Raw genomic sequence first — 144179 nt, forward strand, 5'->3', positions numbered from 1 at the left:
TAGGTCTTGCAAACTCTCATGCCCCAGTGAAAATTACATTGTGAAACGGCAGAAATTTCAGGGTTGCCTGTGCTCTCCGCTGTCCCTCTGAGCTTTCAAACAGTCAACAGACTGTGAAGAATAAATAATAAAAAACTATTGATTATTTTGATGACTGCAAGATTCAATTAGGTATTAATTTTGCCCTCCAGTGGACCTATCAAGCAACTCAAAGGAGAGGAGGCAGGCGGTGGGGGTGGACCCAAATGCATGCAGAGTGTGGCCAGGCTCAGACAGAGGGGAAAATGTGTTTACCTCGGCGGGCAGAGAGGTGCATTGATGCGCAGTGTCCCACATTTAAGTGCTCCACAAATGAAGCCCTGATGACTAGTGACATTGTTACCGGGGATATGAGTATTGACCAGCCAGCTCCCGTTTTTAACGACAGCTTAAACTATTTCTATTGATTAACATTTTCATAGATTATCATGTGTCATATCAAAGAAGGCTGATTCCTGTGATGAGCACATTAAAAAGGCCCCTCTGGGCAGGAACTCATCGACCACCCTGATAGAATCGCGTGTGTGGGTTTGTGTATATGTGGGGTATTGATGGTTGCAGGGGTAAGACACCCTCCTTTTTCCTCTCTGTGCCCATATGTGCTGGTCACCCGTCCTTTGCCGAGACATATTTAGGTTGGACTTGATTCATAAATAAGGAAGCGGGCCATGGTCCCTGCTGCTGCTGTGTCTGTGTCTCGGAGCCCGAGGTGGGGTGAACACTGTCTGAGGAGCTCTCCAGTCACAAGACACAAGGGGGAAGAGACAGAGGGAGGGAAAGAGAGATTGAACGTGTGTGAGACGGAGAGAGAGCGGGAGGGAGGAGGTGACATTTCCTGTACTTGTCCTAGGAAGCAACCTCAGGCTTGAACCTGTGGTGGCCATTCAGATACATGCAGGGTGAGGAGGCTGCTTCTGGTTCAGTATAAAGCATGATGTACTAGCAGGTCTCTGCACTGTGGTGGTATGTTTTAGCTGCTGTTTGACTGACTTCGACATTTGGACTTTCTGAAAACTATTTTTTCTTCTCTTTTCTTCAGGAGCTTTCTTTAGGTAAGAGCAGATTTTCATGCGGCTTTTGAGAAACTTTCCATTGAGTGTTGGACAAAAAAAAAAGAGCCTGTATACTGTATTTTATTCATTGTGTTCAAGTCGTGGCTCTTCTTAGAGATAAAACAATTCAACAAAAGCATTTAAACCTATAGTGTCATTTATAAAAACATGTTTTCTTTGTATTTTAAATGTACACATTTTCTGAACTTTTCTGAATTTATTTTCTTCCAAGAAGCTCAGACAGACGATTCTCTAATCACGTTATGTAGTTGCTGTTTTATTCTTGTTTCTAAGTGCGGAAAAAATGAAAATAATTGGGAGAATTTGGGAACATCAATGACTTCATCTCTTGTTTAAATCAGGCCTTAAGTTCACGTTGCATCACGCGCTGATGCAAGATGTCACCGTTAATCACATTTTGTGTCCCCAGCTATGTGAAAATTGATATAATCGCTGGTGTATATTCTTTGCTCATATCTCCCTTTTTAGATGTAGAATTAGATTGATTTGGTTTATTTAATCGACACGCAGCCCAGGACCTCTTTGTGGACCGCTGTCAGCTTAGTGTTTGCTGGAGATGAGGCACATGTCAGGTAGTAATGAGCCCTTGGAGATGGATGTATCACCGTTTTAGGACTACAGGGTATAATGGTGAAGCCACGCGATCTGTAACAGTTCTTCACCAGGCAGCAGCCGGCAGTATCAGCGGGGTAGCACCAGCCTCAGATAAAAGAGAGAGCAGGAGAGGGAGGGAGCAGGAGAGAGAGAGGGAGAGTGATGAGTGAGCGATAGAGAGGAGAAGCTGGGTGTAGAGAGGGAGAGAGAGAGAGAGTGAGTGGAGCCACAGAGAAGGAGCCGGTGAGGGTGAGACGCCGAAGCAGATCTAACCAGCGGTGTTTTCTCTTTTTTTTTCTCCTCCCTTGTTTCCCACCTGGGCTCCCAGCTCCCTCCAGGATCCGATGATTACAGGGCAGCTGAGCAAGCCGCTGCTCTCCCTGCGCAGCAACATGAGCGCGGCAGAACTCCGGGCGGATGACAAAGCGGCCACCCCAGACAGCGAGCTGAACGACGAGCCCCTGCTCCTGCCCTCCGAGGCCACGGACAGAGAGGGCACTCCCAACAAGCTTTACGGTAAGTCGGCTTCCACCTTCCATCCGTCTCCTGCTTCTTTGCAAAAGCTGCTTGGTGAGGTCTGGCTCAGGCAGAAGCGAGGTGAAACCTGAAGGCTTCCAGTGCTGGGACAGGTGTTAGCAGCATCAGACAACAAACTAAGTTTAAGTTCAGTGAGCAAGTTAGTGTCGGGCTCTTGTAGTTAGTGAAGAAATTGTATTATATGTCATTTTTGTATCTTACGATGTTTTGTGCATCATCTTTTGTTGGTAGAGGACTGTCTCTGTCAGATAAAAGTGTATTGACTTTACAAGAGATAACCGAACTGCAGAAATGTTCTTTATGGAAATGTTGTACATATTTAATACCCTGATTTAAATAACACTATTAATAAGTATCAGTGCATCAAGTTGGTGTTGTCCTACTATGACTTTCCTTAAGATAAAATCTTTTTTAAAAGTTTAACAGAACTGTAAAGATAACATTTTACGTGTCAGGATATTTTATCTCAAACCCACCATCATTGCCCTGCTGATTTTTCAGAAATATGCACTTTTTAAAATAGAAATGGATAAATTGTTATATCTGCTATTTAAACATTGATAAAAATTTAAAGTAAACTATTGAGATAAATAACAACTTAATTCTCTGTGAAATTAAAACCTCAACTTGACAGCAAATAAATGTATCATCGGTACATCACATGTCATGTTATTGTTTCTAGATTAATGTTGAGTTTTCTGTTTTTATATTTTCTCTTCATTCAATTATTTTTTATCTTTTGGTTTCTTCACTCGCAAATGATCTTCAAAATTAGCCAATTTCTACATCAGCATGCCTCATTATTTTTGCACTTTATCTCATTAACTGAGTGTTCACACTCTATTTTGGTTGTGTCTATAGAGGAGTGTGTTTACTTTTTCTTATCATGAGCTGCTTCAGTCATGGACTAATTGAATCACTGTGCCTGCTTATGAATCGATGAGCATAATGATATAAATTACCATTTAGCACATTTTCAAATTATTCACCGTAATGAGAAAGCTAATGTAGCCCTAAATCTCCTGTAGTCCCAGCTTGATTTCATTAGAGAGACTTTAAAATAATTTAATTAAGAAATAATTACAAACTGAATATATGTGTAGTTATATTATTACATTGTAATGTCCAGTAACACCAGATTTTAGGGATCAGTTATTTTAGAAAGATGGAAGATTTTAAATGTATATATATATATATATATATATATATATATATATCTTATTTCAAGGAAATTACATGCTTCCATCTTTCATTCCCTTAGAAAATTATTTATGTTTGGTTAATTTCAGTCGAAGGTTTGTTAGAGGAGTGTCCAGGACTGTATAAAGAAATGATGCACTTTACATATTTTCATAATTTTAACTTTTTGTCAATTTTATTTATTATTATATAATTTTTATATGGATGCAAAATGCGAAGTGAAAGAAATCCTTCTTCCATTGCTTGAGATGTTGGTTTTTGAATAATTTTACAAACTATTTTTCCTCTTGTGTCTGTTTTTCCATTTCTGAAATTTAAACAGTGTGCGTGTGTGTATGTGTGTGTACGTGTGTACGTGTGTACATGCATGCTTCAGTGCATTTGTGTGTGAGAGATTTTGTCATGTAATTGATTTATTGCTGGCTATGGATTTCTTCTGCTAACAGTGCATATTTATCTTTTTTTAAATTATTTTAATAAGAGATGCTGATTGAATATCAGTATGTATGAATTTCTATCTGACCCTTTCAGTGCGTTTGTGTGTGTGTGCGTGTATATATGTGTGTATTTCCTGGGAAGTGGCAGGGAGTATAGTATAATAGTGCCAATGAAAGAAAAAAGTGCCAATGGACTCAGCTTGCCAGGCATTTGTGAACAAAATAAAAAAAAAATTTGGAGGAGGGACAGCCAAACATTACTCTCAAACCTAATCAGTGAGAGTTCAGCTGTCTTTTAAATCCTTATTTAAAGAATAACCTGAAGCTAGAGGCTTCTAAACAAGGACTGGCTGCTGCAGGATTTGTCTCAAAAGCATTGCAATTTGGTTTAATAAGCATCAAGACTCTCCCTCTTTCTTCCTCTCTGATCAGTCTCTGACGACTCCCCTGCTTCTCTATTGATTGCATCTTGCTTCTTTTTCCCTTGTGCACGTTCACTTATATATACGCTTTGACTATTTATTTATATTTGAAGAAATTTTACACCTTTTGATGATGATAAATAGGCAAGTAATTTATAATTTCTAAAACATATTTGTGTAACCATAAGGTAAAGTGTTTTTTTCTGCCCATTTTTCACCTGCATATGGCTCTTGTCAGACTCCATGTGACTGGACAGAGCTGCTCCAGTGAAAGTTGTGAATTTTTTAGGGGATGGTTTCTCTTTGCCCGGTGGCACAGCCCACAGCGGTAGGTTTGGTTTGGGGAACCGTTGCCAAATGACCTGTCAGAAGAGAGAGAGGCAGGGACCCGTGAGGAGACATGGCACGGTCGTGTCTTCTGCTGGGAGAGATAGGGAGGAAGAGTGAGTGGGAGAAGGTTGTTTGAAGAAGAGGCTCTTAGCATCTTTTGGTACTTTTACCTGAAATTCTGAGTTAATAGCAAAAAAGTTATGGTGATGGTGACACCTAGTTTAGGGCGATCGTGACGGGTCTGTTTTGTTTTATATTTAGTTGAAGTTTGAGTCAAAGTTTAGGAGATTTTTACGCTTCTTAGTGGTGTTGATGGATTATATCACCCTCTGAGTCAGGTGTATGAAGCCTCTCCAAAACCAATTGAGTATGAAAGATGTGGCCTTAAGGTAAAAGCTAGTTTCCTGAAAAGCTGACATTTTGAAAACAATAAGAACTAATGCATACTAGGGTATTTAACCCTTTTAATAACAAGTAAACAATGATTTGATATTTTGATTATTTCAGTAAATTTTGCATTAAACTCTCGTTGTTGCAAGACAGATTGTTAGTTTTGCGATTGGTTTTATGAAGGTTAACGACCCTGAAAACTAAACTAGGCCTTTGATTATTCAGTGGCTTTCTTTATGTGGTTCTGTACAAAGCAGAAGCCACAATATTAAGATTTTCCTCTTTACATGCACTGCAGTGAAGAGCAAGACCTGAAGGTTTGCATTTGATTCCTCAGATTCAGAAGAGTCTGCGTCGCCTTTTGCAAAATCTCTCAGACAGAATGCTCCAATGTCATGATTGACACAGCTTATCACAGAGTCACAGTTACAAGGAATGCAAATCATGTTCAGACTTAATTCGCTCCTGTAGAATTCGAGTATTACTGTGTCGTTATAAAAAAAACGTGTGTTCATGGTTGTGAATTGACACACAAGACGCATGCATACAGTGTGTTCATAACACAGCTGCTGGAAAGTCTTCTACTGACGACAACCTCCAGCTGAGGAGTTATAGACGTTATACAGCTGTATGGTGTCGTTATTCGGGGGGGTGGGGGGTTCTTTGACAACAGGTGTGTTAAATCTACCATAGTGTATTATCTGGCAGTTGAAATCTGTGTCTGACAATAAATGGTACCATTAGATGTGTCATATATACCGTCCGTGTTTTCATATTCAATGAACCCACAACAACTTTTTTGCAGGACTGAAGTATAATTTTAGCTTTAGTGCCTGAATGCCGTCTACGAGTTGGTGCAAGTACGAGAAGAAGTCGGGAGACAATGACAGTAGCGGTCATGTTTGTCTACAGTAAACTGTCCACCTTCTACACCCATCACATGCTTACTGCAGTGGTGAAAGGGTCGTTCTCCTCCTAAAAGCTTGCCTGTGCAAATAGTCTTCCACTTCACCTAACAGGGGCTACAAGGCACCACAAACATCCTGCCGCCTTGTATTTATTCCAAGTAGAAGTGGACATTAGGTGGGAAAGCTGTGGTTAGTAGGGCAAGCAATTTTTTTTCTCCAACGGACGAGATGGTGTTGGAAGCGTACAGTTTCTGTCTTCTCTTCTCAAGCAAATCTCCCCCTTTCAGACATCAACAGACAAGATAATAAGACACTCAGAGCACAATTCCGTATTATATTCAGCAACCAAAGGCTCATCTCTTGTCAGTTTGCATTTACTCTTCCAAGGATGTGACGCTTCTATCATCATGCTGTCAAAGAGAGCCCGGCTGGAACGACAGGAGCACTCATTTCTTACACTTACTGTCTACATGAAATGGTCTGCACTTATACGGATCCTGCCAAAATGGTGGAACATTTTCAGAAAGGTCACCTAGAGACCCCCCCTCCCCAAAAGAGCAAAATGAATCTTTAATTGATTCCTGGTATTGGTGGTCATTCACAACTAGAAGTCCAACCTGAATGAATTGCACGGCAGTACTTTCAGTTTTTTACAAGCTTATTAGGCTTCACTTAGAATGAGATCATCCATTGGATTAGTAAAATTTATTTAAGTCAATATTTCACCGACATAGGACAGTGTTTACCATGACGAGTACTTAGACTTGTATCATTAGAAAAGTTGCACTACATGTACTTAAATGTATAAGTTAGAAACATTTTACAAGACAGTTGTTTCATCAACATTCTTATGTTTAGTATTTGTCTCATAAGTGGTAACTCAATGATTTTTCACAATGCAGAGCACTTAAGTAAAAGGTATAGCTCAAAAATGAAAACTACTAGTCAACAGTGGTGAGACAGTTTTTAGGAATAACTGGAAAACACACAACAACTTCTTTCTCTCTCTTTGTTAAGCTTCAAAGTTAAAGGGGAATTCAGGTATTTTTCTAGCTGGTCCCGATGTTTAAAATGTGGGTGTGTGCATGAATGGTACTTAAAAAACTTTCTCCGCCGGGAGCCGCGAAACGGGTGTCCACTATGTTCACCAATAAAAGGCTTAAACTGTTATCCAGCAGCTTGGTTTACATTTAACATTTACATAATCCAATTTGACTTTGATTGACCTGGTTGGATGCTATTCATGAAAATTATATACTGATAATTATGATAATTGCCTAGCCTTAATTTATCATATATTAACTACGTAATGCATAGTCAATATTATTAATATATAATGTAGGGAGGGAACAAAACTGATGCGTTTCGTGCAGAATTTTCTTTTGCACTTATTTCCACGACACACATATGCACACGACACACAATGAGAAACGCACACACATGGCTGGAGGCATGAGTTCTTATTATTTTTGTGTAATCAGCTTAGTGAGCTGGATACATGGTGGGACCGGCTGCTTGCTGATGCAAAGAGCCTCGTAATGTTGTGCGCTGAGGTTAAGTAATAAAGTGGCGCAAACCCAGTGCTGAATTGGCCTTGCTGAGTAAATAAGTAGGGGATAAAGGAGAATGAGGGGAAACAGGTCTGTCCGCAGGAGGTGGATCTCATTATGGGGATTTCTGCTGGCTGAAAAAGCTTGAAAACCAGCTTAATGCATGCCTGTAAAGCAGGTGTAATACGCTGGCTAATGTGCCCACTGTGGCCCTGGCGACAGCAACACAGACAGAATCACCACTTGGCATGAAGGACAGGGAGGGAACATGAGGCAGACTTCTTATTTTCAACAGCAGCTTAAGGTCGTCAGGTTTCACACAAGCTTTGTTATGCAGAAATGACTTTGAGCAACAAGTTCAACTTCTATGTAGCTGACAATGTCATTCTCCCGGTTGTTTTTATATGTAGAGTTAAAAAGATTATATTTGCCTTGACTAGGACATATTCCAAAGAAAAGCACATAACAAGTTTTGTAGGTAGACAGCTGTGGAGAAAATAAATTGAATTTCGATAGGCATTTACTTAAGTTATACACTTTCTTTAAGTTGGGAAATCATTTTCAGAAAAAAATGCGCATGTTGTGTAGTATGCGCTCCATAACCAATATCAATAAGCCTTTCATGTAGAGCTAACAAAGAGGCATCACATCTCCTGGCACAGACACGGTTGGTGTTGTTGAGATGTAATTGAAGCTGCTGGGGTCACATTTTCGGAATAGAAATTACATTCTTGTCTTTGACTTGTGTGGCGTGAACCAGAGATGCATCCCACAGCCCTTGTGTCCTTCACAAGCCTTTATTATTTATAACACTCGCTCTTTGAGCAATGACCAGTACTAATGCATAACCTTCTGTCCTTCTGGCTGATTCGCTTCCTTTGAAACCAAAGATTGAGGCAGGAGAAGTGGGTGTATGGTGGATGAGGCAGGGGTGTGGGTGGGCGAAAGGGGGGGTGCTAGTATAGGGCAGTGGAGATCCAGGCTATCGAGAAGTTATTATGTTTTTTTCCCTTTATATCTGAGGATGTGGAATAACACTGTGATGCTTCTTTTCTCCAGAACAGAGTTATGGGCTTCAAAGCAATACTATTTCCTGACGTCCCTCCTTCCACTATTTGTCTGCTCCACCAGAATAATGTGCTGGGAGGGGAGGAGAGGGGGAGGACAGGGTGGTGTGTCTTTTAGCTACATGATGATTTGCTTGTTTCCACCTGTACCCACTCAGTTCTGTAAATATCAGCGCTACAGTGGCATACAGTAACTACTACAGGACTTTCTCCAGATAAGCTCATTTCTAGGTAAAGTCCGTTTAGCTCGGGTTCAGAGGAGGTGAGATATACTCTTGCACAGCCCGTATCACCTGATGTTATCCTATAGTGATTGAGCCTGTGCTGCGGCGCTGCTGTGATCCATTGTTATTATACCTCCATGACAGAAGGAGCGGGTGAGGAGGAGGGGGGGACGAGGAGGTTTCGAGGGGCAAGGGGTAGAAAGTGGGACATAGACAGCATTAGTGCCGGATAGCCTGGGGGGCCCAGGCTGATGTGTCAGGCATGACATGTGGGTGTCTAGCCCCCCACGCATGCACACTCACACATATACTGGAACATACACACTGTGTTCTGTGCTGCCCTCACACCCCACTGGCTACTTCTAAATGTCCTGCAGTTGACCAGATGCAAAGTAAGATGGACAGATATTTAAAAAGGATGCTGTTTTAGTTTGAAGATGCAGATATTGTAAATTTAATAAAAATGACAATAGTGAAACACGCCCGTCACAACTTCCTGGAGCCTAAAGTGAAATTTTTTCAATTTACCAAATTTGTTGAATAGTTTTCAACTAGAAATAAAAATATTAAATTCACTTTTTTTTTGAAAACATGAAAAGCAGCAGATACTAACATTATAGAGGCTTTAGCTTTATTGCTGAATAAATGACAGTAGGTTTTCAAAATGTTGTCATGTAATTTTCTATTAGAGGATATTGTGGAATATGAATTTGTCCTTCTGTCTTTGCAATAGGTCTGCAAGTCATTACAAAATTAAAATGTTCTACTGATCTGCAGATGATTTCCTCAATTAATACTTTCATTGTTGAAATATATATATATAATTATTTCCCAAAGTCCCGGGTTCAAATTTCTTCTTTTGTGCTGAGTAAGTCCAAAATCACAATATTTTTACTTAATCTGATTTAAAGCTGAAAAAAAGTAGTTATTCATATTTATATTTTCTTCTATTTCAATTGTTTTCAGCTCGAATCGTAACAGCTTTATGTTTATGTCGAGGCAAAGTAGAGAGGTGTGCTAGAGAGAGGGAAAGGCCCTTCTTCAGCACAGGGTTGCAGGGTGCACACAGCAGAATCCTATTTACAGCAAATATCATTTAAGAGCAGGAACAATAGTGAACCAAGCTCCTCCTAAAAGGCTTACAGCGCTCTAAAAGTAGTCTTAGTCCCAGCGTCCCCCTTCTCTGATGGCCATAAAAGGATGAAGAATAATTTGGATTATTATTTACCTCTTTCCACCCTGAGCTAATCAGGTTGACATTGCTTTGGGAATGAGGAGGATGCTCCGTAACAGATGTGCTCGTGTGCAAAGTGTCCCAAGTCCCCCGTGAGGACGCAACACAAAGCCCTTTTCTCTCCTCCTTTCCCTCCCTCCTCCTCCTCTTCACTTCTCCACCGTCCTCTCTCCATCACACCATCTCTCCTTCTTGACCTTTGAAATGAGCATTGCCTCTTCTCACCAATTTACCTCCCTCTGGTCCCTCTTGTGCTTCTGCCGCTTCCATCTCCACTCCAGCATCAAGGGAGCGACAGGTAAGAGCTGGAGCGGAGCACTCTCATGTCAGAGAGCCTTTTGGTGAAGACCTGTGGCCACGAGTGAGAGCATAAGTGTTGGAGCACAGGGCCCTTTACTGCTTTAAGCATTTTTTTGCATGCAGATTATCCATCCACCCATTCACCAGAACCTGTTGGGACTTACTTGTGCGGTGTACTATTTTATGTTGTTTACATTTGAAGCCTTTCTGTGGAGACATCTATTACTCCGTGGCATCCATTTCCTCTCGGCTTGTCCTTCTTCTGTCCTTCTCTTCCCCTGCCCCTCTTAGCAATCACCTCAGAAACAGTCGGAGAAAGAACTGCTGAGGTGTAAAATCCTTTCTCTTCGGCACACTCCACGGCCCCACCTTCTCTGTAATTCCTTAACTCTACAATTCCACTTTGTGCCAGAATAATGAATGACAGAGATCTTTTTCCCTCCCTTCCCTCTAAGGTCTACACCCCCGAGCAATGAGGATTCAGGCTTAATGTCGGAGGCCCAGAGAGATGATGGTGCCCTCTTCTCCCTCTTGCCCCCGCGCTGAGCTCTTAATTAAGGAAATGACAGCTCTCCGAGCAGCAGCCGTGGCCATAATGTAGCTAATAGTGTTACAGGCGGCCACTCAAAAGTCGGTCTCTGGCGATTTTCTATCCCCACAAACACTATTGACCTATTCCTAGCAGCTTCTCCACCCCAGCCTCTAAACAGAGTATTACTTCCCTGTGGGTCCAGAGGGAGCCATCTAACTAAGAGCACCTGGAGTTATTGGCAGCAGATTATGCCCTGTGTTATTGTTGAGGGCTTTGGTGGGAGTAATGAAACACTGAGCTAAATCACTGGTGATTTTGACTCTCTTGCATTCTACAAGGAGTTAAGTAAATCACTATAAACCCCACACTGTATATGATAGGCTGCACACTGTGTGGACTTTATTCCCGGCTTCTTTAGATGGAGAAATAAAAGTTAGATCATCTGTCGCACTACGGGTTTGCCTCTCGCAGCTCTTTCTGCAATGCCACATAAACTTTACAAGTGGTATCAACAAAATCAATGGTCAAACAATCTGGGACAGTTGGGTGTGTATTGATGGAATTAAAGCGTCTGTATGATGTGGATTTTTGTTTATCTGGGTCTGTTCTGTTTTGCTCCAGCAGCGTACACAACCCCGTCCAGCATCAACACTCTTTATCAGCCGCACAACACAACGCAGAAACTGTGATGAAAATAATATTGTTTAGCATGGTTTTGCACTGCAATTACCACAACTGTGATAAATCCACTCAGAATGAAGAATAAGAATATAATGAACTCATGATCTTCACGTTAGTTAAACATGAAATTATTTTACAATGGATTACATTTCAGCGGCAAAATGATTGACAACATCTCAATAGCAAACACATGCACTCAGCCAGACATTTTCAAAAGGACCATTATGAAAATGGGGGTTGGCTGTTCATTCTGAAACGGCTGAATCGTTGCCAGGCCTCTCTCGCACATCTGACAACTTACATAATGCATTTCCACTAAAATAGCTTAAGTGTTAAAGCTTCTTTTATGGGCAAAAATTGATTCATAAATGCATTGAGGCGAAAGCTAACATGAACACAAAGCTTTCAATAACACCCATTTTATTCAGACTGTCAATGTAAGAAGCGGTTGTATTAGACAAGGTGGCATGCTGATTGCTTTATGAAATCCAGGCTAATTGTTTTGTGGTGCAGTCCTTGGGGCACCCTGCATTAAGACAGGCCGAATGAAGTCAAATAAATATAGCTCTTTGCCCCCCCTCCCTGCCTCGATAAACACACACACACACAAAGCGCAGAGAGGCCCTCTCAGCCTTGTGTGGCATTGAAAGTCGCTCTCCAGTGGCCACTTTGTTGATCAATGAAAGAGAATTTATATAGTGGTGGATATTGGCAATATTTCCGTGACATAAGTCACTTTGAATTGCACCCTGTGCCCTGTGATACATATGATTACTTCACTTACGTTGACAATTATTTCCACTGTCAGTATTCATGTCGCCGTCAGCAGGAGTTGGACTCAAGACGTGTTTGATTTAATTAAACTGATCATCTTTCTTTAAGTCAGGGCCGTGAAAAGCGTACTAAATGTGTGTACGTTTTAGGGCTAAAGAGTGGTTTTGTTATTCCGAGTGGATATGTGATTTCAGGACACTGGTGTTGTTAGAAAAGCAATTCAATTGCTCAGAAATTCAAAAAAAATTTGATAAAGCCCGAACGTCCTTGATAAATGTAAAGCTATGTTGAATGTGCGTCGCCGGTTCTTTCATCCATTTGGCCCGTGCTTTCATCTCTCCTCACATCAATACGTCCATTCATTCCATTTTATTCATCGTGTGACCTGCGTATAATCACGGCATCAAAGGGGTTTCTTCTTACTAAAGGTCCGATCGAGATATTTTATCCCCCCCCCCCTGTGTACAGTGCTAATATTCATCTTTAAGTCCATTTAAGAGTCATTCACATTAGATAGGTAGATATCCAAAGAAAGGGAAAGCAAAACATGTACAAAGACTCAAGTAATAAAAAAAGAATTGAAGATTTACTCCCTGGGCATTTCCCCTGTCAGCCATTTAATTTAGTTAAAGAAATTACACAAATCCTTTGGGTGAAGATGTGCATGTGTATTTATTTATTATTGATTTTCCCCCCTGCGATAAACGTGTTAACGTTACAGATATTTGCAAGGGGGATGAAGCTTTCTAAGTTATTGTGAAATGCTGCAATAAAAAGCATCAAGGAATCGTTATTCAGTAAGTCTCCCCACAGTGTTGATCAGATAAAATACATTATTCACGACCAATATCTTAACTACAGTCATGAGCCATACTGTTTGAAGCTGTGGATCACTGTAGTTCAGAATCTTAAATTAGCTAATTGGCTTTGTCATGATGATAATTGGATAATCCACTGTCATAAAAGTTGCTCAGTAGCAGTTCTGCCTTTATTATCATTATCACAGTGTTGCAGCTGCATTCATTTGAGATGGTTGAAAAGTTTTTGGATGCTACAACTGAAAATCTGGAGGAGAGATATTAATTTGATAAAGATTAAAGTGAGAATTATCTGATTAGAGATAATACCTCTAATGAAATCCGGTAAAATAATGTGTGGCCTCATAAATAAATATGAAATTATACAGTAGATTATAATGCTATTGTACTTTATTTGTAGCTTTATATATCGACTCAGCCGCTGTGTCTTCCCTGTATGTTCAGCTTGATCTTAGTTCCACAAACTGAGTGCACAGGGTGGGGCTGTGCACTGCGTGATCCATAATGGGTGAAATAATTGGTGAAAAGAGACTGGCTTGTCAAAATATTCATTGCGTTGCGCGGCTGATAAGCGAGAGGATGTGGACCTTCATCGAGAAGCAGGGCCAGCCAGCCAGAGGTAGAAACCAGCTAGAAAAGCAGGCTCCCCCTTGGGCTTTCACATCAACCATCAAATGCTTGAGGTTCATTTGTTAGGTCATGCCATTCACCAATTATTTGGATTTTATGTAAAGATGAAATGATTTTACTTGGCGGAGGCGAGTTTAAAATGTAATGCATAAATATACTTGACAGGCAATGAGATCTTGCTGGCGAGGGCTACTCAATAGTGCGTTTTGTATGAAGCTTTTATAAAAGAGCTAGAAAACCACTGCCTGCCTTGTATGTTTAACAAAGAGGAAGGGAAAAAAAACCTATTCAACTGTGAATAAATTGACATCACATTTCTATTCCTAATTTAAAAGCTGTGATATTCCATTTAAGAAAATTGATCTCCTAGTTGAAAAGTGATTACATCTTTTAAATTTATTGCCAACATTGTGTAGTTATTGAGGTTGTGTGGCCTTTAAACACTTTTCCACGTGGTTGGCTTTACCTCCTCTTCAAAATCCTCTTTATTCAAGGTAAAAGCTGTTTCCTGAAGGAGACAGTACATTTAAAAAGATGTTTATTTAGCTTTTTGTGAGAGGGTTGTATCACACATAAAAAGCAGCCTTGTGCAAATTCCATTACAGATCTGGCACCTCACCTTTTTGTAAAATGATCATAGTGATGTTTTTGAAATACGTAGATTTTACAGTGTATTGCCTGTAAATTGGCTGAGTGACTAAAATGACTTTGAGTCATCTCCAGTTGAACCAGGCGTTTAAAGCCTAAAGAAGAAATAGAAGCATTGAAGAAGTGTTTTTGGAGGTAACAGGAAAAACATTTTCTGCAGTTCCTCAGTTCTATGATATATCTGTATATTTACTCAAGATGACACTGTGATTCAGCAAAATTTTAATATTAATGAAAATAATTGAAGCCTCTGAAAACTTGGTTTCAAATCTGTTGATATATTTGTGACTAAATCAAATTTTAAAAACAAACGCACTGATCCAGTTCACTTCAATACGACTGTGTGGATGTTGTTTGTCCAGATTTAATTCCAATGGCTTTGCAACACAAGTGATCCACCCACTGATCTGATTGGTTCATGGAGGTGCATTGCATGTCTTTGCTCTTGTAGCCAGTCCGGGCGCGGGTGCATGTTAGTGCACGTGAGTCATCTTTTCATCACAGTGCAGTTAAACCAGAAACACGTGCTAGCCATGCTAACTAGCAGATAGGCGCCAAGGTTGCAAGAGTGAGCGCAGCCACGAAATATGATTAACAGTAACACAAACTGCGAATGAGTTTACGTCAGATCCATTATACATATTCTGAAACATGCAACCATTACAACATTGTTTCAACTCTTCATTTTTGATTTACTAAGATTCATGTGTTCTACCTACAAATAAGTAGAAAATAATAGTCCATCTTTTAAGAAATCCTTAGTCTATTTTAGTCAAAGATTTATTTTTTTCTTTTGCAAAGTGATTTTGGTAAAGGACACCTAAGTCTCATTTCCTTTTTTTACTATTTTTGCTGCAAGATTGACTAATCTTTGCACTGCACAGGTCTTTGTGTCAACATTGAGACACCATGCGACCTCGATATCATCAGGGTCACAGGGTGAGGGTCAAAACAGGCTCTCGGACCTTTTAGAGCAGCCCAGACTCAGTGCACTGCCGAGAGATTTGGTGAGATGATATCCACGCGTTGGTGTCCTTTATTTTCCCTGCAGCCATCAGCAAGCTTATTATCATGTCCCTGTCTGCTTTGCTCCACTCTGCCCTCATAGCAAACAGGTCTAATTGTGTCTCGTAGCTGCGGGCTCAGAACAGAGGGGGGTAGGAGTGGGTTTAGATGAGTGATACTCAGTGATGTAAATGGCTGAATAATATGGCCCCAGCGTTTGTGGTGGAGCTCTGTCTCTCAGCAGTAATCTAAGCCATCGGGGACACGCCAGTATGCATCATCTCCCATCAATGAGCCTCTCCACTGGTTGGTAATTTGTTCAGTTCTGCAGCGGTTATTGATAAAACACTTAAATACAAATTCCCCTCCTTTCCCAACTGCCCCTCTCAACCGCGTACAGCACTTTATTGTAATATCACAGCACGGACAGTGTTGTGTGTTTATTTACTTATACTGGCTGTGTTGATATAAGGTCTAATCTTTTTCTTCTCCTTCTCTTTCTGCTTTTCTACGTGGATCTCTGTCGCTCTCTCAGGAGCTCGTGACGGCTCGGTCCAGTCTGATGCTAGCAGCAGTCCGTCAGAGCAGAGTCAGCTCGGCCAGTCTCATCCAGGATACCATATGGGTCCACAGGTGAGGGAGAAGATAAACTGAACCCGAGCTTTACACACTATGCTGTATGACCAATGCTAATGTTTTATTAAGAGATATACATGGTTGACAATTGCTCAGCTCATCCGGTAATCAACGTTTGCACGAATAGTGATGCTTTTACTCAAGTATTTACTCAAGTGCTCATGTAAAAGTTGAGTTACCCACCATTACAGATGTAGGGAGAATATTTGATGAAAAGATAATTGGCATAATAAGATGATAAATAATTCTAAAGGTGTTTTTAAGAAGTAGCATCAGGAATGTACTGTCAAGATATATAGTCAAATAAAAAAGCCCTGCACACAAATACAAAAGCCTCTTCAATTATATAAAATGCTATTTATTATCACCACAGTTTGAAATCCTATTTAAAGCTCTTCCAAAATTGTAGATTCTCTATTATCAAATATTCTTTGATTAAACAAATACCTAATTCAGGTATTTGCTCTAAAAAGGTAAGACTGCACCAATTGATTTTTTATTTTCTTTACAAAATTACCATTAATGAAGAAGAGATGGAATATGTGTTAGGCAACTGGGTTTTGTTCTCTAAGGTTAAAATTATACTCTCTCTCTCTCTCTCTCTCTCTCTCTCTCTCTCTCTCTCTCTCTCTCTCTCTCTCTGGAACCTAACGGACGTAAATCTGTTGTAGCAACAGAGAACTTAAGCCCGTGCCCTCGTGTCTCAACCTTTTTTAATTGATTTCTCACCCCTGACAATGTCTCCACGAGCCATACAACTGTTTTTCTCACATGATGGTCATTGCTGCACTTGATACATGAAAAAAAGCTCATGTGCAGTAGTGTGCAGTCAGAGTAATTCAGAAGATTGATGGCCAACTCAGATCTCTTAATCGTGGTGCGTTTAGTCTGAAAGAGAGATTTTGGTGTTTGCATGAATTTAAATAATAAACTCCCTGTGTCACTCTGCTTCAAATCAAATTACTTCTGTATATTGAACCACAGTGAGTGAAACATAACATGTAACACCTTCACTAAAGGCTACAGCCACAATCCTTTACAGCTAAAAAGTGTAATTATAACATCATTCAACATCACACATCATCTTCAGATGTAATTGAGTTGTGGCACTAATGAGACGACAATGCAGGCCTTGTCATAACAAGCAGAGGAGCAAAGAGCCCGAGCCTGCAGCTCCGTTAATAGCTCAATCAGGCATTGTCCTATCTGATTGGATTTATTGGCCTGGTGGCTCGCCGATGTTTAATGAACATCTATCTCATTAGTGCTGCTCAATGTCAGCTCTCAACACACTCACACACACGCACATACATGCACGCACGCACACACACACGGTGTCAGGTTCCCTCCATCCTCTTTAATAAGGCCATTCTCCCTGCACATAGTGTTACTCAATGACAGTCAATCCTCATCTGGATAAACGAAAGAGGAAACATGAGAGGGAAGCTCTTCACTTCTATTGGGTCGGTTTGCAGCGTGAGAAATCCCCGGTGAAAGAGTCAATCTGCTGCAAGTGGAGATAAAGAATGAGCTTAATTAAAAGCACTTCTCTGATTACATATACCCCGGCTTGTCAAAGCCACTGTTTTGGTAACAGATAAGAAATAAAAACAGAGGGGAAAGCATCTCGCGCAGGCAACAGTCAGAGTCTGAGCCTCAGCAGGCGGCTCTCAACAGTCACCATCTAATATATTAATGCTGTCAGTACAGTCTCTGTGAAGCTAACACTTTTCAGAAACAAAGGCGCTCCGCATGCCATACCCAATTCTCTTGTTCCAGGATCAATATGTTTTGATAGATTCTCGCTCCAGAGCCGGATATTGTTCGAACAACCATTATCCAATGGTAGTTTACCCAACATGAATCCACCTTCCTTCTGTTTCCCACTTGCAGTTAGGATGACAAAAGTCTGCTATCTGGGTGATTATGGGCAATTTCTCAGTGCCAGAGCTGCCAAGCAGATAGAATATCCTATACTCCCCTGATGGGCAGAGAGGCTGGGTACCACATCCAGTCCTGAATGGGGCCGTTTCCCATCCAGAGCCCAACACACACCCAGTTTTTTGTGTCTGTGTGGCCCCTAGGAGACCACTTCTCAACACTCAGCTGTCAGGCCTGCCAAGCACTGTACAGCAGCTTTCCAACAGCACCTATGGAGAGGAGGAGTGAGAGCATCAGGCGAAAAGGCAGAAGGGGAACAGCTTGTAAATCTAGATGAGTGATGCTGGCGATTCTTGGAGTGAACGCTGGTTGTGTGGCTGCAGAGTTGAGTTAATTATGTTCACGCTAAATTTATTCTAATCTCTGATTTTGATATCTGCATGTACAGTGTTTTCCCCTCAGATAGAGATTATAATCACTCTAAAACTGGCACAACAAAAAGCCTAAAGACCAAGAGCTTGGGCGTGCTTTTAAAAAAAAAATCTCCAAAGGGCTTTCTCTTGGCAGCAGCTGCCTGCTTCTCCAAAGCTGCCTGTAATGATAAATAAATCAGGGCTACATCTGATAATTGTGGAATTGTCTTTTTAATGTTATTCCCTTCCATGTGAGACAGTCTTTGCTGTCAAGCTTGGCAATCTCATTTTGTTTGGCTCAGAGATGAAATGTTCAAAGAGTGTCTTTGATTATACGCTGTTTCGTTTCAAGATAAAATTTTGTTTAAAACACAAGATTAAACATATGACACTTGTAGCCAACAAACGCGTCGCTTTTGTTATTGTCCTTTGAGGATTCTTTGAGCCCCCAAATTATTAATTCATTTTTTAAAAAATTAATGCCAAATGTCCTTTTGAATGCTCTCAGAAGCATCAGATAGTGTCATTGGTTATGCACTGTTGTCGTGTATCAAAGCAAATGTTGAGAGTGACGAATTCTATACAATGTGTGTGATTGCTCCTGCCACCAACAGTCAACTATCTATGCTCTATTATTCCTTTAACAGCTGAGAAACACAAACAGGTATTCAGTCGTCTTTCAGTGCAGATATTTCTCCCTGAGATCTCTCCGTGCTTCGTGGCTTTAAACCCATGTGACCTCGTACCTCTTAAACTGTGATCGCATGTGTGTCGGAGTGGGTGCAGGCGTTCTGCACCATGCAGGGTTATCACAGTGACACGCCTGTCACCTAGGAGCACCAGGCTCGGGAATATGGTGGGCTCTTCGCACCAGTCAGCCTGCTCTGCACCCTGTGCAGAACTGCAGACACACCATGCAAAACAGAAGCAGATAGCTGACAATTGGAGTTAAAGGCTTGTGAACTTAAGTCACTGTGGAGGAGTCAAAACAGCACTTGCCTTGCCACGTCTAAAGGCTGCTTTACTGTGGACACAACACACACTGACAATGTACTTTTATTGGTTTTATTCCAAACAATTCAATTCAACATTTAAAGAGTAATTTTGTCAGATTTTGCAGCATCTTCTCTCGTGTAGCACCTGTGTAAATTCCCTTTGACATGCTCCAATGCAGACATAATTTGAGAAAGGTTTCATGTGAATAAATGAAATTTAAGATGTCGCTCCTTGTGTATTCATGGAGATTTCAGCCATGGTACAAAACACACTCCTGGCTCAAAGCTCTCAATGAAATATGTGTTTGTGTATTTCCAAACTCACTTCCTTAGAAAATGCATTTGAAGAGATCTACTGTGAAAAATATCTCAGAGCGATACTTCTGATAACATATCTTTTCCTCCATGGGTATGACTGCACCGATTCCACTTTAACTAATATGAATGAATGGGTACATGAAGAGATGATAGTGATGTGTTATATCCCTCATCAAACGAGTAAAGTACTGGCACTTTTTTTAATGCTACTGTGTATTTCAGGCACATTTCTGCGGGAAATGTTCAGCAAGATGAAACATGAATCGCTCTGCATGTCTGTGAAAGAAAAGTTCTCCCCTCTTTCACAAAGATTGGATTTGATCTCCGTCAGTGTGTTTTCACTCTCAGACTGTGACACAGCACGGAATTCAGCTGCAAACCACATTCAAACACTTATCAGACATATATTCAAGCTGGTGTCATGTGCCTCACTTGTCTCAACATCCTAGATTATAAAATAGTGGATATTCGCCGAAGAAAATAAGTGTTGGGCAGCACACACAAGTACGACCAGGCAGTAATTCAACAATAATGTTTATCGTTAAATGATTGTATGCAAACAGAGGAAAATATGTTAATTTAACCTGCTACATGACCTGAAATAAAAAAATGAGTATTATGAATTATGGATACCTTTAATTTGCTTATAGTTAGTAAAGCAAATGTAAGTACAGCAAATAACACATACAGCCACAAAAATGTCCAGAATGATACAATTAAATCCGATAGATAAAGACTTGTTTGCTCGACCGGTGTAACATAACATAACTGATGATATTTTGATCATAGTGTATTTAAAAAGAAAAAATCCTGTGATACTATGGATGTGTCTCTGCATGTGTGTGTGTCCCATAGTCTCTCCTGGTGGCACAGCAGCTGGCAAACGCAGTAGGCGGCGTGATGTCTGGGGCAGCGCAGGGCATGAACCAGCCCATCCTCATCCCCTTCAACGCAGGGGGACACCTGGGCGGGCAGCAGGGCCTGGTCCTCTCCCTGCCCACCGCCAACATCCAGAGCCTGGTGGCTGCTGCTGCTGCAGGGGGCATCATGACGCTCCCGCTCCAGAACCTGCAAGGTAAGCATGAGGGCACAGAAGACATCCAGCAACAGAAACAAAACACTAAAAGAAGTATTGTGGGTCACTTTGCATACACACAGGCACTATATGGTGAACTCAAAACAGTGGAGGGAGCAAGGGGAGCAACCCCTTCATGTTGACGACACGTTGATGCTAATAGTTGCATGACACACACATGAAAGTAAAACATTCATTTTTAAATCAAGTGAGCACAGCAGCAGAAATGTTTGAAAATCACAGTCACATGTTGCAACCATTTCTGGTTATTGCATGACTGTCATGTTTGATTTGGGCCCAAACGTTAGAATTGGGTGTTTACTTTGTACATTACATCTGAGTGTAGAGACTCAAGTATCCAATTTGATATGTAGCGTTGACATATCACAGGGAGAAAATGGAAAATAGCAGATTCATGTATAACAGATGTTTCCTTGTATTTAACATGATAATCCATTGAACCAGCACTATTATCAATAAATATAACAAATATTGAGAGTTTGTTCCACTTCCACTGTGTGACATGGAACAGATTTTATGTTTTCTCTGTAGTAAAAATGATTTACAAAGCTTCTCTGCAGGTCAGAATCCTTCAGGGGTTTGTATCCCAAAAAGCTGCTATCCTCAACTTGCCCAGAGGAACAACCGTATTAATTACAGGTCAATGTTTTGCAGTGCAGTGCAAAAGCACTTTATGCCTCTTTTCTGTGCTTAAGAGTGCACTGTACTTTACTTTTTTATCTCTTTTCCACCTCATCTGTCCATTCACATGGCTGTGCTTATCCTTGCCTTTTAAACTTTAATGCCCAAGTGTTCTCTTTTGATCATAGTTGTAAATGGTTTTCATTTTAATGTTTAAAACATTGTCTCTTTTATACCATTAGATTGAGGGATGGATGGGGAAACAGTCAGTCATAAATCTTGGATGAGAGCGCCACACTAATGTAAAAAGATGCCAGGCTACATGTAAAGCAGTGTGTTTTTAGGATAGAGATTACAATAATGACAGTGCAGCACAAAGTGCAGGGAAGGCTCCCTTCATGTGCGGAAATGGATAGACAGATGCCCTAAGTGAGGAAATGTGGAGGTAGAAGCCTAATGGACACAAACATGCATAAATAACAGCAGCCATCGCTGTGGGCAGAGCTTTTAATAAACCTGCATCTATCTAGCGAGCCCTTCAATGTATCCGTCAGTCGTGGACGATAATGGGCCCAGCAGGCCCGTCTCACTCACACTTCAACAGATCTTCCTCCTGGTGCATGAGGGACAACCCAGAGGCTTCAGTGATCTGATGAACTGATCGACAAACACATTGTCAGGGTGTCAGAATGCCAAAACAAACACCTCTCAGTCATTCTTATTGTCCAGTGCCAAACAAACCAACAGACAGTATGGAATCCAATGTCCTGATAAAAATCCCCATCCATGAGAGATGGTGAAAAAAAACTGTTGTGGAGAAATGCCTCTGTGGCAGATCTTTTTTTAAGAGTGTGGACTGACAGACTGCCCGTTCGCACGTCCTCTTATCTGAAGGGGATGCATTGAAGGGACCTCCATGGAGAGAAAGTGACACAAGTCACGAGTGAAGCTAAATGTCTTGACTGTGTCCGGGCCCCTCTGGCCACACAGCGCTCCTCCACTCTCCCCTGTCTGAGTTCATCACAGCTCCTCTGAATGAGGCCTGCTGGCACAGCACCTCTGTCAGACAACTGCAACTCTGGCCTCTGCCCCCGCGTCCCCCCTTCACCACCCCTCCCAGCTCCTCCGGGTCCCCGGGCCTGATTAATCACACATATAATCCAGTGCCGCGCTGTCGCCGGGGAGCAGTCGGCTCATTTCACGACCTCAGGAACAAGTGTGCTTTACAGCACTCACGCTGCTAGCTTATTAGCGTCAGATCAGACACAAGACAACTGTGAGGCTCAGTAATGAGACTCCAGGAGGAGCTCAGGCGATGGCTGTATTTAAATGTAATGAGGCGACTAATGACCAACTAATAAGGCTGTTTGTCTTGGGGAATGGATGGTTAAGGGAGGAACTGTGTACTTAACATGCTGGTCGTCACATATTCCTTAGACTTTGCTAGATTTTGTATATTAGTTAGTTACGTAAGGAAAATGAAATGACAACAGCATCTTTGATCACATGTTCTGATTGTGCAAATCAAAGCTGAGCTCTGTAAAAGTGCATTTTGAGAGAAGGGAACCGGCTGCAGTGTTGTGAGTTTGAAGAAGGCAGCTCTCTCAGACTGTGATGAATAACTATCACTGTAATGGGGCTGTGCTATACAGTTGGAGCGGTTGCTTAAATAAAACGGAGCAGCATCTTGTGGCAGACTCAGTAAACACAGGCAGCAGTGTAACTGTTTATTTGTCAGAATGATTTATGCCCGCAAACATGCAGTAAAAACAAATTCCCAATGAAACTAAACAAGGGAGAAAGTTATCTTTTGTGACAGAGTGCACACAATTCTAGCTGACTTCACAGAGGCAAAACTAGGTTGGGTCATGCTAGAGGTCTATTTGTGTGACAGCTCATATGAATAAAAAAAATCACACATGATTTTCACAGTAACACTAGTATGTGTGACTGATGAAGACAAAACAACTACAGATATTCTGTTGTTAGAAATGCTGCTAACTTGCGGCTGCATTTTTAATAGGTTTTCATTTCACATGATTGTATAAGAAGCGTAGCATGATTACCATACTTGTAAAAGTAGTTGTAACAAAGCACTGTACATGTAATGCTCAATGGGAGGAAGCAGAACAAAGTCTTGTCTGTCTACTCCTCTTCTCTGCGACTCACTCATAGGTAATGCAAGAAGCTAGTTTACTGGAGCTCTTTCATATTAATAAGCATATCCCATCTTATTTGCTCTCAGCAGAAACCCTGGCAGCGCACCACATCAGAGAGTTGAGTTCTAATGGTGAGGTGAGAGCATTGTTCCTCTGTACTCGTCCGCGGGAAACACAAAACAGCACTCAGGCTTCCCGATAAAGGTCGGCATCCCACTCACCTGCAGTAATGAGACCCGGTGTCAGTGCCAATCAAAGGCATGTCTGTCGTTCTGATGAAGATGCTCAGCGGTGTCGTTCGCAGGTTTGCGCTTGTTGGTGTGATACAAATTAGGGAAATCACTCTGCTCATTACACCACCAAAGGGCGGGCTCCTGGGGGAAGAGCCAAATGTTTCCACACTAGTTAAACACATCAGACTGCATCTCTTCTGCCTCGGCTGACTGCTGCTCCTTTAAGAGGTTAGATCACCGGGGCCGAGCCACTGACTTAACCTCTGTCTGCTGTGGGAGAGCTCCTCCGTCCCTTTACCCTTTATATTATTGAGGCTTGTTGTAGCCGCACTATTTGCTCATTGAGGGATTTGTTTATAGTGCGGCTTGTTGTAGCCGCACTATTTGCTCATTGTGCGATTCGTTTCTTCCTTGTGTGTATTTGTTGAATCGTTTTGGGATAAGACAAGCGATGGACTATTGTTTGTGAGTACATTAAAAGGACCCAGTGTAAGAAAATGTCCTCACATCAACATCTGCCGTCTTAACACAATAGAGGCCGGCCCCATCCCTTCTCCCTCATCGCTGTTTAATTTGAAGTGTTGGCGGGCCGTACGTATTCCACGTCGCCCTTTAATGATTTAACTTTGCTGCGGTTGTACGATGACTCGCAGGGGAGAGAGCCGCATTAAATAAATAACAGTGATAAAATGTAGACCTCATACATTTCAAAGCTAATGCAACTAGCGGTGCAATAGGAGCAGCTGCACACAGTCCTGGAGCGGTAATTTGATTGATTTGTTGTGACAGCAGCCAAATAATTGAGAGTGAGAGGTGCTGCTGGAGATGAAGCGAAGGCTGAGGCAGGTTCGCCAAGCAGTCCCAGCAGATATGGCACCCGGGTTCTCATCTCCGCCATTGATATCTGCCAGTGGTTTATTGTTTGTCTTCAATAAGCAGCTTGGAAACGTGGAGTGGTTTGGGGGGGGTGGGGGCGTTAGTGCCTTTGTGACAGTTTGGCGACAGAAATAAGAGAAAAATCACCAATCAAAATGTACAGAGGAGCGATGAGAGGGTTACAATCAAACACACATATTTAAAGTCAGGCTGACGCGCAGGTTTACTGTACATGCACGTATGAACGCACAGACACACTCCCATGAGACCCATGATTTAGACTCTGATGTCTTTTTTGAAGCTGAGATGTGAGTAAATTTTACCCCCTGGTGCTTCTCACTTGTTGCAGACATGCTAATGATTTGTTCTGAATTCAAGTTACATATATTTCATAATTGCACAAAAAAATAACTACAAATGATGCACAGTGCACTGGATTATATGTTTTTTTAAATACATGTATCCCAGGATATTTTATGTTGTCTGCCTGCTAGCGCTGTTTGTCGTAACCTGCTGGCTTTTGACTCATGTTTTGTTTCTGTGGATGGTGGCAGTGTCTCTCTGGCTCAGCCATACCACAGGACAGCACGCAGCCAGAGCCTGAAATAGAACGACAGAAAAGAAAAGGAAAAAGGAAAGGAGGGGAGGGGGGGGTCTTTATGCTGGTGTGGAGGAGGACAATAATATTGTTAATCAGATGTGGCTGTGGCTGCTCCTCCACAGCAAACCCTGACATCTGCCCTCTCTGGTAAACACTAAGGGAGGCTTTTGGCAAACCTGCCATAAATAAACAGTCTACAACAAGATAGTCCATCCACATTACACACTGTCTGTCTGCAATGTGTATGAAGAGTGAAATGCATTTATTTAAATAGATATTGTTGGAGTGTATTAGGAGAGGCATCATTTTCTGAATTAGTTGGAATTCCAATATGGCAGTTTCCATAATTAGCTTCCAGTTATGTGAATAATTAGAAACAGGCTAAATTATTTATTTTTAATCCACCTGTTTCTTTATTCCCTCAGCGCCTGAGCTACAACAGATTTACCTCCGCTTGATGTAATTAAGATGTTAAATGTAAAACATGCGTGTTATTGTGTCCATTCAACCAAATTACAGGTTATCGTTGAAAATATAACAAACTATATGGCACTCAGGGGGCACAAACCTCCACCAAGGCCCAATAACCCCCTTATGAAAACATATTTAAATTCACTACATCTGGATTTTTATTTAAATCTTCACCAAATTGCAAATATTAGGGCCCTGATTAAATTATATCCTAAATCCTTCCACCTAGTTTAGTGGGAATCTGTCAAGTAATTTTTGCATAATCTTACTAACTAACTGACAAACAAACTAAAACATAACCTCCTTGGTGCAGGTAATTATGTGGGTGTATTTTTAAGCAAACCTCAAATTATACCTGGATATCCTGGAAAAAAATATTTGGTATTTAAGATAATTGCATATATTGATTAAGTATCCTCATAAATTATTTACAATCAATAGAATTCATCTTGTCATTATCACATATCAACCTTTTGTTCCTTTTAAATAGAGCAGTCCACCACGAGTCTGAGGTTTTCAGTAAATGAGGCAGTATTGAGTGTGATATGAATTACAGTACATAACAGTGTATTGTTTTCATGTTATTTCAACACTTGTAAAATGCTTCCAGTAAATGCCTTGACCACTTGGCCCCCGGAGTTGTTTTGTAGAAATTACATCTCACTTTTTTTTTTTTTCCTTCCCCTGTTCGGCCAGACCGCTTCCGAAAGATTTGCTAAAGGTCTGCCATATTGCTGAGGTGCAATTCAGGAGCTTTCAGCAACAATCTGTAGTCAAGCATTTTAAATGAAAATTGATTTGTGATTTACATGGTCAGTGAGGGGAAAATGAACTTATGAAATGTTGTAAATGAAATATTAGACAAGGTGCAGTGGGAGAGAGCAGACAGAGATGGTAATCTTGTGGAACTGGAATTCCCGCCTGGCAGAACTGGGTGACATTTTACATTTATCTGTGTTCTGCATGAGTTGTAATGTTAATGGTAATTTTATGGGACTGAACTGGAATGAAAATGGTGTTATCACCGATTGCTTCAAATGCGGAATTGTGTAAAGTAGCACAGCTGCATCCTTTATTTCCTATTTCCCAGTAATGTGAGTTATTGCGTGATCTGTCGTCTGAGGTTGAATGTGTGTACGCAGCCTGTTTTTTATCGGTGCGTTCTAGACAGAAGGTCTTATATCACGTACATTTACCACACGATGAAATACACACACTGTTGTGTTTGGATATTAGTGAAAATGCCACAGTTGTTCGTGAATGTGTCTCAGGTAGATATTTGCTTTTCATGATCTTGTATAAATAAGCATATCACAGGTACTTAAGTTGGATGTTAATGTAAAAACATGGCAATATTTATGCCCCAATATAACTTGAAGCACAGTACATAAAGTGTATTTGCACTTTAAACTTAAAACTACTATAGGCATTTTGATTTATCCTCAATTGCAGTAGAGCATTCTAAAACATTATAATGTAAACCAACACTTTATCGATGTGAATCTATCATAGACTTAATAATACAAGCAAATCAATGTAGCATTACACTTCGATCAATTCTACTTACACTCAGCCAGATGTTCTAATTTTGATCAATACCTTGTGCAGTGAACGTTTCCTATTCCCACTCTGGCCATGCACGACGTGTATGGATTTTCATAGAGCAAGAGAAAAGAACCAAAGAAGTGAGGAGAACAAACAAAGTGGTCGTGCAGCAGCAGCAGCAGCAGCAGAGAGGCTGTGGGAGTCTGGGAGCCAACTTGGATCACACAGAGGTCATTTTTAAACACAGCTCTCCGGTTCCCTGTGTGTGAAACCAAAGAGTCTGTGGTGACACTTGTCAGCAGATGGTGTGGAACAAAACCCCTCACCGGTGAGGATGTCTTAGCCGCTGCTAAAAGCTATCTGTGGTTACTAATTGCTGACCAGGGCCTAATTACCCTAATTAATGGCCGTGGTATCTGGGGGCCAGATTTGTCGGGGCTTTTATCAGTATCAGTGCAGCTTAAAAGGTCCCGCAGGAGGCCTGTGGAGTGTGTAGGCCCCATGGGTGTTATTTCTGGACTAACTGCAGACACATCACAGATGGATCCTGTGGCATCAGTACAGGATGGCATGTTTGAAGAGAGCTATCTGTTACTCACACATCATAGGAAAACCTCACTGAGTACATGCCACGAGAAAAGGGTCTTTTCTTGCTTTTCTTTTTGCACATATTCTCCACTTTTCTCTCCCATACACACGAGTCCGTCGCCTGAATTCCACCGCCGTGATTCACGATGACAAAGTCGACTTTGTCACCTTTATTCCACAGACTGCGGGGGGTTTTGTTCAGTGAGCTCTCACTGTGAAATTAGCCCTGGTACTTTAATTTTCCAGCTGCAGTGAAATGGTTAAAAGACACAGATCAGCCAGTATGAAAATAGAACCGATTCAACAAAATTTGCTGCTTCCCTTTGCTTGCTCCTCAACCATCCAGCTAAAAAAAAAAAAAACATCCCCCAATACCCAGTCCTCCCCCACTTTTTCCTCATCTCTCCACTATCCCGTCCTCACCCCCTCCCCCAGCCCCGTCAGGCACCATGTCCGCATCTGAGGAAGGCTTGTAAGTTTCGAGTGCATACATTTCTTTTGATGATATATTGTCCCGGTGCGGAATTTCATTTACTTCCGCTGCCCTTTGCTGAACCTGTTGCTAGTCAGTGAGCACGATAAGCGTATAAGTAGCATGCCACTTCATTCATCATACATCGTTCTGGGCTCTCAAATATCTCATATGCGATTCAGGAAGAAACTACTAAACCGGCACAAAGGATCCCACCAGGATCAGCCGAGGTACCATTAAACACTGTGTACAAAACACAACGCAATTGGTACGTGTTATCAAAAAAAACCACATTTTCAGTGTTGCATCTACAAAACATTAGGCTTCATTTCGTGGCGTACACGTTGTTTATGTAGAGTAGGGGGGGGTGTTATATCTCAAGTGCAGTGCTCGTGTTGTACATAATTCCATTCACATTGCATTTTGAATGCATGCATTTTGAAATCTGTTTTTTCCCTCAATCACAGTGGCTGCTCTGTGTTGTATTAAACAGCATTAATAATCACAAGAGGCTCAGTGTCACTCAGAAGTCTCCACATCACTAAGGCAGACAGTGTTGTGCTGCTGGGCATGTTGTGCTGTGTGAAAGTGCTTACACGCTCCCTCAGACAACCAAAGGGAATAATTAAAGACAGAAGATGGAGGCAGAAGAATGGAAAGCAAATCCCATTGTTTGGGGTTATTTCATCCCACTGAATTTCTTTTTCTCACTTTCTTTCGCTCTCTTCTCACATTCCCCCCAAATGCACTGTGGGTATGTGGCACGCTATCAAAAGCATATGTAAGCGAAGCAGCGTAGAACAAAAGCCCTATGATGTCCTCCTCATACCCACATTGTCTTTTGATTATTCTACAATCATTTTATATCTGTGTAAGTTGGAGAGGAAGGGAAGGCTTAATAACCTAATAATATACGTTACTGTAGCTGCTCAGAAACCACAAGATGTGTTTTGCATGGTTTGAAAACACGGGGTTGCTTATTCTTCATTTGTTCTCATTTTCCCTCACAGCATAATTTCACCAAGCCCTCAATATCCAGCTTGTTACCAAAATAATCCACGATGAAATTCAGATTTAAGGTGAACTAGACTGTTAGGGCAACTCCACTCCACTCCATTTGTAGAGCAGTAAATGTAGCCCCTCAATCTCTCCCAGCTTTTACTGTCATTCAGAGAGCACTCAGTCATCTCCGTGCATCAGGCCCGCAATATTGATTTTTCCACCCACTGAAACAGCCGCATGAACATAAATTTTGCATGAGGCTTTTACTCGCGGCCTCTGCTTTGGTCTGACGACACATGATGGGGCCATGAACACGCTGTAATAACCCAGTCGGTGCTGCCGAGCAGACAGACGCTTTTTTCTTTTTTCGAGAGGAGGGAGAGGATGGGGGGTTGTGGGTCCAACACCTTCTGGATTCTGAAGGACAAAAAGTGAGGGACCCCTGACTGAGCATCACAGTGTCACATAGCTTTTGATATAGCAGTGAAATTCCTCTGTGATGGAAGGGGGGGCGGGGGGGTTCTGGATGCATAGAAGGGATCTTGTTGCCTGAGGTTTTAGACGTGTTTTAAGAAAAGATACACTTGAATATAGGTCACACAAATATATGGATTTTCAATGTAATGTGTAAAGATGTATTTTATTTCATTGGACAGTTAATTCTTCAAGCAGAGAATGAAATTAACTTGTGTAGTCTTTAGTTAAAGGGGAACTTGTGCACAGGTCACTATTAAAAAGCAGAAAAACTCGTATTCAGTGAAAGTGAACCGGATCTTACTTTGCTCGGGGCCCCCCTGCAACTTTCTCAAGGGCCCTCAGAGGTCCCGGGACCACACTTTGGAAATCAATAACCCAGCATAAGCCTCACCAAGAGGGCAACGTTATCGAGTACACGGGGATTTTCTTGTATGTGTAACATCTCCATGGAGAGGATTTGATTCTTTGAAACACCTCCCTCCCTCCCTAGAGTGTGAATTCTACAACACTGCTTGATATTGCCTTGCATCACAAAATGAAAGCATTATCTCTGGAATCCTACAAGTGATGTGGTTTAGTCTCTAAAATCCTGCGGCTTCGCGACTCAAGTCAAATCTTAACTGCCGATATATAAATAAATATATATAAATTCGTTCTTTTTTCCCTCCTGCAGCAGGACAGAAACACTGATATTACTTCCTATTGCTCTGAGTCATGTTTTTATTCAGTAGGCGACTAATTTCTTTAACATTTCATTTCCCCCATGTTTATTCCAGCCAGTGCAAAGGGAGGAACCTATTCTCTGTTACTTAAAAGAAATGATCAATTGTATGGACTCGCTGGTTAAAGGAAAGTACAAATACAGTACGAGTTCAAGGTTTTATTATAAAACAAATTAGTTTCTTTGCTTCTTCATAAACTTTACTTTAGATGTCTTTAACTATTAAAATAACTAGAGTATGTTAACAACAGATCAAATATTTAATGCTGAATTGATCAGCAGTGGTGGGAAGTTAAGTACATTTACTCAAATATATGCAAGAGTATTTGAATTTCATGTTACAATATATTATTATTAAATTACTTTACTAATTAAGAATTTACACCCAAAAATGTGATGAGCTTAATGATATACAGATGAACTGTAATAGATTAAACTAACCACCTATATTCAAAATATACGTAACTTATGCTATTTACATATGAATGCATTAGTACATAGAATCAAACAATATACACAAATTTATACAGTTAATGTATAATATAATAATGAGAATAAACTTTATTTGTATAGGACTTTTCCTTACAAAGGTACAAAGTGCTTCTCAAGTGGCTAAAACAATCTTTAGCATCTTTAGATACAGGACATTTTCAATGCATGACTATTACATGTAAAGGAGGATTTTGTCCTACTTTTACTTGAGTAAAGAATCTGAGTACTTATTACTTACTTATATCCCACTTCTGTTGATAAGCTAGTTAATTTAAATTAACATTTTTCTTATTGATCAATTGTTTTTGTCATTCATGAAGCAATATTAAAACAGATCCCCAATATATCTTTTCTTTTTTTTTCAATATCTATTTTAAGAAATCAATTTTAATTCTAATAACTCTTTGATAGATTGATGGTTACTGAAGTTGATCAGTGCTCTGTTACACTGACAAGCGTAATCATGTGACACAAAATGATGGACAGTGATAAGAGTCAAGAGTGAGCTTAAGAAGTGAGTGCAGAAGCAGGGATATTATCCAGCTCATCAGTGTGCTCGTGCACCGGTCTAATCCGCAGAGTAACAAATGACCTTCCTTTGACCACCTTCATAATTACCAGATCTCACAGAGTCTAAATCTCCCTACCTCCAGTGGGGTAATTATCAGTGTGACTCACTGAAAAGGCAATTGAGACAGTGGTTTATGGACTCCCACCGTGGAACGTGAGGCAGAGCAGTAATGGGGAGCTTGTTTGTCCCCTCCACCTCTCTTGTTAAAGAATGGCAGCTGTGTTTAGACCAGAGCAGTTCCTAAAAATACAAGGTGGGTCACATTGGACAATTCAATCAACTCCAGGCCGACAGCCTCCTGTGCACTTTCTGATGAGCTCTTAATTTTCAATAGAAGAGGCAATGCACCTATTTCAATGCCAACTATGAGAACTACTTCAAAAGCTTGATCCATATCTTTAAGAAAAGCAAATAGTGCATCAACGTGTAGATTTAATTCATACCTGTGAGCTCGATAGATTCTTTACAAGGTTGGTGATCTTGAAACAGACATGTTATGTAGAGGCTATCTTAGTTTATCTGCAACTTATCCAATGCACTAATTCATGATTTGTGGCATTTTTTTTTTTATTCAAGTTCAGCATCTTCTTAAGAATTCACCTATAGGTGAGTGTAGGACGTCTGCCCTGAATACACATGTACACAAACACAAAGGATGTGTAAGATAACTCGTAGGGAAAAGCTGTAAACGTAGGTGTTGTGCGCTGAGAGGAAAACAAGGAGTCAAGCTTCGAATCAGCCCCGGAGAGAAAAGTGCTGTAATAGGAGGGTTGGCAGGGACTATACTGAGATAGCGCTGGTAATGAGAGAGCAGACTGCGCCCCCACCCACCCCCAACCCTCTCACTTCTCAACCGCACAGGAAACAAAAATAGCATTTTGTCTGACGAATGTGCTAGCTTTGACCTAGCCTTTCGACCTCTGACAATCAGTCTCGCTTCGTCCTCCAGCACTTCAGAACCCGGGACTGGGACAGTCGAGATAACGGTTGATTTCTACTGTGGCTTGAAAAGCAAAGATGCTTTGAAAGAGAGATGGCAGACCGTTTCTCAAAGCGTTGAGGTTGGAGGCCTCAGACTTCTCCGTGCTGGTGTTTCGTCCTCCCGAATGATTGTTGTTAAATGTTTAAATGCAGCACAAAATGCCACAGTTCAACATGCATCTTCTAATTTAGCTGCACAACTTCTCGCTGTGGCTCATTCCTCATTATAAACATTAACATAGGCGAGTTGTGACAACAGTGAAAGTGGGACCGTTGCTCTTACACCCCTCAGGCGTGATGACTAAGTGGGAGCTCTGCTTGCATCGCAGGCGGAGGACGAGTGAATATGAGACACAACAAAGAGACAGTGGGAGATATAATGAGCACTATAGGATCCCGGCACCCTTTTGCCCTCTCTCCATCATAAGTGAAGCTCCCACTCTCATCCTCGGCCCTGTGTCTGCTGGAGGAAGGAGCACAAACAATTAGCTGAGACAAGCCGTTCGGATTATGTGCTCAACCACAGCAATCAGACAGCTGTGGTTAAAAGAATGAGCTTCAAAATGCCAGTTGCCCAGTGAGAGAGTAAGGGAGGGTCAGCGGTCCTGACAGTCTTAACAAGATGACAGAATTTATAAAGCACTGCTGTTAAAGAATATAGTTACCTGCGGTGTAGCCCTTATAATAAGGCCACATGGGGCTTCTTCCATATTCCCTCTGTATTTGTTTTCTTTTGCCTCATATTCTTTTGTTGTGCCTCTTGTTCCTCGGCGTAATGGTTGGCGCTGGAGGAAATTCTCCAATCGTCTTTGATCTTCGCCTGGTTTCGATAATTTTTTGACAGAAATCTCATTTTGCTCCCCCTTTTGTTTTCTCTGTCTTTGTTCCCTTTTTTCTTTTATTCTATCTTTAAAAGGGGCTCAACATTTAGTCGTTGTGAAGTTGCAAAGGAAAAGAGCCGGTCCTGTCAGCGGCTCGGCACTTGCTAGACAAGTTGCCCCAACATTTCAAGCGGGGATTGGACTCTCGCCGTTTGCACAGATGATATATAATTCATGGTGGGGGTGTGAGAGAGGTGTCAATGTGTCAGGAGGTATAGAAGAAATGTAAAAGTGTACTGTTTACTGGCCAACAGACGCTGGCTTTATTTTGCTGAGCTTCTTCAGCAGAGTGAGGAAAGAGGACGATGATCTGATCTTCATCAAATGTTCATTTGTGCCTGTCCCGGAGTCGCAGTGGCCACACCAATCAAAGACTTGTCTGCCCCGATGTTTTATTCATATTTTATGAGACAACCACATTTAAATTATTTAAGTGCATTGATCCTGTGTATATACAAGCTTGTCTATGCAAGTGTTTAGCTGCGTTATCAATGGATGTTTGCAAATGTTCTTTTGAACCTGTTTTGCGAATCAGTGTTCTAACTTATTTTGACAGTAAACTGTGTATATGATGCACTGTTTAAAATCTTTCTGTTACATTATACATATCAATAACAATTCATTAAAAAACGTTAGGTACTTTTATTGACATATTGCACTTAAGTGTAGGTTGAACACTGAAAAGAATCTTAAGATCTGTAATAATGAATAAAGAGACATTTTCAATGAACAACCAATGACCAAAGGAAAAATTAGTCTCCTCTGTATAATTTAATGAGTTAATGAATTTTATATTTTAAACTTGTAGTTATTTGAATATCTAGTTGGATTTCTTTTCACAATAATAAGTAAACTTATTTCCCAACTGGATTGTTACATTTTCTGCACATTCTCTGCAGATAGGTCCTACTCATTCCTAACAAAAGCCACTTGTAGTATATTCAATATATTCTGAATTAAGTTTTTGGAAGTTATTGGTACATAATGTTTGTATTGTCTATCCTGGGGTACTGTAGAAACATGATGGTGCAACATGATGGTCTCCGTGAAAGACGTTCCGATGTTTGGCTCATTTTAAGTTAACGTAACGAAACACAATTATCAATATTATATTCCATTTCTTCCAGTAGATGCCAGTAAACCCTACACACTGGTGCTTTAGAGAGTTTTTTTTTTTGCTTTCGAGAAAACACTTCTTTCCATCATATCTGTATGGAAACTCAGTTTGGACTTTCTTCTTTTTAATCTGTGAAGGTCAGCTTAGATGTTGTTCACATCATATTACTGTTGATACCCTTTGTTTGGCATTATTTGTTATATATGTTGTGTCGTTTTTCTTTTCTGACATTGAAACGCAAAACACTGTTTTCAGATATTTTTACAATCATCTTTGATCATATTTTAAATCGACATTCTGGGTCCAGAGAAGTATCTGCATGCTGGTGTGGCTGCAGACTGTTCTGCTTCAGAGTGTTAACAGTTTTTAAATTTAAGTGTTAAATTTATCAGCCTTTAAATGTAGAAATTAGGTTCTAATGGTGTTCCATTATTGGAGCCAATTAGTTAATGGGTTTATTTCTGAACTCTTGCAGTGAAGATGGATGTCTATTTCCTATGAGATTTTAAGCCATTAAACCAAAGATTCTGACATTCTCCAAGTGACAATGAAGACTTTTGGCTCCAGAGAGAGCAATTATATCAGTCAGGCTTGATAGCTTTGTCCTCCAACTAGTGAAATTAAATTCAAAGAGTCTTTCATGCAGCCCTAAAAACCCTGGAGGACCTTGTTGTGGCTCCATGCAATTTACATCTATCTCTCACTATTCGCCCTATGCATCCCACACCTCCATGTGTGCATGTGTTTCTTTCTGAGGTGTGAGCATGTGCTTCAAATAATGAGAGCACTTGTCATGCTGTCAGTCCAAACTAATTTGTGTTTGTTGAACTCTATACGAATAGTTCAGGTCTCGTGCAAAAGGAAGACACAAAACAACTTGCTGTCGTTTCATCAACAGCTACCTCATCACTCAACTCCCAACTCCAGCACCTGCAGCAGCTCCAACAGTTGCAGCAGCACCACCACCAGCAGCAGCAACAGCAGCATCAGCAGCAACAGCAGCAACAGCAGCAGCAGCAGCAACACCATCACCAACAGACCCACTCCCACACCCAGAATCAACTGCCATCCCAGCTTCACATGACCCAGACCAACCAGCAGCAGCAGACCTCGGTCCCGTCTCCAGGCTCTACCTGCTCCTCCACCTCTGGACACCCGCAGCATTCTCCACCACACCGACCCAACCACTCACCGGCGCGCAGCCTCCCTTCTCCCGTCACCCCACCCATGCCTTTGCCGGTAAGTCAACATTGATAATGTCACGCACCAATAGTCTCTCTTTTTCATACATGTCCTGAGACTTTTCATGGAATTGTCCTCACATTGATCACACATAGGGATTTTCTTTTGTTTTTGAATATCAGCAAGAAGGCTTCTGGTCTTTCTGCGTGTATTTTCAGCTTCTCCCCATTTCTCCATGGATTTTCTTTTGGTACTATAGCTTCATGCAGATTGGGGTTAGGTTAATTGGAAACGCTAAATTGCGCATAGGTGTGATACACATAGCCCTGTGATACACTGACGAACTGTGGCGCGTCTCCCTACATTTTGCATGCCTGCTGGGATTGGCTACAGCCGCCCCGTGACCCTCAAAGGATGAGTGGTATAGATAATAGATTGATCAATATATTGTCTCTCTTTTATCAAACAAGTGTAAATCTTATTTTTATTTTATTGTATTATACATTGATAAATTTGTTGTTTTGTTTTTTTACAATTGTATGACCACAAACACTAAAAAACTGTCTAAATGTGGTCTGGTTACTTTTGACTGATGCCTGACAGATTTAATCCGACCAGTCCCCCAGTATTCGTGGTGTAAATGTTCCAGTACAGTGTATCACATGCATCACTTTCTGCATTTTCACATGCAAATGGTATCCTTGTCAACTATTATACGCATGTGGCTCTCAAAAATAATCACGTACTTGTGTCCTATTCATATTCATTTTTCATGGACACTGAATGAGCTGTATTATGAGCAGCATAGAAAGGCCAAAGTATTACTTCCTGATGTTAAATTAATAATCCACAAATAAATTAGATACTTAAAAAGATAATGCGATGCTCCACTTAAAGAGTGGAGTGTGCGTCCGAATGGTGCCATTGAAGATTGTGTGATTTTTGGCGGGTCAGCGGAATACACAGTGCTTGATTTTGCGTTAGTTCTTGATCTTTATCAAGCCGTGTTTGAATGGAGGCTGACAGCTCTTCTGTCTATGTGCTGCTATTAGAATATGCATCTTGTTGCTGAAGCCTTGATGCACTTGAGTACATTAAACCTCACCACCACGAAAAGAAGCAAGGATTCACATCCTCTGCCTGCAGATTCAGTCGACATTCTGAGGTTATCTTCTCCAGCCGTAATCAGTCTCTTAATCTTTGCTGCTGTTCCTCCTCAACCCCCTTTTTAGTCACTTTGTCTGTCCATCCATCTCCGCCCTTCTGTCCGTCTTGCTGTCACTGTGTGCCGATAATAACCTATTTTATATCCCTGTGGTTTCATTTCTGGTCGAGTCTGGCCAGGGTCGCCTTTCTGTCCCTGGCCACATTCATCAGCGTCAGACCCTTATTGGGTTGTGGTGCAACCTTCTTTATGGCCAGGATGAGTTGGGCTATTTGTTTTCCCCCCATGCTGCTCTCTCCGGCCCTGTCACGGCCTAGTGAGACTCAGCAGGAAAAACAGTCTCTGGATTTAATGGGCTCCAAAGGCTAGCCGCTACATCGCACCAAACACACTGTCCACTCCAAGTGTGGACACTGACCAACATACAAATTCACACATTGAGCTTGCATTAGGCAGCATCCATAGACTGCCACACTACAATCCGACTCTCCCACTTATAAGTGTTTGATTTTCCAGGAAACCACAACTTTGTTAAATGTGCAAGAATTTGTGAATATCATTCTCTGACACAGGGTCATTGTAAGATTGAGACCCTGAGCTTTATATAGATGGTTGACTTCTAAAAGAGGCAGCGCAGCTGATTATGATGACAGGACAGACCTCCCTTGAGGGGGGCCTGAGGGGCCACATCGGGTATCATTAAGATATTGGCTCATCAAATGGGATTATGGAAAGTGTGTGTGTGTGCATGCGTGTGTGTATGGGTGTGGGAGAATCAGAATGGCCATAAAAGGTTTAGTTTCTCTGGGTCAATGCTGGGGTCGTCAAAAAGTGTGTCACCCAGCGAGGATCCTGCCCAAGGACAGGCCGTGGCCTCAGCAACCACTCAAGGCTGCAATAGGATTTAAACAGCGGCTCCACCTCCTGGGTCAGTGATTGGATTTTCAGTTCCATAGTCACTGAGCCCCTCATTGGTTAATTCACAGCACAAGTTTTTAATTTTGGGAAGAGGCCCAGACTAAAGAGTTTGTCCCAAACACACGTGAAGTGTCACCATTATCTTCCTTTTGTATGTTTTAATTGAAGACAGAGAAGGGCATTTCTGCTGTTTCCATGCTTTACCCAAAGGAACTGGTCTCTGCAGTAAAGTCAAGTCATAATTACCATTATACAATCAGCATTACACAGATAACACCCCTATTTCCTTCTGTCATTATTCAGACGTGCAGAATCAGCCAGCCATTGAACTATTTGCTGAAAATACAGAGCAGAGCTGCTTAGAGACAAACACTCATTATGTTCCAATTAATGTCCCATTGTAATTCTCTTCTCATGGGAGGTGTGTGATATTCTTTTCAAACTAATAGTGAGGAAATCCTGAGCATTCATTACATCCCTCGTGTTTTTAGTGTTTGGTGTTTTTAATTTGTGAAGCAGAATTCATTAATTAAATATCCCTATTAGAATACAAATCACACCACAACAGGCTGTGTCCCCTTGAGTCAGCGGTCTAAACTCAGATTAGCGCGGCTAATTTGTTTTAATGGACTAACACTGCAATACTTTTCTACCCTGCAGTCCGCACCCACTCCACTCCCCGGTATGAAGAGTACAGTGAGACGCAGCCTGTAGCTGCCTGGAATAGCCACCACAGTGATGACAAATAGACGGGGGGAGATTATGAAATTTGCTTAAGTGTGTTAATGGGCTGATTGTGGGCGCCCGCTGGATTTTGCTGGAAGTTGATTGATTAGAGCTGCAGGTTTTCTCCACGCCCGGAGAGCTCAGGGATTTGATGTGGGTAAAGGCGCTCGCCAAGTCTGTTACACCGGAATTGATCTTAATTAGATCTGAAAGACCTGCCACAGCAGAATGGTCGCGGCGATTAAAATGAAAAACAGGAGAAATTACTGATCAAATTAATCATAATGTCGGGCTACAGCTGTAGGTCTGGTGTAATTTGCCACTCCAGTGAGTTACATCAGCCCAGGCAGGGAGAGGAGCGGCAGTACATACTGATCTGTGGCAGCGGGAAGCTTAGGCCAGCCTATCAACTCTCTTATTCCAGTTCGTACGCCCAGACCCTCCTGACCCTGCTGCGCCATCCAGTGGAGCCCCGACATCCCTCTCTCTCTCTCTCTCTCTCTCTCTCTCTCTCTGGTCTAATTAGTTGCTTTTTATTGCTTTTTTATTTTTTTCTTCTGTTATGTCTCACTCCATCCAGGAACTGCATCTTCTACGACACAACACTGTCTCTCTGCCGTTGTTGTCATGGCTGTCTTGTCACTAGCGTGTCGTGTGTTCACTAATAGCCTCTGACCTTGGGCCACTGTCTGGCTGGCTGGTTTTCGGACGGCCTGGCGGAGATGCGTCCTGTCTTCCTCCTCTGTCAGACTCCTGCCATCTGTCTGTATGTCTGTCTCTTGCTCCCCTTTGCAGTCGTCTTCTTGATCGCTGTCAGAGCCTCACACTGGGCCTGTCCACTCTCCAGCCGCACACTCATAGGGGTAATTACAGCCTAGGGGCCTGCCTCCAATCCCTGTGCTCCACAATTTACCACCAAAGCGTCCACAGACATCTCTCTTCTTCCCCACTGCACCCCGACATCACAGGACCGCAGGGCCTCAGACCCACAAGTGCTGCAATTACCTGAACCTCTCCTCTATCCTTTTCTCTCTCTCTCCCCTCTCTCTCTCTCCCTCTCTCTCTCCCTTCTCTCTTTTCAATCTCTCCCTGCTGCACCCCTCTCTACCCCTTGGCTCCCTCACTATTCCCTGGCAATCAGCCTTCATTAGAAGCCTCTGGTGAAAGCCCATCGTCACCAAGGTCAGCAGCTGCCAACCACAGCGGCCTTTCAGAGGCCTGGCTGTCTGCACTCTCCATCTCTTCTCACCTCCTTGCCATCCTCCCCTCTCCTCCCTCACCTCCCTCCTCTCCCCCCTCTCGTTCCCTGCACCCTCCTCCTCAAGTCTTGGGCCCCATCTCTGCTGCTTTTGTCTCCAGCTGAGGCCACTTCAGACGCTCGTGTTACTGTTTTCCGCTGCAGTGCACTTTTACTTATGTCAACCGCCGTTAAAATCACTACTGTCTAATTTACTCCTAATGTCTCTCTCTTTATGGACGTTGGATGTCTCCCCCATTATATTAACATGTGTATTAAATGAGCCTTGCACATCGATTAATTGATTTTCCAGATCAGCTCCACGTCTATTCGATTTAGCGAAACGGGCCGCTGTCATTCTGCAGGGTATTAAATCAAAATTAAAATGACATGCTCAAATGTGGACCCGATGGCTTATACTGTGCTCGTCAATGAAACTGTCAACGCTTACGTGGGAGAGAAGAGTCCATTATCCATCGTATGTTTCATTACCCGTCTGTGTTACCTCTTTCAACTGAGAGTAACATTTTAAAATTAAGCATATTTTGAGCAACAAAGTCTAAGATTATGTTTAATTATTATTTGAAAATGTCACAGTCTGTTGTTTGACGGTTGTTCTGTATGAATTAATTGATTTTAGTGCAGTGTCGTAGCATTTCTTTAACTGAAAATCATTGTATTATGATGGGAGATAAGATTTACAGGAAAAATAAATCATTGTATCATGATGGGAGATAAGATTTACAGGAAAAAATATGAACTAATCTGAGGGGAGTAAACCTCTGCCAAGGCCCAACAGTCCCCTTCGATTCAATCAAGCCGCACAAAATTGGACACACTCATAAATACCAGTCCCCTAAATATGCAATATTATGCAATCTAGATCTATTTTTGATTCCCTGGGAACTAAGGCCATATCTTGCAATATCTAAGAAAGTAACAAAAACTACCCTGATCCACCGCCTGACCCGGATCTGCACCAAAATGTATTCCCTGATCCATACGGCATCCACCAAGTTTCACGGAAAATGTGGAGATAATTAAGTCAAGATCATTCTTTATTAGTCCCATAAATGGGAAATTAAGTAATTGAACAGGGGCGTGGGGTGGTAGGGCTGAAATTGGGCCTCATCACCTCATCATCTCTAAAAAATCTCAACTGTGGCTTTGGTACAGTGCTGTTCCTCTATCTCCAGATGAAGCAGGAAATAATGTGAACAAGGCTGAGCCTAAAGCATTGTCACATCTGACCATTATCCAAGCTTACACCTGTTTCTAAATCACATTTTTTAATAAAACCTTTAAATATGTATAAATGGTGTGAGGTGGCAGGCTGTTTAAACGGCTGCTGCTGGTGATGATGATGATGATGATGATGATGAGGGTGGTTGTGTGGTTCAGAGCATGAACAGGCCCCTCTGCTCCCCAGCAGCTCAGCCCTGCCTCTTATTAATGCACAGGAGATCCGGCTCTTAAGAAGGCAGAAAATTGCCTTACATAACAAGCGCTCCACAATTTAGAAATACAAATGTGCACTGTTGACTGAAGCAGAAAATAAGACTGTTGCCCATCAACAGCACCACATTTCATATGAATAATTATAAAGCATGGGAGCTAGATGAGGAAAACAACCTGACCATGACAGCTCTACTACTTTTATTTACTTCAAATGAGGGATTAGGCAAAAAGAAAATCTACAGACTTAAAGACCAACGATGAGCCCTGAATTTCTAAATAAGGAGGAAGTTAAATTTATCATATTTCTGGAGGAATCGTTTGGAAAACGGTGCCGGTACTTTCACTTTTAAAATTACACCTACATGCTGCTCTGCACTTACGTTTTGGCTGTTCTGGTTTTCAGACCTCACCAAGTTAGTATTTCCTTTGCTTTTTGAGGTCTGTGATTCTTAAAAAGTTGGCCCCGTGCGCCCTTGTGGTCGGCGGAGGGCTTCCAGCTCAGGCACCCAGCAGCAAGGCACAGCTTCCTGATCAGCCCACATGCACACTTGGGGCAACACGCATTAGACGCCCACAGGGGAGCCCTCAGATGGAGAACCAAGCTAGGGCTCACCTAACAGTGGATAAGGAATAGGGTTTCTTTAATTATGAGGCAGGGCTGTGACATTGAGTTCCCCCCTTCCTCCTCCAGCAGCCTCCCAGACACTGTCTAAGTGCTCCGCTCCGCTGAGGAGGCCAGTCCCCCCGCGGGGCGCGATTCCACTGCCTGTAATTTCTGATGCCCATTAGTGACCGCAAACAGAGCACCGGGCTCACACAAGGAATACAGCTGCACAGCGCTGCCACGCTGTAAAAAGACCCTTTTAATGCAATGTTATTGCATTATGCCCTCCTCATAGACCAAGTCAAAAGTCCCATTTGTGGTCCCTGCAGAATATTATCAGAAATTCTTCTCCACAGTGTGTTCAGTTGTGGTTAGCTGAGGGTAGATTTGGTATATATATTTTTCAATGAATTTAAATACTTCTTAACTCTGTTGCCCTCTGCTCTTAGGAAGAGGATTTTGCATCTTTTGTATTTTTCCCGTTGGGTGATTTTCTGAACCTCTTTTCATTAGGAGTGGGAATGTGCAATTGATGGTTTTGTAAGTCGACTCAACTAGAATGTAAGAACAGTGCATTTTCTTAAGTGAACTGCTCGAGACGAGAGCCTCGGAAGTCAAAACTCGAGTAATCGATACAAATACTGACTGCAAATGTCATCAATTCATCTCTTCACTTATGCTGATTTAGCTTGTGCCCACGACTGTGTATATTTTGGAGAAAAAGAGAGAGACTGTGAAGGGGAGAGACGTTGAGGGAGGGAGGGAGACAGATTTATTGATCATGGGTGACCACATGTTAGCCACAGAGCCCCTCTCTTGTGATTAATCTTGGGGTTTAGAGTTGGCCAATGACACATGACAGGCCTCCCCCTCAAACTCCTCCATTTCTCTTCATTACCGGCCGTATTTTTGGACACCACAGTGCAGAGTAATCATTTACCTTTATTGTGTTTATAAAGCTGCGGCATGGATGACCCTTCCTATATTGAATTGAGGACATCAAAAGATCACCGCACATTGATTAGAAGGATATTAAAGTCATTCAGATGCTGTATTTATATGTCAAACAACAGCAGAGTGAAAAGAGATGCCATTTCCACCCAAACACAAACAAATGGTTTGCAGTTGGTGCAGCTGAAATAAAACTATTAAAATCAAGATATATGTTGTATTGCGTATTGAATATTTCAAGTAATTGTCCTCAAAAGGCAGAGGAGAGTCTTGGCTAATACACTAAAATAATAATTTGTCCATCGTCTGATCTCCTGACCAGACTCTAATGATATTATTTTTCTCACGACATAGCCAGGTACACGCTTTAAAAGTCATGGCCACAGCAGCAGTAGATTTACTGTAACACCAGTTTAACGCTGCTATGATTTTCAACCCAACACCAGCATGGTACAGAAATAACTGCACCAAATGTGTCACATCATGAGCTGAAATGGTCAGCACTTTCCTCCCGATACTTAATCACCGAGTAGTTTCAAATTTAATACATCTGGAAACTGCTAAATATTATAGATCATTCCTCGGGAAAAGAAAGATTGTAAGAGGAATGTAGTAAAACTTATATTTTTACTCGCAGTGTCCCCTAAGCAGAGGAAATATCCTGCTGCTGTGATTGATGACAAAGTACCCGCTCTGAACCTCTGTGCTTCACAATTATCAACAAATGGGCTGGAGCAGATTTTATGTAATGATTAAAGCCGCTGTTAATTTCACATGAAGGTAATGAGTGGGGAGATTGACGGCCACTGTCTGACACTCCATCATCCCTTTATAGTTAGTTTAAACGTTTTCACGACTCTTTTCCTCCTTCATTTGCATTTTGCCTCATTAGATATGACCATTTCTGGGGCCGCCTGCAATATCCATTTCCTGGAGTTAATGCATTTTATTTGATCAGCCAAACCTCCCCAGTTAACTAGCTGTCATTTCTGGCGTTTCGTGTGACATCACTCCATTAGCACCGGCGCAATGCCACCTCAGCCACCTCCACGTCCACACTCGCCGCCGCCGCCGCCATCCCTCCACTGGCCTTGAGCAATTGCAATGTCCAACTGTCAGCGGATGCAGCGTTATTGCGTTATTTGGCCGGGTGTTATCCGTCCCAGTTGTTCTATCCGTCTTTCACTTCCCAATATTTTTTCCTCAAGAATGGCTTTTTTGGGGGGTTTATTTTTCACAAGAGCTGGAGCAGAGGCCCAGTAGTGAGCAATAGTCGGCGCTCGGAGGTCTCAGAGTGCATGGCCGCAGTGCAAGGCCCCGCTAACCGAGGGAACAGAGGTGTTTTTGAGGGCCTAATGGCATTTTGATGTTCATAAACACAGCAGATGTGAGGGAGGGGAGTCGGGGGAGAGAGCCCGTTTTGGGGTTGGAGGAGGAAGAGAGTCAACAGAGGACTGTCAGCGGAAGGCCAGCGGAGGCCTGACAGACAGTAAACGTGTTTTTTCATGTCACAGCTGATTACATTCACTCTGGAGTGGGAAAAGAGCAGGGAGGAGATGTGGAGACGGAACGAACGAATGAAACTTCCGTGTTGCTCCAGAAACAAGGACATTCTTCCCTGTCCAGAAACAACAGTGCTATCTTCTGTTAATTTACACTGGTTGTTCCAGTTTGACGTACTTTATCAAACTGAAATCAGCTCCTACATCATTTCAGTCACTTTCTCTCATACGTTCAGATACGACAGCTTTCTTTGTGGATCCACATCACTAAACCAATAATTTGCTAAATAATTTTCAGTGGTCGTAAATTCTCTTTCATTTATTTATTTGTTACTTGATATAAGATAAATGTTTGATTCTGTTGTTGCACAACGGATGAGTAAAATAAGGTTTACTCCCCGCTGAAGACAAATCTTCCCACCTCATGGTGTCTGTACCACTTTATCCATTTATCTTTTCTCTTTTATGTCATGTGCACGCCCACAACAAAAAAAAGCAATTAAGTGTAAAACGGCCGCATGAAAAGAGCAAAACCAAGAATTAACTCCAGTTAGTTTGTGTCAGACAATTTTAGTTTCCAGGGCTCTCTCCACGGTTTGCAGGGACGCTATTTTTCCCTCTATTTCTGAGATTACACGGGTTGCTGCACTAGCTGACCCTCATGGTCAAACAGGCGACGGAGAGCCCGCTGGAGTTTAGATTCACACCGACCGTACTGAGAAAACCTGCACTTTTAACAATTTGCAGGGGTTTTTTTATTTTCCAGCTATTCTGTGTTTGTTGATCCCTGTATATTTTGATATATTAAACCGTGATGGTGCAGAGCGTGATAGCAGTAGTGGTGACTTAAAGGTGACAAGATGATTTCAAACGATACGACGGAGGCTTCGGGATACTTCAGTTTAGTTTAGAATTTGTGTAATCTCTTCAATGCTTGTGTGGACGACCAAAGTGCTCTATGCCACTGAAAATACTCGTAATGCCCTTTTCATAGCGGATGAAAAGGCTGAAACACAATGGTTAACATGCAGGGTCCACAAACTGGAAGATCACTGTTTATCTCCCCCAACACATGCAATCAGTACAAATGCTAGGCCAGGTCTGTCATTTTGCCTCCCGCCGAGGTGGTGAGAGGAGTCACCGTGGCGGAAAATCACCTGTTTAGGTGTTGAACACAGCCTCACCTCTCCTTATTCCCGGCTCTCGATCCAACTGCTATCCATATTACCCAGTGCCAGCAGATGCAGCAATAAAGCCTGCTCTCTTTTTCACCTAGATTTACCAGAATCACATAGCATGTGAAAGGGCTGTCATTAAATGAAACACAATGATAATATTTCAAATCAATCTGAGAGCTTTTCCAGCAACCTATCACTCGAACAATGACACCGAGCACAGCAGATTTTCAGGGAGACTCTGGGTGAGATCCCATTATCTATGTGTTGATCTGTAGCCTCTGTTTAACTGGCCTTGTTGGCTTTTCGTTTAGTCCCCTTTCACTATCACCGCAAAAAAATAATACTGTGTTTTCACCAAAAGGGTTCAGACCTCTTTGAGCAGCTGGTCCATTACTCCAGTCACAAATGAAGGGGGGGGAATTAACTGCTCACCATAACAATCTCTTCAGGAATGCTCTGCTATGTGTTTCATATATTTAATAATAACACCAATAACAGTTTAAAGCATATTTTAAGAAAAATGTTATTGTATTGTCGGAAATGTTGCAGTTTTTATGTTCCGTTGCCTTTCAGAAATCAGAAATGATTGTTTCTCTGTGTTTATTTTTGGGCTGTTGAAGAAAATAAGTGTAATAAAAACTGAAATGGCACTCAGAAAACAAAACCACGTTTATATTCATTAGATCCAGAGATGGAAAAACATCCGTCCGCCAAGTTTCGTTGTAATCTGCCCAGTAGTTTTTGTGTAATGCTGCTAAAAAACAGACATACAAAACAAAAACATAACTCACTTGGCAAAGATACTAAGGCTTGGTAATAGGGTTGAAAATATGTCCCTGTATTGTAAATTATATTTGATGGAATCACGACATATCACAATATGGCAACGGTTTGCAGAATCACATTTAGAATATTGGTGTCACATTATTTTCAGAGAATTAACCAGTGTCCAATGGTTAACAACAGAAATGTTGTTCAATCATGAACTATGACACGATGTGTAAAAAGGACATTTTTGTATTGTAAACAATCAGGTAACAAATATTACTATAAGATAAATGTTTCAGGTTATATTTTTGGCCATCACATTTTCCACTTTGGAGCATGAAAACCCAAATCAACATTGCATCATCCCAAAGCACAAACAGGCTGATGAATATCAAAGTCGTGATTCGAGCCTGGATGAGATTCTCCCGTCCTGTTAACCTTTGCATGTAAAGTCAGAATCAGGCTCCGGCTCTTTTTAACATTTGCGATGTGAAGATTTTCAAAGGGACGAGCGCCGGACACGTAAAAGACGATCCCGCGATTATCGAGGAAAACCTGGATGACTTTCAGACGAGGGGGAGGCAATATCAATCACGGCCAATTTGAGGCCACCAACATGAAATATGATTTCATAAGACAAATGCAGTGTCATTCTTAATGTGCTTAACCTTTACTGTCAATGAAAAAGTATTGATTGCTCGGTGGCATTTTTTCATCATTTGATTTCAGAAAGTGTAATAATATATGGTGGTGGGCCGGGATAAAAGATGAACGGCAACAATGCTGAATTCCCCGCAGAGCACAGGAAGCGTACAAAAGTTTATGTTTTCCGGAAAAGAATTTCTCTCGCAGCTCATCGTATAGAACATAAAGTGTCTATGAAATGACACTTATTCTAAGTCTTATATACAAACTCTTACTTTTAATTTCAGTAGCCTTGTTTGAAGCCGACCAGTATTAACAGCAGGGAGCAGGCCGCCTGCTTCTTAGCAGTGTTTCTATTATTTCTCTATTCTGTTGAGTAATTGGGAGGTCTCCTATCTCTTCTTGGTCTTTGATCTACTTACTCAACCTAATAAGACTTTGCTCTGCTGCACTACAACCAAATCAGCAGTGCATTTTCAGGCCCCTAATAAGTGGTTAGCTTGATTTATATGGGTAATCTTGGCGATGTGGCAGGGCTCTACAGCCTCTCCCCGATGCAAGGAGCCTCTCTTCACAACCACAGGCCAGACCAGATGAGTCCATTACAGCGGGGGTAAAGATGGTCATTTAACCCTCCTCTCCTTCAAAAGTAACAGTGTGCTAGTGCATTATGACGCAGGAGGATTTCTTAGTCGAAGCGTATTGAAGCAGTTGACGATAGAGTGATGCATGGCCACGCTGCCGAGCTCTATTGTGAGAGCGGGATGTTGTTGGGCCATTGCTGCGGGTGGAGAGGCTCAGCTCGGCCCGTGGGGAGCCCCGTGGGCCAGAGGAAGCACTTAGAGTGGTAAAATGGCCACTTATTCACAGCCACCCACCCGTTCTCACTGCTCCTCCCTACCCTAGATCCTCCCACTGGGTTCAGCAGCACAGACCTCCGGGAACTCTATGATGGACTGCGTAGCCCTCACGACTGGTATATACAGACCTCACAGCGTTTAGCCTATTGTGACCTTGGTAACAAAGAATACACGTGTGAATCCCCCCCTTCAATGTAACCAGGGTTTTTTTAGGAATAAGCATTACACAGTTAAGCAGATGCAGTTTTGATGAATGATTTTATTTCCCCCTCTCCAGCTGAATCCTCTGGCCAGCCAGGCGGCGGTAGCAGCAGCAGCAGCAGCAGCCATGGGTTCAATCGCTGGTTCTCAGGTGTTTGGCAACGCCCTGTCAAACCTGCAAGGAGCAACCGGGCAGCTGGTCACCAACGCACAAGGACAGGTGAGCCGTGAACGCTTGATACTAGATGTAAATAAAACATCCAGCTAATGGAACAATACAGGAAACAAAGCAGTTACTCTGGTAAATGCTCTGTAAAATATGCTTCTGGACCATCGATCTTGTTTGAATGTGCAGCTCTACATTAAAAGTGTGTATAGTATTTCTGATCTTTCCTCATAGATTTCCAGTGTTGGCTCTCTGTGTTGTCTTGAAGCTGTTTGTCTATAGTCTTAGTGGCCACCCTACCATATATTAAGCTTTTTGGGAATAAACAAAGCTCCTCGTTCTCTTATCCGCATGCGCCTGACGCAGTAAAACGCTGACCTTGTCATATTTACAGGGTGGCTGCAGAATTGTTCCATCAGTAGCCAGAGGCTTGAACGATGATGCTTGTCATTGTGAGGCCCTATCTAATGAATCATCTTATCGCAGGTGCACACCGCACATATTAAAGGAAAATTGTATGGACAGTGTGCCCTTTTATGCCACTAGTGTTATTTACTTTAACCCTCGTTCATCTTCACTTGCTCAGTCCTCACAGCGTGAGGTTAACAAAGATACAGAGAAACTGAAGCAGGGGGTGTTATTTTTAAATACACATGCAAAAACAGTTGATTTGGAATTTCCCACGTGACACGTAACCCACCGGAGTTAGATTACAATACCACCAGTGTGACCATGCTTCGGTGTTTACAGCAAAGTGTTGTCCGCGTGTGAGCACTTGATGCTAAACGTCGCTAATGAGACAGTATGGACTTCCCTGGCTCACAAGGTGCCTGGAGCACTGGGGACAGATCACTGTGGATATGGACTTGATGGGCTGCTCTGTGCTTTTGTAGTGTCTTGGCGGCTGACACTCCCTGACATAATCAGGTCACAGACACGGTCAAAGCCCTGGGCTACAGCCTTTGCTCCCCACCTCATTATTCCACAGCATTATTCAGACGGAGGACTCTGAAACATGCACTACCCTATCAGAGGGTCCTGCCCCCCCCTCCCCCAAACACACAGGAGATTATACAGGCTAATACGTACCTCAAACAAGGCTGGAGGTCCAGCAAATGTGCTCTGGGAACTTTTGTCAGCACAGAGAAGCTGAGAAACGCGAGGCAGAGCAGCAGCTTTTTTCAATGTTAGGTTCATATTTGTCAAAAAAAACGTTTTTATTCATTTAGGCTAGTCTTCAGTTGGAATTTACGGAACAATCTTTAGCCTTCCTGAGCTTCTCTGAGGAAAAAGTTACCTTTCCTTGAATTTAAAACATGTTATAATGTCTTTTGACCTCCTCTACATTTCTGTCTGAAGACCTTTTCATAAGCAAGAGCTCCGGGGACCTTGAAAAGTGCCAGATTTGATGGACGTTTGGAGTTCAATGTGTTTTTAAACCTTAATTATGTTGGCCCTTTTATTCTCCAAGGAGAATCAATGAGGCTCTTTTATCCTCGCTGCCTCTACAACAGTGATTAAGGCTGTGGATAAAAGCCAGAATATTTTTAAGTCAGTCTCACTCTTTATATTTTTTTTCCTTGATGAATCTGAGGCATTTTTGTGAACATCTTCTATTCAGTACAAATTCTGCGTCCCTTTATGTGTGAAAACCCCCCCTCCTCCTCCTCCTCCTCCTCCCAGTGTGCCATCCATCCTCTTTTTACTCCCAGCATTCCCAGCCTTTAGTATAGGCCTTGAGCCCCCCTGGGTAAACAGTGCTGGAACTAATACAGAGAACAACAAGGTAAGGGACATATGCACCGTTAACCCGCACAGCAAGTTAGCCTGTAAAGGAGGTGAAGCTGAGCCACAACACAAGCGTGGCCTGTGTATTGATGGGAGCTTCCAGCCCTTAGATCAAGTGCAACCACAGTGTAAACGGCTATTGACCTTGTAGTTGTAAATCTACTGTAAGGCTGCAGCAATTGATTATTTTATTATCAATTAAACTGTCAATGCCTTACAAGTTCCCCGGTTGCTTGTTTAGTCTGACTAACACTAAAAAAAACAGATGTTATATTTATATTTATAACAAAAAAACAGGAAAGCAGCAAATTCTCCTATTTGTGGCAACCAGCTATTGTTTGATATTTTTGGTTTATTAAGATATTTAGGTGATTAATCCATAATTAGGGCAGCTGTAGATGAACTTGTCATTGTTGCGCCAATCTACTGTATTTCTTTCTTCTATATTTCAGAAATTAAAAGTTCGATAGAAAATACTAGTCATGATCTGTATAAGCACCATTATTATGAGTCTGCTCTCAGCTGAATCCTTTGGACTTGTGTGTTGTTGAAACAACTCCAAACCATTCCAAACGTTTTCCCCTCTCGGGTCTCAATTCACCGCATGAACAGTGTAGGGAGAGAAACCGGGCAGAGATATTGCCTGGCGACCATGGCTAAAGACACAGATTGCCCTGGCTGGAGAGATGAGATGACATTTCTGCGGAAACAAGAGCAGCGTAATCTTAATGAGTTCTGCTGGGTGGAGAGAAGCACGTTACTCACTTGCCATACGAACTGGATCGGGAAGCAGACACAGGAAGTCAAATAAAAGAGAGGAAGCTGAAAAGTTGACTGAGAAGAGGAACTTAGCCGTGAATGAGACAAGGTCCCGTAGGCCCACTATTTATGAGAGGGCTGCATGATAAAAGTGCACAATAAGAAACACACATTTCTATTTATTAAACATTGACATACTGTATAAAACACACAGCCTATTAGTATATCTAATATAGTTTGTTTTATTTAGTTTTTGGGAATGTGAACATGTTTTAACCATTTATTTTATATAACGAAAATGAATGCGAGCTTCAAAATACATACGTCCTTATGTTGTGTCAATCACGTTTACACAGGGAATGTGAAACTTTTGTCCGTCATTAAACTTTTCAGAACCGGTTTGGAACAATTAGAATTAAAAAAATGCTTCTGTGTGTAACTTTAATTTGATGTGATTTTAATTCGGTGATGGATTAAAAAAGCACTTTGTGTGCAAAGACCTAAAGTTTAAACCATATTTCCCGAATAAGACGTGGAAATATCTGATCACAGACTAAATAAGCCGAGCTAAGAGTGTGTACTTTGTCCTGTTCGACACTCAACGCTGCAGACACATTCGGGGCATTACTGAAAAGTGATGCTCCATCGCACCCAACATCCAATTATGTTGAAATAAAAACTCAAGAACATTTTTTTAATGAATGAGGCCTCTGCTCCCCACACCTCAGCATCGGTGAATTCAAAACTTCCCATTCGGTGATTGTACAACAAAGTCTTCCCATCTGTCTATAAGTTAACACTCAGACAGTTGACTACACTGGGAACTCTTCCCTCCCAGAAGAAGAGCTCTGTGACACTGCCATGAAACATCTGCCTGAGATGGAGAAGCATTGCTTAGCGGGCCCGGGACGAGAGCTAAGCTGTCAGTTGCCTGCTCTTTTATTATGCTTATAGAACAACCACTTAGTCCAATGATGATGAATAATTGAGCGGAACAAGTTCCCTGCCACTGCGGCATGCAAAGCGGGATCAGTGGGACTCCGGAGACACGAGCGTCAGGCAGGGCAATAAAATATGTTAAGTGGCAGGAGAGCATTACAGGGAATTTGTAAAGCGAGCGCAGAGAGAGAGATAAATTATCTCTTCCCTAATGCGAAGCAACGTAAGCAAATGAGCCGTGGCAGGGATGAATTACAGATTGTCGGCCCACCTTTCTCTCACTGATCCCTCCCTATTATGTCAAAGAGACGGGGGGAGAGGGGGAGGTGGACCACGCACTGAGACACATAAGTGGTGGAGATAGAGACTGCAGAGCCAGAAGAGGCTCAGCTAACGCTGCGTGAAAGCTGCTTGTGGCGTGGTGTTGCTTTGGCTTCGGAATGAAATGTAAACTTTAATAAAAAAAAAATCACTTTTAACAGACGCATCTTTCTGCCCGTGTTGCCAAATAACAGAATTTAGAATGATGGGCGTCTCATCTGTGTTGAGCCGCTCTCTGGAGTAATGAGGCTCGGTGGAGGAGCTCTGCCAGCGGGGGGGCAGAAGTAACGGCTGCTCAGGAGCTGCCCAGAACCAGTCCCCAGATGACATTAACCTTCATCATGGTGAAGAGGCGCAAAGTCCCCCCCAAAGCGCCACTCTTGGCCACACTCTGGCAGCCCTGAGAGCTAAAACGCTGCAGTGACACTCTGCCGCCCCCTTTGATCTGCTCTTCCTGATTACAGCGACAGAGGGGAGAGAACTGGGGGTGGAGGAGGGGTGAAGTACCCCTGGGACCCTGAGAGTTGAATTCGAAACACAGGGTCCTGTCTTACTCTCTGATGCACCTCTTTTCTCCCTCTTATTGTCTTTTTTTTTACTCGCTCTTTCTTTTTGTTCTCTCCAGGCCTGTGTGTGTGAGAGAGGGTGAAATGGGGGACTCTGTGTCTCAGCAGCCACAGTCCTTCTTACCAGAGACAGACAAAGACACTCAAGCACAAACACAGCCACACACACACACACACACACATACACACACACTCATCCCTGGCTTGGCCTGGTGATGGATCATACAGTCAGTGGTGTGCACCATCACACACACAGGTATTCAGCGCTGACCTTTGCAGTGTGCTCCCAGCAGTCTGCTTTGGCTTCTCTTGCTCTCTTGCCTGTAAAACCACCTCGGTGACAGATGATCAGTGAACACTTGTGCATGTTTTCTCTCCAAACCACACTCCAGACCGATTCAAAAGCAGAGTGCTCTGATTAGCCTCATTACTCGGCAAGTGACCAGCTCACGCTTTGTTTCCGGTCACATCCAGAAGCCAGAAGGAAAAAGAAAAACCTCTCTGCGGCAGAGATCATTAAGACTGATACCTCCAGTAGCGTTTACCCTCTCTGCTTCTTCCTCTTTTTTAAAACCGCCCAGCTGATTTCATCTCTTCTCTACCCCCTTTGTAGATAATTGGAACAATCCCACTGATGCCCAACTCTGCAGGGCCCTCCAGCCAATCAGGGGGTGGCAACCCGGCACTGCAGGTACAGCCAATTACACCTCAGCTTCTGACCAACGCTCAAGGCCAGATCATCGCCACGGTGATCGGCAATCAGATTCTGCCTGTCATCAACACCCAGGGAATCACACTGTCACCAATCAAGCCTGGACAGCAGGTAACGTCTACGCCGATGCTCACACACACACACACACACACACACAGGTGTGAAGGAAGACGTAAAACACATTATTATGCACTCAAACTGCTGCTGCAACAACGATGAAGAGCCGGTTTATAAACTGTTGAATGAGAAACACACAGTGAAGTCAGACTAGTTCAGTTTATTCATAAAATATTCCAGCTCTGTCAGTCAGGTGTGTTTACGCTAAACACCCCATATTTCTCTCGCTTCGACACCCATAATGCTCATTTGCATCATTCCACTTGGAAAGTTTTGGCTTGTGTGTGTGTGTGTGTGTGTGTGTGTGATAGAAGGCACTTGTCAGCCAACATCTCACACTCAGTCTCAGGGTGACTGCTATGCCCCCCCGCCCCCCCCAAAAAGGAAAAACAAAACCACACTTTTCATCACACCCCTCCACCCCTTTAAGCCCAAACACTCCTGCCTCTGTTCTTCACCTCCTTCCTCAATCAAACTCTCCAGCCTCATGATTCGTCCTCCCTGACCTGAACCACAAGTATTTTGTTGTGATTTTAAAGGTTGTTTCAGTCTTAACACTCACAGTACCAGCTCGTACTGTAAGTGTAGAAACTCAAAAACATCTTCTCCTCCCACTTTGAAGATCTATACGACGCTCGAGTGTGGATTCACACCATGAAAATGTTATTGACTTGATAATGACGATGTCAGCGCAGAATTACAGGGTAAAAGTTCACATTGAAGGCGCGTACAGTGGCGAATGGATGAACTCTCGGCAGATGGACACTTAATTGTGGCTCCCCAGAATCTCCGGATCATACTCTTGAATGAATTAATGCATTTGTAATAATGTTTATGCTTTTGTCTCCACTTCAAAGCCCGCGTGTACACATCGTTCCACAGGCATAATTTGCGGTTGTCAGAGCCGGCAGTCTAGAATATTTCCAGTGAAGCTAGATGATTCTCCGAGGCCTGTCAACAGTCCTGACAGTGTGTGCATCGTTGTTGACACCCCCCACCATCCAAACAAACACATGCCACGGAGAAAATAATTAATAGCAGAAAAAGGAGAGGAGGAATCCGGGCCCAGCTTATGGCAGAGACAGCTTTAAATGTGAAGACGCACCATCTTGATCTTGTAAAAGCAATTCAAATGTGCATAAAACATGAAAATACATTGTTTCCTCGCCATCAGAGCACGTAGCTGGCGGATCATGAATTATGTTTGATGCGGGGACTTGCTGTGTCCACATGTTTTCTATTTCACACCCAGGCTGCCATTATCAGCATCCTCCCGGGTCTGATGACGAGACAGATGACTCTAATTGTCCCGAGCTGCTCCTCTTTTGTTGGAGCCACAGAAAGCGATTAGGAGGCTCATAGAGGCAGTAGAGTACTTGAGCTGAGCCAGCGTCTACTTTCTCCAATCGTAACCCACTGTGTTAGTCTATTGAGCACACTATTGACACTATATTCTGCTCTGTCAGTCTAAATACCGCCCGGCAGTAATTGACATTTATTCTTCATCAGGTACAAGATAAATCTGATTATATTCAGCTCGTAAGTGGCTAATTTAATAGCTGGTGATTGGTTTATTAGATTTAATATTGTGGCCTAATCACCATAATGACATGATGACCACAAATGATGGTTGTTATGATGATGTGCAGAGGGAATAATGGATATTGTTCTATACAACACGATGTCGATATGTTTCTTCAGCTCTTTGTGTGTGTGTTTGTGTTTGCGTGTGTCCAGCTGCCTCAGGCTCAGCAGAGTCAGACCGGCCCTGTATCGTCTCAGCCCAACCTGCTCCACATGCCCCACAGACAGAGTCCTCTCCACCAGGCCTCTTCCTCCTCCTCCACCTCCTCCTCTTCCTCGGCTCTCAGCGTGGGGCAGCTAGTCAGCAGTAAGTGTCCGACAGAGCTCACAAAAACACAACATGCCTTCAAATACATGAAATAAAGAACCATGTCCCTACTGTTGATGCTATATGACATATTATATGTATTAAAGGCTCAGGACACCTAATTTAGAAAACATTTATTTCCCCTCATGATATTAGGATGGCAGCAAAAATCTCAGAGCAAATAAAACCAAAGCTTGGGTTCCTAGAAACCACCAGTGTTTCTCGAGAGTAAAAAATCTGTCCGGGTGAATCATTCCTTCACTGACACTGACCAGAGATCCAACAGGGTGCAGCTGCATTACTCTCGGTGCGGACAGCTTGTGACTGATCCCCGCCTCCTGTGATTGTTTTATTTTTCCTGACTGTCATTTCTTTGGTTTATTAGACGATCCAAAGTGGCGTGTGTTATGTATAATGAACATAAGTTTCATTCTCCCAAAGCTTGGGCCTTTGGCAGAGACATATAAATCACTGGGCCACAGCCTGTCAGCATGCAGCTACTGCCTTTAAAAACTCTGCTTTATTCAGATAAATTTCATTTGTCAGAGTCGATTCCGCTAAACTCCATGTAAACTCATTTCAAAGGCAGCTACAGTCCCACCGAATTTAATAAAAAAAACAAGTCGCCATTGATCAACTTGTTGTAGACATTGTGTTTAGTTTGTGTTTACTTGCAGCTCGGAAAATATCCCATAACCCGTTTTTGAGTCTGCAAAAAATCACAGCGGCTCAGTTCAGTGGTAAATAGGATTAATGCTTTATGCTGAGTATGAGCCACATCACTTTCTCTCAATGTCACTTAGGGCAAATAAATGCAAAGAAAAATCCCATGACAGAATCAGTCGCCTGCAGAGTGGAGATGCTAAAATGTTATTAGATTCACTGGCCACAAACAAAGTGCCAGAAACGGATTTTAAATCTGTACAACTACTCTTACTGCTTATTGATCCTGTACTGTAGCCGCTTCTTTCTATTTGTAATAGATAAAAAAGACAAACAAATTGAGAACAGAATTAAGTTTGCTGTATTTTCTCATATGTACTTTATATAAATTACCATTCTGCAAGTATAAAACTGCAAATTCATTTATAGTCTTAATCTGCTGCTCTGATTGATTTGAAACTGTGAATATCTGAACATCTCAGGTGATGCTCTGACCCGTTCAGATTGAATTTATAAAAACCCGTAACAATCAGCTGACTAATGGTTATTTTTAATCACTAACCCATGTTCATATAATTTAGTCCACCCTGTGCATGGCCTCCAGGCTGCTGGTGTAGTAACACACTGTGTGAAATGAGAGATGAAGTACTAACTGGAGTTTTTATTGACATATTGTTTGTGTTTCGGCCTCACAAGCAAAAAATGTTGTTGTACTAGTTGCACCGTTCACTGTCAGTTCAGTGTGTTTGTTCAGCGTGTGTGTGTGTGTATGTGTGTGTGAGAGAGAGATCAGCTTCCCCTCCGCTCCCACACAGGCTCGGAGAGACAAAAACACATCATACTGTAGATGAACGTCTTAATCAGAGACAGAGTTGGTGAAATAAACAAGATAACTTTCATGCATCAACAATAAATCAGAAATGTATTTTTATTTCTCCAGGACCGAGCTTATCGATACTTCAGACTTTAAGAATTGAGCCCAGGGGCCAGTTTAATACTTGGTTTCAGTACACATCCCTAATAAAGAAAAATATCATCAATATTTTGTACCAAGGTTGATTATGTTTACTTTCATCTTGTTCTCCAGAATCTGTTCTGAGAATCAGCTGGACGGGAATTAAACAGAGCTTAAAGTACTTTGCTCAACAGCATCTTTAGACATTTTCACCTGGTGGAATTTGATCTGGATATGTGATCTGGATAAGGAAAATACATCGATGTAAATGCATGTGGAACACATCGTGAATGCAATCACATCACATCCGTGGTCTGACTTGTATTTTTTTATCAGATCTTAACCTTTTCTCTTTCGTCCATTTTTGTGCTGCAGAAACGAGTTCTAAACACAACACTGATATATCATCACCTTTTACATTGAATTTAGAATCATGTATCTGGCCAACTGATGAACATAAACCCATTATTCAGTCTCTTTTAGCTCCGTGTTTGGTCTCCACCAGCTCCTCTGGGAAATAACTGATTCCGTAGCTGCTAAATGTTCCTCTATGTTCACCAGCTAGTCTCTGACTCTGCTGTTTGGTGCATGAGGCCATAGTGGACACTGGGTTTTCTGTCTGAAACACTATGTGATCAGAACCAGAACACTCAACCTATGGGCCGGAGCCGAAACTGATTATAAAGCAGCTGCGAATTCAGGTGATAATTTTCATACTAGTGACCCCAATTTCACAAAGTGTTGTTACATCAAATATAAAAGTTTAAGAGTTGAAAGAGAAATATAGTATAGCTACTAGGTTTACCATACAAAAGGTGGTTTTAAAATGAATTTATGCTTTTCCCCTGATAAACACCATCTTTGTAAAAAAGTCAGCACCCTCCTATTTCAAATTTCTCACTTTTAGAATTATTTCATCATGTATTCAAGCTCCGGTGCATTATGGTTATTTAAACAAAAAGGAGAGTAAATACTTTTTTTAGTTTAAAAAGAGACAAAAACTTTTACTTTCACTGCAGTGTGTCACTAAGTGCTGACACATAAAAGCATGAGTTTATCCTGCTTATTGATAAGGGGAACATTCTTTTCCTCATTTCCTTTAATTTAAAAGAAAGTGTGTTTATCTCGGTATAATTCTTTTGTGATTATTATCTTATTGTGTCTGTTAAGAAAAGCAGCCTTTTTTGAAGCCAGTTAAATGATTCTGTCCAGTTTCAGTGTTTTTAAATTCGGCCTTTAAAACCAGTTACACACTGTTCTGTTTGTTCTGCGGGAGCTTCACTCCACCATTCATTACTGCAAAATAAATTAGAGGAGGTTTAAACCTTAAATCATATTTGGGTTGTGACTTAATGTCTGAAGGAAAATATGGATCCAGAGGCTACGCCAGTTGAGATCTGCTGCACCAGACGGCCATTAGTCTTTCCAACCACTAAGTAAATAGCCTCCGCTGGGAATGATGAAGAGATGCTCATCAATGTGGAGATGATGGGACCCGAAGCTGTGAGTGCTCATCCCTCCCATTTCAGGCGGCTCGGAGCCTCTCGTCCCTCGTCTTCCGAGTGTTCACACGTCTGGAGCACGCCGCATACGCTACACGTCACTTATGAGGCACAACGAGATGGCAGCTCCATAGATTTTTGCTTAAATACGCTTGGAGGATTCCTTTAATAATTCATTGATAATGACCAAGATGAATAATTCAGAGGCACAAACTTTGCTTTAGTAAGCAGGATGCCAGGGCACCTGACATTGATGTACAATGTGAAATCACTTTTTATTAGCAGGGAAATTCTTCAAAATGCCTCCGTGAAGTTTTTCAGATCTGCTCAAATGCGGAGATTCACAAACAGCATGTCTTTGTATAGAAAAGTGTTTGAGGGAGACTGGAGCCGGGTTTTTTGTATGAGGCTCGCGGCTCGTTTGAAAACCTGAACCGTCTTCACCGAGGGTCAGACGGATGAAATAATGTCTTTATACTTTCTTTAATGTTTGTATCTGAGAGCTGGCTGCAGAATATATGGGCATTCATACAGAAAACTATGACACTACAGTATCTATGTGCTCCAGATCTACTTCTCTATTGAATCAACAAGCCGGGTGTCATGTGGTTTTGTCCATATGCTTTTGTGTGCCAGTAAAGATCCACATTGGCAAGTCAGAGCCAAGAAATACTTGCATTCATACCGCAGATATATTCAGTCTTCAAAAACATCTCTCAGATACATATAGTTTACAGCACAAAGACAAATAATAAGTTCTGACCCAGGACCAGGACTATATTTTTTTAAGCTTGTTTACAGGCGGTCGTGATATGTAGGAATGTTTTCTCCATTCACTCTGGAGAATGAGGAGAGCGACGAAGGGGCAGAGGTCTAATAAAATGAGTTGTGTCTGTTGTGTCGTAGACCCACAGACCGCCCCCAGCGAGGTGGACGGGGTCAACCTGGAGGAGATTCGTGAATTCGCCAAAGCATTCAAGATCCGCCGGCTGTCGCTGGGCCTGACACAGACCCAGGTGGGCCAGGCGCTCAGCGCCGCCGAGGGGCCGGCGTACAGTCAGTCCGCCATCTGCAGGTAATGTCCAAACAAAGAGTGGAAAAAAATAAAGAGCTCATTATCTCTAAATATCCCGGTTGTGTCAAGTGGAGGCGGATGCAGTTGTGTAACCTCAGTGAGTCGTTTGGTGCTCACAGCTGCCATCTATTTTTCATCCCATGTTTTAACAGACATTATTAAGATATTAAAATACATAATTGACTATCACCACCCTGACAAACGAAAGCTCTTATGTCTTTACTTACCGTGCGTCCTCTCACCCGCTGACATGACAGCCTTGTGTTACTTATGCAAAATACATACACAAGTATTACACGAAGCACTTAAAGCATTTAATAATTACTAAGGCCCCTCGCCTCTCACTGCGCCTGAACATGAGGGAGCTTGACGGTGATGATCTGTTAATAAGATTGCCATGTTTTACTGCTGCCACGAGGACAGTTTAGTCATAAATGGTGCGTTATATATTCATGAGACAATCAGACAATCAGTGTTTCATCCCCCCCGTCGTTCCACTCCACTAACATACTGCACAGAGACACCAAATGAGCTACATTTCCCTTTCAAGGCAGAATAATTGGGTCACATCATGTCCGAATATTAATTTTTTAAGAGAACTAAAAAGCAAATCACTCATACGAAATGGTTTTAGGTGTAAAATTCACTGTAGAATTAATAAATGCTAGTTAATGTTATATATTTTTTCAAAATTTCAAATTAAATTACACATTTTAACAACAGTTCTTTGTCATAAACAACACAATCGTAGCCTGTTGTGCATCAAGCATTCACCTCCATTTTCCAAAATGAAATTTAATTTTAATGTTTAATGCTCTTCACTGATGACCTGTGCTGTTTATCCGACATGGTGCTGCCACGCACTTTTAAAAATGTCATCACATCAACATCAAACGGCCGATAAAATGTGAAACCGGGTTGTTCGAGGCCCGGCCGCCTCCGACTAATGTTTAAACTCTTAAAATCACACATGAAATATTTACAGCCGGGCATAATTCAAATATTTATAATATACATTAAAAGCCATTAGCTTCAAAAAATAAACACTCTGTGGGCTGTTATTCATGCAGTTAAGACGATTTTTTTTTGTTTGTGTAACATTGGACATGACATCCTGATGTTTTAAGTAGAGGGGCAAACTTCACATGCTTTAGTTTAGTTAACATCAACACAGACATGACGTTTGAAGAGAAGCGGGACGTCACAGTAGCTCAGGGGCTCCGGCTCTGAACCCAGACAGAGAACAGACACTGACAGATGCTTCCATCTTGTCTCCTTTCATTGCTCAGTATGTTTCCAGGCACTTTATTAGTTTATCTAAACAGGCACAGGCATTACATGAGGGCATCATCAAACCAATGATGTGCCGCTCCGTCCTCCGCTCGCTCGAGTTCGTCTTGTTTTCCCTGATTTGAATTCAGAAACATTCCGAAGTTACCTTGATTAGAATTAAAGAAGATCGTCCAATTTATCATTTTAATTAAATGATTTAAGATAGAAAACCTTATTTACTCACCTTAATGAGTCTCACTGCTTAGAATTCAGTGCAAACTCTCAGATTACCGTCCTCATTAGTTTAATCTTTAAAACGACACGTTTGACTCAGCATAAATAAACATTACCAGGATTTGAACTTAATGAAGGACCAGGAATATACAGCTGATTAAAAAGGTCTCTAAGTAAAGTAAAAGTCTTATATTTACTTATATCACAAGTTTGGGTTGTAATTCTCAATTTTTAAATTCCCCTTTGACTAAATAAAGTCCAAAATTAGCAACTAATAATAATATTCAAGAGGAAAAAGTAAATGTGACAAAGTGACTTGAGCACTTACATGTATTTCAACATATATGGGTATTAAATATATGTTTGGAAAATTAATTGATGCTTTTTGAAAAGGATGAAATAAACAGACCTGAATGTTTTTAAACTAATCCTGTAAAATATTCAAAATCAAGTTACTTCATCTCAGTGTATTCAGTTTCATATTTAAAAGAATATTTACACATAATACATTTCAGTCAGAATCAAAGAATCCCACCAGTATCACATTGTAAACACACAAGACACATGACTCCTCTGATGTGTGTAAAATATCCTTATCATTATCTGACTGTTAAAAAGACAAAGTCACACTTATTGCAAACTGGTGTACAGATTTTAAGACTGATTCAAAGACGATGGGACATGTGCAGTGTATAATTCAGAGGTAATTCTGATATTAAAATGAAAATATCACGAGTTAATGTGAATCTGATCATAGCTTTTAGGTCACTGATGTGCCTCTCAGGTAGTTCTCTGTTTAAAACTCTGCTTCATGGCTGTGGAGCCTCAGGCAAACTGTAACTCAGCTCTAAACATGCAGCTCGTCTGAGCACGGCTCCGAAGGTACTTTTAAGAAAAGACTGGAGGTGCATTCAGGGCCATTTCTCCCTTGTGCTGATGCACTAGAGGAGGGAGTGCATACCCCAGCTGAGCAGCTCTCAACTCATTTTAGTATCTGCAGTTCCTGTTGATCCATGAAATGTCCTGTCTCTGGTGACTCCTCATATTTACTAATGTATTCCCCGCAGTATGAATCTCTCCTCTTTCCACTGTTTAGAGGGAGGACGGGGGTTATAAATAATCCCTGCCTGTCGACAAGCAGGAATGCACCAACGAGGTGTAGAAACAGAGGAAGTTCATGCATGCATGGGCATCTGGCAGCAGCTCACCTCGCCATTAAAAATGTCTTGTGTGCATTGTTTGTTCCTCGGAGAGCTCTCTGCTGTCTCTCCATCAGCGCTGTCCGCTCAGGACTCACTTCACTAAAAGCATTCGCACACGTCACGCTGCTGTCTGTCCCACGAACACGCGCCGTCCACTTAGTGGTTTAATCTGGTCTGGAAAACAGATCTTAAACATCAACTGATGTCATTATATATCTGTTGATAGAAATCTGTTTGGGGGGGTGATGCTGATACCAATATTAGGGAGTCAAATATTTCTGATACAAATCTATCAGCCGATATATATTTTAAACAATTCAGTGGTTCCTAAGATGTCGTTATCAAACCCTTACAGTTAAATAGACTGTATTACAAATAACTATGAATTAAAAAGAAACACGAATACAATCTAATATATAGAACTTCAACCAAGAACTTTTTTCGTAACATGTAAACCGACATCTTTTCTTTGTTTACTCTGTGAAGTAAAGGTTTTCATATCAGCCAGCTGTAAAAATAGTCAGGGTCCAATTGATATACGAATCATGTTTTTAAAATATATTTTACTAGTGATTTCTCCGTGATAAACTAATTAAGCGTCTCTAAACATGCTGAGCAGTTGGTTTAATAATTCACTTTGTGCTTTACATGGCTGCAACAGGCCCCATCATACACTGTAGGTTGTGGTGCTCATTGGGCAAATCATCAAAAAACAAACCGATCCAGTTTAATTGGATCTGGACAAGAAGACAAACACAACCAGCGAGTAAAAACATAAACACAACTATAATTCAATGCAGCCTCACAGCTTAAATAATGCTCAAAATCCCCAAATAACATAAGTATTATTTGAATCAACTTTAAATTAAACCTAAGCTTCATTTGTTTTACATGACAAAACTATCCTGGTTCTTTTTTACATAACAGGTTTGAGAATTGTCTTATTTTCAAATCCTAACATCAACGTCCACGTGTCTCATCCACATAAACAGCCTGAGTTCATATCAGAGGCAGAAGCACCTGACAGAGTCGTGTTATTTCAGAAGAAGCTTCATTCTCCATTCGTACCTTGAGTCGCTAAAACGCTTTCGTGAAGTCAGAATTATATGTGATGCAGCCGCGGAGTCTCAGGAACTTTCAGGATTAGAGTGTGTAAATGTATTCTTATTAAATATAAAATGAGACGTTGTTAGAGGATGAAAGAAAGTTTGAAAAATGTATTAAATGTACATTTTGATCAATAATTCAAGGCTCTTTTTTTGTAAATAAAAGATGGTGCCATATTTAACTGCATGCATTAGTGCATTTTTTATTTTTTATTTTTTTATCACCTGAGGGAAAGAAATTGAATATTTGACAGTAGATCCTGTAATTCCTGTCTTGTTTTTTCTGTTTGCTTCATTTGGAATTACGGTATTTAGTTAGATGTTTGGCATGGTTTTTTTTTTGGTTCGACTGGACCGGACTTTAGCCATTGGCACTATCTCCTTACTCCACTATTGCCAATTTGGGACAGAGAACCCCAGGCTCCTCCAGAAAAATTAACTCACCACTGGCAGCCGCCACCTCCAGCTGCTGCAGCGGAGGTGTCTCCAGGTAGAGAACAGAGAAGGGTTTTGGCTCGGATGTGAACCTGGATGCTAGTCTCAGTCCCAGTGGCATTCTGGTTGAGGAGAAGAAAAAAGGCAGGCAGCTTATCCCTTGTTCTGGCAGGGCACCTAAGTAAGATTCTTTTTTCTCAATTCTCCCCAGACACACCATCCTGAGAAGCCACTTTTTCCTACCACAGGAAGCCCAAGAGAACACTATAGCTAGCAGTCTGACAGGCAAACTGAACCCTGGCCTTTTATATCCTGCCAGGTTTGAGAAGTTGGACATCACCCCTAAAAGCGCCCAGAAGATTAAGCCCGTTCTGGAGCGCTGGATGGCCGAGGCTGAAGCCCGCCACAGATCCGGCATGCAGAACCTGACTGAGTTTATCGGCAGCGAGCCTTCAAAAAAACGCAAGCGGAGGACCTCTTTCACCCCGCAGGCGCTCGAGATCCTCAACAGCCACTTTGAGAAGAACACGCACCCCTCCGGACAGGAAATGACGGAAATAGCCGAGAAGCTGAACTATGATCGGGAGGTTGTGCGCGTCTGGTTCTGCAACAAGAGACAAGCGTTGAAAAACACAATAAAGCGTTTGAAATCGCCCGAACTCGGCGAGGCTGCACCAATGGACCCTCTCACCGATTCTCTAGAGGAGCTCCCGAAGTGAGCGAGGCCCTCCGACACCGGGGTAAAAAAAAAAAAAAATTGGAGCGGAGATGTGGCTGCCATTTAAAAACAAGAAAAGGTGGATGAACTCTCGAGAACGAGAACTGAGAAATGTTGCCAGTCACCTGGACCGGACAGTGATGAGTTTGCAAACAAAAACTATGTGTTGTCAGTGTGATTACCACAGTTGTGTAAATGACCTTGGCGAAACCAAAAAGAAGAAAAAAGAGATTAATATGTGAGAATTATGTAAAAAAAACATACGGTGTGCTGTTTTCAAAGAGTTTTAGATTCTGGCCTTTACGGACCAGACTGTCGCCCAAAATTTTGGTTCCTACCAGGAGGGATTTAATAAAGAGATCATACCAAATCAAAACACTATTTACCAAAGTCTGTTGCATCTGAGTACTAAGAATAATTTTGTAATGTAAATGTGCTCTAAATTTTTACATTTGTACTGGCAAATCTAAGCTATATGTGTGAGGTTGAGTAATACATTCTATCTTTGTCTCGCTTACTTTTTCCTTCATTGTTTGTATGTAAATATCTAAAACAAGAAAAAAAAAACAAGAAAAAAGAAAAACGCTGTCTTCAAATTGAAATCACGTCGATAAAGTTTCTCTTTTTTGGGATGAAAAAAAAATTACCTTTGCTGTTGAACAATTGCATAATAATGTCGTTTTTGCCTCCGATTTGTGTTTCACCTGCAGATATTTTCAGTGGAACTTTGTACGACTTTTACAGGAATTTATTAACGATCACACGCGATTGTTTTCCAAGGATGAAATTTAAGGACTGTCACGTGATGAAGAGGAGGGAGGGGGAGGGGGAGGAAGAGGAGGAGGAGGGTTTCGGTGTCTGTGCAGTCGACTGCAGCTTTATTGTTTTGAGCTAACGTGTCATTCTGTTGCCAAAGCCTGAAAGCCAAAGAACACATTCAGCTCAAGGACTGGGGAACGATTTTCAACGTTTTATTCATTTGTCCACATGTTCACTCCTCCCCCCCCCCCGTCCCCCTTTTTTTTTTTCTGAATTGTTATATTGTATAAGTAAAAAGAAAAACCACACTGTCATAACAAAGAGCTGAACTGTCTGCTGTACTTTTTTTGTTATCTTGGTAAACACAGAAAAAGAGTTGGAAACATTTTCTTTTAAGCAAATTTTCGTCTGCACGTTTCGACTCAAAACACGTGAAGATTCACAGAAAGTCCCAAAATAAAAGAATTTCACTAATATCACTGAAAATATTTTTACACAACAAACCCTTTAATTACGCCCAAAAATGACCTGAACGTGTGGTCGAAGCTTTTTTTTCCAAAATCTATTTCAACTCAATTTTGCTTTTCACAAAGATGAATGTTGTTTTTCTCTTTCTTTACATTCTGAGTTCCTCTCCATTGAGTTTAAGATTTACAATCAGTGTTTTTAAATGGAAATGTGTATGAATTAATTTTCCATGAGAAGCAAAGTGTTTAAAAAGCTTAATCTCTCGCAGATTATCTGGAAGATCTCATGTATTTTCTGTGGCTCATTTTCACGGGTAGAAATTGTGTTTTTCTATTTTAATCGACTCTCCATCGCTGCAGTGCGACACTTTTAATTTCACTCGCTTTCTACTTTGTCAGAAATGTCAATAATCCAGGGGAAGGAACCCCCACACACACACACACACACACACACACAGACTGTCACTATAAATATTTGGCTCTTACAAAAACTCCCATGGGAGGAAAAGAAAAAAACGAGGTGAATGTTGAGAATAAGTGTCACTTTTCAGAACAAGTGAACTTAATTTGAAGTGAGGTGAAATTTGATGCAATTTATTCAGAATCATGTGTCTGCTTGATATCTGTCCCTCCATGTCACATTGGTTATCTCAGTCCCTCAGTCCCCTGTGCACGGCTGTGTTCATCGTCCCTGCCTGGAAACACACACACACACACAGAAACAGTAAAGACTCACTTTCTACTTTCACATCCTCAGATTTGATTTTTTTATTTTGATACAAGAATTAACTTCTTCAGGCGAATCCTGGGCCCAGAATTACGACGACCACCCGTCAGATGAATATAAGAGGAAGCGGCAGCGGATCAGTTGTGAGGCTTAACAATAAAAAGCTGTAACCAAAACCAAAAATAAAAAAAAAAGATGTATAACAAACAGACACAGAAAAGGAGTTACGCCTTCGCTCGACTTTTCAATGCTGGACCAAAGCTCTATAGTTATGCACATTGTACAGAGAAATAGATTCACGGTGTTGACAATCTTTAAAATCCGAGATAAAGAAAAGAGAAAAAAAAGAATTGAAGAGTAGAAATGTACAGTAGCTCATCATCCAAGGTTTACCTCAGTACCGTTCATGTGAGAATCAAACAGACGCCACACAAGCAGCAGCAGGTCTGAGGACAGTGATTCTGCTCCGTGTCGTCAGTGTTCACCTTTTATTTATTACCACGGGACACATGATTGTTTTATTTTTGGTGAAGTGGTTTCCTGAGCCACATGTGACTCTCTGCTCGTTTCTTTTTTATTGCTGTATCGCGTTCTTTTTTCTGATTGGCTGTGACACCCACCTCAGTTTTCACACATCTGTAGAACCCATGTAGAGGAAGAGGAGACGACGGAGACGTTGTCGCTCTCGACCCGATTACGACAATTTGTTCAAATCACCTTGAGATACTTTTTGTGAAATTTTACTAAACACCGACAACCTGGTTTGACGTTTTTTGTTAATAGTTGGAGAACTTGAAACCAAAGCTGAGGAGCCTGCAGAGGTTGGTTTTTGTTTAGTTTTTTTTTATAGACTGAAAACTGTACTTAATCTATAGAGCAATATCTGTTTGGTCAGTTAAGCAGCACTTTGTGTATTTCTTAAAAAAAGCTTCAAGTCTGTCACATTGATTTGTACCATAATTAGTAATAAACAATTGTTTGACGAGTTTTGTGTCGTCTTTTCTGATGAAACCCAACACAACACAACTTCATATTTATTCAACGCTGAGTTAAAGATGGAATTAAACTTTTTAACTTCTGTTTTATCATATAAAAGTTTATTATATCGTATAAATGTATCTTTTCTGTAAGACACCATGTTTTGTAAAGTTGTCGCAGACACCAGGACAACTACAAAGCGTTGGCTGTTGCAGAAAAGACACATCAAATGAAAGGAGGATGAATGTTAGCTAGTCCTGTCCCATTTGCTGACATGGAGGAGGTGGGGTTATACTGCAGCCAGCCACAAGGGGGCGATCATGGTGTTTTGGCCACTACCGTAGACCATATAAAGTTGGACGACATGACAGCTCCACAAAAGTGAAGCAAAACCATCTTGATCACAACCTGGAAGCTGGTTGCAGTTCATAAACCCTGCCTCCTCCATGTTAGTGGATGTCCCATCATATGTCCCATCTGCTAACATGGAGGGGGCCAGGTTTATGACCTATACCTCAGCTAGCCACCAGGGCGCTGTTTGTTACACACAGCCTGCGAAGAAAACGACAATCTGTGTGTGATAGATTGATAAATGCGATTTAATCTCTAATCATGAAAAGTTGAGTTTATTTTAAAAAGCAGTGCGATGTCAGGTAAATGCTGATGTCGAGGTCAAAAGATCCTTTAACGCACAATAATTTCTAAAAACATGGCCGACTCCTCTTTTCATCTTTTCAAACCTCCCATGTAAACACGAGAGCGTCAAAGAAAACCCGACATGTCCTGACTCTCTCTCTGCGAGGTCACGTCGGCGCGGAGCCTCACATTTACGGTGGCGTGCAGTGATTCGACCTCTGACCTCTGGCTGGTCGACAGATGAATAAACCCAAGTGACTGTTTGACGCGTTTAATGAGAGAAAAGTCGACCAAAAGGCATAAAAAAGAGTCTCGCGCACAATATGCAGCAATTTATTTAGATTTCCTCGGGGTCAGTGGAGAAGAAAACGTGTCAGGTTTGCTCCTCATCAAAGCTTCATGTGTTTGTCTTCGCCAAATAACAACAAGACAAGTGTAAAGAAGGAGAAATATATAAATAAAACGCGGAGAAAGCCTTTTGAAACTAAACTCAAAAGTTTGATGCAGCTTCCCTCTCCGTGATGCCTTTGAAAAAAAAACGGGCAGGCAGCTGAAAAGAAAGTAGTAAATAAATAAATAATAATAATAAAAAGCACAGACAACATAAATTATTAACATTAGACTGAAAACTGATGTTCCAGATGCTTTTTCGTCTTCCTTTCAGCTCGCCCCCTCTTCATTTCAAAACACTGGCTGCAGTTTTTGAGTGATGATGGCTGAGGTGTGTGTGTGTGTGTGTGTGTGTGTGTGTGTGTGTGTACGCGCCGCTCCGCGACGTTATTTGATATTCTTTTGTTTTCCACCCCCGCGCCATCTTCATTGTCTCTGCCATTAGCGGTGTAATTGTGCAGATGCAGCCCCTGACCCATATCTGTTTTCTAAAACTGTTTGTATTCTGCCGCTGATAAAAAAGTTTGCTTTCTATTCTCTCTCTCTCTCTCTCTCTCTCTCTCTCTCTCTCTCTCTCTCTCTCTCTCTCTCCCTCTCTCCGCAGTAGCACACAGCAGAGTTTCTCTGATGGAGAGTAACAGCTCGGTTAAAAGAAATCCAAACACAGATATTAGGGCGTGAGTGTCAGAGCTTTTTTTTTTATCAATCATTCTTGGAAGTGAATCTGGTGAGAGTGAGTCTCACTGAAAAGTTTTGTTCCTGCTTTTGCACAATTTTAGTTTCATAGTATCTTTGATAAGATGATTGGATCACTTCAAAGTCTCCATATGTTTTTTTCATTTTGTAAATACACGTTTTATTCTATTACGATTATACTTGCTTCGCGTTGTAGTAGCGTGAGAAGAGACGCGTCGTCCGACTTTAGTTACAGTCTATGACCTAATATGACAAGTGTACTTAGATTGGTCCCATCCACTAACAAGGAGGAGGCTGGGTTTATGACCTATACTGCATCCAGCCAGCAGGGGGCGATCCAGATGTTTTGGCTTCACTTGGGGGAGCTGCCATCTTTAAATCTTTACGTTCGGTCTCTGGTCAGCACTGATGTAACTGATGGGACAGTAAACACTTCTCAATATATTTGTCTGAGACGTTCTCACATTAGTGGTTCTCCTGAGGACATGTGACCTATTTCACCGACATCAGTCACAGCGTCAGCGGCTCAACGTCAAACTGTCTTTGACGAAACGAGATTTTCCAGCAGCAGCTCAAACGAACTTTATTCTGCTCCGATGTAAAATTATCCAAATCTGCAGTGACAGAGATTTATTCACTCACAGAAAACAAACAGTCTTTTATTTGCACGGACCCACAGTTTGTCTGTGTATTATAAACTCAACCTTTGTCTTTAGATATTCAAATAAGATGCAAAAAACCCCTCTGAACACTTTTTTAAATTTGTCGTCTCTGATAACAGCGCTATGACATCATCAGAGTCGTTTTCCAGAGTTGGTAAAGCTCCTGAAAAAGCCTCAGAAGTCGTTAAACGTCCGGTTGTCAGTCATTTCAACTGCAAAACCATTTTTAGTTGATTTTAAAAAGCTGCTTTCAGACATGCAATGAAGTCTGAACATTCTCCTGAGCGGGGAGGAGCCACGCATGTAGAGGACGCTGATGAAGACGTGAATGGATAAACAGAAACACGGGATTTCTGCAGCGGAATTTAAACATCATGTCTGACATCGTGCTGCTTTATGCAAACGCCACCATCACCTAAACACTCCGGACAATCTCCTGCTGCGTTCTTCATGTGTGAAAGACAAACTCCAGAAAATGTCCGGACCAAATTTTACGGAATTCATATCTGAAACGGCTGAAATGAAGCAGCCTGCATGTTGTGGTCCAGTGTGAAGTGCTTTACAGTAGATTTACAGACAGTACAAGTCTCACAATGAGAAACTCTGTGTTATAGTGCAGAATTAAATTAATATTTTTTAAGAAAACTGTTGAAACTGTTGGAGATGAACAGGGAAGCTAAATTTTCTTCTTTTTTTCTTTACAGCACTGAGCAGAGATGTAAGAGTTTAGTTCACATCCAGTCCTTAGTGTTGTCGGATGTTTCTGGTGAAGACAATCACACGGTAAAGACACGTTTTGATCTCTGCATCTTGTTTTTACAGGAGCAGCTGAGGTCTTCTTCTTCTTCTTCTTCTTCTTCTTCTTCTTCTTCTTCTTCTTCTTCTTCTGTTTCACAATGAGCTCTTCTCTTTGTGTCCCTTCCATCTCTCTCTTTGTTTTTCCTCCTGACAGAATCAAAGCAAAGACCGAGGCCTCCGCCAACTGTCTGACTTGTTGAAATCAAACACTCCCGTTCAACCTGCACCTGAAATTGTCCTGCTTGGCGGAGAGAGGGAGGCCGGGTAGAAATATTATGACATGTCGGCGCTCCAAATGGATTATGTTTCAATATCAGCCCGGACACAGAAACGCAGAGGTGGAAGGAGAGAGTGCACGTGTTGGATGCAGATGGTTTTAAATTGCTGCCTTTGTTTTCAATCAGGCATGAAGCATTCACTTTCCTTATCTTTCAGACAATGCGGCGGCGCGCGGTGGGGCTGATGTTCTGGGTAAATGAACTGTCTGTACATCCCTCACCCTCCCGCTCCTCCGCCTCCTTGTTTTCACTTCCTGCTCAAGGTTGAGATGTTGCTACACCGACTGTGAAGCTGCTCAGCCGTCTCCCCACTTTGCTGCTCCGCACACCCAAATGCCTCTCGGGGTGCAATTACCAATCCTCACATGCAATCGGGCTCGGCCATGCATATGATCCCTTTTGCTTTTCCACCGTTGTTTCAGGGTTTTTTCAGCGTTATTAGCAATGACACTGTGCGAGGTGTTTGCAGGTGGAGGAGTTAATAGCCCAGTTCTTTACAGAGACACCTGTCTGATGTGAGCAGCTGATTGCATCAGCTCGTAGTCCATTTAACTTTGTAGCTTTTATTTGGGCTGTGATGTCTCTGTTCGGTTTCTCTCTCAGCGTTTCTTTGCAGGATTCTGTCCTCAAAGTATCAAACAGGTGAGACGGGGAAATCTTCTCCTTCTGTTTTCCAAAAACTCAAATTATGATTTAGATTTCTGTGACAATACTTAATAATACAGGGTTAGGGTTTCGCCTTTAAGTTCCCTGTAAATTTGATTATTGATATTTGTCTCGACCTCATGCATCACTAAATTAAAATAATTGGTTGGATAATGACATTTACATCATTAGGACCTTATTGGACGCGGAAACTTTAAACTCTCATCTCTTTTCATTTGCAGCATTAAAGCAGCTGTCATCGTAAATTTTTTATATTACCACTAAAACAAATGTTAAGATTTATCACCTAAATCTGCTGAAAACAAAAAACTAAATTAAAAGAGCTAAAACTTGCAAATCCACAATAAACGATCCACTAATTGGTGATGGGGGGGTTTGGGGTGTGCTGGGGTAACCAGGAGCCCATTGTGACATATTCCATGTGAATACGGCCCTGCTTATAAACAGCAGTTACAATTTGTAGCTTTAAAATGTGCAGCTAAAAAATGTCCAACTTTATCTAAAACACAGCATCACAACACATTTTTGCTCGAAGCACATGATTAAAAGCAGCAAAAGTGGAATCGCTTCCCTCTTCGTCAGGTAGTTTGCACGCAGAGTTTAGAAAAACCCTTTTGGCAAAGTGCAACTCTCCTGCGTCGGGGTCATCGCAGCTCTGAGAGCCGCCGGAAAAAATAACCGGCCCTGCCCTCCATCATCCTCTCATCCCGCTGACCTCTGTGTTCGCCGTAGTATACTTTCAGCACATGCAGAGAGAGGGGGCGCAGGAAGGGGTGGAGTGTGGGGGAGAAAGAGAATGATTGCATATCTGAAGGCATCAAGAGAGCAGATATGGATGTTAGAGGAGTGACATGGTCGGACACATCTTGGCTTTCTTATTAGTGAGGACCCGTACGGACACTTTGGGCCTTTTCTACGGGGCCGTGATGAAACCCCCTCTCGGTGCAGCGGTGGAAAATGGCCGGGGGAAATCACCGATGAGCATCACTCAAAGACAGGGAGATGTCAACAGGCCCATAATGATAGCTGATGGCCCCAGAACACTCTCCTTCTCCCTCTCAGCCTCACCTGCCCAAGTTGCACTATACTGGAAAACATAATTAGAGGTAAAGCAGAGAGACGGAAGCTTTATCTCTGTGTATTCTGTAAGCAGCGCCCTTTGTTTTTATCCATCCAGGAGTCCTCTCTCTCTTTTTTTCTCCTCCCCAATCTCTCTTTCTCTTCATGGAGGAAAAGGAGGAGGAGGAGGAGGAGGAGGAGGAGGAGGAGGAGGAGGAGGAGAGCTCCCTCTGTGAGATGCCAAGGTGCTCCCAGTCCATTGTGCTGCTGGCTGTCAGGTTAAATTAGGGAGTACAGGCTCCGTGAGTGTAAAAAAATCAATACTTGATGGAAGATTGCTCCCCGGAAAATCTGTTTTGATTCCAGGATTAATTCTTGACCAAAGGCTCCAGCAAAATGACATGCCATTAGCCTGAAAATGAACACATTCTGCAGTGGAAATTGGATGGAAATGTGTCAGGTGATTGCCCCGGCTGGTTGTTTTTGACTCTTTGAGCGAGCGAGGGGACTGAAGGTGTGGCTGCTGCGAATGAGGCCTCGGGGCCGACTCCATTTTCCGGCACAGAGACGACTCCTCCGTGGCCTCAGAGTATTCTCAAGGCCATTGTTGTCCAGCGGCTGCAAATGCATTCCACCAAGGTGAAATGCATTTGCCCGCCACCCGGCCTCTCTTGTGTTTTCCATAAAGCGTGGCATGAGGAATGAGGGAATCTGAAAATAAAACAGGGAGGATTTTCCCCCTCGTTTGTTTACCCAACAGAGAGAAGAGAAGAGTGAGATGCTTTATTGATGAGTGAATAATGTGTTTGTCGTGACGGTTGACGTCTCGTTGTTTGAAATCTTAAACAGGAAGCTGCAAAGATGCACCGGACATTGATTTGAGCAGCCGGAGCGTTCAGGCTGCACTAAACATCTGTGTTGAAGAGTGGGAGGGAAAAACACAACAGGAGACATGATTTCTGAGGCTCTGACATGTTTTCTGACCAGAACACGTCAGATTCATTCAGAAGATTTCACCCCTTTTGCATGTTTTTCATCTAAAACACGGATGTTTTCATGAAGCACTTGATAAAATGTCACGTTGGTGGTGGTCGTATATTTAAATGCAAATCTGATCAATGTAACTTATGGATATTGGGTGATTGATTTGTATTGTGTTAGATCAAAAGCACAAAATCAAATCACAAAATTATTTAAATATTTGTAATTGTTGCGTTTTATGAGAATATGAATCACGTCCTTTTTTTCTGATTTGATTCTGATCCATCTGAATGCAAATCAATTACCCAGTATCCCAATATTACAACTTGCCTTTATTAAATAGGCATAAAAAACTAGCCTCTTAAATTTTATGTCACACTATTTTGAGATGCTATGAGAATTTATTTTATTTAATCTAAAGGACAAAGAGAGATTATATTATCATTTCATCATTATATTATATTATACATATTATAACATATAACATATTATTATTAGTAGTAGTAGTAGTATTATTATAGAGTTTAGAGTTCTGCAGTGAACCTCTGTGGACCAGTTTTACAGTGAGGCTTTGGCGCCACCCCCTGGATGAAAAATGCTATTACTCTTATAATTATTATTATTATTATCTGATGTGCCTTGCCGCTAGGTGGCAGTGTTGCAGCTTTCAGCTTCTCATTTCAACACCACAGAAGAAGTAGAGAGAAGTACACCAAATTTTTACAAACGTTAAATACCGAATATACAAATACATAATGACATTAGAAATATTGTAATTTAAATAATTTTTAAAAATGAGATAAATAAATACAATTATTTTATTATACAAATTAAATTATTAATCACAGTAATAACTTCTCTTTTAGTTGCACTACAGGTCGTCATATATATATTTCCCCCCAGGAGTATCAGTTTGTTATCAGGTCTCTTAATGTTAAGTTAACAACAAACACAAGTTAAAACCAAACACGATGTTTTCTCTTGTGATTTAGTTTTCAGGCGGATCCTCTGTTGACGTCGCGGGTTGATGACGTGCCCTGGCCAGCTGTCACGCTGCTGCGGCACCTCGCGTGTTCTCGTCCCGCAGATTCCGCAGAAACAACACGAACCGTCCCTGAGACGCGTTTCTGTCCCGAGCTGAAGATGTCTTGGCTGAAAGCCGCGTCCCTCAGCGCCGGGGACGTGTTCGATGAAGATGGAGACGAGCTGAATCTCCAGAGTAAAGAGTGGAGCTCGAACATGGAGAAGCGAGTGAAGGTAAGTTTCCTCCTGCTCCTCCTGCTCCTCCTCCACCTGGAAGCTGCTTCACGGGGCTCATGTGTGTCTGCTCTGCTCCCGGTCAGGATGGGTACGTGGACGGGCTCAATGCCGGAGAGGAGGCGGCGCTTCAGCCCGGATTCAACCAGGGGTTCCGGGAAGGAGCCGCTCGGACTGTGGCTGTGGGTCGACTCAAAGGGATCGTCAGGTAATAATCGATCAAGTCGATCAGTTCTTATTCGACCAAACTTCAAACCTCTGCACACAGATTAACACCTTGAATGAAAGTCAGTTTCAGATCATTACACAAAGAGAAGCAGCAAACTGACTCTATTTGAGAAACTGTAAGAAGTATTTTGTTTTTGTAAAAGTATGAATCAACCTGATGGTTAAACATCAGAGAATTTATCTACGCAAATAACAAATAATGCAAGTAAAGGCTGAATATGGTAAAAATACAATAAAAGGGGGGAAATATGAGAAAAAGACAAATGGTGGTTGTACAACATTAGTAAAATAGTTATATACTTGGTTGCTTACAAATCTTCACAACCCTGACAGATCATAGTCACCTGATTTTGATCAAGTCATTGCAGCTGTACATTTGATACTGATTGTTTTGTGTCTGTGGTTCAGATCAGGTAAGAAATGAGGATTTTAAACATCATCTTATCACGTGGTTTATTATTTCTATTGTTTTTATCTGCACTTTTCTGAGCACACAAATAGAGTGAGGAGAAAAAGCATGTTTCTGTAAGTCTTATCATATTTTTCTGTTTTTCTTTAAACATATAATAAGATATTTAGGGAAAGTTATTTCTATGTTTTTGTTAAACCTTTCCATGTTGAACTATTTAAAAAGTCTGATGTTCTCCAGTAAATATTTCCGCCTCTTTCTCACACAGAAGCATCATGAGTGTTTTTTTGTTCCGACCATTATTGAAGTCTCTTTTCTGTCCAGCAGATGTGGGGCCCAGTCACTCCTCTGAGCCATTGTACATGACGCTGCTGCCTCTTTGTGTGTCTCATCACAGCGCTATATGGTGCTGGTGCCAGATCGAGCATCCGGAAACCCCCGTCCCGGCCCGCGTGACAGAGCTCCTGCAGCGGGTGTCGCAGCACGAAGACAAAATCACAGACGGCATCAGGAAGTCTCTGGAGAATCCTCCGCCCAGCTTGAGCAGTGTCTCTGAGAGCATGGAGGACCTGGAGGTGAAGCAGGCAGATCCCAGCTGCTGTGGGGACGGGGCGTGCGGAGAGGAGACGGAGTGCTGCAGCCGAGGGGACAAAAAGGACCAGGACGTTCCTCAGCGGCCACAGAGGCTCTGCTCGGGGTCAGCTGACCGCTCGTCCTGCTCAGATGAAGGTCTGAGCCTCCTCCTGCAGAGCTGCATGGACGTAGTGTCGGAGCTGGAGCTGCCGGAGGAGCTGCTCAGTCACATACAGGAGCTGAAGAACATCTAGTGGCTGAAGAGCAAGGACCAAAATCAAAGGAGGACAATACTTGAACTATAAACTTTGATAAAGGTGTAAATTTCTTACAAAGCAATTGAATTATTTTGTTGTATATAATGTATAATAGATATTTTCATTCCAGTATTTGCAGAATGTTTGAAAATAAAAATGGATTTGATATAATGTACTGCGTTTCTGTTCTCACACTTGTTTTGAAAAAGAAATGAAAACCCTATTTATATTTCCCCTTTTTATTATTGGTAATAGATATTTTGTAACAATGAAGAATTTCCACAAATTTGCTGCCATATCTTGGAAAGTATTTTGAGCTTTTGCAAAGTATGTCTTCTTCCTTAGTCTTATAAACATAAGCTTTTTTCTGTTTTTGTTACATATTTTATTAATATATAGAAAAGTACAATATAACTTTAATAGACAAAACCAAATATCTGTATCTAAAACCACATACCTCCATATCACCACTTTAAGGATAACCACTGGTTCAACAGCCACTGAAACCAGGAATAAGCACATTGGCTCGAACACAGCATTACGATATCCAAAGCCCCAGTCATGACTAAGTTCTTTATTTATTTGTGAAGTTATTAATGTGAAGTCTGTTGCTCGTCAGTGGTGATGGAACTTCACAAAGCATTGAACTACAGCGGGGTCATCACTTTGGGTCACCTGGACACAAGTTGTTTTCAGTATTTGCATTGCATTTCTGCTCTCCCGGCCACCGTAGCTCCCCGCTCGGCGCACACGCACCGTGCTGACGTCATGACGTCGCTCGGACGCAGCCGTGACCCCGCCGCTCGGGCTGAAGCGTCGCAGATGTTCCGCAGTTTAATCTCCGCAGTTTGACGGAATGTGGCGCAGCGGACGCTAAGCGCAGCGGCAGCGGCAGCAGGGGACCGCGCGGCCTGCGGAGTTTCTCCGGAGTTTCCCCGGAGCGGCGGTGACTCCTGCGCGTGTTTTGTGTTTAGCTTGAGCGCAGCTAACAGGCGAGCTAACTTCAGCTCGAGCTAACTTCAGCTCGAGCTGCAGCTAACGGAGTGAAACCGAAACCGCTCGAGTTCCAGGTTTGTTTGTCTCGTTATCTCAGCTGTCACTTCTCCGTCCTGACTCCAGCTGCGCGGAGCTGCGTTTTAAACCCTCGCACCGGAGCTGACACCGGATTCTCAAGTACAATTTTAGCCTCGTTACCACAGCAACATGTTTTTATCCATACACCATCACGTGCTATTCTTGTATTGGTGGTATCCACCATAACTCTTTACCAATGTTCTGTTCATATGATATTTACACGAGGTACAATAATCCAACGTGCCATCAAATATAATAGAACATGTGTTGTGACAGAAGAGAAACGATTGGTCACTGAACTGTTCTGTTATTCGATTAATCGTGTCAGTCATTCTACTGGTTCCAGATTTTCATATATGCAAATGTGAAGTGCTTCGTTGATTATACAACATCGTGACCTGAATGTGTTTGTTGGTTGGTCATTAAAATTATATTGATTTATTTTTTACAAATCCACGTGGGTCATTCTGTCTCAAGGAGCATTTTCTTTTTTGGTCAGTTATAATGTTTTTTCATATATAATGTTTTTGATCCTTGATGTTGCTCAATGCTTTATATTGAAGAAGATTTTAACAATATCTTCAACAGCCTCATCAGATTTGACCCAGTCATCGTTTAATCATTAATGAAAAAACTTCCATAGCCACGGAATTTGCTGTTACATCCATTTCATCTCAAGTCTTTTAGTAATTCATTCGTTCATGTTGTACATTTTTGCCTTTTTAGGTATCAACCTTCTCACGGCACCTGAACATGGTCACGTCCTGGCTTTAGCAGCAGCTTGACCCCCCTCGCCATGGACTCCTGAAACTCCTCAGGTTCAGCGACTCGTCCGGTCGCTCCGCGGTTGCCTTGGACCCGAGGTCACTGTTCAGCCTACAACCTGTCTGACTTCCCGAGCGAGCGGGAGCGATCAGATGGGGAACAGCTGCTGTCACAATGAGAGTCCCTGTGGCAGCGCGGAGGAAAGAAGTGTTTTATTGAAAAATGATTCCAAGGCCACGGTGCCGGCTGGTGGAGCGGTCGAGGAGGGCACGTGTGGTCCTGACGGAGATGATGACATGAGGTGAGATGACTGTTGCTACTCGGTGGTTTGGTTACTTGTCCGGCTTGCATACACGCACTGAAGTCCGGACATTGTCTGGAGGGGCTGTAAGTGACAACGCAAATATCTGAGTCACTTGCTACTGACGTTTTCCGGCAATTTTCCTGCCAGCCCCCCCAGTGAAGGGTCCAGAAAATGTCAGTGCATATGTGAAAACAGCATGAATATCACAGATACATTATGAATGAGCAAGTTGGCGTGTTGATGGCGTTTCTAGAACGCAACAGACATCAAAGTGTAAGAATACAAATATCTCACGATGAAAAAGAGGTGTCATACACGTAGAAGACGCCTAATGTTCCGAACTGTTCCTGTTGCTGAACGGGTCTGACCCGGACAATCTCCTTCTGCGTTCTGTATATGTGAAAGACAAACTCTTTTGTAATGTTTGGACACAGTTTTCCGAATGTTTTCTGTAGTTTATGTGTGAAATCAGCTACTGTATTACTATATGTGAACTTAAGGAGAAAAACAAACTGTGTTTTAGAGGAGTTGGGGGGGTCAGTAAGATGACTGGATCTCTCTATGTGACTCTGGACTTGATACAGGAGACAAAGATCATTTTACATTTCCACTATTGACTTCATGTCACACTTGACTAGTACTGACTCAAAGGAAAAGCAAACGAAATTTGAGATATGTCAACACTGAAATGTTTACTAAGACAGTTTGTCTTCTCTCTGTCTGTTGATGTAATACATTACAATGTTGGTTTTGACTTAGACAAACATTTCATCTTTACACGCAGAAAGAAGACAAATATTAGATGACAAACATACGCTACGAAAATGCTAGCTTATATTTTTCTTGTGTAGGTTGTGCTATGTGAACAAATCGCTAAGTAGTGCTGAGGTCACAATTTAGAGGAGGGGGTTTCCAGAGATCTTGAAAGGTTTCAGAATGATGCAAAAAACGAAACATTTCACACTCCTGTTGGTGCAAAAAGATACAGATGACAGTTGAAAGCAGAGTTTCCCTGTTTCTTCCCCACCCACAGTACCTTGAAACATCTCAGCTGTGGTTACTTACATATCTACAAGGGGTTTCTGATCTTTATTACTCATTAGTTATTCTACTCGTTTAAATTTCCGTGGAGATTGTCCTGTACTATGTGACGTTTCTCCTCCTCTCTGTGTTCTGCCACTCAGGAAAACCCCCGACAAGGCTGATATGAAAGTGGAGGAGAAGCCTGAGCTCGTGCTGGTGAAGCAAAGTCCTGAGAACGGAAAGACGGAGCCTAATAACACTCGGGAGAACGGACCGCTGAAGACGGAGAGCATCCAGACAGCGACTCCTTCCACTATATGCAAAGGGGTTAAACTCGAAGAAAACTCCACAAGAGCACAAGATGAGGTTGTGAAGGAACCTTCAGATGACGGCGAACAAGCTGAACCTCTGGAAAGCACTTTAAACTCCCAGCAGAAAGTCCTCGCTGCAGCTGACTGGGAGGTTTTTACGGAAACAAATGTGGTGCCAGAAGAAGAAAACCCAGCCTCGGTGCAGGACGAAGTCCCAGATGGTATTTTACTAACAGCCCAGTCAGTCAGCCCTGAAAAGCCTCCAGCGCCTCCTGAGACGACCTCAACCACAGAGCACGTTACAGAGCGCACTTCTCACCATGATGAGGAAGAAGCAGGCTCCAAGGTTATGTTTGACGAAGCTGTAAACGAGCCATCGGGGGAGTTTTCGGCAAATAGTGAAGTGTCGGTGCCAAACACTGAGCCGGCGGCTGCAGCTGGTCAGATGATGTCCATCTCTGTGGTCAGTGAGGAGGCCGATGGAGAGGCTCCCAGCTGGTGAGTCACATGACAATATAAACTCCTCATGTGTAAACTAAATAGAAAACATCTGGGAGAATGAATTCAACAAATTAATGTCAATATGAAGCCAATTACTTTTTGATAAAATTATTCAGCAGTTTGTCTTGAAAATAGTATTAAAAAAACCATTGATTCCTCATATTTGAGAAGAAAACTGTAGGTATTTGACAACTTTGCTTAAAAACCTTAAAAATACATTCAACAAATTGATGAATTGATAAACCGCCCCAAGCAGCTTAAAGACTAGAAAAGCAGAAAAAGTATTAGAAAACATAGAGTTTGTAAGTTGGTCTTCACTTTTGTGTATAAAATAACAAGCTCTTTTTTTCTTGGCCCATGTTCCAGCTTTGTTCCAGGTTTTTAGAAAATAAAACCTCCTCGACGGAGTTAAATAAGAATCTCCACAGCAGCTGAAAGATACTTAAAAGGATAGAAAAGGAGAAAATGAATAAACTAAATAAGATTTACTTTAATGTATTCGATTAAATAAAACTATTTGAATAAAACAATCAGAGAACTTCTAATTACCATTCCATCAAACTGGTGGTCAGTGGTCGATGTTTACAAAGTTCAGGTGAGGTCAATTCTCAAAAAGTCACGAGCTAAAAACACCAGAAACCACTCAACCAGTAAACACGTGATTATTTTTAACAGAATATTTACATTTACACATTTGCACATCCAATATTGTTACCACATGTCTGAGTGGGATTGGTCAACATTCAGTAAATCATGCTTCTCTTGACAGTTTTTCCGTATCAGGGTCACTGTCCAAGTCATTATCCTTTTTATATCTATGGCTGTATTAGGTCCTAGAGAGCAGAGCTACAAGATCAAGTAATTGAGACTGGTTTTTAATTTGATTTGTCAAGTATTTAAAGATCAGTTCTAAAAATAGTTTATCTGTTGATGTATTATGTTGCATTCCTTGTACACGGATTACTTTATTAACCCTGCCTCTGCCTTTGTGCAGTCAGTGATGCATTTCTGTCTTTCGCCCTGTGTCCAGTGCTGTGACGGAGGATTCAGAAGATGGCGGCTCTTTAGTGTTAGAGCAGGTCGATCCTGAAGCGATAGAAAGCCATGATGTGTCTGAGTCCTCTCTTGGATCGGGATGCGACCACAGCGGCGAGGAGCGCGACTCTGTCAACTCCCTCGGGGAGTCAGAGACCGCAGCTCCGGCAGACGCCACAGAGAGGTCAGTCGGTTCAGAGTCAGTGAAATCAAAACAAGGCACTTGTTTGTATAGTGTGTAGATATCTGTTGGTTCTCAGTCTGACCACTAGGGGGTGTAGTGAAACCACAGCTTGTATTGGTGAAGTCATCCTGTGTTTTCATTCTTCTGTTTTTCACACTTTTTTCTTTTCTTTTCTGCAAATATTTGTGTAATTTAATCTCTCAGCATTAAATATTATTCAAGTGACACATTCTGTGTCATTCTGTTGTAATATGAGTTTCAAATATAAAACGTGAAGTTAATGTTTATGTATGTAAAGCAGGAAAAGTAACAGAAATGTGTCACTGTCCAGCTCGAGTGTCAAACCAGACTCTGAGTGTTTGGACACGACCCTGAAGGACGTCTCTTCCTTGGAGAACAACAAACAAGATACTGGGGAGGAAACGATGCTGGAAGAGCAGAATAAAGTTGAAGATGTTGCCAAAATGAAGGAGGATGAAGTGATGGAGGAGGAAGAGGAGGAGAAGGTGGTGGAGGAGAATGCTTCCTCTGAGGCTCAGGCTGCAAAGGATTCTGAGATGCAGGAGATAACTGGAAAAGAGGAGCAGCCGGCAGGAAGTACAGGCGCTGATGTCATGGTTGAAGTTGAGACAGTCCCGGAGAAGGAAGAGTCTGATGAAGCTCACCTGCAGAACAGGTTTGTTAAGATAATTTGCAGTTGCTTCATAGTCCTGACTTTAATTTCCACCTCACACGTAATGTGCTTTCCAAAAGTGAGAGAAAGTGATAACACAGAAGACACAACACAGGAAGTGGCTCTTGTTAATCTTTTGCTTTGAAAGATCTCACATTCTTTCCCAGAGACGGAGATGTGTTATTAATGTGTGTTTATTCAACACTGGCACATCACACAGTAACAAGCAATAATTTACAGTTCTCTAGAGAGTTGGGGCACAGTCACTCATATGTGAAGCGAATACCCTGAATCAAAGTTAACCAAAGTTAAACTCCACGAGAAGCCACGCAGCGGATTCGCTTTGCTACTGGAAGCAAATGTTTTATTCGGCCTCTCGCTCGCAACGATTGGAAGTGGACGTGCTATTCTGTGAAAACTGAAGAAAATGAGTACTAATAATGTTCATCTAAATATTTCATGATTTGGAACATTAGCCACCACATTGATGAATAATTTAATGTGAGTTTGAGGAACAAGGATGTTGAATTTCTTTTTGTCAACAAACAACCCTCTTGTCTTGTCTTGAACCCTCTGTCCTGTCTGTGGCTCTCAGAATGAAGCCCATTGGTTCCTACTGAATCTATAACATGGGTCACAAATATATATAGTATATTGTATATTGTTTTTGTTTTTTAGAGCACCAGAGATTGTGCACATAGGATTGAGTCAAAGAAACTAAACTACACGTTTATTGCAATTGAGGAAGTAGTCACAGTGTCAAAATCGGACATTTGAGGTCAATGGCACAGAGGCATTAGTTACATCATACTTCACCCACAGGGGAAATACTTGGTCTTAAGTTAGTTTTTGCACTTTGTCTTTGTAGGGCCGTATTGAGGTTGTGAGTTTCAGTCACATGTGTTTTTTTTCCCCCTTTTTAGTGATGAAGACCTGTACAGAGGAGCGGAGGAACTCTCAGAGTCTCAAGATGATGAACCAGGACCGACATCTGTGTTTGAAACGACACGTCAGTACCTTCAAATCAACAGAATTTAACTGCATCAGGGATTAGAAACAACGCCACCTCTGTTTTGTCACGTAGAACGCACACAGTGCTCCTTTTGTTCCTCCCATCATGTCTTCTCACTCCTCTCTTTCTCTCGCTCAGTTTTAAAGGTTGAGGACAGATGCAGCTTGGCCCCGGCCGTGGACATTCTGTCGTACAGCGAGAGGGAGTGGAAAGGAAACACTGCCAAAAGTGCTCTCATTAGAAAGGTTGGTGCCTGTAGCTCTTAGGACAAAGTGTTTTCAGATTAAAGCCAGTTGTTTTTTTTATGTTCTCACATGAATGAATTCCTGTGGTGTCCATGTCCATGTCTGCTGCTGCAGGGTTATAAAGAGATGTCCCAGAGGTTCAGCAGCTTGAGGAGAGTGAGGGGGGACAACTACTGTGCACTCAGAGCCACGCTGTTCCAGGTTCTGTCCCTCAGCACCGAGCTTCCTGCGTGGCTGCAGGAGGACGACGCTACCAGGGTAAACCCCCACCTTTAGGAGATCGGATCAGTTGACCAGTGGTTAAAGCTTTATTCCTACAATGTTGACAGAATGAGTCAATGGTCAAACCTGGAAGTGCTCATAGATTATTCCAAGGTGGTCAGCCCCAGTGCTAACGCAGTCATACGAGTGTTAAAGATTACAGAGAAGAATAACTGTGAAGATTCCCCTTATGTTTGTGATGCAACACGATTTTAAAATCGTTTATTAAAACTCCTGTAGTTCCGAGCCCAGGTTGAGAAAATCCTCATATCTAAGAAAAATATACATCTACTAATTATAGTGTAATTTCCTTTTCTTTCACTTTCTCTAACAACTTAAATCTATCAGAGGTTCACAGTCGCTGTGGATGCTAACTGTTAATTATATTTAATCCTTAAAGCACAGGATATATTAAAATAAAAAAACTTTCCAGAAGACTGGATACCTTGTGTAACGTATGTGTTTATGTCATTTTATTGTTTCAGCTGCTGTTTATTCAGCTGATTTGACATCTTACCACAAATATATTTTGGTTACAGCTGCCGGAGCATCTGGAGGCACAGGAAGGTCTCATAAGTCAGTGGACGTTTCCTGGCCAGTGCCTGCAGGGAGACGGAACAGGAGACGTCACCCAGCAGCTCAAAAGCTACATGGAGCTTCTCCGAAATAAGGTAGTGGATCTGCATCACTAACACGCGCGTGATGAGAAAGTATTTTAAAGACACACGCAGTGAGAAAACCACTGCACTACTTCAATGCCATCCGTGTACAGTGAGGGTATTGGTATTCATCCGCAAGGCTTTTGGAAGTGATTGCTTCCACATGTTAGAGGGAGGGCAGTTTCCTCAATGCTGCACGGCTCCGGCCCGCATGACTCTCTCTTTTTTTTTTCCTGTGTTATTAACGCAGCCTTGTTATACTCTAAAGGATTTGCAGGGAAAGACGAACCCTCAACCTCAAAGGCGTAGTTTCAACTGTTAAAACCACGGTGCGTCTTTACTCCGACAGTCTGAGGCCTGTGCTGAGTTTATAGTCGCCTGCTGCAACTGGCGGCTTGTGAGGAGCTGGTGTTTACAGCACAGGGTTTTTTAAGTCAGTGGCTTTAATGAGAGGAAGCTGTGTGCTGCTGTGTCTGAAGGTCTGGATCACATACATAGTGGAAAAGGACTCTGAGTAGAGCACACACACCTTTGTCAAGACCAAACAATCCCACACATCTCTTCAGCACTAATACTAAACAAATAAAATGATATAATCTGCACCAACTTGTTCAAACTCATAGATCTCAATAAATAAGGGATTTTGTTTTACATGAAAATTCACACATTATCTCCTGAGTAATTGAGGAAAGTCTTGAAACATGTATCGTGTTTGCAATGTTAGGGAAAGTAATTAAAAAATTTGCCTGGATCATCTGCCCCTTTCAGCAGAACCTCACCCATATTCAACGTGTACTTCTCCAACACTCATCTCTCCAGCAACTTTGCTGCCAATAGGTTCAGTAACATTTGTTTAATCCTGCTCTAATCCCTGGTTCGCCTCCGGGCTGACCACACCACTTTCTGCATGCCCCCCCCCCTCCTCTCCCTTCCTTTTAAAGGCAAAAAAGGGCCAAAAAACAAAACATAAAAATGTTGCAGATTAAAATTCTTGCTTCTGTAGATGTTGAGTAGTTCCTGAATAATTCTCTGCCCAACACTTACAGTCGGACTGTTTTATCCCCCCCCCCCCAAAGAGAATTTGGTTTTAAATCACCTTTGCTCTCGTGCAACAATCTGGACAGATACTGATGTGGCTACAACATCTTTCACTATTGGATCAGTTCATTTCTGGTAATTGATTAATTACTCGGGATAGAAAATGTTCACAGCAAACATTCACAGGATCTAAAATATCATCTTCAAATTGCTTATCTCATGTAATGATTGTACTGGGAAATTAAAGCTCCAATGGCAGCAAATCCAGCTAAAAACCAGCCAAAGTTTACTTCCATGATTGTTCATCAAAGCAGTTATTGATTCATGTAATTGATTTCTTCCAGTGGCAGGCAGCCGTGGACTGTTCCTCCGATGCAGAGCGGCATCAGCTGTGCGAGCGAGTGTTCCAGGGTGGCGAGGAGGAGCTCGGGCTGCTGGAGGCGCTCAAGCTGCTGATGCTGGGCAGAGCTGTGGAGCTGCACGGCTGCATGCAGGCCGGCGGAGAAGTTCCGCTCTTCTGCTGGCTGCTGTTCGCACGCGACTCATCCGACTGCCCACGCTCCTTCCTCTGCAACCACCTCAGCCACGTGGGCCTCAGTGCCGGGCTGGAGCAGGTAAGAGAAATCCACCAGGGCCTGGTTTGCATTTGTTAATCACTCAACCGCACAGTTAAAGATTGGTTACAATAAAACTCTGGTCATTTTTACATGAACCTTTTATGGTAAACAAAGTCTTCCAGAAATCAGATGCTGAGATTTTCTTCCAGTAAATGTTTGTCACGCTTGGTTAAAAACCAACAATGAATGTGCGATTTCACGAGACTGGATGTGTAACATTCTCGGAACATGACGGCGGAACTTGTCGGTGCTTGCACTGCTGCAGTGTTTCTGCATCATGATGCGTGTGATGAGGAGGTTTCAGCAAGGAGGTGATTTTCCACAAAGAAACCCCACCTCATAAATATCATGTGCTTGAGCCTCTGATTAAACACTGTGTTGTTTGAACTGCATGTTCCTCTGTAACCGTGCAATTATCCCCCTGCTGTGTGCAGGTGGAGATGTTCCTGCTGGGCTACGCCTTGCACTGCACCCTTCAAGTTTACAGACTGTACAAGGCCGACACTGAGGAGTTCGTCACCTACTACCCGGACGACCACAAGGACGACTGGCCGTCGGTGTGCCTCGTCACCGAGGACGACCGCCACTACAACGTCCCAGTGATGGAAGCTGCAGAGCTACACGAGGAGCTCGACTCGAGCTGACTCCGCTGCAGAACAAAAATCTCCTGCCATAAAAACAAAACACTCCTCAGGTTGATCAAGATGAATAGATTTACACCAATTAAAAGAATAGTTCAACATTTTAGGGAAGATGCTCATTGGTCTGCTCAGATGTAAGATGAGAAGATGATGCTATCATGCAGGGTTTCTGCACAGCAGCCGACCCACACAGATTTAGCCGAGATGAGGGAGAAAATAATTCTGGTACAGGTTTATAAAAGAATTGGGAATGATTCTTAAGATGTCGTTAATAAACTCTTATGACTAAGAGATGTAACTTGATATTTTACAGTTTAACCAAATATATAGAGATTGACTTAAGAAAATACTGTACTTTTCCAGTCTTTATGCTAAGATGAGCTAACAAGCTGCTGGCTGTTCTGTCATAGATACAGAAACGAGATATCCGTCTTCTCATCCGTCTCTGTAAGAAAGCAAATAAGCCAATTTCCTAAAATGTTGGAGTGTTTCTTTAAAAAGAAATATGCTGATCGAGACCCTGTACAAGTTGTGGTTTACACACATTTGTACACACTGTACTGTATACAGAGTTTTCTATTTGAGTACATGTACATACAGTAAATGTGTATCTAATAATGTGGGGAACATTTCTTTTGGTTTGTTCTTTTGGAGAAAAAATACGTTTCTGAGCAGCTTCTTAGGTTTTATCATTTTCTCTTTAAAATCTTGATCAAAACATAGTTGAGCTGCCGACGGCACCAGCTCATCAGATGTTTGGTGTTTACACTGGAATTTGGGCACTTTGAGTTGTTTATTTATTCTTTTTCATTTTGTAGTAAAAGCTTTTTAAATGATGTATGACAGTCAGAAGTGAAACGGCTGAATTAGTCTGAGAGGAGTTAGATGATTTATCAGGTTAACACCAGATGGTATCAGAGGACTCTGAAGATGAATCAGCCTCTGTGTCAGAGGTGTGATGTGTGTGTGTACGTCTGCGAGTGTGTGTGTCAAACTCGATGTGTAACATGCTGCCTTTAACCAAGCTGTTCTGAAGGGACAAGAAAAAAAATGTGCCAATGTTGCTTCAGACGCTGGCAACAGTCCAAACCACCAGCCACTGGATTCAGTAGACAAGGCTCGCTTGGTCCTCCATGTTGCCTTAGAAATAATGCACAATAAGAATGAATGTTGGGTGTCAGTGATGACTCCAGGCCAATTCCGTGCCCTGGTTACAGAGCCGGTGAAGGTGATGAGTCAACAGTAAAACAGTGATTATGCCATTTTGCAGGAACGATCTCGCACTGTAATACCTTTGGACGGCATTTAAAAATAAAATGGAAGTACAATTTTTGCAAAAGTGTTGTTTGTCATTTCGACTCCTGTCCAATCATCCATCCATTCATTATCTGTCAGGGTCCTTTCAGGCCATTGGCCGAGAGGTACCGTTCTTTCACCTTCAACATTTGTGTAAGTTCATTTTTGTGGCAAAGTATTTTTCGACACATTTGACTTTTTATAAGTTCATAAGAAAAAAATACAACAAGAAAGTTAAGCCAGTGCCAGCGAAGCCAAGGAGTTCATAATAAAGCAATTTATATGCCAAATAAGAATGCCTGTACAGTATATACAGTACGTACGACAGTCTGAATACTACCAGGAAAATGCATGGCAAAACAAAAGTAGATGCGACTCCCAGACTGCATGAAGAGTGAACAATCATAACTATTCTGTAACACGCAATGATATAATGAGGGATTCCTGACCCCTCGAGGCAATTAAATATACACATTGCATTACCTATATAAAACAACAATAATCTGTACACCATGGTATGTAAAACACAATTGCACAACCCAACAAGTCCCACAACATATCTATATTTGAATTCAAGCAAGGCCTTGCCACTTTTATCTCGATAAAACATAAAATAATGAACTCCGTAATTTGGCAACTCCACCACCACTCGACAGACGCTTCATTCCCGCTGGTGAGGAGGAAAAGTTCTCCTTTGTGGATTTCCCTTGTTTACCAGTAAACACATGAAAAGTGGTTAATACACCCGCTAATGTGATGATGCAAAACTATGAGAACTGTTGGAAACGTCGGAAGACAAAGGTATTTACTCTGATGGATGAACACTTGGAAGTGCATGGCTTTCTTTACAGTGTGCGTTAAAATGGTGGGTGGGTCGGAACGAAGGAGACCTCGTCACTCTTGTACTCAAAAGTTCAATTCCGTCGAGCGAACCTCCGAAACCAAATCATACTCGGGTCCTCTCTGCTCTCCAGTACCGTCACACTCAGCGGCCTCCTCTTCGGCAAAGCCCCACGTGGAGCTCGGCTCTACCTCCGCCTGCTGTCAAGAGTTCACTCCTGTTCCTCCTCCTCCTCCTCCTGGAGCTCCTCGATGGCGTCCATCTGCGTCCGGGAGCACACCTCGCTCATCGGGGCCGAGTCTTCACCCTCCACCACCAGCTCGCTGGACATCTCGTTGTTTCTCTGAAGACAACAGAACGAAAACTAAATTATATAGGACTCTTACGGTGAAGGGCCAGTGTGAGTCGTATGATCCTCACGTGATCATAGAGAATCATACACATAACCTCCTGAACCCAGTAACCTCCGCAAAGGAAGTTATGTTTTCAGCGTATTCTTTCCTTACGTGTATTCATGGTTTGATAACTTTCAATTACATCCCCATTCAAACCAAACAGGATGATCATAACTGAGACACAGTTAAAAATGGCTGCTGACAGGATTTTCAAAAAGAACAGAGCATGGCGTGTTTGTACGTTTGCACGTTTGTGAACTCAACCGAGGTGTTCTCACCTGTTGTCGATAAACATAGCACGCTGCTATGGCAACCATTGCTGACTCCCCTATGAAACCGGCCAGGAGGGATCCCACCCCGAGTGTGGCCCCGTGAACCCTGAAAAACAAAGAACATCACGTTTTCAGCTGCGTTTTTTTTAAATTAAGTTTGTGGAGGTGAATTAATTTTCTTATCTTCCTCATGCTTCGTGTTTCGAGGAATAAAAGTGCAACAAAAACATTTTACCAGAACAACACACAACAGCACTGATAAATAACAGTGGGCCTGAGTCACGGTGCTGACCTGTGTGACCCCGACAGTGTTCTCTGAAGTGTTGACTTACCCCATATAAGGCAGCACAACTAAACTGGTGATGAGGACAATGATGCGGAGAACCGAGCTGGGGGCCAGCACAAAGGTCTTTTTCAGGGTCATGAGCCATCCAGTCAAATGAGCCCGAACAGTCACTACGAACACACACAAAGTGGAAACATCACCCCACTGGTCTGAGGTACGCCCCGGTTAAAGCCACAGCAGGAAGGAAAATGCAGCAGGTAAAAAATAAATAGTGTCTTACCTGGAATGGGAAAAAAGGAGAAAATTCGGAGCGGGACCACGCACAGCTCAGCGAAAGCAAAATCCACTCCAATGACATCGACGAGGATCTTCTCTGACACGTGTGGACTCCAAAACACCACGAAACAAAGCTGGACACAAAATGAGCAAAGGCAAATTCATTTTTGCATCTGCTGAACCACAATAGAGTCGCCCGGCACGCCTCATTAGATCTCATTAGTTCATTAACTCAAGGGGTTTCAGATTGAATGTCGGCCTTTGAAGCTCACACAAACTGAGCGAGGGAGCGAACACATGACAGACAATGTTATTGTTTCTAGAAGCAGCGGGCAAAATTTCCAAAGCATCTCGGGGCTACGACTGTATGATCACAAAACCAGGGAGCGTTAAACAGAGGAACAAACTCGCCTGATCTGAATATGAACACATCAATTTGTTTAAAGCAAATGTATAAAGATGGAGTCCCTGCACGTCAAACCTGGAACAAACATCAAAGCCCCTCAGGATCCATAAAAGGTGCTTTACTGGTTCCAGTCTGACTGGCAACACAACCACGTTCACACTGCTTGCGACTGGATGCTTTGATGGCTCCACAAGACTGACACTTGTTGCTGTCCTCACACTTGTAGCTGGTCTAAATTCAAACCTCAAATCTGGATACATCTACAAGCAGGAACCTACTTTTGCTTAGCATAAAAAGCATTTAGGGTGTGACCTCAGAGGACTCGAAATGGCAAGCAGAAAAGCCCAGGTGTCACTTCTCATTCAACTGGTGTACCACAAGGATCTAGGCTTGGTCCCTTTCTCTTTCCAATAAACACCACCTGGTTATTCTTTCCACTGCTGTGCTGATTATACAAAGTCTTTCTTTCTAAAAAAAGACTGAGATCCCAGCCGGTCCTTATGTTTAGCAACACATTAATATCCAGCCCAGCTCCACCTCTCTCTCTCTCTCTCTCTCTCTCTCTCTCTAACAGATCTCAACATCATGATTGATGACTAATTAACATTCACTCAGCCTGATCCATCTGTCACTGTCATGTCGAGTCCATCTACACTGTACAGAGTATGTGCTCGACGCCTTTTCAAGCGCCTGTGACGGCCTTCTGGCAGGGCTACCAGTGAGCTCAGTAACAAAACACTGCAGCGTGTCTGGTCTTCAACTCGTCCAAAACCTCCCACCTTCCATCCCTCTCTTCTTGCTAGCTGTCTTTGCTATGGTCAAAATGTGAGTATTGTTCACAGAGGCCGTTCCACAGCACCTATCGACCTGAACGCTTTCATAAAGTATTCTTGTTCACTCTGATGTGAAATGAGCGATGAGGAACCGACAGTACAGTTCTACAGGAAGGAACTCTTAGTCCAAACTTTTCTCCTGTCTCGTCTCTTGATAGATGACGAGTAACCCAACTTGAGGGGGTCAGCTTAATCTCCTCCTCTTAATCCTCCTGCTCTCCGTCTTCAAAACTTGTTCGAAGACCCGACTCCTCCGAGAGCACTCACTCAACTAATATGCTCTGTGTACTGCAAACTTTAAAAATATTTTCAAAAATATTCTTGAAGAAATACATATTAAGCAGAAGATGATTAATTGCACAAAAAGCATTTAATGCCGTTTTGTTGTTGCTTTTTGATCTCCTGAATCAAACGTATAGGAATAGATTACTTGTGACTGATGATTTCACTTCACCATCTATCATTATTTTAGCACGATGTCGTAATAACTAATTTGTATTGCTCTACTGAAACCACTGTCTCCCCTGACTCAGCTGTGGTTTAGTCTAAACAAGGTGAGACATCCGCGCTCACTGCCTCCGCATCCTCAACGTCTGTTTTCATAAGATGAAATGTGTTTGTCGCAGTACATTTCTCATTTCCCTTCGTCTCCCTGCTCTCTGCTGCTTTCCGTGCCGTTGTCCTTCCTTCACCAGGACATGCTCAGGCAGGCACGAGGGCCGTCAGCTTGTGTTTTTTAACACCGCCAGGGTCATACCTATGTGCCTGTTGTTTCGTGCTGAACACACACACCCTCGCACACATGTTTACAACCTTGAGCTTCCACATCTGGTGGGCCACTCTCCTCCTCCTCCTTCTCCTCCTCCTCCTCCTCCTCAAAAAAAGGCCCAACCTCGGCCGCACACTTCCTGTTTTTCTTGTCTGAGCTCCCAGGATAACTATCTGGGGCAAAGGCTCCATTTTACATTCACATTAATTCACTTTGGACCATTTAAAATTGACAAGAAGGCTGATATAAGAAAGCCTGGATTATATTATGTTCCTGTAGATCTGCCGCCGTAATAATTAAAACATTTATTCCAAAACAAAACCGCTCAGCGCACATAATGCGACTGCCGCGCTCATTACTTAACAGGAAAGTACACCTGCAAGGGGCTTTAAAAGTGTGTTAACTGAGAGGTTTTATGTGAATGCCTATTTCATTAAGCTCTTAAAGTCTGGGTGGGAGTGTTGGAGAGACAAAAGCCCCTTTGCGTCTTCACAAATTCCACCTTAATGTGTCTCCCTCCCTGTGCAACCTGAAACCACAACATGACAGCAAAGTACATTCAGTGAGCCTGCACCCAAACCCATCACTGTGAACATAAGCAAGCTGCTGAACCAGCAGAACTAAATATATTAAACACGAGGAACATGAGACTTTTTTATAGAATTTCGAAATTTTACCAGTTCCTTAAAAAAAAAAAATCATGTTTTTGTGGAAAACATTTGACCCAGTTTTGCAAGAACTACGACCACATGTTTTTATCTGTAACACTGGACCAGTTAGGCGAGTCTTGGACCTGGAATCCTGACTGAAACACAGTATCTTCTAATCTGTGATACAGCAGATTTAAAAAAAAATGTGAACATGACAAAAACACAACACAAATAGTCCGATAGTGTACGACTCCAAAAACAAGCCACAGCATATCTGCCGTCACAAAATCTGATATTATGATGCATGTTAAAATGAAAAGGGTGCTAAAGCTATAAGGTTTTGCAGGACGCCATGGAAGGACAACTGACACCCATTGTAGGAAAGGTCATGTCTCTATGAAGGACACCTTAGATTGTAAACAAATACAGGGCAAGAGAGGGGCTGCCTATTATGAAATTGAAAACTGAAACTTTACCCTGACTGTGTCATTTATCAAAGTGGCTCTACAAGTTTGAATAAGACTGTGTCTGAATGACAGAAATGTCTGAAAGGAAACTGGATGATTTGTTTTTCTTATAAATACATATCATTATATTGTCAAAAAAGCATGTTGCAATTTTGGAAAACCAACACACAACCATAACTTCTTTCTGAGCTTATTCATCGCATAGTGAGAGCATTATGTGAAAAGATTCTGCGTCATCTTACCGTGAGCGATAGGACCAGACAGCAGAATGTAAACTTTTTAATATGAGACTTGGTGATTGAGTGGCTGGAGTTCAACTTGTTGCTGGGATTGTTCTGTTGGCGAAAGAGGAAAATCAGAGGTATAAACAAACCCATCTACAATCAACTGTCACCACTGCAACAAAAACATGTGTGTGGGAGTGGTTTACCTTGTCAAAGGCAGGGTACACTGCTCTCAGTTCAGTTAACCAACCGTACGGCATGTGACCTACAGGGTACGTGGCTGTGAGCACAGCAACAGCCTGGAATGACAAAGACACGGTGGCTATAAGTCATCAGCACGCTGCCGCTTTAATGCTGAAAATACCACAGACAGCACATACGGTTAAATTAACGACAGGTGACTAACAATATCCAACTTGAAATCCTCGCTGTGTCTCTCACTTTCCGCGAATGTGCGGCTTTTCAAGTTTATAATTGGATAAACAGCCCGGAGCTCTTTTTTGTGCACGGAATAACAACTGGCAGCGGCAGGCTTCACGCAGGAACAGCAGCGACGTGTGGGAATGTTTTCACTCATGAACATGGTGAATCACCCAAACCTCTGGCAGCCAGTGTTGTTGATGATTTCCAGTTCATTCTGGTAAACAGCTATGCATTGTCTCTAATAGTCTCTGTAAGCCAGAAAGCTCCAGAGGGAGCTTGTTACCATCTGGCATTTCATCTGCAATAACTTGAGTGGCAAATTAGTCCACCTGCTTCGTGTGGCTGTAAAGTCCCACTTAATGATCCCTTACATCAGAAAATACTACAAATGTTTTTAAATAAAAGCCAGATTGAATAAGTGAAAATAAAACAACTTCTTCAATCAAATATTAAACTTAGTTGCTGTAGGAAACTGCATTTTTGAAAGTTCAGATTTATTTGGTGAATGAAATCCGGGACACACCCACCTCTGTAGCGTCAGTGGTCCCCTTGAGGTCACGCGACACAAAGAGGTTGACGATGGGTCGACTGATGCGCTGAGTGGCCAGGATGAGGGCCAGGGGCCACCAGAAACTCAGCATCTTTTTGATGGTGGCATCGCCCTGCAGGGACCAAAACACACCCAATACATCACTGCTAGATTCTCTCTTACTCACTCATAGAAAAGATACAATTCTTATTCAATTGTCATCAACTAACAGCACTGTTTCCTTTGGGCCCAGTGGCGTATCCAGAATATGTGTCAAGCGTCCAAAAAACAAACCCGCATTTCGTTCTGACCCATTTTCAGAGTAAAATAAACAGCACTCACCCCAACGTCAAGTCCACTGGAGTCTGGGATGTTGTCGTGAATGTTACAGTAGTAACCCAGTCCCACGATGCTGAAACGGACCAAGGCACCCATATACAGGGAGAGGATTGGGATGAGTAAAGGCTCCACACACTCCAGGTTGCTGTGGAGGAGGATGGCCACGAACACAATCTGCAGGAAGAGACAACAAAAAGTCGATAAACACCAAAAATCATACACTACAAAAACTTGATTTCTCCGCTGCATTACATGAAGAAAAAAAAAACGTTGGACTGGAAGTTGTTACCTGGGCCACGACATCAGAGATTGAGGCCGAGCCTACGATGACGCTGTACTTGTGCTTGAGAAGGATCCCTGCGTGAATCCACGCCTTCAGGCAGAACAAAAGAGCAGACACGTTTTGAAAGCTCGACATTTTCTCAACCACGGCTGAATGACGGGTTATACAATGAACAGGGGATTATTGCGAGATCCGAGGTGTTTAAATCCATCTCTCGCATGATAAAATGTCTGACTGCTGCTGCAGAGTAATCCTGCTATACTGCGCACTCACCATTGCATCCAGCAGAGGGAATGCAGCCAGATATAAGAAGGCCTTTCTCGTCTTGTTCCCCACAGAGTCATCCACATGGTGGAGCTTATTAATGATGTAGTACCCTAAATCTGTGTAAGCTGTAGAGAGATAAAAAGAGGAAAACGCAGGTAAGCAGAGGCTGTTTTCATTGTTTCAGAGAGCAGGGGTTGTGATTTTTCACAATAGAGGAAGCTGAAGAAGGGTGGGAAGGGTGCTACAAAGATAAAACTTCAGGATGTGGTTCAAGCACAGCATGTCATCGCACAACCCGTAAACACACACCTATCAGGATATGTAGGATGAATGCGATGACTCCGGCCGCCACCATGCAGAACACCGCCTTCCTCCGGTCCCTCTTGCTGTTGACGAACACCAAACCCACATTCTTGAAGTCGCTCATGGGCCCCGTGAAGAACTTCATCAGGGAGTAGGCCAGGCCGTAGCTGGCCAGCATTTCAACGGCATCCTCTTTGACTGTGGCTATACCCCGGTTCAGGGCCTGGAACAGATAATGCAAGGGGTGGGTGTGGAGAGAGAGAGGGTGAGACGGCACATAAAAAAAAGGAGGGAGACGAGTTCAGCTCTGGACCAGGCCACATGACCGTGACTTTGCCGGACTGTTATCTCTGACCAGATGGCAACGGCTGGTCCACCACAGCCCTGGGGCGATCATGCTTTTCAAAAAAACTCAATACCTGCACGTGCTTTACGCAGACAATAAAAAACAGACCTTTGGCTGGTGCCATTGTAATATATCGGCGCAGGAAAACACCCACAGCACTTGATCCTAAAAAATATGATTTCCATTCACTCTTAGCTTCAGAGCAACTACAACAGCTGCCCCCCCTCCCTCCCTCCCTCCCTTTTCCTTTTGCAGGATTGTGTGCTATTTATACCGGCTAACAGAGCCATTACATAAGCTTAATCCTGACATCTCCGAGCCTCGCTCTCACACACTATCTGCCTGCTGTCTCCTGGGTACAGAGGGACGAGCCACCAGTCGTACGGCTGGGAGAGGGCAGACAGGAAAACATGACAATCACAGGAAATTAAACACACACACACCCACACAACTTTGTGTATTTTTGTTAGGACTTTGCATCAGTTTCCATTCATTACGGAACGGCCTGAACAAAACCTTATTTTAACCACAATTCACATCTGAACCCTACAATTAACAAAGGACCTCAGACATGATGATTGGCCTCATTAGACTTGGTCCTGCCAAGGTCAGTGTTTCTACTGGAAAATGTCCTAAAGAGGTAACACACACACACACACACACACACACACTTAAGTCTGAGCACATGATCCTTCATCATCATCTTAATCATCTTCTCCAAACAGGTCGTGACTCCAATCAAATGACAAACAAGGTTGAAGCTGGAAAAATAAGGAAAAAATCCACAGGAGCTCAGACGTTTATGTGTATTTGTGTGTTTGTTTACTTGTGTGTTTAAACCTCCAGAATAAACACGGCCCTTCCTGTGAGTGTTTTTCCTCCCCCTGAATAAAACATGTTAACGGATCTTATCTCCACACATCCCCGGCTGCTGTCAGCTAAGCTAACGGTGGCTACATCACACACACACACCCGACGTCAACCGACAAAACAGGCCGGAGACACCCGGTGTCAGTGACGGGTTTGTGGTGGGGGGGTGGTGGGGGCTGGGAGGTTTAGGGTGGTCGGTGATATCTGCCGCTTCAGAACAACCGACGGCAGTACAAACATGAATCCCGTAATAATTTTAAAAAAAAAAGGGGAAAGTAACGCGGGTTAGCTGCTGTTAGCAAACAGACGCCGCGGTGTCCGGAGGCGAAGAGGACACATACACATAACCCCCCCCCCAAACACATTTACCTGTTCCCCGAGGTCGATGGCAATATTGGTGATCGCCAGAGGCACCAGGAAGCGGATGAGGGGCCAGTACGGGCTGAGAGATGGAGACTCCACCATAGTAGAAGCCGGGGGGAAGGAGCGAGGGGCATCTGCCTCGGTCTGGATGGATTGACGGGAAAACTCGGAGGTTTTTAGCGGCTGGAGACAGAGAGAGAGAGACGGAGAGGGGGCACCTGTGTTGTTTTCTATCCCGGGAGGAGAGGTGAGGGGCCGGGGATGGAGCCGGGGCTGGGACCGGGGTTCTGCTGCTCCTACTCCCGCTGCTGCTGCTGCTTGTTCTGCGGCTGCTGCTGCTCCTGAGGCGGCGGCGCGTCGCACTGCTTCGATGCTGCCGAGCGGAGGCGAAGGTCAACGGGAAATTCACACGGACGCATCTTCCCCGCAAATCATCATGGAGGCGGTGGGAGGGAGCGACACGGGAGGTGGGGGAGAAACAGCGCCGAATCCAAGCGAGGAGGCGTCCCGAGCTGGAGCCGCGGGGGCAAAGCGGCGACGGGAGGGACCGGGAGTCGGTGCGTGTCTAAACGCTCCGCGGCTCACGGAGGGTCTGGGGTGGGTGTCGACCCCGCACGAGCCTGGAACCCGCCGCCTCCAGCACGTGGGCCTGGCGTCCCGGCCGTGACGTCATCAGCAGGTCTAAATCTGGCCACACGCACACGCACACACACGCACACACATGTTTGTACATCCGTCTTAGTGAGGACACTCATTGGCATTATGCATTATCCGGCCCCTTACTTAACCTTAACCTTGACCCTAACCCTATAGCCCTAGCCCTATAGTCCTAGCCCTAACCATAACCATAACCATAACCATAACCAAAACATAACCCTAACCCTAACGTAAACCTAACCTATTCTAAACTAAACCAAAACCAAAACTTTAACTAAACCTTAACCCACAAACAGTGAATAAAAAGTGGGTCACAAAGTGAGGACCTGTCAAAATGTCCTCACTCTGTAAGGTCTATGCTAAAATTGGTCCTCACAAAGGTATAAGTACACACACACAGACATACACAGTAAACACACAGGGCAGCATAATGTGTGTTTACATTAAAGCAGAGGCTCCACAGAGGCTGCACTGCTCATGTTGAATACACACACACCTGTCTTGCACTAATATATATATATATATCTAAGTAGCAGACATTTAAAATGAGCAATGTGTGAATTGACTCTGGTGCAACGACTGTGATTTAAAGCCATGTCCCTTTTTTCCATCAAAATGTTGTATTAAAACACAACACATTCATGTTTCAGATGTATATTTAGACAGAAAAACTGAATATTTTGCTCCTGTATAAGTTTTCTAAATGTTTACATGGTGCCTCTCCTTTAAGGACACTAATTATATGAAGGATAAACCGTTAAGTTGCACCTATAATTACTAAAAATACTGACCACTGGTGGACAAGAGGGGGAAGGAACATCTCACAGATTTTAAAAACAAATACTCAAAAATACATCAAGTTAGAGAGGGTTAGGGTTAGTACTCAATATAGATTACTATATTTACTTAACCAGATCTGGGCTGACAAAGAAGAAAAATGTGTAATCCCTCAAACAGACTTGTTTTACCTGAATACATCATACGACTGTATATCCTTTAAAAACAAGTATTGTTTAATTTCAGTCCAAGTTCAGCTTATTTGCTTTTTCTCAAATTTGTAACCACATCCCATGATGGTAGAACATGTAGGAAAAGATTAATGAGTCCAGCTTGTGTTCAGATCTTTGTTAATGATTATTTCCACAGCCTCTTGTACATTATCTCGGTGCAGGTATTCTGATCTGCTCTTTGTACAGTTAGTGTGAACTGCTGCTGTTTTACAGTGAGGGAGCTGTGAGTTAAACCAGCCTGAGCTATGTTCAGTCAAAGCACCAAGTTGTTGTTGTTGTTGTGTGCTGCTGCCTGCGGCTGGAGGGAGGTTGTGTAGTGACTTCAAGTTGACACAGCGTTTTTACAGACCAGCATTCAGCCCCTGGGAATCAGCTGGAATGAAACTCACGTGTTTGCTAAGGAGCCTGTACCTGCAAGTTCAATGTGAAGGTTCAAACCTGAAACTATGTCTGGATTGTTTCCTTACATCGGCTGCTCACCCTTGACACAGTTCCCTATAATAAAAACATAAAAAAAGTTTGAAAGTAAATTATTGACTTTTGTGAGCAGTGTCTTTGAGTAAACAATCCAGATGTGTGTTTAGTGAGGCATCTATCCAACTATGTGCAAGAGTCAGAACTACTTCTCTTTATGCAAAACCAGAATGATTTAATTTTGTCAGGTGATATTTGCATGGATTTGTTTTGCATGTTCTTTTTCCCAGTAAACAGTGTTGCCCACATTATATAACCCTCCTGTAACATTTATTTTATTATGTGGTTTGGAGATATTGCAGTTTTCCCTCTGTAGGAAAACTTGTTTTTATGAGCCAAGGCCTAAAAGGTTTTTCATGGCGGCAGACGTCTCTTATTTACACTCATCTAAACGCCTCTTTTCTTTTAGCATTTATTGTTATTACCATATTTAAGATTTCCACAGTGATCAGACTCCAGGACGTCTGTGCTCAGAGCTCATTTGTCCACCAAACAATTGCATCCTGACATTTTGACGACAGCATATTAGGAATCAAAGGGCAGCGATTTGTTTCCCTACACCTGGACATTCTTTGTGAAAATGCGTTGCAGAAAAACATTTAAAATGTATATGTAGGTCTCCAAATGTGTTTAATGCAGATTTATTGAAAATTGTTTGATAAAAAAATCCTGTTAAATACTTGTTATTGTCAAATTTAGGTTTCGTATCAACATTGGTTTCTAGATACATGGCGCCCTCTTGTGGCCAAATTGGATAACAGCAGCACCTTGCAAAAATAGCTGGAAATGACTCCCCCCCCAATTTTCATACCATATTCAGTTTATTAAATAATGCACATTGAAAAGCAGCTGTCAGCTACTGATACAACCAAGCATGCTTTATTTTTTAATTAATACATGTAATTCATTTATAGAACCTCTGTCCAGGAATGAAAAACTAACTTTTTATCCAATATGTTTACAGCAATGTTTGCTGTCTCTGTTAAATAAACCAGTAAATAAACATATACCAGTATGTTCTCACGTAGGAAACTCTGCTCCTGTTAGACACTTATAGAAACCTAAGAAGTAACAATATCTGTTTTGTCTGTAAAAGTAAATAAACTGCTTCCTATATGATCAGTGCTTTCTTAATTGATACTGTGATGTACAATAGTGCACGAAACCTTTCACTGCCACCAGAGCAACATAAACATTCAGCCACTTAGCAGATACATCCAACCGTCTGATTTGATGTTATGAGATAATGGATGATGAGACAATGGACTCCTGGGAATATACAGTAGATATAAAAGGCTCTGGCTGTAGGAAGCATTGATTCTATAGAGGCCTGACTGCACAGCTTAAGAAGAATAATTTAAAAAACGATGGCATTGAAATTTAAATGGGCAGAATGTTATAGGGTTGATTTTATTTTGTAGTTAAAGAGTGTGAGGTGTAACTGTGGGTGGAGTGAGTCAGTTGTGAGGTGTCAAAGCAAGAGGGGGTTTATATACAGTATATTTAAAATATAAGGGCAGACTATACTATATTTTCTTGCTTCACCTGCACATTGTTAGTTTGTGTGTTGTGTGTGTGGGGTGTGTGTGGGTGTGTGTGGGTGTGTGCAGCTGTGTTTTATCTCTCTCTTTCTCTCTGACCTCATTCTGCAGGTTTCTTATCATATAACATTATTAATAGCTTTTTATTAATATCAGCATTATTATTGTTGTTGCCAAATTAGATCATTACATCTAGAAGTTGTCTGACAGTGCTGAGATACAACAGTTATCTAACTATGGTCTCTTTCGTCACGTCCCCGCCCTGAGCCTGGTTCTGTTGGAGGTTTCCTCCTTTTAAAAGCATGTTCTTTCTCTCCATGTTCACATAAACTGTGTGTGTAACTACAAACACTCTGCAGGTTAGACTGTATGCAGCTGTCTCAGGCCGTGTGTCAATAACTGTCAGTTGTCACCGTCAATAATTAATGACACAATTAGCTCTTGAGCCGTCTGACACACTCTCCCACTGTCGAATGCTTCGCTGGCAGCCTCCTCCCTCCGACTGAGCTGAACACTTATTGATTTCCTGCCTCATCATGCCGAGTCGTGTCCCGGCCGTGTGGGAAGAAGCACACCCTGGACTTTTCTCTGTGTCTGCTGATGTGTTGCTCTTTCTCCGTGTGGCTGCATTTAACTGTATGTGCATGTTTGTCAAACAGTGTCATGGCCGATGCAAACCTCAGTGGAAAACCATGAACTTTTCTCTAATTGGTCGCTGCACAACAGTGGTGGAGGTGAGAGTGAGGAAGAATCATCTAATGAGAATACAAAATATACAAAATATTCAAATGCAGGAGGTCATAGAGGTTTGCAACTAAAGACTATTTACATAATGGTGAAGTCGTCTTTGTCCAACCAGTAGTCTGAACCTCAAAATCATAAAAATGTATTAATATTAATGAAATAATTAAACCTAAAGCATTAAAACTGACAGTTTAGAAACATTGTGTTCTGTCAGTCACCCTCATCAAATGGACTCAGTGTCGACTTCTTCAGGCTTCACAGCCAAACAAACCAAGTGGAGGAGAGCGAAGAGAAGGAGAAGAGGACATTTTCATGAGTTTCTCTTGTTATCAGTTTAATTCCAGAGGAAGTGAAGAAAACCCCCAGACTGAAATGACACCTTCTCTCCTTTCCTCTGCTCTCGTTCCTTCATCCTCTCTGTCGGAGGATAGCGATCATAACCACGAGGCTCATGTGTTGTGGTCGTTGTGTTTATCAGCTCTGGTTGTTTCTTGTGTTACTGTGTCTCGGAGCCGCCTGGAGAGTCGGGGGGGAAGCCGTGAGACCGGATCTGGCATCGCTTCCTCTGATAAGTGCAGACTGCAGGTGCTCAGGAGACATTTCATTGAGTTTTTTAATCTCCCAAGTCAAACTGGTTCCTCCCATCGATTGTCTGTAAAGTAAACTCCAGTCGCTCTGTTTACTGTTTTTCTATTGAGGGCAGACATTTCCATTCCATTTGGATTTAGGAAACCAATGTTAATAGTTTTATTTACACAACCCATCACAATACAAACTGCTGTATTCATGCATTTTACAAGTATTCAATCAGCCATGGGGATATATGGACCTCAGCCTCTATTGTCTGTTATAATAAACCTTATCACAGCAGTGCACCCAGTAACTGTTCTGCTAATTCACTGTTGGTCGTGTGAGATAACTCAGAAACACACTGCACTAGGATTTGTGAGACATTCACATGTTTATTCATATGTCGCATCGTTCTCTACATAAGGAATAAAAGGTGCCTATTTAAAGCAAGGTTATGCAGTTTTATTTATATTAAGGTCAAAAAGGACAATTCAAAACAATGAGAGATTAAAAAAAGAGCAGAGTAAAATGGTGAAAGTAAAAAGAAAGAAGGACAAACCTTTGTAAAATTGCTGAATTAAGGGAATTTTACCATCTGGATTTTAGAAGCTTCAAGCAAAATAAAAGGAAAGAAAGAAAGTTAACCAGAGAATTCTAAAATAAGAAGCAGTGGGTGAAAGTGAAAGGTTTAAGGGATTTGCGATGTGGTTTTCAACGTGTGTTCCTGTACGTTTGTAATCATTCAAGACTCAGTGTGTACATAGATGTTTGAAATGCACAGGGCTCTCCTCTCACAGTTCTGATATGTGACTGTTGAATTAGTCAGGCTGTGGTGTGGTGTCCTTCCTCCTGACTCCGAGGCTGCTTTTCTGAACTTCTCTAATTTCTGACCACAAATCCAACGTCTTGACTTCTGCGGCCTGTGCAGCGTATTCAGCAAACTCTGCGAGGGTCAATGTTTTTTCTCTCCCGATGAGGACATGAGCTCGTACTTTATAGCCAAGAACATTTACTCAAAAAGTGTCTATTGACGGAGTATTTGATATCGCATTGCAAACACACTCTACCTGTTTAGAGCCAAAAACATTGTGAAAGACTGTTTCTCACCCTGCGGCCACTACCTGTTTGACCCTCTGCCCTCAGGGAGGCGCTACAGGTCATTAAAAACTCAGGCCACCACATTCCTGAACAGGCACGTTGTCTGTCTGTCTGTCTGTCTGTCTGTCTGACTGACTGTCTGTCTGTCTGTCTGTCTGACATACTGAAACTATTAGAATTATTGTTGTCGCCCACAGCTGTCTGACAAAGTGATGGTTTTAAATAGAACCTGATTATAAATAGCACAGCCTACTTTAGCAAGAGGCCGCTCGCTGCCACATTTGTAATTTAATGCCTCTATTTTTCAATGAAGTGACCCAGTAACCCCAATAAACAGCCCCACTAACCCACTGTGTTGTTACTGAGACGTTCATGGTGTCACAGCCTCAACGAGCAGAAACAAACTCCCTCACCTCCTCGTGGTTTGTGTCTTTTACCTCCAACAAGGAGGTTCAGGTTTTTATCGGCATTTCTTTGTTACTGTACTTAAATATATTTTTCATGTATATACACTTTAACTGGGTTTATTTCCAGGTACTTTTCACTTGTACACCACTACATACATCAGCAAAAATCTGTACTTTCTACTTCACTACATTTTACAATGCGTTGCATGTTCAGTCGCTCAGTCACGCTCCAATCAGAGGGAGCCGGTAACATTAGACTCCTTCAACGAGAGTAAATCACTCGCTGGTGAAGAAACTCCTGAAATGGATTCAGAGACTCAGCGGTAATGAAGTAGTAGACCATGGCGTCAGGGAATAGGCTACACACTGCAAGTACTTTTAATACGTAAAGTATATGTAAAATCCAACACTTACTTTACCTTTTCTAATTTTAGTAAGTAAGTAAAATAGTTAATGTGGTATTTTTACTTTCAATACATTAAGTATGTTTGAAATAAAGTACTTACTTAAAAAGTTGATGCGGTACTTTTACTTGAGGACATTTTTGTCTATTTGCTTGTACTTTTACTTAAATAAAATCTTGTAGCACCTCCTCTCTAGTTTCGTGTGTGTTCACCTTATGTCGATCGTGGTGGTGGATCATGACAATAACTTCTCTATTTCATTTGTCATCGCTGCTCCCTTCATCTCTATCAGACATCTTCCTATGTATAAATACAATAAAACATTGACACACTTTTCCACTATATTAAAAACTGTTTCTTCTAATCATTGTTGAGCATCTATTGCACTTCTGTCAGTCCTGGGTGAGGGATCCCTCACATGTGGCTCTCGCTGAGGTTTTGTTGGTAGTTTTTTCTTAGTCTTGGATGGATTGATTGATGGATTGATGGATGGATTGATTGATTGATTGATGGATTGATGGATTGATTGATTGATGGATTGATGGATTGATGGATTGATTGTGACCCCTGCACCCACTTTGTTGCTGTCAACTCCTGGCTCACTTTGCACAGCAGAGGGCGCTCAAAGCCCGTCCAATCCCTCCCCTCTCCCTCCCTCCACACTCCGGCAGAGACACCTCCATCCAAACTGCGGTGCCCATCTGATTCCTTTAATTGCTTCCTTCCTGTAGTTAATTGATGCCAATCTGTCCCTGGCTCTAAAAACCACTGGGCTACGTTACACACACGGTCCGGGGTGGGGGTGGGGGGGGGCGAACGGTTCGACTTATTTCTAAAGTGTGCATGTTAAACTTGCAGCTTCGTTACGCGCAGACATCAGTGTGTGTGTGTGTGTGTGTGTGTGTGCAGCAGTGGCTTTGTGCAGAAATCACCTGTTTCGGTGCAGTCTGAGCTGTCAGAGAGCTCGAGGTAAGCTCCTGCGCCCTTTTTTCCCCCATTTATCCAGAAATTGCTGCGTAAAAGGTACAAACCTGGCAACGTGCGTAACTTGGAGCATCTCTGCAGACATGTGCACATAAAGAGCGATGTTATATTTAAAAACAATGTAAACTAGTCATTAAATGTTATATATGTTAGATGACAGATCAGATATATAGATCAATAATGCTGAGAGTATGATATTGATGTATTTGGGTGATTTGCTGATAACAAGTAGTAAAATAAGTCCAGCTTACTATCTGTCACTACTACTTACGTTAGTGTTTTTCACATGTCTCCAGTCAATGGCAGCTCTTTACTCTACTATGACCCCTCCCACTTCACGCCAAAGTAGACCCGGAGCAAAGCTGGAGAAACAACAGCAGCTGGCGCGTAAATATCAAAATAAATGCGTGTGTTCGAACGTGCATTGATTGTTGTCGTGCACGAGAGTCGATTTTGTGTGCACAGGCGCGGGGGGGGTTTAGGGCGTGTTGCAGGTTAAAACGCCTCCGAAGGTTTCGCGCGAAAAAGCGCGGAGGGATAAGGCGGAAGGGCGCAGGAAGTGCTTCGACGCTATTTTATTGCAGCCGGCGGAGCTCAGCTGTGATTCTCACGCTGCCGGTGACAGAGTGCGCGTCGCCCCCATCGGGTCGCTGCTGCAGCCTCGCAAAACTCACACACGCTCCCCCCTTCATGTGCGCTCCAGCCCCGCGACGCCCCCGCCGAAGGATTTAATGGTTGTGTCGCACTGGAATACAACTCCTGCTCGTTTTTGCGCGTTTTGGCTCCGATTCCCAGCGTCTGGTTTGGCCGAGGAGCTGAAATCTGAAAGGTAAGAGGAGGGAGCGGGTTTTCTGGAGCTTGCACACACATCTTCTCCTCACACTTAGATGAACAATGTGTGTTTGCTGTCAGCTGCAGCGCAGACAGGCTCAGGGTTCCTCTGTTTGCAGGTAATTTGCGCTCGGGTTCGCAGTTACGCACCTGCTGCTGCTGCGGCGCTGCTGCTGCACGCACACGCAGCGTGCGCACTGGCTGGATGTTTTGGAGTGACCATGTGATGTTGCTTACACTTTACGCTGCGTCCAGGTTCAATGCCCGGCAGCTGTTTGAAGCTGCACATCTGTATAAACAAGCTCTAACCACTCGCCCTTTGTTGTCTTTCCCAGCAGCTTCAGAACAAGGACGCACAGCTCGGACGCATCATGCCGCTGAATTCAAGTTTAGCGAGTAAAAACTATGACTTGGACTACGACTCCCTGCAGCCGTATTTCTACTATGACAACGAGGAGGAGGCTTTCTACCCGCAGCAGCTTCAGCCTCCGGCACCGAGCGAAGACATCTGGAAGAAATTTGAACTGCTGCCGACCCCTCCCCTGTCCCCGAGCCGCCGACCGTCCCTGTCCAGCCTCTTCCCCTCCACGGCGGATCAGCTGGAGATGGTGACCGAGTTCCTGGGCGACGACGCGGTGAACCAGAGCATCATCTGCGACGCCGACTACTCGCAGACCTTCCTCAAGTCCATCATCATCCAGGACTGCATGTGGAGCGGCTTCTCCGCCGCGGCCAAGCTGGAGAAGGTGGTGTCCGAGCGGCTCGCCTCCCTGCACGCCGCGCGGAAGGAGTCGGCGGCGGGCGATGGCGCGGAGCCCGCCGGCGATGCAGCCGCTGCGTGGAGGCTCAACAGCAGCTACCTGCAGGACCTGAACACGGCGGCCACGGAGTGCATCGATCCCTCCGTGGTTTTCCCGTATCCGATAGCAGAGACGCCCAAGCAGAGCGCAGGGACGCCGCCTAGTAAGGACCTGGGGCTGGACACGCCGCCCAACAGCGGCAGCAGCAGCAGCAGCAGTTGTAGTGAATCAGGTGAATGTCTCGTCGTGCAGGCACACCCCTCTGTGCTGCTTCCCTCTGAGCGTGCAGGGGCTGTGCATCACACACACATCTCCATCGCAACCACTGATGATGAGTAGAAGAGGCTCATTATTGTTTTGATGCATGTGATCTGCAGACAGGCGGTAGAGCCATGCTGCCATGTCATGTTGTAGACAGCTGTAAGATTAGCAAGATGCATGTTAAGCAATCCACTCATCTGCAGGGGGGCGGGGGGCGAGAAATGCATTGCAGGGATTTTAACCCCCCACCTCTCCCTTACTGCTGTGCCATGCATTTGTCAGGATTGCTGATGCTGGAGCAGAGTGTGACTGTTTCTTTTGCTTTCTGTTTTGCAGAGGATGAGGATGGAGACGAGGATGACGATGATGATGAGGAGGAGGAGGAGGACCAGGAGGAAGAGGAGGAGATCGACGTGGTCACAGTGGAGAAGAGGCAGGCGGTGAAACGGTGCGACCCCAGCCCGCTGGAGACAAGGCACCCCAGCCCGCTCGTGCTGAAGAGGTGCCACGTCTCCACCCACCAGCATAATTATGCCGCCCATCCATCCATGAGGCAGGAGCAGCCAGCTGTCAAGAGGCTGAAGCTGGAGAGCAGCAGCAGCAACAGCAGCAGCAGCGGCAGCAGTGGAGGAGGTGGTGGAGGAGGTGGAGGCAGCGGCGGCCACAGCAGGGTCCTCAAACAGATCAGCAGCAACCGCAAGTGTCTGAGCCCCCGGACGTCAGACACCGAGGACTATGACAAGAGAAGGACTCATAACGTACTGGAGCGCCAGAGGAGGAACGAGCTCAAGTTGAGCTTTTTCGCGCTGCGGGACGAGATCCCAGAAGTGGCCAACAACGAGAAGGCGGCCAAGGTGGTGATCCTGAAGAAGGCGACAGAGTGTATCTACAGCATGCAGACAGACGAACAGAGACTCCTCACACTCAAAGAGCAGCTGCGGAGGAAAAGTGAACTTTTAAAGCAGAGACTGGCACAGATGCAGGGCTCCCGTGCTTGAAGTTTGAATCAAGACTTTTTGGCCTTTTGTTTTTTATGCAAGTTCAAGACTTGGGGTGTACAGTTCTTGTTGCATGCAAATGCAAAACGGATTAAGTTGTTTGAAATCTCGTTAGATTTCGAAGTTAAAACTGCCTCAGTAGAAGTTATGGGTGGATTAAATATTTAAAAGTTTATTTTTATTAATAAAATATTAAAAATTGGGCCGTCCCGTTGGGGGTCCAAACTAAAATATAAATTTTTATGTTTTGTATATAATTAATATTTCCTAAGAAAATGTATTTTTGGATCTCAATTGTCTGGATGTTCAGACCCAGTGTTTGGTTTTTTCCATTATGTTCATAGATTCTTTTTGAAATATAAAAAATGTTTCCTCTTGAATTTGTGTCCTTGTTCTTGCAGTGAAAACAAACACACACACACACACACATTCATTCCATCACAGCTTCTGCAATGAGTAGATGTACGTTCATACGAGCTCCAGGTACATGGTGCAGGTGGAGTGTGGTTACAACAGGGAGAGATGAGACAAACCACATGCATGATAAAAGCATCATGAATGACGTCCAATTCTAATTAACAGGTTAATGTGGTTGTGATGATGCTCAGGTGCAGACGACCGTCTCCCACTGACTCTCTGGTAAGACATGAAGCGATTCAGGGGTCAAGTCCATATCTTCATTTGAAGATGCGGTTTTGATGCAGGGTCTCACAGACGATCAGGTAATTTTTGTAAACTGCCACCATACTTCTTTTTAGAAGAGCCTGTTAATAAAGGCATCGCATTATAATAAACAACCATATCCCTCCTTTGTTTTCTGGTTAATAGGCTATTCAGATACACAAATGTAACAAACAGTGGAAACATCAGATTTTACACAAAGCTAATATCTCATAGGATTTACCTCTTGAACATTGAGAGCTAGAGGTCACTGGACTAAAATAGCTTGTATGGTTAAACCTACTTTGCCAATATAAGGGGTTACAGATCTGTCAAATAACTTAAAGTCAAGTCTCAGATTTATAAGAACACAGATTCAGTGTGTGAAAGGTAACAGGTTTGTTTACAGTTGCATTTTTAAGCGCAGCATCATGATAAAACTCAAATAATATGATATTAACTACTCAAACCAGGTGAAGTTTATATTCTTAGTTTAAACATACCTGCTGCTTTGATTCTGATCAATAATCACTTCATGCTACATCTCAGATGAGATTTAACACAAACGTGGTGCAGCAAAGTAAAACAGGTTGGTTTACAGTTGGATTTATCAGTGCAGCATCTTCGTGAAACTCAAATACTGTCAAATAATATATGAAATATAGATACCAGGCTAAACCTTCATCCCTAAACCTTCCTGCTCAAACATACCTGCTGCTTCTGATTCTGATCAATAATCACTTAATTCAGTTGCAGCATCTTGATAAAACTCAAATAATACATGAAATCAATCATATATACCAAGTATTATTATAAGTATACTTCTGATTGTGATCACTTTAGGTCATGTCTCATGTAAAAGGTTGAACTTTAACTAAATAGTTAACTAACATTTTGATGTGTTAAACTATTAATATCGTCAAAATGTGCGTTTCAGACTAGAACTGTTTGGAATAAGTTAAAATATTACACGTATAACAAGTTCAATTTAAATAATTACGGGGAAATTAACCCGAAAATAACCAATAACAACAAAACAAAAATTATTTAAAAAATAAAATAAAACAACCTCTCAGTTGAGCTCATGTGTAATAAAGTATTTCTCATGTACATAATCTCATATATAACAGTTTTTTGTTCGTGTTTTTTAAATTTTTTTTTTCCTAACCGGCTTTCCACAGTCTCCCCGTGACGTCACGCGCCGTATCCCGAGCGCTCCCCTGAGCGCGTGGTCCCGGTCGCGAGCACATGGACCGAGGTGGAGGTTTGTGCGCGAGAGACGCGACTCATCATCAGCGAGGAAAAGTGGAATATAACAGCAAAGAAACGCCGCAGGAGGAAGAAGGTAAGAGATCTGCTCGTGTTTTCTATCGATCTCGTTCTGCGTGTTGTTGAAGTGTTTGATCAGACTCACACAGGCCTGATGGAATCAGGGAGTAAATCTCTCTATCCTCCATTCTGACGCATGGAAACTTCATCTGATGGAAGGAGAGTAAGAGTCGGGACTGAGAGCGACTTTAAACAGCGTTGAATCTGATGGAAAAGAAAATACATCTGGTGGGACAACTATTGTTTCTCATGCAGGACAAGTGTTGTCTTCGTCTGGCTTCTCCCTTGTCTCCCCAACTCCTGCTGTTATTATTACGCGTAAAAGCAGATCCTCAGTCAGTTTCACGCATCACACTGATACTTTTTTTAATATTCTGCACTAAACGCTCGTAGAGTGCAGCCTTTTATCCTCCATGCACCACAAAGCCTGCTGCTCCCATGCTTTGTTTTATCTGTGATGGTGCAGTTATCCTGGGTCATTACAGGAGATAATAAAAAGGCATCTGCTGGGTTTATAGGCCGTTTTATTCCTTATGCTTGTTTGTGTGCAACCAAAGAAGAAATGTATCTTTGAAGTGTCCATGTTTTTATTTCCCTGCTCTGTCACTGCCTGCAGAAGGAGTTAGGTGGAGCAGCGTGTCTGAGACGTAGCAGGGACACAAAGAGTTAGTGTTGGTCATTGTGTGGACCTTGTGGTTGGGTGGGCAGGGAGGTGTGTATGTAACAGGCAGGGATGGTGAGCTGTGACTTGATGACCCGGTGGTCAAGCCGCCATGACAACGTGCGGCGTCCACGATGCAGGAGACGTGTTGAGTAAAACATCAAATCCCAGTTTAAAGGAGGCGCTCTGATGAAATTTGGCAGTAAATGTTGGGCTTCGGTGAACATCTGGTGAACGCAGACATCTGCAGGGAGACATTCGGGTTGAAATGAGCGTGATTTGAGGAAAAAGTGAGTGGTCGTTGTTGAGCTGTCGTTTTTAAATCCGATACATTTCATCATGTAGTTCGGACGACAGGTTGATGTCTGATCCTGACATATTTACTCCTGCAAATCACAAAAATCTTTCCAGGAGTTATCGTCAAATGCGTCCAGAGAAGCTTTTGCCGTTTTTGCAAAATGGCCCAGTTCTTTTTTTTTTGTTTTTTTGTTAGGCTAGTGCTACATGAGCAATACGAACTCCGGCTTAAGGCTCGTTTATGCTGACGAAGGCTTCTGTCCATACTCTGTGGTCATTAGGTCCTTATTTGTGCACATCCTCTGAAAGCTTTCGGAAACGGACGAATCGGACAAGACAGATCAGTACCAATGGGAATACTGGGGGGGCAGCGTAGCCAGTGGTTCAAGCGAGACAGCTATAAGACGTGAGCAAGAAATTTCAACAATAGCCGAACTTTTTGAGGAGGTAAAAGACGTGTAAAAGTATTTGGGCATCGACGGTTGCATCATTTGAAGCACACGTATCTCTTTTCGTACGTAAAGGCAGTAAAATGAGCGTTTTGTCTGATGCTAAGGATTTGTTGTCATGATCCATTGATCTGGTGACTGATCTGTGGGTTGATGAAGAACAAGTCGCTGTTCTCCAGCGCTCAAGACGATATCTTCATGGATATGATTTCGTCTGTTGAACAATCCATATCACAAAGATGTTCAAGAGAAAAGCAACACATCCTCACATGAAGAAGAAGAATAACACATTTCTATTGATCTTGTCTGTCAATAGACGATCGAAACTTTCATCCCTACGAGCCGGTTCCTCCCAGAGAAGGATTCCTCTGTAGCTCCTAAAAAGGAGGTTTGGCACAAAGTCTGAAATGTATAAATATGAGAAACAGCAGTAGCAGTCAGACTTTGAGAGGGATAATTTAGAGCTGTTGGACTCAACATCTGGACAGAGTAGACGTGCCCGAGTTTTCAGAGTATGTGAGTATCATGTCAGTGGAGTTCCATGTGAAGTTACATCCAAAGATCAGCTTTATTCCTCGAGCGAGGAAAGGAATTTTCTCCCTCCTGCCTCTCTCCGATCACGTCAGCTCTTTGCTCGTCTGATACTTGTTTCTCGTCGCTGGATCTGATTTACAGTAACACTTGTGTACGTTGGAGCGTGACTTGGAGATCTGTGTGCTTTCCCGGCAAACTCTGGGCCAGACTCCGCTCCCCCTCGCCACAACGGCTGCACACATACTTTTCGGATACTTCACAGGTCCAGGAATACACGGAGGTCTGCTGTTATGTAATGTGTGTTTTTCAGGGTTGGAAGCTGGAGTCGATTAAAGCCGTTGATACTCCTGAAGAGAGGGAGAGAGAGGGAGAGAAAAAAGAAAGTGTAGCTGCTTTCCAGTTCAGACTTTTCTCTCTGGCTGTGTCTCATTTTACGGCGTCATTATTATCACATGACATCACTTTCCTCTTTGGGAGTCCGCCGCCTCACTCTCACATTTGCATGCTCTGTTTCTATCCTCGAGCTGTCAGTGTGTTTTTTATTAGCGGTGACGATCGGCGTCCGGCTGCCAGCTCCTTGTCTGCACTGTGTTTTCAGAGCGAGACGTTTTATTTTACCACGTGAGAGCCTTTAGGAATACGCTGCTGAGAAATGTGACACGTGTGCGTTTGGACGCAGCAGCAGCGCCGCCAGATACTTAACATCACACAGACTCTTTGTCTGAGGGAATATAAACTATGATAACTCTGGAGCTATTATGCACATTTTTTCCATTTTTCCGATGCGGCTAAAACTTTCTTCGTAAACATGCAATTAGCGTCTAGCTTTGGGCCGTTTCCCGTGGCAACAGATGACTGACATCTGAGATGTGGAGATCCACTGTCGAGCTGCATGTTGCTCCACCAAAATGTGCATGTTAACAAGCCCACATAGTGTTTATGTATCACAGTGTCGACCGCCTGTTGACAACATTCAACCTAAGCTAGGACCTTTGTGAAGTATGTATTCCTCTTGATAACTACATGTAACAGTTATTTCAACAGCTGCTGAGTCAGGTTTCCATCCAAATGTAAAATGCTAATAGAATTTGCAGATTAATTGCAGTGATTGTGCGTTTGCATTTACAACAATCGGCTAATGGCATTTATTCTTTTGCCATTAGAGCGATTAAACAATTGCAGAAGAAGAGGATAAAATGGTAAATAAAGATGGACGACATGACGGCTCCCCCCAAAGTGAAGCCAAAGCATCTCGGTGACGCCTCGGCTTTGTACATTGATCGCCGCCTCCAATTTTTATGCATATTTGAAGCTGACGTATCTCTTTTTGTACGTAAAGGCGGCATAAATGAGCGTTTGTGTCTGACGCTAAGGATTTGTTGTCATGATCCGTTAATCTGCTGACTGATCCGTCTCTCATAAATGTGTCCAGCTGTGCTAATGGTAAATCTCTTCACTGGTAAGGCTCCAAGCATTATACTCAGTACTCCTCTAACCTGGCTAACTTGCATGTGGTTGGAAACTCGCTGACAAATATACCTCATCAAATTATTACCAGTATTGTCAATGGAAACCTCAAATCTGAAGAACTAACTTAGTTAAATGTGAGTTAGGGCTAAAAATTCATCCTATTTTTAACTTTTTACTTCTTATGCATCTGTGGTCATGTTTTTTTTTATAACTTCATAGTCGGAGTCCAACGTGTCCCTCAGACCAGCATCTGGCTTAAATGTTCATTTTTTGTGTACATGTGCTGTGTGGACGCTCGGGTAGAGAGCGTATGGAGCTGTGCTGTGAGGTGCTCACTCTCATGTCTGGATGTTATGTAACGGCATTGGTCCCCCTGGTGAATGATGTCATCAGCTGACCTCATGTGCTTTTCCAATCCAGCCGGTATTTAGATAGAGACGAGGAGGTTTAAAGAAATGGTACAGATTTCAATTCAGAACTCTCATTTAAACACTTCATGTTCTCTCTCCTGTCAAAGGTGCAAAGTTTAGTCTCGACCACAGGAAATCTCACAACGTCTCTTTCTAATGTGACTTTTCTTTCTTTTCTTTGGCACAAATAAGCTTTTCAATCTGCTGCTTCATCTACATTCAGTTAAAAGCTGCTGAGCCTTTTCTTTCTCTTTGCCTGCCGGGGAACTCAGTGTGCAGGAGAGTACACGGAGCACTGGGCTGTATTGTAATGATGATCCTCATCAGGGCAGGACGGCTGGATCAGAGCCGATTCTCCCGAAGGAGTTTCCCCTCAACACGGAGCACAGAGACCTGCTCGCAGAGAGAGGACAGGAGAAAGATGCATAGTGAAGGAAAATCAAATGTAATGTAATTATCTCCGGTATGTCTGTGCCAAGCTGTCAGATGTAGAAGGGATGTAATGCGGAGATGATCTGCAGATCAATTGATTAGTTGACATTTTCCTTGCTTTGCAGGGATATTATCGTTGAAGATGTCAGCTCATGCCTTCTTCACCATTTTCCGGCATTTTATACATTAAATTATTAATGAATAACGTAAATAGTCATGATTTACAGTCCTGCAGGCTGCTGCTGAAGGACAAACAGTTTTCAACCCTGCATATATTGGTTCGTCGGCTTTGGCGCCAGACTTCTGATTGATGACCCCGGCTGCAGAGATGTGACCTGCATACTGAAATTACCAGAATGTGACACATGAGCTCAGACACATTTGTAATAAAAGCTGTAGTGTTGAGTTTAAAGGCCCAAACAGTGCGGAGGGAGAGAGGAAGGACATATTGAGTGAATGTATAGTTTCCCCTGTAAATGTTCTATTAAGCAACAAAGCCAAATTATCCAAGGACTCATCAGCTTGTTCATGCACATTAACATGTTCCCCCCCACGATTAAGAATGAAAGCTGCCGTGTTTCACTCAGTCAGACTGATGATGACGTTCAGCCTTGATTTGCTCCATTAGCACAGAATGAAGAGGATGTCGTTTAACCTTCATGGAGCTCTTTGGAAGGTCTCGTGTTCCTGTTGGTTTCAAACTGAATAAATTCACGTCACCAAAGTCACCTTTTTTATCGGGAATATTTGTGCTGCGTCTAGAAAAAGAGCATCCTCATCCAGAAAAAGGTTCATCATCCATCCCTCCATCGTTTATACTGGTTTCATGGAGGGTCACTGGGAGGCTAAAACAGATCTCACTTACCCGTCTACGCTCAGAGTCACACCTACGGTCAATTTAGAGTCTCCGATTTAATGTCCTGTAGAAGATTATTCTCAGGCAGCTGTGGCTCAGGAGGTTGCACGGGTCGTCCACTAATCCAGTGGGTAGGTGGTTCGATACCTGGTTCCTCCACTTCTGTACTGAAGCGTCCTTGAGCAAGAGTCCTTAGATGCACCGTGTAAATGCGTCTGTGTGTGTGAATGGCAAAATTGTGAAGCACTAGAAATGGGTTATATAAATACAGACTATTTCCCATGTATGTTGAAATACATATAGCAACAAGGTATGTGTGTATACAGTCATGATTATATCACTTGGCTTGTCTCCATAATAACAAACTGCTTATGTCAACAAACGCTGTCGTACATCTTACACATGAAACACTCCCCTCACAGAACCAGGAGGTTCACCTGGTTGATATTTATGTGTTTTAAAGAAAAGGACTGAAAATGTTAAATAGTTTTTATGACTCTTCAACATTCACTTATGAATTATTTCCTGTTTAACTTCCTGAACAACACAATGAACTTCCCCTTTGAATTTTTCACAATGGACGACATTGTCCCGTATCTTCCTGCTCCATAGAGGTTTTGTCACACTTTCATTAAGTGTAACACACAAACCCAACCGTATTAAGGCTGTTCCATTATATCGAATGGAAAAATCAACACGTGTGTTTTATCCGTGTAACTCAGAAAAATTGTCTGATTTGTCGGGTTTCATCCCATGACATCTCACTCTCTCTCTTTCTATTCCTGCGTCCTCTTCTCGCAACAACTCGCCCCGGCACAGTTTATGCCGCCGAATGACACAAACGCAGCCGGAAGGTCGGAGCGAACTGTCAATCACGAGAGAGAGAGAGGAAACGTGATCCTCCGCCGCTGTCAAACCATCGGCCTGCGCGGCTCGACGGTGGCAGGTAGATGATGGGGGTATCACACCAAACATTCCCACTCAGAAGGGCGGCGTCGAGGTGGAGGCGAGCCCTGCTCCACTTCCCCAGGTTGTGCGGGTGAGATGAGTCACAACAATGTGTTTGATTTTGTCAGTTTACCTCCGGCTTAGAGGGAGAGAACAGACTCAAATTGTTTGAGTGACCTACATTCTGTGTTTATGTGTCCTGCCACTGTGCCGGCGGAGGGACTGGTGCTTGAAAGGAAACATGCCCACACATTTAATAAGCAGGTTTCACAAACCTATTGTGGAGCTGACGGAGCCGAGGAGGAGCGAGACTGGGAGTCACCCTTTCTTTGCCTGCAGCAGTGAAGGGTGAAACCCACGCGCATTGCGAAGATGCCGACTCTATGCCAATGTGACGAGTGAGCCGATACGCGTTACCAGTATTTTCACCTGAGCCCCTTTTCAAATATGAATCTGTAACGTTTGTGGAAATCCAGCAAGTTCTGTCATGGTTTATCTTTCCCCAGTGGTTCTGCGGTTCCATCTTATCTGTGGAGTTTTATCTCCTCAAGCTTAAAAAAACATTTAAATCAGACTATTATAGCTGCTTTCAGACGTGCACTGAACTCTGTAGTTCCTCCACATTTTCTCTAGAGGACGTGCATGTGTGAATGCAAATGTCCGAGTGAGACGCGTTTAAACTAACACATTTACCCTCGTGAGTGAAATGCATGAGTGAACGGAGGGTGGAGACGTTTACTTCTCCCTCCATCAGTTCGTCTTTCCAGCAGCGAGCCGCAGACTGGAAGACGTGAGATCAGATGTTGCGGGCGGAGCTCACGGTGCAGTTTAATGATCACTGAAGCGACGTTAATAAAATATGAGGTGTCTCGTCAGTGCCAACTCTCCCCATCACTCACTCGTCAGGGGTCGGAGGTCACACTGCTGTCTGTCTGCCAGAATTCATTAGGCTGATTAAAAGTGCCCTGCAAAATGCTGATGTAGTTTAACACCTGTGAGTGAAACTGGCCTCCGTCGTGTCGCAGCAGCACTCGCCAGGATGAGGAGCCTCCTCGGATCCTCAGGTTGCAGAGCCGTGTCACTCCATCCTTAGGTGGATACGGCTTCCTCACATTTCTCCTCCTGTTGTTGTGTTATTTAAAGCGACTGGTGAGCAAGTGTGAAAGCCGGCGGCCTGCAGGAGGAGCACGGCCGCGTCTGTCGCATGCTGAGGTGTCACAGGACGTCCTCCGACACCTAGACCCCAGACACAGCTTGTTCAGTCACAGTCAGGACACATTTAAGCCGTTTTCAGACAGCAGGAGGTTTTCTGCGCAGGCGCGTTCACAACAGCATCAAATCCTCATTATTCAAGCGAGAGGTGGAGCATCCGGGCGCAGTAGACACAGGCAGGAAGTGACGTATTAACACCGGTGCGGAGATCACGTGATTTTGACACTGGTGTCGGCTCTTATCGCCACAAACTCACCACTTTACTGTTGTGTGTTATATTATAACAGAAGAATTGACAATGCAGTAAATTCTCTAAAGATTTGTCTTGCTCCATTGTGTCGGATTTACAGTACTGGATGTGTGGAAAGTAACAATGATCTTTACATGGTGAGAAAGGAGTGTGATTCCTTTAAAAGATAAGTCATCAACCCCCTCACTTGCTCGTGGTGAATCCAGCGGGGGGGAGTCCCCTTGGCCAGGCCCAGATAATCAGGAGCCTCTCACTCGGACATTTGCGCTCACACATGCACGTCCTACGTAGAAAATACGGAGCGTCTGCGGAGTTCAGTGCACGTCTCAAGATATCGGAGCGTGGCATTTAAATGTTTGGGTTTTATTATCTGCAGTTCTTTTCAATTGAATTGACTGCATTGATTGGATTCTGTGGTATTTAGGCGTACGTCTGCGTCCTCGACTTCAGAGCGCTTTGCATTCGTTCTTTCCCACTTTGGTGTGCTGGGGCGTCTCAGGCACACTGTTCCCCTCCCTGTTTGATGTGCTGACTGTCCGTCCCTGGGGTGGTTTTGATTGCCTCTTTACTCCCCCTCCTATGTAAGTCAATAGGAGCCGGCCTGCCATCTGTGGGAATTGATACCACTGCTGAATCATACTATTAAAGTGCTCCTCCATCTTTCTTTTCCACCGCCTCTGCCCTCTCCCCCACTCCCGCCTCCTCCCCTCTGAGGGGACACGTCTTATCTTACTGCCAGAGATGCTGGAGACATTTCTACGAATCGAGGGCTCAGGCCGCGTTTCGGACTGGAAATAGAAACGCATTACAAAATCGCAGGGGGCTGCATTGGAGTGGGTACTGCTGCTGATACTGGTGACACGAGGGAAGTCCATGTTGAGTAAAACATCAGAGTTAACCTGTGCACAGCAGATTGTTGCTTGACCCATGCATCCTACATCCGTCCACCAAGCTTTATCCATTCAGTTGTTTCTGCGTAATCGTCCTTACAAACAACCAAGGGGTGAAAACAGAACCTTCTTGGCCGAGCGAATATTATGATGTTTACACAATGAAATTTCTTCCAGGAATATCTGCTTGTGGGTAAAAGTTAACCAGGTTCAGTGTTTGGGACAAAGAACTATTATCTCTGCTTTCACAACTGTCTCATAGAAACAAAAGAGAGATCCTGAGAACTTATATTTAAAGAGCCATAATCATCAAAGTGAATGATTCACATGAGACCATTTTATTTAAGTCCATGTCAGCGAAGGCTTATTTTTTTATTACCTCAGTAAGTTATGTTCTCACCCCTCTCCATTTGTTTGGTTGTGTTTGTTTGTCACCAGGATTAAGCAGAAACTGAGTGGATTTCCACAACACATGACTCCAGGATGGGATGTGGGTCAAATGTAGTTTCCTCTTTCTCTAACATTGCGAGATATTGCATTTTTGGACATTTTCTTTAATTTCCTTGGGAATATTTCATGGACGACTGATATCTGTGAGTGTGTAAACTATGGTGCCGATAGATTGACTTTGCAGGGACAGTTGGACCTTGGTAGAGATGCATGTGATCCACTGAGAGGTAGTTTGAGCTGCGATGGTAAACACAGTCACTGTTGAATAATACTCAGTGTCCCGTTGCACAGTCAAAGTCAAATCTAAATTTGTGGTCAGATGTTTTGAGAGAGTCATTTGGTCGCTCGGCTCCAAACCAGCTCCTAAAACAAATGTTTATTTATTGGTGTGTTAAATGGCAGCTCGTAAATTATTGTGCTCCTCCTCCCGTGTCACTTCTTTCCAGTTATTCTTGGAGCACAGTTGTGAAAACATCAGCAGTGACAAGAGAGGAACAGAAGTGGCAGTGGGCTGACACCTCCAGCCTCTAATGGAGATGCAGTGTGAGGAGAGTTTGTGCCACCACTGACTTGTCACTGTGAAGCCAGCAGGCTCGTCCCGCTCCTGATTAATGGAGCTGTCTGCGGGGCCTCGCAGGGGAAGAGCGGGGCTGTGTTCCCACTCGCCGGAGCCCCCGTTTATTTGCCCACAACAGATGGACCCCCCGGGGGCCCCTGGCTCGTTTGCACCTCCCCTGCCTTATGTGCTCAGCATCCTACATCTTAATCAGTGAACACGTTCCTGAGCACGGCCACCTGACCTACAGGTGACCTCTGCGACTCGGCCACCTTCGCAAAGTTACCAGATTCTGTAAAAGCCACAGCTCATTAGTTTCAGCTACAGACTGGAGGTTGTTCAGAATGTCCTCTTCTTGTTGTCCTCTTGTTGTCCTCGCTCTGCTGTAGGAAACTAGTGTCATGGTTCCATCTCTAAAGATTCACAAATGGCGCCTCTGTCCATTTTACCTTTTTTCTTCTACAGTAATGAGCAGCATTAGTCTACAGCTTTTTCATGCTTCCTCTAAAGGGCACTGTAATATTTTGCACATTATATACATAGTTTTTATATAAAACATATATTTTTTGATATTTCTGGGACATGTTTACGTCTTTGTTAGACAGAGGAGTCGACAGGAAATGTCACATGCGCAGCGGAAACCTCTTGGTCATCAGACGTCTCTAAAGGTCGCTCCTGACATAGAGCGTTGTCTCACTGTCTCTTCACCATGAAGCATTGGGCTGAAACCATTAGGTCATTAATTGATTAGCTCATTGACTGGCTGATCATTTGGGTTGAGGAATGGTGGGTGGAAGAAAAACAAGTGTTTGAAAACATCACTTGGCTTTTTGGGAATCAAGCTGCTTTCAGACGTGCAGTTTCTCCACAGGGGCTGTATATGCAAATGTCCGAGTGAGAGCCTCTGCAGTTTCTGTGGACTTTCTCCCTCTGGGCCCCCCCGAGTATAAAGTCCGCAGAAAGTCTGGAGGAGCTGATGTGAGAACACAGCAGGAGGTCCTCCACAGGATTCAACAGTGTCTGTATGTAAACAAATTAAAGAAATTAAAAGAATACAAATATCTTAGAATGGAAAAACTGGAGCCATACGCATAGATTTAATTTGAGCCAATGCTGGTGTTGATCATTATGCATTATTATAAGCATTATTTCACAGATCACTTAATCCCCCTATTATTTTCAATAAAAGGGGGATTCAATAAAAATCGATATATTCCCTTTGTTCCTTGTTTCCAAACTCAAAGATCTTCAGTTTTCTATCATATAAGATTTAGAAACTATACTTATATGAGAGAAACCAGAACATTTTACACATTTTGTTTAAGAAAATTACTCGGATGATAAATAAATGAATTGCAAAGTTGTTTTAAATACAAATTCCCTCATATTCTGTGAACCTGTGAGCTCTTCCCATCATATATAAACACGATCTATTCAATCGATTGATGGACTGTTCTGCAGAGGATCAGGTTCCAGTAACAGTTCAATGCTCAACAGTCTCTTAATTGGGAATGAGTGACTGGTCGATCCAGACAATCTCAATGTAGAAATAAAACAGCCAATTACATATTTTTTGGTTCCAACCCTTCAGCTTTTAACAGTTTTCAGTGCATCCACGTTTAGTGTGCCAGATTTTTTTTCCGATTTTTGACTGATTATGCACTTGTACTTGTAAATCTAATCACCAGATTCTGCCAAATGAGACAAATGCGGCACCAGACTCGTCCCGGCAGCGTCTGTGCTCCTCCGTGTCTCATGAGCCTTTTCATTCACACAGCAGATTGTCGGTGTTTGCCTGAGATTTAAGATAAACTCCTACATCTTGGATGGAAGACGACGGTTTTGGAAAACTCCCGGTTCATTGTCTGGACAAATGTGTAAATGGAATCCTTGTGTTTAACCTTCAGATTTTGAGAGAGCGGGACGTGTTCTATCCTCTATCTGACTTTGTTTCCTCTTCCTGCTGATGTCTGTTGTTCTTTTCTCTATCGGGGAGAAGCAGGGGCGAGACTTTTCTTCAGTTACTGCTGATCCACCACAGATTAGATTTCTGTGCCCAAGTGGGAGATTGCTTGTTTCCCTCTAACATCACATGAAGCGTTCGCAGTATGGGCCACAATGCAGGTCATTACGTGGAGCTGCTGCGACCACAGAATATCAGGAAAGAGCTCTTTAATGTTTTATAACGTATGGCTTTTTAAAACGCGTGTCTAAATCCTTGGTGACCGATTCGATGAAGCCCAGACAGCTGACTGTTGTTTCTTGGTCATATTTAATAATAGCTCGCTTCCCGTGATTATTTCCCTGGAAGTTGAACTCATCTTCCTTTGACCCAGAAACTTCTTTTTGACTTCATTTATGAGAATAAGCTCGGTTTGCAGGCGTATTAACTGATTATGGATTAAGAATAAGAGAGAGAGGAGTCACCGAAACTCTCCCCTCGCCCCGTTTGGCTCAGCGAGTCTTTATACTGCAGGTGACCAGGCTGCAAAATGTCAAAGGGGCAGTTTTAGTTGCTTTATTACAGAAGGAAGCAGCTTAAAAGGCCTTTAAATCCAGCTGATTTTCACACTTGCCATTTGGCCTCCACTAAATGCAGGTGAACAGATAAATTGACTGTTAAGCCTCCACCCCCCACCACCACCACCACAGTTGCTGTTGCTATGGTTAGTGTCTTAAATACACAATTCTGTTTCCTGGAAATTATTTTTCTTTTCCATTTACGTTGTGGTAGAAAAGTAATCACTGGCTGAACTCTGAGAGGCAATTTCTTTTTTTTTTTAGAATGAATGAAACACTGAATATAGAGCAAACGACTGTCACACTGGTGATTATGTTGTGTTTTGGCAACAAATAGATTTTTTTTAAGGATGGTGAAAATATTGGAGACACTGGTTAACTGCAAATAAACATCCTGTGTCTGAAGTCACTGTGAACGTTCACTGAATTAACACAGACCAACATTAAGGTTGTGGACTCTTCTGCATGTGTACCTTGTTTGCTACTTACATTAGAGTTTAAAGTTGAATCCATTCCTTACACTTTTCTCTCGTGTTTTAGGTTTTCTAATTCTCGAATAAATCTGTCACGCCCCTCGACACTCTAAATAAAAGGAGAATCGCTCTTATGTGGAGGAATGTAATCCCTCACCGACCTTTTGAGCCTATTGTCAGTAGATGTTTAGGAAAGGAATCTATCAAACGGTCATTAAAGGAAAAAATATAAAAAACCCTGCTAGTAGCACACGTCTTTGTAGAGCTCATTCCTTTGTGATGGTGAATATGGTCGCAGCTGATCAGATGGCTTGTTGTCTTTGTCCGTAATGCCCTCACATGGTGTTCCAGCCCACCTCCGTTTAATCTCTTTGGGCCCGAGCCAACTCTAAATGCACAGATCGTCTGTTTTCACAGAGACAGCAGTGTCAGCAGGGCTGTGCTTCTCCGCTGAGCCCCCCGAGCAGACCCCCGGGTCCCTGTCTCCCATGCCCTGAAAAGGAGGTCGGACCTGTGGGAGCGGCGCGGCCAAGCGGCCTGGTACTCATCAGCCGCTGGAGGTGTTTTGTCTAAAGCTTTTTCATTCAGTTACTCTCCTGTGTGAGTGTGCCTTTAACATTAAACAAGCCGAGGCCGACGTGTAAATATTTAGCCTTCCACGTACGGGAGAGTTCAAAGCCGGCGAAGAAATGAATGGGAGACATGCTCCGACTTCTGCGACCCAGATAAAAGAAGCTGAGTTAAACGTCCATAAAGGAACTTCACGGCTAAACCAACAGTATGAATGGGCGCCAATTAATCACAAACGTGTCTTTAATGTGGAATGGAGGACACCGGAGCGTCCAGTTTTTTCTCATTCACTTCACTTTCCCACCACAGTTGTTGATTAATTTCGGTGCCTCACGTTTGAGCTCCACTGTCTTGTAAAGCTGAGTTAGCTATTGGTTATTACTCACAATGACAAGCCTGCCGGGATGTGTGGCGGAGAGGGTCAGAGGTCACATCTGAGGGTTATGGAAGGTCATTTTAGGCACGGGCACGTTGCTGGAAGATGGAAGGGTTTCTACCCTCCAGACGGTGCGGTCAAAAAAAGGTCACGACCCTTTGAAAGTGTCGGAGCCGTGTTGTTGTCATACAATCAGACTCCTATGAATCCCACGGGAAATCTCTGTACACAACATATTTCTTGACTTTTCTCCTTCAGTACCTTTTTGATTTTTTAGATAAACAGAGTTTGATATTGATACATGAATAAGATCTTTCCCTCTCCTGGAAGTTCATTTGTCATTTCATGTCTGTAGGTACATGCCTAGACTGTTTCTGTTCCCCCCCCGGGCACAGAGACTGCTCGAAAATTGACATTTAGATAAATCAGACGTATCTTCATCAGCATCGGACGGTTCACGGCCGGTTCAACCACATGATCTGACATCATGGAAAATGTCAAAGCTGTCGATGAAACGGAGATGAACTTCAAAGACAGGGAAAGTTCTAACAAGTCTGTTTCCTAAAGTTCCAACTCCTCTTTAGATACAAGTGGCAAATTCATGTGTCTCCTAAGTTAAATTGCAGTTTGTCCAAATATGTTTCTTTTAAAGATTCTCCAGATAGTCTCCGGACATTCTTGGGAGGGGCTCCGGTAGTTTCTCCGGACAGCAGCTTGGTAAAAACCGATGTGAGAACGTAGCAGAAGATCCTCCGCTGGATTCGCAGCGAGCCAGTGGGCGCGTTCATGACGTTTCTAACACACAAAGCCATACATGTAGGAGATACTAAGGGCCAGCAGCGGAATTGATATGTTAGGCCTGTGCCTGCTGCACCAGCCCCTCACCTGAAGGCTCTGGAGATTTATGTTGTTGTAAACACGGCTGAGTGAATAATCTCCTGCTGCCTTCATCATGCGTGAAAGGCAAACTCCAGTTGTCTCCTTTGTCTGAAAACGACGCAAGTTTGAACTCCAGTTTAAACTCATTCATGTTTCCCCTAAATTAAATGTCCGTCAGTCCAGATATGCGTCTGAAGGACAGAGGAGTCGTCTCCACGTCACGTCTCCGCATCTGTCAGGATGGAATTAGGAGGCAAGAAGTGGGAAGACCAAATCAAATTGTTTTGCCTGATGTTCCGAGGAAGATAATGGTGTCATTCTTACAGCCGGAAATAAACGCTGGTCCGTCAGAATGCTAATGTGAGGCCGGGTTGTCTTTATTGGATTTGTGTGGCATGTGTCTTAATGACTGGAAGTGAAGATGAAAGAAGAATAAACAGAGTGAAATTCCATGAATGTCTCGGAGAACAGTCGCTCTTATGTCACCATGGAGAGCGTAACCAGTTGTCCTCAGGAATCATTTGCCTCTTCCTGCTATTTATACTGTGTCTTTCAGAAATTTCACACAAATGTACTCAGAGGAAGTTTCCTGTTTTCAGAGGAAGTCTGTTGAACACCGCACATTATATACATTATCAGCGGTTAATCAAGTTTCTAAGTGACCCAGTTCAACTGCTAAGTGACGTAAACTCTGACTTCTGGCTTGGTAAAGGCTCTGTGAAGCTTTGTGTTTTACACAAGAGCAATTTCTTCAACTTCTGTCAGTTACAATGGATCCCTACATTAATACATTTTTCAGAATATGTCAGACTCGGTAGAAGTGGCTACAGCAACATCACAGGGTTTAATATATCACAAAATGTCATTATTACAATATTTAATAAAGTTAGTATTGCCTGATACAGCAGGGCATGCATCGCCTTGCCAATGGTTTTTATTTACAGACTCTGCTGTCTTAGATGTCTTGAAGTGTCAAATGGAAAAAATTGAAGAAGTAGCAGAAGAGCTGGAAAGTTTAGTCAGTTTATTGCAGAATAACATTTGAAAAAAATATTCGGCTAATATTTTACAAGTGCTTCATCATCAAGGTAATAAAATAACAACTGCAGCTTCTCAGATCTGAGTTATTTCTTCTATGGGAATAATTCGATAATAAATTTGGGATTTTTGGGTCATATGAAAGAAATAAATCCAATTTTATACAAATGGGAGAAAGAGGTAAGTAGCAAATGTTGACTGTTTAAGTTGTTTCTGTTTTGAATCATTTTCATCTTGTGAAATTAATGCTAAATTATTACTTTTATCAATTTTGTATTATTATTATAAGACTGAATCCGAGCTGATCCGTCGCCGTCCTTCGTTAAGGACAAAACCAGATTTCACAGCCACTCCTCAAGTCTCTTTGTCCTGTTTGACGACTGAAGGATAAATTAGGCGTCAGCTTCAATTAATACTGAGGATTTTTCACAGAGAATTGGAAATCGTCCCTTTGAACTTAAAGGACAGAACAAACTAACATCTCAGAGCGTGCGAGAGCTCATTTTGAATAATGTCGGAGCTGTCGAGTAGTGTGGAAATTAAATGTGGATCATCAAAAAAGATCAATGTTACAAAATCCCGAACAAGAAAAACAAGCATTCATGCATTATTCACGTCCTGGAGTCTGCGCTGGAATACGCCACCCTGGACACAATTTCACTCTCATTAGACGCAGCTCTTGTGACATCTTTTATTAATAGGGAGCTGACAAGAGCGGGACTCTGCAAATGGACATGACGGCTTTAAATCTCACTCGGGACCGTGTGGTCGCGGCGTGTGGAGGAGAATATCAGTTCTCTAATTGTTTACAGTCGTCCATTCACGGAGCTAACGGCTTCGCATCGAGTCACACGAGCCAAGTTTGTGTCGCCGTCCTTTAATTTGCGGAGGCTTCATGAAGGACGATCTGTGTTTTGACCGAGGCCACTTTAGCATCATAAGTTCTCCAGTTTGAATGCTCCTGTCTCGATCCTCTTTGTTCTCGCTCCTTCACCGGAGAGAAAGAGGGCTGCCCATTCATTCTGGCCCTGCACCTGTTGAGCGGCGTGTACGTCTCTCCCATTTTACGTCTTGAATTTACGGCCCTCAGCTGGAGGGACGACCTTTCACTCGGCCTCTATGGGAGAGCCGCGGCAGCTGCGATGACTTCACGGGCTCCTCGTGTAAAAAGACGTCGAGGGGGGGGAGAGAGAGAGAGAGAGAGAGAAAGAGAGAGTGAGGGCCGCTCGCTCCACCTTGAACCTGATAGCAGCCTGATTTGACATGGTGCTGCCAGCAGCTGTTAGTTTCTATCCGATTCAACAGTTTTTCTAATAATTAGAAAAGGTGCAATCATTTCTCCTTGTGGCCTCATTCAGATCTATTCATGCGACTCAAAGAGCGACAGGAAGCGACCACTAAAAACGTCCCCGGGTTTTTTTCATATGTGTGGTCCTTGGCAGCAGAAAATTTACTTTTTTTATTTTATGAGGTTAGCAGCTGTGTGCGAAGAAGAAGAAACGTTAGCAATGCTGAGTCATTACACAGAGCGGGCTGAAAAGGCAGAGCCAATTTATTTCTGGTGTTTGGCAGTGAAAGGAGCATGAAGCGCACTTTACACTGGATCCCAGTTCCAGAATGAGGAGAAGTCTCCGCTTTGTAAACGAAGGATTTTAGGAAGTGCCCCATTACTGGGGACGGCTCCTCTCGCCTGCTGGCTTTCCTCTGGAGCAGCTGTCTGTCGGTCACTGTGTCAGCGGGTGAATCTCTGAGATACAGATTGATAATGAGCTCTTGAGGAAAGACCTGGCCATGAACTAACAGTGACGAGGATCCCCTGGCCGCCGCCGCCGCCACATCTGGAGAATGTTTCAGACGTGAGCATTATGTGTGTCACATTAAACAAGATACTCATCTGCAGCTTTCCATCCTGTTTACTCACACTCTTTTCTAAGTGTGAAGCAGCCTCAGGATCTCAACGCGGTGGTCCTTTAAAACCCGGGACAGTCCGGGTCAGACCTTTGACCTCCCTCCAGGACTCCTTCTGCCCACTGTTGACCTCCTATTAAGGTTTGGGGTTAATGAGCTTGTTGTCGATGAATGACGTGTCGCAGATCATCGTCGGGAGCAGCCGTGTAGCTGCCGCGAGCATCGACGCTGCTGCGCATTCCTGCTGGTTCGTGTTACAGCGGAGATATGAAGCAGCTGGAGTTCACCGAGTTTAGTAACTGGTGAGTCAAAGGGGCTGACGTTGCTTCTATTGAACTAGTTAAAAGCAGCTCATTGCAGATCTTATTTCCTGCCCCATCCTTCCTGTCGATCTATTGGATACATACCCTGTGAATATAGAAGTTAATTTTTGACTTTGGAAACACCAGTTAACATTATTGAGCACTTTAACAACTTGGTCCCATGCTGGGGGTTTGGTCCCTTTTCAGGTCGGATACATAATTCCTTTTTAGCCACATGTTCGTATAGACGACCAAAATCCATCATGAGCGTATCGGTGTATTCCACGAGAACGCGTATCACAGAAATCAGACCGTACAGATCTTCTGGGTTTGCATTCTGGTATTAAGAAACACCGGATGTTAAGTGCTTGCCTACACTGCCCCTACTGTTCATGTACGTATTGCATCTTATCGCTAATTTCTGAGGTCGAGCACAACCGACGCACGAAACAGACTCAGCATATGCGAGAAATCCGTGATGCGTACATGTCGTTTAAAGCAAGTTTATCTCGTGCCTAAATTACAAATACAGTCTCACTAAGTTTCAATCACAACTCAACAAAAATAGGCACTGAACGTCTACATCTTCATGACAACTGGGCAAAATCTAAATACTGTTGAAAGCTCCAAGAGGAAGGAAAATAGGGCCATGTGGTGAGATTGTTTTGTCGGCTGAATCCCTTTTTGTTCCTTTTAATTTACTCACTTTTCCTAGGATGTAAAAACTACACAGTAAAACTTTGAACTGGCCTCAAACTGGAGTTAAAAACATTAATCCACAGCTGCTGTTCTGTTTCTCTTTCAGAGGTTTTTCTTCTCCCAAAACCTCGTGAATTTCACCTTTTTAAATGTGTAATAAAGTTAAATCTGATTCGATTTGAAGTTGGATGGAGATTCCAGTCTAATGTGTCTCCTCTAATACTGAGAAATCCAGCTGGTATCATGGCATTAGAGGTTTTGTGGACGGCCGCCAGCCGTTGGCCTTTGTCACCCATTGTAGACGAGACTATCCCTTCGAGCGCCGCCGTCCAAGCGACTGACCTGGTTTAATCAACATCAGATGAAATGGGATTTCCCACAGCGAGCCAAAGTCACCGTGGGAAATGTCATAGCAGCTCTCCTGCATGTGTTTCCAGTGGCAGTGGCTTTGGTCGCTGCTTATCATGTTTAAACACGAGTGGTGCGTAGAAGTGAGTCAAGTTTGCGGTCGGGCCCAGATAGGAGAGAGCAGCGCCTGCATGTCCATAAGAGCCGGCGCACACCTCTAAAGGTGCATGTGACTGACGGCACCTCATCTAGCTGCCAGTTTTAGCCACGCTCGGATACCAAATCGCCACAAATAGGGCGCGATCACGTGAGCAGGCAGCGGGGCACGGTGCCAGTTAGGTCGTGTTGGTCATAACCTCGCCCACATTCCTTCTAATTCTGTGTCAGCCCCCTTGAAATACATTTTCCCTGACACATGGCGTTCCTGCTTTTATAGCCACTCAACCTCTGTATGAACCACATTATGCCCCAATACTGTGCCATGATGGAAACACCGAATCTGAGACAACAGGAGTTCTTGAGATGTTTGACTGTTTTACTGTGTAATATCAGGATTTAATATTTAAAGTGACGATCCACTGGATTGATTGCAGTGCTCAGCCTGTGAAAATGAGAGTTCTTCTGTGGCTCTTTTGAGGGAGAGTGAAAACAGAGACATAACAACCTGGATGTGAGGGGTTTGAAATAAGAGGCTGATTTGAAGGTAATGAAAGATGCCATCAAGGTGCATTATGGGAAATGTAGGATCCAGGGTTGTGAGCTTTAGCTTTAATTTCGCACATTCTTTTAATGATGAGTCTTTAATAACTTCACCCAAACCTTTGAGTGTTACTTAGCAAATTGACTCACATAGTACTGCTTTAATGTATAATTTTGAGGTACTTAGCAGAAGTGTTTCTAGTTTTTTGATAATTTATATTTAAATACATTTCAGAGGGAAAACGTTAATTTAGCTTGTCCAATCCGCTAACATGGAGGAGGCAGGGTTTATGACCTATACTGCAGCCAGCCACCCGGGGTGAGCGAGACACTTCGGCTTCACTTTTGTGCAGCCGTCACGTCGTCCATCTTTATGTACAGTTTTAACTTGACAATTTCCTCCCTGGTTGATATTGGCGACACCTGTGGTCACTGGAGGTAAATACGGTGACACCGCTCACAGGATTCCGGGGGCAGCAAAACCAACTTTTTGTCATTTTGATTCACAAGTGGGGCGATAATTGGCTTTTCCCATCAGCCTGTGAGAACCGGTGCTGTGGTTTTACGGCCCCTGTGAAAGGAGCTGGTGACGGTGCTGAGGAGTCGGGAGGTGCCGGCCTGTCGCCTGCAGCTCTTCATCTCACGGCTCGCTCTGGCTGCCGTGTCTTGTTCCGATACTCCCTGCAATATTTCAAACTGATACGCTGTCACCCAAAAAATTACTGTTCTTTTGTCATCAGCACAAGTTTCTTTTAGACTTATTGCATTTTCCTGTGGCGACCTCAGCTCTTTATCATCAACCTGTCGCTATATTCTTATCCTAGATCATTTTAAACTTGATTTTATTTCTCTATGCATCCAAACCTTGTTGATGCAAATATCTTGTACCTGCTCCAATGTCCTCCCCAGGAAGTGTAATATTATGTTTCACTGGGGCAAACACCTTTTCCACTGTCAACAAACAAGGTGACGTCCTCTGGCCTTGTTGTTTGAACTGTTTTTACAACCCACTCGGACGTGAGACAACTCAACACCTTCATCATATGACGAATGTTGTTTTGCATTCCTGAGCCACTTTCCCCCACACACACACACACACACACACACTGACAGGAAGTGGAGGAGGATTTTAGCAGTGACACAGAAACTCCAGACGAGAGCAGAGCTGTCCATTTAAGTGCTGTTTCTTTGAAATGCTGCCCAGCAGCTACTGTAAACTGTCGTGTGGACCACAGCTTCATATAATGATCATATAATCACTGGGTTCATCCATGTGTTTAACCACCAGCTTCAGCTTAAGCTCTAGCCTTGATTTGTAGAAGATTTGAAATGTGTCAGTGAAATGTGTTTAAAATACTATATTTTAAACTTGAAGGAAACATGCAGCCATGAACATCATGGTTTTAATTATAAAGGGGTTAAACTTTTAGTGAAGTGTTTATATAACGTAAATTATACATAATTAACCATTTAAGCTACTTGAATGGTTATATTTGTTATACTGTCAGACATTGTGCAATAAGATGACTTTTTACAAATTGAGAAATAACAAAATCCTTCTCGTGTCCATGGGTAATAAAGCTCATCCTCACTCGATTCACTACACTCAGGGGTCTTACAGCACTGGTTGTATTTTATATATTTTAACGGTGGCTAATATTAGATTTATAGATTCTCTTGTGTAAATGAAATTAAGTTGGGTCCATTCATTTATTTTTAAACTGACTTTGCCATTTTATTATGTTTTTAAAACATTTGTTAATTTGGCCATAACCTCTCCCGATCGGACGTTTAGTAGTTGAACTCTAAAGCAGCATTTTATATTCTAAGGTGTTAATGAAACACATAATTAGATGTTATCCAAATAAAGAACAATACTTATTTATATTCTGCGCTCTGTCATCGCTTACTGGGACTAACTGGAGCTTTATAAGAGACTTTCAGCCGACTACACTACTTTTTACATGTGTCTTTGTTTCTTAACCTTTCAGATAAACTTACATCTGTATGAACTGTGACAAAGATAAGTCTGATGTTTTTTCGTCTGCTCTTATCTGGATTTCACAACCACTGTTTACAACCACTTCTCTCCCGGCTCATAGTGAAAAGGCTCGGCTGCGGAGCTGAAAGTTTGCATGGTGCATAATGAAACGGCAGGTTCTTCTCAAACACTCATATCGGGACTCTGAAATGTTTTCATCTGGTTATGTGTTCTGTGTTTTGCAGGGTGGGCGGTGTTGAGGACCCTCGGGTGCTTCTGCTGCAGCTGCTGGACTCTTGAGAAGATACTGATCTGAATGGGAAGGATGCAAAGGTGGAAGCAGACAGTGTTGGATTCGGTTTCACTGCATCCATTAAGACGCAGTGGGACCGAATGGAGACACACACACACACACACACACACACACACTCTCTCTAACACACATGCATGGTTTTTAATACTATCTACTTCCCCCTTTCTATGAGAGGTCACAGATACACCCTGACTGGGCCCCTGCGGAGCTCCTCACTGTGGTTGGGAAGTACCTAGTGTTACAACTGTCATGCTGGTGTGCTTTTAAAGGGGCAGCGCCGCTTAGTCTCATTTACAGTCAGCTCTGTTTTCAGAGCTTTTCACTCACCTTAGCAAGAAGTCATATAGTCGGATAGTGTGTGAGCAACGTGTCTCTGCAGATCACTGAGGTGTTCTCTGTGTTATAAGATACTAAATGGACGTATTGAAACTGTGTTTAATTGAAATATAAATTAAACAGGTTAAATTCCTACAAAATTGAATGAAGACAGATTGATTCATTAGCTGGCTGATAAAATCAACCCATATGAGCCTTTCACAGACATATTAGTATCTGCGTTTATGTTTGTCAATATTTAAACTTATTTTATAGAATAAACAATGGTGCGTTTGTGTTTACATTTTCTGTAAAAAAAAGTAATGTTCCTTTTTTAATTTCAAGTTCTACTGCATTTGGTTGTATTTGTGTTTTTATTGAAAGATTTCTAATAAAGTTTATGATCAAAAAATGTCAAGCCTCAAGTACATATTTTTGTCAAAAGGATTTGATGACATCTTAGGAATCATTTCCATTTGTTTTCATCAATATATATATATGTTTGCACGGTATCAGCATCGACCCACAAACATCAGTATCGGGCTGTAAAAACTGACTTAAACTTGTGTCCCTACTTTTGAAAAGAGACATGATTGAACTATACTCAAATTCTCATGAGTCACAATGGGTTTTTCTGATTCACATGTTTGAATTTGCATCTGGTAAATATCTTTGTCTGAATAAATGTTTCTCTCTCTCGCAGATGTTTACAAAGTGTGAGTCTCTCTGTCTTCTTGTTTTCTCTCTTTCTTTCCAACATGCTCCCGTCACACTGAAACTGGCTCATCACACTTTTCCCAAAATCCTAAGATTCAGACACAAACATTGTTTTAAGAATGAGGCGTCGTCCTGCCGACTTCCCAGTTATCACAGTTTCCACAAAGCTCAACATTTTTTAAATGTGACTCACAGCTGATTTGAGTCAGTGGAGTTATTTGAGTCACCTACAACAGTTGAGTCCTTTCAGTCTACTTCATTACAAACTTGGATTATACCTTCATAGGTTTGACTGCCACTTCTTTTAATGATATCAATTTTACTCACAGGAGTAAAGGCGCGGATAAAGAGCGGGAAAAATATCAGACACTCAACATGTCCGATCATTAGGATTAAACAACACATTCACGCCAGCATTTCCTCTGCGGCTGCTTTAATTTAAACAGTTTTGTTGAAGAAGCGTTCTCGGCCTCGCAGGAGCTGACGTCGCTGTCCGACAACATGAAGGACGCCGTGGGCAAATCATAAATTTTTTTAGCCGATTTACAAGACGTCCTTGTTGCACTTGGCTGTTTGACAGGAGGTGTTTGACTCCTGAAAGAGCCAATCGCCAACAAGTCACCACATATTCAAATCACCAGGTTTCACATTTCTAAGAAGCACCTGGTGAATCTGTAGCTGTAAACCTAAAGTGTGGAAGACGCTGACGTCAACGAGATTCAAGAGCTTTTGGTGATAAGAGTCATCCGGACATTTTCCTGTTAACACGTCTGACTCGGACAATCTGGTGCTGCGCTTCCTTCAAATGTGTAAGACAAACAAGGTAAGAGGGCCTCACCCAATTTTCCAGACATTTCCCGAAGTTCGTATCAGAGATCTGCTAATGAGACCGCTCGTATAAAGGTTTGCACAAAACAAGTGTTAACCTTTCAACAAACAGTTTTCTAGCTGCAGCTGAATCCCGTGGAGGTATAAGGCGCTTGGCTCAAGGGCAGGTGAACAGTGATTTGACGACGGAGCAGGTGCTGGTTCGCGCTACATCCCAGCACAAAGCTTTTGGTTGTGGTCAGCTTGAGTGGTTGGTCACGCTCACTGGTCTGGAGATCCTCCTGCCACCGTTTATGTCCCTTCACAAACGTAACCCCGGCCTCGCGCTCAAACCTCCCCACTTCAGCTCTCGCATCGAAACACTCACCCTGAGCTTTTTCACTTGTTCTCATCTGACGACCGTTACGAGTGTTCTCAAACCGGCAAACTGTGCCAGGTCAAGATGTCTGACTTTCTCTATCGCTCGGCTTTCATGTTGACATGGACCTGGAAGAGGAGAGAGGAGGTTAAACAAACACAAACCTCGTTAAAATAAACTCCCACTCCTTTTTTTTTTTTCTGTGCGGAGGTGCAGGAATGTGCGGTCGCGCTTCAGATCCCACGTAGAATTACTGCAGGACAGGTAATGAATCGATGCCCACCCAGCAACCAGGAAACTGCAGCACTCACTCCCAGACCGGTGATGGATGAGTGAGTTTCCCACCGCTGTGCCGCCTCATCATACAGGACAGTTTAACACACACAAACACACACTTTGCATATAGTGCCATGTTTACACACCACTTACGCACTCACCATTCATCTCTGTACAGAGTTGTACACAGCAGGGACTTTTTTATGACTGGAGATGCTCATGGTGTTTACTCAACCTGAATTTATAATTTATAATGTATCAAACTATAGTTTAAAGGCCCTAGATCTGGATTTTTTATTGTGATATGCACCAAAATTCACAGACTCGTACATAAAGTCAGTCCCTTTTTAACGTTTTTATTTCCTGAGAAAATCTGCGAAAATGTTGCTTATAGGCAAACGGACAGGGGTGAAAACATAACCTCCTTGGTGGAGGTAACTATAGGCATGTAACTTTTCCCTTAAAGGAGACATATTCTGCTCATATTCAGATTCTTCATTTTAATTAGTGTTGAAATGGTTTTCACGCTCCGATATTTAGAAAACGCATCACTTTCCTCAGACTGTCTATTGCTGCAGCGCCTCTTTTCAGCCTCTGTCTGAAACACTTGGTCTTAGCTCCTGTCTCTTTGGGCTTTGTTGGGACGGGGGGGGGGCTTAATCTGCTCTGATTGGCCCCGCTCTCCCGCTCTGTAGTGATTGGTTAACCATTTCCAGCGTGTGTATGAAATACCGCCCTCCGCTGTCGCTTTACCTTTGTTAGAGGACGTGTCAGACGAGGAGCTAGACGTGCATTATGCAAATTTCGGGAATGTCATGTCACAATAATGAGGAAATATTGGCCACACAACTGAGGAGGTGTTTAAGGAGCATCCGGAGCTGTGTTTATATACACAACAAACCTATATAACAAACTGAAGGGAAAACATCATAAGTCTCCTTTAAGTTTCAATAGTTGTGGTTATTCCAACGAGGATTTTTCCATTTTTGTCCATTTCTCTTTCCGTTATCAGTGATTTTAAGTGGGTCGGACTTGTGTTGTGTTGTATTTCCAGTCAATCAGAGTTTGGCAGCACTAGAATCTAAATGTGACGACAAACCACACCCACACAACACAAGGATGAGAAAGTCTGACACTTCACTCTCATTAAACAATACCTAAAGATGTGTTCTCTCTCTAAGCTGTAAGTTAATATTTGATTCCTGGGTTTTAATGTCAGGTCTCAGGAAAGAGGATACGATAGTGAAGTTTTTAATGAGCACCTAATGTGCTGAAAACGTGCTGTGATGCTTTACAGTCCAGTAAACCAGTTTAAATGTCAGTTTAACCAGCTTGGCATGTCTTCTTGTTTTCTCTTTACCGGGTCACCAGAGGGTGGGCAAGGTGAAGTGAAAGTCAAAGGCAGGGAAAAGGTAAAAAAAGGATTTATTTTTTTACATTTATGTAAGTTCGACATCCAAAGTTTGTCTTGTAGATCTAACAGCGTATTAAAAAGGATAAGAATTAAGCTAATCTGCATTATAATAACTTCACTTAGTCTCACCGTAATCAGCTGGAGCTTTTCACTTTTGGAAAATGTCCTGGCTGTCTGACCTTATCGTCCCTGGTCCAGCCCCGCGCCTTTTGATGTGACTGCTCTGTTTGTTCACCAGCGCCAGCGGTCTGCCCTTTCCCATTCAACAATCTGCCACTTGCTAAATCCCTCGCTCTGGCCCAGTCGCAGCCGCCGCATTGTTTGCATTTTACACCAGGAGGTGAGAAAACATGCAGCCTCAGTCACACCTCTGTGCCTGCAGCGCGGCTTTCTGCAGAGAGTCAGGTGTGACTTCTCACCTGCATTCAAATTCAGCCCGAGCTCTATGAGACTCAACAGTGTCGTCACTACTGGTACACACACAGAATCCTACAGCTCCACTTTGTGCCTCTCGTGTTTTCATTGGAGATTTTCTCACTGATTGCATTTGAGTCACAGAACTCAACTCTTGTTCTGGTAATGTCTATAATGTGACCTCTGAAATACAATATGACGTGGTTCAGCTTTGACTGAGTTAAAAACAATGTAGGAAATGAATGCAGTTGCAAGAACAATACTTTACGCATATCAAAATGGCATCAATGCTTTCAGAGGTCTGAGGGTACATCCATACTAATACATTTTTGTTTGCAAACAGTGTTTTCAAACTAAAACAATCTCTGTCCACGCGACATTTTGGCTGCATCAGTTTTAATCTCTGTCCATACTAATCCGCCTGAGAACGCATATCACGTTACGTCATGCGTGCGCATGCCTGTGTACACGGGTTGTTAGTTGCAGAAAGGGCTTGGATACAAACGAATAATAGCTCCTCTCCTACAGATGTAAACAGGTCATTGTGAAATGCAGAATTTATCTGCACAACAGCAGTTGGCAAAGAAAACAGGGTCAGTGAGGCTTGTAATTGATTATCCATGTTACGTTCCTCAATGGTAGCCAAGGCAAATGCTGGTTGTTTTCTTCCGGGAAGTTCAAACAGTCAGGACTGGTTGTTTTCATGTGATAGAAGCCTGACGAATAAGGGAAGACGAGAATCAGCGAGCGGTTGTGTATGTCATTGTCCCCAAACATTTATGCTTCTGTCCGTCCAGACTAAAATGCTGCCCCAGCGATTTCATACTAAAATGGGACCAGCAGCGTTTCCAAACTTCTCAGTTTCCAAACCTCTCCGGCTCTACTGGACGTCAGGTGTATCTGTTGCAGAGTTGATGCATTTTCAATGAAAACAGTGTCATGTGGATGGAGCCTATAATCTTTGGTTGTTAGATGCAAGAGCAGGAGAGGCTGAGGGGCGTCTCACTGCAGGAGGCGTCACAAAGTCTCTCTCTTTATCCTCTCTGCTTTCTCAGATTCTTCTTGGAGGTGTGTGTGGAGATCCATCTGCTCAAAAGGGAGAACAGGCAACAGGGGCTGTCACTTTCCTTGGGTCATACGCCACCTCCATCAGAGAGGCAGGAATTTGCAGCGACACAGACGTATGGTCTCCTGGCGTCACCCGGCATGTCCGTCACAGGAGGGTCTGGTGGCAGCGGAATATTTTGTCCCTTCACCTGCTCTGCTGATGATGTCTGGGAGGTCCTGGAGAGGAGCTACACATGCAGGCAAGCAGATGGACAGCAGTTGGAGGGGGTTGGGCCGGCATTCTGCTGCACCAGGCGAGTCACCGCCAGACTCCATGTGTCTCACTCGGAAGAGGAGAGAACCACGAGGGGAGCCAGTGAACTGAGTCAGAGGACTGTTTTCTTCCTGGCCGGGGGAATCCAGGATGTCCAGCGCCTCCTCGCTGGTGAAGATGGATCACTTTGCCCGGCTGTCATCAATATCATCATCGTTCTCCTGTTGCTTCTCTGCCGCTTGCGAATGTGCACAGTAAGGGCATGTGGCAGTGACGGCCAGGCCGGGGTGCTCCGGGGTCCAGGGATGACTCACAGCGGGCGTGGGGGTCAAAGTGCATGATGCAACCAGCACGTCAGGAGGGGCAGGAAGGGACACGGGTGGCACAACACTGAGAATCCTCTTCACAGATGCAGAGTTCAGGTCATGCAGGTGTTTTAAAGCGTAGATTCTGATGTAACTGGGGTCACAGGATGCAAAACACAGCTTGGTGTGGTGTAGAAATGCTGTAAACGCCCCCTCTGGTGATAGAAAACAAAACCAGCAAGTTTGAAAGAGCAACATTCAAAGGGGAAAATCCAACAAATGGCAGATCAATGGTGCAAAAAATTTAAGAAAATCCCCCTCATGAGAAATGGGTTCTGCTTAATGTTGTTGCAGAATGAGTTCGACATTTGAAGCTATTTATATCCTTAAATTTAGCCTGTGTAGGTGTAAGATGAAGTTGTGACATAACAACAAATTTGGAAACCAATCAATAGTTCAACACGCAGCTCAGACATGTCGTGGGAAAAGGAGTAATTGTAATTTTAAGGATTTCTCATAATAGAGAAATCACTACAATATCTATCATATTTATAAACCGTCTTAAACCAAAACTCAAGGAAATCTTCAAACTTGTTTCCCAAGTTGGAAATTGCACAACTTTTGTACAATGCTAAAACTATGTGACATTTTATTTCCTATTAATTTGAATGTAACATAACACAACGTACTGAAATGCTCTCAAACAACCTTCAGGGTTTTTTTCAAAGTTTGCTCTTCACTGGTTGTTGAGAAGAACTCCCACTCTCTGACTCAAATGTTATCAATTCAAAATTTGAAATTGAAAATAATAATTACAAGAGAAGCTCAAACAACCTGAAACCATGAGTCACTGGGTGCTCACTCCCAGTTTTACAATTATTCATGAAACGGTGAGAAACTGTCAAAATAACAACTTTGATGTGCGGAGACTCTGGAGAGCGAGAAAAGTAAAAGTGCATTTGTTAACAGGAAAGTCTCAACAATGAATCATCTCTAACAGGAACCACTGAGGTTACATTAAACACAAGTGGGTTAATCAGAAAAAAAAGACTGCAAGACGCCGAGAGGAGCCAATGAATTCAGTATTAACATGTGTTGTCACCACGGTGAGCTGTAAAACTGAACTCATGCTGCGGTGGATTTTACAATTCATTGACATATGCAGTTGGAACTGACGAGAGGAAACCATCAGCATCATGTTAAGTTCCTCTTACCCCGACGACACCAACACCATAAATGGAAGGAGCTTCATTCACAAATTTGCACTCTGTGAACCCGCGACAGCAGCCAGTGGCCTCTCTGACACTGAGACTGACTCGCGGCGGGCAAAATGCACACAGCAAAACACACATGCATGAACACCGACACATAAAATATCACTGTTTTCCCTTTTCCTTGCAGGGTGACCTCGAGGCTGCAAATATAGTTCATGCACAAGCAAAACTATTGATTTTTGAAGCAGTTTTCTTTGCAGGCAGAAGGAACACGGAGCTTCTGATAAACTGCACGCTGAATTTAAATATAGTGTCGCCAAGTAAAGTAAAGTAAACCCCAGCATATTTTTCATTACATGTGGCTCCATAAATCCGATTTCAAAGGTTAAAAAGACACAGCAGACGTATTTAATGGTATTAAAGTCCGTAATATAGTTTGCTGTGACTCTATCGGCTTGTATTTTTACTGTTAAAGGTCACAGAGGGTAAAGTGCGATACAAATAGAAAGGGCCCATTAAGCATTAGTACGTCTTCATCAGCAAATCTTCAATTAAAACAACCGCTCAGACCGCCAGTCATTTAATCCCTTTACTTAGAGGATCTGGTCACTTACTCATGAGCACATGTGTGTGCGTGTACACATGTACCTTTGTCTTTGTATGTGACCGCATCTTCTTATCCCCGCCATCATGTAATATTATACAGTGGCCCTCACTACAGATTATCTCATTTATCTTTTCTTTTTTTCCTCTCCCGTTCTGCGCAGATCCTCCCTGAACTCCCTGGAGCAGCGTGTGTGTGTGTGGATTAGAAAGTGTCCAGACTTGCTGCAGGTGAGCCGTTAACCCTGCGTTCCCAGGCTCGGCATGAAAATAATCAGACAGCTGTGGGAGGTCTCTGAGTGCCTGCAACTTGGCAGGAGTGCGTTCGAAAGTATGCCCTCTCCTGAGTCAAACATCATCACAGGCTGCTACTTGCTCCCGTCCAACTGATCTGCCCGCCCACACATGGGAAAGCACTTTCCAGGAATCACGCTCCACCGGTCTCCGTGCCCCGCCAGGCACTTTTATTTCATTTAAACCCATCACTTTGTTTGGGTTAAAAAGATTTCTTAACATAACATTCTGTACTGTAAGGCACAGTAAAAGGCTATAAAGTTCCAACGTACATTTAAACAGCGGCCTTTAATCAAAGGCTTGGCTCCAAGTCGCAAATAACGATGATACAACCAAAAGTGAAACCAAAGTATACAGAGCTGTCACAGATTGTATAGACTGAAACCTCTTTATATCAAAATGCTCCGTTTGAGAGCCGCGCTCATTCCTGCCGTTGATGGACAGTCACGGACGTGACGGCTCAGCCTTTCATTCAGAGTTAACCCTAAAGTAAATTTAAAAAAAAGTTTATGACCTATACTGCAACCAGCCACTAGAGGGTGATCCAGATGATTTGGCTTCACTTTTGGCAGCTGTCATGTTAAGACTTATTGAGAAACAGAAGACATTTGGGGAAATAAGCTTATTTGCTTTATTTCAAAAATTGAGAGCGTGCTTCTGTGTACATGCTCGCTATGAAGCTGTAGCCAGAATGCCATTAGCTTAGCCTAGCTTAGCATAGTTCCACAGTTCAAAACATACACCTAGCAGATTCGAAAAGTAAAATAACGTTTGTGTACATTTTAAATGAAATACACCGTCTCCTGACAGCACGGAAAGTTAGCTAGCGGTTTTCCACTGTTTCTTGTCTTGATGTAAAGTTAATATAGTTACTCGTCTTCACACTTAATGTACATATATTTCTTAAAGGCACATCTCAAACCCTGGGGAAGTTATTTTAGGCTTAACAACACCAGGCTTTACAACGCCACTTTCAATGGTCACCAGGAAATAAAACCTATATGAATGGAATCACCGGTTAAATCTGGTGAAAAGGTTTAAAATAGCAAATAGCCCCCTCTACAGGTTATACTTCTACTATGCATGTGCGAGGTTTCGCTTGCATCGGTTGAAACAACACGATTAGGCTTGATTTGATTTCCTGTTTCGGCTTTTTGAAAGGAGATGATTTCGGGGGAGGACACGTGTCATGTGATGCTTCAGACTTTTCACTCCAGAAGAGGTTTGTCCCGCCTCTATCACATCTGAACTTTTCCTTTTAAGGTCAATGTAAACCGAAAGTGAAGTGCAAATCTGAGTCAACTTGTTTTATTCGGACAAACGAAGTTTCCAGACTTGTCACAGTGTGTGTGTGTGTGTGTGTGTGTGTGTGTGTGTGTGTGTGTGTGTGTGTGTGTGTGTGTGTGTGTGTAGACACACCTCAGATGCTGACTGATCTCAAAATTTCACTTCTTTATTTTTTCAGAGCTTTTCTCGTCTGTGTACGTTCATTAACTGTCATCATTAAACTTCACGTTAACACCCACAAACAAATTGGAGAACACTACATCTGCATATTGACTTCATTCATGACGAAGGTTTCAGCAATCATCTCTATGTGCTGACAATGTTATGATGTATATGGGGTATTGCTTAATCAGATAAAGTTGTATCATCAGATTTGTCATTGTTATTGTATGTTTTATTGTTGCTGAATCGATACATTTAAAAATAACTGCGCTGTTGTTTTTCCTTTTTTCTTTGTGTCAACTGTAATAAACTCATTTCACATCTTGACATGAGGAGAGTCCCCTTCACATTCGCTGTAGCTGCCACATAAAACTTGAGAAATGTTATTTTGGATTCCATAAAAAACTAAGTTGCCGTTGATCTCCGTGGAAAATGTGCAGGCATTCAGGTATTGAAAAATTCAGTTGTACTCAATCTATTTCGTTCATCGTCTTCACTCTGAGTCACGGTTTAGGGGAAGTTGCTACTCTATGATCTGGTTGTGAAAGCTGGTGCTGCTTCTATTGTCACAGCAATGATAATGTGTGTTCTGGGGCCTCCCCTGGTCACACACGGTTTCTCAGTTCTGCTAAGCAAAGTGCATTCACTCACTACATCTCAACACTAACCTCAGTGAGCTTGTGTATTGTATTGACCAGGGGGGAAAAGCACCTTATTATTATAATTATGCAGCTGAAATGTACATTCAAATGTCACATCTCCTCAAAAACCACAAAATGTGACAGAAGTTATCTCGAAACAATAATTAACATGTGAGCCAGAAGCAGCTGATCTAGGAGGAACGTGTGCACCGAAAGTGATTCCATCCTCCTCTGCTCTTTCCACGCTCGCAGCAGGGAGCCGACGAGCGAATTACCTTAGCGTTTACACAGATGCTGACATTTAGACAGGGGCCATGAGAAAGGAGAGAGACAGAGTGATCAGGTTGCAGGGAGATGAATCATTTTGTCCGACCTGAAATTCACCGTGTTTACAGCGGTTAACGTCATGGCTCGGGACAGGATGGGATGTTTCACTTGTCTGTTTACCTGCTGGGTTTGTGTTGGTGGGTGTCACTGTCGGCCTTTGCCCTCGTCCTGGGAGTCTCCCTGGGAAAGGGTCAGTCGGTAAGAGAGTGTGTGAATGTTGGTTAAGCAAACTAACATCACTCAGAGCTGCCTTCTGACACCACTTCTACAGCTGAGGGAATCTGGAGACTACAAAACAACAAACTGCCTTTCACTTTTTAGACATTTTGAATTAGGAAAAGCTGATTTTTTTGACTAACTGCAATTCATTTTTTTATCCTGTGCAGCTGCCAGCATTAGAATTGTCATTGAGAAAGGTTTAAAGGAAGATGCATGATCAACTTTTGAGTAGCAACTACTTTAAAAACATTAGAGGCCACTTTGTGCTTTCTCTTTCTCTCTGTCGTCACATGTTCATCACCGCGCCGACACTTCTAGGAATTGTCATTGTCACGTCCTTGCAGAATGTAAAGCATGTTTCTTTGTAGCGTGATCCAAAAATACACATGCAGTTTCCTCTTGGTCTCAAATGGACCTCTTTCATATTTTCAGCTCATTCTCACTTTTATATTTTCTATGTGGACTTATTAACATGCTAATATAATGAGCCAGAGGTTAACATACGGTATTAATTCTAATGAATTAACAGAGGTGCATGAAATATGCATCAGTAAAAACACACAGGCCAATTTGTCTGTGAATAATTAAAGATATTTGCAGGGATATTTCACGAGCTCCTCCGTGGCCGCGGTGCCCCAGAGGGTGTCAGCATTTAGAGGTATAGGCTAATTTAGAAAAAAGTAGACACCTCCTTCCCAGCCAACCCCCACCCCGACCCGTCTTCCCGTTCCCTCCTCCAGTCCGCTCCTGCAGTGCAAGCATCGGTTATCAGAATTGCAAATACGAGGCGGGCCAGCTCCTAAATCAGAATTATTAATGAACGAGCCTTTTGAAGTTTACTCAGGGAAGATTCCCCTCACGGACGAGCAGTGGAGTATTTAGCTTTGTGAGCTACATCGGGGGGGCAGGTTGCACGACGCATCCGTGGCCTGGTACCACTTATTAATACTCATCTGATCAGGACAGTTACATTTGTCTTTGTAGTTTTGTTGTTAAGCATGAGGGATTCACAGGAGCACAATGCATGTGTGTTATCGAGCCGCTACACTCTCACACAGCAGCGTCAGAGCTCTCTCACAATGCACCAACGCAGCAGAGCCAAACACATCATCCTTTTATTCCGTGCATCTTTGTTCCTGTAAACAGACTTTGAAATGTGTAAAATTTGTGTATCTCCCCTTTAATTTACTGCGTCTGCTATTCCTTCACATTATATATTCAAACTATCTATGTGATTGGTGGCTTTTATTGTGAAGCAGTGTGTTTTATTGTTTCAAATGTGTAGTTTTCAGCATCTCTTCCTTTATCAGATTGATGAAAACCGTTGCATTGAGGAAATCATACTGTGGTTGTAATTATCAGTTCCTAATTATAGCAACACGAGTGTGAGTTTGGCTGCGACGTGAACAGCTGTTGTGTTTCTGACAAAGCAGCTGCTCTCGAGTGTTTGCTGTGGTAGTAAACTGCTGTTACAACAGTAACCACAGGTATTTAGTACAGGTATTAAACATGTCTGGGATATTTCCGTTTTATAACTTTAATGAAATCCTTACCACATTCAATAGCAAAGTATTTAGTGTCTATAAATACTGTACGGAGGCTTTGCAAAGAAAACTAGTAAGTGGACCTTGTTTAGATTTGTTTCTACCTACCTCTCTCTCTACCTACCCACCTCTCTCTCTCTACCTACCTACCTCTATCTCTCTCTCTACCTACCTACCTACCTACCTCTCCCTCTCTCTCACCCACCTACCCCCATCTCTCTCCCACCCATCTACCCTCTCTCTCTCTACCCACCTCATCTCTCTCACCCACCTACCCACCCTCATCTCTCTACCCACCGCCCTCTCTACCTACCCACCCACCCCCATCTCTCTCACCCACCCCCCCACCCTCCCCACCCACCTCCCACCCACCCACCCACCCCCATCTCTCCCCACCCACCCACCTCCCTCTCACCTCCATCTACCCACCTCTATCTCTCTACCCACCTACCTACCTCTTCCCCACCTACCTCTATCTCTCTCCACCCTATACCCACTCCCATCTCACCCACCTACCCACCTACCCACCCCTCTCATCTCTCCTCTCACCCACCCACCTACCCCCTCTCTCTCCACCCATCTACCCACCCCATCTCTCTCACCCACCTACCCACCTCCATCTCTCTCTACCTACCTACCTCTCTCTCTTTAACTACCTACCTACCTACCTCTCTCTCACCTACCTCTATTTCT

At 42.8% G+C, this 144179-nt stretch overlaps 5 protein-coding genes and 1 long non-coding RNA gene across 9 annotated transcripts; 4 read left to right on the plus strand and 2 right to left on the minus strand.

Annotated features, from left to right (window-relative positions):
• The first annotated feature begins 951 nt into the window (after positions 1 to 951).
• Positions 952 to 65171, plus strand: pou6f2 (POU class 6 homeobox 2). 2 transcript variants are annotated; one of them, XM_035142766.2, is made up of 10 exons: positions 952 to 1091; positions 2035 to 2222; positions 15929 to 16026; positions 20492 to 20711; positions 35439 to 35779; positions 48012 to 48155; positions 53088 to 53297; positions 55041 to 55194; positions 59221 to 59389; positions 63850 to 65171. In XM_035142766.2, the coding sequence occupies exons 2-10, from the start codon at positions 2051 to 2053 to the stop codon at positions 64355 to 64357; spliced, it is 2016 nt and encodes a 671-aa protein (XP_034998657.2). In that variant the 5' UTR covers positions 952 to 1091; positions 2035 to 2050; the 3' UTR covers positions 64358 to 65171. The 2 variants fall into 2 exon arrangements, with proteins under 2 accessions (XP_034998657.2, XP_047200564.1); XM_047344608.1 differs by lacking the exon at positions 952 to 1091 and having other exon boundaries at positions 1911 to 2222.
• Positions 65172 to 74445: 9274 nt separating this feature from the next.
• On the plus strand, positions 74446 to 76352 carry otulina (OTU deubiquitinase with linear linkage specificity a). Its single transcript, XM_035142091.2, has 3 exons — positions 74446 to 74710; positions 74797 to 74918; positions 75745 to 76352. The coding sequence occupies exons 1-3, from the start codon at positions 74597 to 74599 to the stop codon at positions 76172 to 76174; spliced, it is 666 nt and encodes a 221-aa protein (XP_034997982.2). The 5' UTR covers positions 74446 to 74596; the 3' UTR covers positions 76175 to 76352.
• A 613-nt stretch (positions 76353 to 76965) lies between these two features.
• LOC118098364 lies at positions 76966 to 87852 on the plus strand. Of its 2 annotated transcripts, none has more exons than XM_035142089.2 (11): positions 76966 to 77350; positions 77978 to 78317; positions 79505 to 80152; positions 81186 to 81374; positions 81706 to 82050; positions 82971 to 83056; positions 83198 to 83304; positions 83419 to 83562; positions 84105 to 84236; positions 85607 to 85876; positions 86314 to 87852. In XM_035142089.2, the coding sequence occupies exons 2-11, from the start codon at positions 78169 to 78171 to the stop codon at positions 86521 to 86523; spliced, it is 2280 nt and encodes a 759-aa protein (XP_034997980.2). In that variant the 5' UTR covers positions 76966 to 77350; positions 77978 to 78168; the 3' UTR covers positions 86524 to 87852. The 2 variants fall into 2 exon arrangements, with proteins under 2 accessions (XP_034997980.2, XP_034997979.2); XM_035142088.2 differs by having other exon boundaries at positions 76966 to 77247.
• A 226-nt stretch (positions 87853 to 88078) lies between these two features.
• Positions 88079 to 97426, minus strand: ankha (ANKH inorganic pyrophosphate transport regulator a). Its single transcript, XM_035142090.2, has 12 exons — positions 96965 to 97426; positions 95386 to 95602; positions 95083 to 95201; positions 94816 to 94899; positions 94530 to 94700; positions 94186 to 94320; positions 93442 to 93534; positions 93254 to 93346; positions 89891 to 90020; positions 89657 to 89780; positions 89331 to 89430; positions 88079 to 89000 (listed from the first exon to the last, which is right to left on the minus strand). The coding sequence occupies exons 1-12, from the start codon at positions 97058 to 97060 to the stop codon at positions 88869 to 88871; spliced, it is 1494 nt and encodes a 497-aa protein (XP_034997981.1). The 5' UTR covers positions 97061 to 97426; the 3' UTR covers positions 88079 to 88868.
• Positions 97427 to 105425: 7999 nt separating this feature from the next.
• On the plus strand, positions 105426 to 108117 carry myca (MYC proto-oncogene, bHLH transcription factor a). 2 transcript variants are annotated; one of them, XM_035142981.2, is made up of 3 exons: positions 105426 to 105676; positions 106014 to 106710; positions 107076 to 108117. In XM_035142981.2, the coding sequence occupies exons 2-3, from the start codon at positions 106050 to 106052 to the stop codon at positions 107735 to 107737; spliced, it is 1323 nt and encodes a 440-aa protein (XP_034998872.1). In that variant the 5' UTR covers positions 105426 to 105676; positions 106014 to 106049; the 3' UTR covers positions 107738 to 108117. The 2 variants fall into 2 exon arrangements, with proteins under 2 accessions (XP_034998872.1, XP_034998873.1); XM_035142982.2 differs by having other exon boundaries at positions 106017 to 106710.
• A 16851-nt stretch (positions 108118 to 124968) lies between these two features.
• LOC118098864 lies at positions 124969 to 127055 on the minus strand. Its single transcript, XR_004694218.1, has 2 exons — positions 126919 to 127055; positions 124969 to 126835 (listed from the first exon to the last, which is right to left on the minus strand). It is a non-coding gene; the product is annotated as an uncharacterized LOC118098864 (long non-coding RNA).
• Positions 127056 to 144179: the final 17124 nt, after the last annotated feature.

Source organism: Hippoglossus stenolepis, chromosome 19 (genome assembly GCF_022539355.2).
Source record: "Hippoglossus stenolepis isolate QCI-W04-F060 chromosome 19, HSTE1.2, whole genome shotgun sequence".
Taxonomy (NCBI): domain Eukaryota; kingdom Metazoa; phylum Chordata; class Actinopteri; order Pleuronectiformes; family Pleuronectidae; genus Hippoglossus; species Hippoglossus stenolepis.

What these genes read in the sequence shown, in the direction of transcription:
- pou6f2 (XM_035142766.2), top strand. Translation starts at nt 2,051, where the DNA reads ATGATTACAGGGCAGCTGAGCAAGCCGCTGCTCTCCCTGCGCAGCAAC. An exon ending in TCACCAACGCACAAGGACAG is followed by an intron (nt 48,156 to 53,087) that starts GTGAGCCGTGAA and finishes CCCCCTTTGTAG; the next exon opens with ATAATTGGAACAATCCCACT. An exon ending in AGTCAGTCCGCCATCTGCAG is followed by an intron (nt 59,390 to 63,849) that starts GTAATGTCCAAA and finishes AATTCTCCCCAG; the next exon opens with ACACACCATCCTGAGAAGCC.
- otulina (XM_035142091.2), top strand. Translation starts at nt 74,597, where the DNA reads ATGTCTTGGCTGAAAGCCGCGTCCCTCAGCGCCGGGGACGTGTTCGAT. An exon ending in ACATGGAGAAGCGAGTGAAG is followed by an intron (nt 74,711 to 74,796) that starts GTAAGTTTCCTC and finishes GCTCCCGGTCAG; the next exon opens with GATGGGTACGTGGACGGGCT. An exon ending in CGACTCAAAGGGATCGTCAG is followed by an intron (nt 74,919 to 75,744) that starts GTAATAATCGAT and finishes GTCTCATCACAG; the next exon opens with CGCTATATGGTGCTGGTGCC.
- LOC118098364 (XM_035142089.2), top strand. Translation starts at nt 78,169, where the DNA reads ATGGGGAACAGCTGCTGTCACAATGAGAGTCCCTGTGGCAGCGCGGAG. An exon ending in GACGGAGATGATGACATGAG is followed by an intron (nt 78,318 to 79,504) that starts GTGAGATGACTG and finishes TCTGCCACTCAG; the next exon opens with GAAAACCCCCGACAAGGCTG. An exon ending in AAAGTGCTCTCATTAGAAAG is followed by an intron (nt 83,305 to 83,418) that starts GTTGGTGCCTGT and finishes CTGCTGCTGCAG; the next exon opens with GGTTATAAAGAGATGTCCCA.
- ankha (XM_035142090.2), bottom strand. Translation starts at nt 97,060, where the DNA reads ATGGTGGAGTCTCCATCTCTCAGCCCGTACTGGCCCCTCATCCGCTTC. An exon ending in CATCCTACATATCCTGATAG is followed by an intron (nt 95,202 to 95,385) that starts GTGTGTGTTTAC and finishes ATCTCTCTACAG; the next exon opens with CTTACACAGATTTAGGGTAC. An exon ending in TCTCTGATGTCGTGGCCCAG is followed by an intron (nt 94,701 to 94,815) that starts GTAACAACTTCC and finishes CTCTTCCTGCAG; the next exon opens with ATTGTGTTCGTGGCCATCCT.
- myca (XM_035142981.2), top strand. Translation starts at nt 106,050, where the DNA reads ATGCCGCTGAATTCAAGTTTAGCGAGTAAAAACTATGACTTGGACTAC. An exon ending in CAGCAGTTGTAGTGAATCAG is followed by an intron (nt 106,711 to 107,075) that starts GTGAATGTCTCG and finishes TCTGTTTTGCAG; the next exon opens with AGGATGAGGATGGAGACGAG.